This window comes from Drosophila simulans, chromosome 2R, assembly GCF_016746395.2.
Source record: "Drosophila simulans strain w501 chromosome 2R, Prin_Dsim_3.1, whole genome shotgun sequence".
NCBI lineage: Eukaryota > Metazoa > Arthropoda > Insecta > Diptera > Drosophilidae > Drosophila > Drosophila simulans.
In genome coordinates, this window is record NC_052521.2 from 711,971 (window position 1) to 856,149 (window position 144,179).

Consider the following 144,179-nt stretch of genomic DNA (forward strand, 5'->3'; position numbering starts at 1 on the left):
ATGAGATTAAGAAAAGCAGCAGGCAGTACATGCAGAGGCTTCAAGACCACCCAAACAACCTGGCACAAAACCTGCTGGACTCCAGTCAACGCACCAGGAGGCTGCACCGATCCCACCCTTTGGACCCCTCTGGGATTAGACACGCACATTAAAATTAAATTATATACATACATGATGATACATACAATATCGACAGTTATTGTAAAGTTTTCGCAACAAATTATGTAATCCATTAATTCTCTACCGTTAAGTTTAGTCCTCAAATTTAATGATTGTCCGCGAAGGACAATTTTAAATAACTACACCCAAAAAAAAAAAAAAAGAGAAACAAGGAAATGCGAGGCACATCACATGTGTCTCCAAAGTTGTCATATTTACAAAAAACATTTTTAGGCGGCTGGGAGACCCGGACTTTCGTTTTTGTCTCTGTGACGAAGTTATTTCCTTGATTTCACATTTTTAATTGTCGTAGTGTTAAGACAATAACGAGAATGTTTTTGTATTGATTTTCGTGTTTTATAAAATCTTGTCTTTTTGGTTTGATATATTGTAAAATAGTTTTTACAGGACGTGTGTTCAAAAGCAAATAACTGTTACTCGAAGCTGTTGTCAACGTTATTTTTGTTTATGTCAATATTGAATTAATTTTATCCTGCCTTTGAAAAGGATTTACTAAATTCGCGTTACTTTTCATTTCCTTTTTAACATTACTAAATTTAAATTCTAATTCATCTTCCTCCCGGTTTTATTAATTTGATCTATGTCATGTTATTATTATTTTTATTTCTTTTTTGTTATACAAGAAACAAATATTTGTTATATTGGACACATTATAAAAACTTACGTGACTTTTTCAATATTCATTATTTTATCTCAGTTCTTTATTCTCAGTTTTTCGCAAATGGAATCTTTCTATATCAACTATACAATTTTTGATCGTAGTAATTTCAATAGAAATATTTTCCATTTTACCAGTTTTGTAATTTTTACATTGATCAATAAAATAATAGTGTACTGAATATTAAACGCGAATATTTTTAGCTTTCGGAGTCTTACGAAAGGCAAAGCCAATTTTTTGCGTTCTGCTCTACATTGTTTACATTGCGACATTATGTGCACATGTAATCATTATATTATTATATACTAGAAAAACGTTCAGTCATATTACTATTAATTATTTTATAAAAAGTAAAAAAAAAAATTGGTCGTTTGGTGATTTGTACGCAATTCGTTTTCTTCTTATCTTCTATACCAAAGACGTAGCTCTCGCTTGTTGGCCCATGTTGCCACGCCCACTCTAACGCCCACAAACCGCACAAAAATTCCACGCCCACACTGTTGAAAAACGTGTTGATATTTTTTCACATTTTTATTAGTCTTGTAAATATATACAGATTTGCAAAAAATCTTTTTGCCAAGCCCACTCTAACGCCCTACAACCGCCCACTCTTACGTCTATAAGCCTACCTACCTAAACAACTTTTAAATTTTTCAAATTTTATTCACCATTTGCATTTCTACTAGATTAGTAACGGGTATCTGAAAGTCGGAGAAGTTAACTATGGCTTCCAAATCGTCGAAAATACATTGTTTTGCCACGCTAACACCCAGTGAAAAGCTACCATCACCTTTGGCTTAGCATTCTGCTTTTCGTTATGCAATTAAGAAGCCCCTTTTTGTTCTTCGCTTTCGTTAAGTTGTACATCGTTTAAAAATCATTACATAAAATTCGGCTTTTTATTATTAGATATTCTTTAAGTATCTTCCTTGAATATATTTAAGATTTTTAAATCAGTTTACAATTAACAAGAATATAAATATTTAATCTTAAAGTATTAAAACATGGAGAGTACCCGAAAATAAACGAAGTAAAATTATTATCAATTTTAGTGTGCTCTCCGTGACAGCTCAACGACGACTGACTCTACATTTATTCAGCACGTGTGTATATATTATTTACATTCGCGACTCTTATAATTAGTTCTTAAATTCTAATAATGCAATGGGGCTTATACTACTATACTTATGTACAATTACTACTACTACTACTACTACAACTCGGCCATCCTGATAATTAGGATCTCCTGGTCCTCGCCGCTCTACTTGTAATCATTACATTTGTTTCATTTTCGTTACTTATTTCTGTATTTGTTACATTTTGTTTGGTTTTCTTTTTTACATTTACTTTAGACTTTTGTTTTTCTTTATCATTTTTCTTATCTGTATTTTTATTATTTGACACCGATTTCTTTTCTCGAAGCCATGGTTTAATATTATGAGCCGCCCATATTCCATCGTTTGGTTTTTGTGTCAACTGAAAACATTCCACATCTTTGATACAATACCTATCATTATCTAGTACTTTGGCGATTCCATAGGGGCCTTTATATTTGGATATTAATATCCTAGACGCTCCAACTGTTGAATCAAAATTCTTGACCACAACGTAGTCTCCTAATTTGTATTTATTTGCTTTTAATCGTTTAGCGTCAACATATTTCTTGTTATAGTTCTGTACTTTTTCCTGCGAAACTTCTTCATTTTTTATAATTTTCTCTAAATTAATTTCTTTTCTTTCTATCCTTGACTCCAATACATTATCTTTTAAGCAAGCTATCATTTTTCCTTTTTGATTCACTCCAAACAGCATTATACTTGGGTGTTCATTTATGCTTCTGAACTTTGTATTATTCATTGCACACTCTACTTCTTCCAAAACTTTGTGCCACTGTACGTTCTTTTCTACATCTACGAGCTTACTTATCATGGGTCCTAGGACTCTATTTTTTCGCTCAACTTGTCCATTTGCTTGTGGTGAGCCTGTTGCCATTTTGACGTGCTTAATGTTTCTTGATTCTAAAAATTCTTCGAACATATCTGATGTAAAACATGTCCCTCTGTCTGGAACATTGGTCGTGAAACAATACTCTCTAAAATTATAACTAAAGGCTTCCATTGCTTCTTTTGAGTTTGTGGATTTCGCTGGATACAATCTCACAAACTTTGTGCATCCATCAACAATTACTAATACATGTTTTTTGGTAGAATTCTTTTGATTTACCGGACAATAGTGATCTATATGTATGACTTCAAATGGTGTATTTCACTTTGGTACAATATTAATAGTTCCTTCTTGCTAACCATTTCTTCCTTGAAAAGCTATACATTTTAGGCAGTTCTTAACATGTTCATCTGCTTTACTTCTAACATTTGGAAACCAATAACTTTTACCGACCATTTCCGTAACTTTGTCTTTCCCTACATGGCCTAACTCATTGTGGTATTTATACAATACGTGTTCTTCCATAGCTTCAGGGACATGGAACAATAAGTTATCTTTTACTTTTTTGTAAATCACACCATTTCGCATTTCATATAATTCGCTTTCTTCTTTACATAGCATTTCTTTAATCTTTCTCAACTTCTCGTCTCTGTTTTGGCATTTTTTTTTTTTTTTTTTTTTTTTTTTTTTTGTTTTCGCACGGGTCCCACGGCCACACCTCCCGCCCAACCGACCGAGGGGCGCTGCCGTGTATCGTACGGCTCGATTCGCGAGAAGATATAGACGCGATATAAAAAATAGAATAGGAACGAGGAAATTAATAACTATGTTAAATATTAGTGTTAGTAGGATCTAATTATGTAATAGAAAAGATAAAATGAATTGCTTTAATAGCGGCAGAGAGTCAAGATTACAGATAATAGGATAAAGTCTATTATAGTCAGAACATAAAACTCTGTAAGGGTCATGCAACTCATAATTAGATCTACAATGATTTAAGATAAGGGGTATATAGTTTCTAGTGACTCTACTTGGAACCGAGAAGTTAAGCCGACTAATCAAGTCGGGACTCTCAACATCCCCACGAATAAGCTTACAAATAAAGACTGTTCCAAGCATAGTACTGGAGGCATAATTTAACATCGTCTGCGTACATAAGTACACGCGAATGTTTTATTATTAAGGGGAGGTCGTTAATGAATAATGTAAAAAGAAGCGGACCAAGATGGCTCCCTTGTGGGACACCGGATGTGACTCGGAGAATAGAAGATAACGAATTTTTAAAGAGGACTTGTTGTGTCCTGCCATTCAGATAGCTTGAAATCCAATTTAGAAGATCAACAGGGAAACCTATAAGGTCAAGTTTTTTTATTAGAAGGTAATGATTAACAGAGTCAAATGCTTTACTGAAGTCAGTGTAGATGACATCTGTTTGAAGATTATTTTTGAAACCCTGTATTACGAAAGAAGTTAGCTCCAAGAGGTTAGTGGTTGTAGATCTGCGTTTCATAAAACCGTGTTGACACGGTGATATGATTGATCTACAAAGGTGCTGCAAATGAGGAGTGATAACATTTTCGAAAAGTTTTGGGATAGCCGACAATTTAGAGATTCCTCTGTAATTGCTTGCATCCAGTTTGCTACCTTTTTTGTGAAGAGGAATCACAAAGGACTCCTTCCATATATGAGGGAATTGTGAAGATTCCAAAGATAAGGTAAACAGTTTCAGTAGAGGCTTGCACAAGGCTTCCGCACAGAATCTGAGCACACAGCCAGGGATTCCATCGGGACCTGGCGAATAGACCGGTTTAACACGCTGAAGATCGTTAAGCAGTGAGCTTTCGTTTATAGTGGGGCAAAATATTAGGTTCGACTTAGATACAGCATAAGAGTATGGCTGTTCGGAATGAGGTAAAGTTGAATATGTTGTTTGAAAAAACTTGGCGAATAGATCGGCTATTGCCTGATCCGATGTAACCGTAGTGTTTTCAAAAAATAGCGAGGAAGTGTAAGAACTTGTTTTTCGCTTAGTGCTAACGAAATTATAAAACTGTTTCGGATCCTGTGCAAACTGGAACTTACAACGGTTTAAATAATTTTTGTAGCACTGAGCATTAAGCACGGTAAAGTTTAACCGAGCGCTTAAATATTTACAAAGGATGGACTGAGAACCGGTATTTTTAAATTTCGTATAGAGTCTGGACTTTACATTTCTTAGGTGTGTCAACTCTTTATTAAACCAAGGAGGTTTAGAGATTGACGGATAGTGCATCGGAACACAAGAGTAAAAAAATGATTTAATTGCGGTATAAAACATATTTATCGCATCCGCCATTATGTTGCAGGAGTAAAGATCGGACCAATTAAAGCCAGCTATAAAAATGTTTAGCCTCCGAAAATTTGCCTTGCGAAAACAGGGAATTCGATTTGTTGACTTCTCTGAATTTACTTTTAATACCGTACCTAAGTCGACTTCCACCTCGAAAGTAGGATGATATTGATCTTCAGGTTGAGTAAGAGGTACTACCCTGGACAGAAACACACTTTCAGGACTTGTTACAAAACATAGATCCAAAAGTCGACCAAGAGAATTTGGAATATAATTAACTTGCGACAGGGATAAGTCGAGCAAGCCGTCAATAAAGTCATGTTGTGCTAAGGGGAGAAGGATATTCGATTGTTCTTTCTGGCATTGTGCCAGGTATATTAAAACCACCTAGAACTACCAATTGGTCCCTGTCAGAAAGTTTATTCAAGATGGACTGGATAGCGGACAGATGATTCTGATATTCTGGGAATTCAGAAGATGGCGGAATATAGGAGCACGTAATATAAACTGATCTGTCGGAAAAAGACAGCTTTACACATACGAATTCCGAGTTACGGGAATCGTCCAAAAGTAACTCCTCCGACGCGAGGATCTAACCGCAATTAAGACTCCACCTCCCCGTCTGGAGGGACGGTCAAACCTATATATAGTGTACATACCTGGGAAGACTTCGGAGTTAAGTATCTCCGGCTTTAACCAAGTCTCTGTGAGCACTATAATATGGGATGCAAATGAAAGACTATCACAATACAATTTAGTTAATTTGCTACGCAAGCCTCTAACATTTTGATAGGAGATAGTAAGTTTTGTAGTTAGTTTTTTGAAGAGGAAGAAGATGAAGAGGCGGATGGTGCAGTGGTCTGGGCACGTGAGGGAAGTTTAATTCCCACGGGCACCTTTTTCTTATTTTTGATCTTAGCTTCAAACTCTTTTACCATACATATAACTAAATTTTCCTCGAACGTATTTTCCTCTATTACCAAAATCGCATTACATCTACTAATAGCATCAACGTGCTTAATTCTAGTTCCTGATCTATGTTCTAGTTTATATTAATAATTCTGTAATTCCAAGGCCCATCTTGCTATTCTTGGGTTCAACTCTTTTTTGTTCAACGTCATTGTGAGGGAATTACAGTCTGTTACTATTTTGAACTCAACTTCTTGAAGGTACACTCTAAATCTTTTTAATGCATATATTACTGCCTGTGTTTCCAGTTCAAAACTATGATACCTTGATTCTGTATCCGTTGTCCTTTTTGAGAAGTAAAAAATTGGATGTAGCTTACCATCTGCTTTCCTTTGCAAAAGGATTGATCCGAAACCTATCGAACTTGCATCGCAATGCAATTCTGTGGGCGTTTTTAACAGCACATCCCCAAAAAACTGTGAACATCATGAACTTTTTGTGGCACGGGAAAAGTTTCAGTTGCTTTCACACCGTCGTCATCTGCTTTAATACACTTTTCTGATATTATATATCCTAAATATTTCAACTCACATTGGAAAAACATTCATTTATCGATTCGCAGATCTAATTTGATTTAAACTCATCGATATAATCACTATAATCACTAACTATCACTTTCTCTTCGCTAATCATGTCGTCAAATACTTTGTTGACGAACCTTTGAAAAACAGACGGAGCATTTGTCGGCCCAAAAGTCATTCTTGTGAACTCATACTTTCCTAGTGGCGTGGTAAATGATGTATACTTTATCGATTCTTCGTCCATATAAAAGTGGAAGTATCAATTTTTCAGGTCTAACTTCGAGAACACAACTTTGTTTTCTAGGGTATCTAATAAATGAAAATAATGGCATCGGGTATCTAACTTTCACCGTGATCCTATTTAGTTTCCTATCTATGCACATCCGAATGCCACCCAATTTCTTTTTTACCAATACAATTGGCGAGCAATACTCAGACTCCCTTTGTCATATAATACCATCTTTTAAATAATCATCAAGGATTTCTTGTAATTTTTCATTCTCTACATATGCCTGGCGCCTTGGCGAAAAACTAAAGGGCTCGTCTTCTTCTAACCTTGGCTTCATTTCACATTTTATATTCGGTTCACTCGGTCTTTTTGGTTTAATGTAATATTCTGCAATAACATTTATAGATTCGCATCTTTGTTTAAAATTTAATTGTGAACCTATCTCATATACCTGTTCATTATCATAGTAATCTATTAATAATAGTTGTTTTTAAAAATTATTTTGTTCGTCTGCGTTTGTCTCATAATGACTTTTAAATTCTTTATTTTTATTTTGATTTTCTTCAACTATCGAATCTTTTTTAATTTCAGATATTTTTTCATGTTCATTTTCAATTACAATTTTTACCTTTACTCTTGTTAAAAAATCCCTTCCCAATAACATAGCATATCCCATAGATTTATCATCCACGACATATAGTAACATAGGAGTATCTTTATTTGAGAACTTAACTGAACATTTTACGCTTCCATGTATTTATAATTTACTTAAATTTAATCCAACGTAACTTAAAGAGGTATTTCCATTTTTATTTGACTTGGTATAAAACGTTTTTTAATAATACTTATCGGGCTGCCAGAATCTATGAGACATTCTATGAAAATGGGGTTCAGCATATTATTCTTTGTACAAAATGTTAATTCAATATAACTTACATAATCGTTGTCTCCGTCCTTCGATGTCTTGTATTGGTCGGACTCTTTAGCCACATGTCCTTGCAAGCCACATGCGTAACAAGCCCCATATTGTCTCTTATGTTTGCGGCACTCTCTGGCCAGGTGGTCCCGACTGTGGCAATTGTAGCACTCTGCATTAGCTCGTGGCTTCTAATAATCTCCTGCTCTACGGTCTTCTGGTAACTTGGGCTTAGGAACGTAGCCCAACTCAACATTTCGGAATGCATCCAAAAGTTCCAATCCGGTCTTGAACGAACGCGACTTAGCCAGATTGCGTAGATTGACATCGTGTATGCCGTCAATGACATATTCCAAAAATTCATCTTCTGCCAGTGCTAAATTATCTGCCAGCTGCCACTTCTCATTGTAGTACTTGGAGAACTCCTCACCTTTGATCCAGACGCAGTTCTGTAGCTTCTGCCGCACTTTGACTCTTTGGACATTACGAACCTTTTCTCCAGGTGGCTTAACATTTTATCCGCTGTCTCCATGGTAGCGCTTGTGCTTTAATACAGCCATATTTCAGCATCGCCCTTAACTTTGTAGTGAATCAGCGCACGCATCATTTTGTCACCGACCTTAAAATTTTTCTGGACCTTCAAATTTGAGATAGCCATACATTGAAATTGTTTCCGCCATTAACGATCTCCTTTAAAATTTCGAAAGAGTCTGTGTCGTCACTTCGTTGTTGTTGATTTTTTGATTGGTCGATCTCATTTTGCAGCTTCAATATTTTCAACTCATTTTCCAGTCTTTAAACATAGCCGCCTTGCGTAGTTACTTTGTTGCGCATCATTTGGTTTTCAAAACATTGTTCCTGCTTATTGTTGCCAGCCATTTGCATCTCAGGATCATTGTTGCTAGCCATCGGGATCGCGAAACATTTGTTGGACTCATTGTTGCTGGCGCTCACCATCTGCCTCTCAGAACATTGCTCGATCTCATTTTTGTTGTTGACATTCATTTTACAAGATCCCGTTACTTTTCGCGAACCTTCTGTTTCTTGCATTCCTTTGTATGTATGTGCAAACGTCGCCGTCAACGGGTCGCCGTCGTTGTCGCTGCCTCTTGCTGTCTCGTTTTCGCTACTTTCTTCTTATCCGTTGTAGTTGTTTGCATCCTTGTCCAATTTACTGGTTTGTTCTGTGGCGTTGATTTTTTTCATTGCTGTTTTATTTTTTCAATACGCGGCCATACTCAAATTTAATATATTCAAGTCTTTTAATCAATTCGATTTTTGTGCCGCTACTTTTAAGTTTTTTTTTGCACGCACAGAGCTTTTAGTTCATTTAATGTATAATTGCCAGGATTACAATTCATTAATGCCGATTTTTCTTTTTCTTTTGAAACGATCACTTGGGTAGGTCCTACCACTTCTGAGCTTTAGAGTGCTCTCCGCGACAGCTCAACGACGACTGACTCTACATTTATTCAGCACGTGTGTATATACTATTTACATTCGCGATTCTTATAATTAGTTCTTAAATTCTAATATTGCAATGGGGCTTATACTACTTAAAAGCCTTATATACTTATATACAATTACTACTACTACTTCTACTACTACACAATCAAATCTTTAGCTTGTCGAAGCAGCCAGACTAACACTTCCTAGCTTGAGATCGACGGCTGCACACAATTTTTGAAGGTACATTTCTTTTCGAACTGGTTTTTTACGAAGTGACCGGTGTGTCTGATAGTTACAGCAATTACAGTTTTAAAATAAGAAACGTGATCAATTTAGTATAAACGAAATTTTTCCTATAAATAGTATTGGCACCAGCCAAAAAGTTCAGTACTTATTGATTTTCTCTTGTTTCCTTACCTTAAAATGTCTAAAAGAAATTATCGCTGTGGTGTCGTCCAATTGATGGCAATAATGGCATTAACTGTTATTGTCCGGTGTGATTTCAGATCGATAACGTTACCAAAGGGGGAAATCGCCCTGAAGAACATAGCTAAATGGACACGCCTAAGCACTGCAAGAGATCTTAGTCATCAGCTTTGGGACCAAGGTTGGAGCAGCAGTCTTTCGCCTGGACTTGGCCCCACACCCAGTGAAGTGTTAAACGCCTTTTCAGTGGCTAAGCTGGCCTCTGCTAATGTTTTTATTGCGCAGAAACAACTAGAGACTGCAAAGGAAAATGTGTTAAATCAACAAAGAATAGCCACTGAAAAGCAAACACAAGCTTTAATATTGAAACAAAAGTCTCAAGCAGCGTCTGCTATATACCACTCTGCGGCTATTGAACGACATCTTGCAGCATCCAAGTCAGCGGTGGCACGTGCAGCTGCTAATTTTGCTGCGGCTGAAATTAAAAAAACTAAAAATGAAGCTGCCAAGCTTGGCCACATTACTCGAAATGGTCAGCACGTTTTATCCTTATCGCCAGCAAGCAATCATTTGTCTATATCGTATCTACAACCGGTTCACTTCAGTTCATGGCTTAATGGTCAGAGTCATTTTTCTTAAAAGCTATAAAATAAACAAAACATATATTGAAATAATCAAAATATCTCATTTAGTTATTTAATGTAAAAGATATTCATCCATCATCCATATAAATCCATCGGCAACTGACGCGTATATACCTTTGCAGTAAATATATAAAAACAATGAGACTAACAAATAACATTATTATACAACGTTATTCTATGATGGGTCTAGTCACAAGGTCCAAAGTTCAGCTAAGTACCCTTGCTCTCTTGAAAGCAAGCAGACACTATCTGCTCTTCTGTTGTCTTGCTATATTCGCTCCGTCTCACCATCGCTCTCAAAATTCTCTCTTCAATTGCACAAAACTCTCTGTTAAGCTAATATGCTTTTTTTATTGCCAATTTTAAGCAATGAAAAGATGAGGGTTATGTACCGATTTTTAACGATATGTTTTATTGGGTTTACGATTTGGAAAATGGCAAGGCATACAATAATATTAAAAGATTTAAGCCCTTTCATTAAATTTTGGCCGAGACTTTTTTGGGTTGTTTGGGGCGGTAGAGTGCGTAGCTACATCAGGAAATAAACTAATAAATAAATAAAGAATTATTTTTACAAAAAAAGATTCAAATCACTCTGATATTCTATAGGAATGCTAGAGTCGACTTCTCCGACTATCTGTTAGTCAGCGAACGCGAAATTTCATAATTTTTCTGGAATACCGATATTATCTATTGGCGAAAAAAATAAGAAACAAATTTAAAAGTGTGGGCATAGTAGTTCTGGGAGGTTTATAGGCGTAAGAGTGGGCGTACAAAAAGTATTTTTTGGAAATCGATATAAATTTACAAGACTAATAAAAATGAGAAAAAATAAAAAAATAACACATTTTAGAATGGGCGACATGGGCCAATAAACAACAAGCAACGTACTTATTAGAAAAAAAAAAAAAAAATAGACCGGATTAGTAACTGTAAAATGGATACGAACAACGAAACTTCTAACTCTCAGCTTAGAAATAAGCCGATTGATTATGAAGAAATGCGGCAAGTAGCTGGTAAGTCTCCACTGGATATCAGGATGGAATTATTGAATCAACGCTCTTCATGCACTGAATCTGTTAACCTAAGCACAATAACTACGACGATAACATTTACAAGTGCAACTTGCAATACTACATCTACAACAACTGCAGCAATCAGTAGGCCGAGCTCCAGAGAAAAAGCTGCTACTAGATTGTCTGATGCGCAAAAACTTCTGACGAAAGAGAGGAAGAGGAAGACCAATTTAACACCCAACCATAGCTCTAAACGAGCTGTCAGAGACGCGAAGCTGGAGCCATATCCAGCCATAAATAGTAATTCAAACTCAAACAATAGGTTTGCCATGCTAGACATGGAATTGGACGAAACCAGTGATGGCATAGAAACTCCACAAGTTTGTCATGATGTCGCATCCACCTCGTGTGCATCGGCTGCTCCGAATATTCCTAATGATGACTGTGTACCAAATGTGACATCCAATAGCCCACAACAGTATACTGATAAGCAGAATTCTTATAAACAATCAAAACCACCGCAAATAGTACTGAGCCTTACCAATCTTAATGATCTCTATGAGCTCATTACGGAGGTCACTAGCCTAGATAATTTAACAGTTAAAGTCAATCAAGGGGAAACAGTGAGAATATTACCCAAAGACTCTGATACTTACAGAGCTATTGTTAATCTTTTTGATAATTCGGGAATTGAATTCCATACGTACCAAATGAAGGAAGAGAAGCCTCACAGAATAGTTGTTAAGGGACTCCACCATAGCACCCTAACCTACGAAATTATCGACAACTTTAAAACATATGGCTTTGATGTTCTACAAGTACACAACCCAAGATCCAGGAGAAATAGAGAAGAAAAACTTAATATATTCTTCATTAATATAAAGACCTGTGCAAAAATTAATGACATATACGATATTAACACAATATGCCGACAGAAAGTGCGGATAGAAAGAATGCGTAAATCATCTGAAATTACACAATGCATACGTTGTCAGGAATTCGGCCACACAGCTAAATACTGTCGTCGTCATCCCAACTGTGCTCGATGTGGTGAAAATCACTTAACCAAGCTATGCGTACTTCCCAATGATCAACAGCCTATCTGTATACACTGTGGAGGAAATCACACGGCAAGTTACAAGGGTTGCCAGTTTTACCAGGAGTATCTTCGACGATCAATGGGCACTGTAAAGAAGCAACAACCTAAGCAAGCCAAGTTTGATAAAAGTGCAACAAACCAACAACAACCCCAGCAAAAACAGCAGCATGCAATAGCTAGCACTCCCAAAGATCATACTGGGAGCTTGTCCTACGCAGATATTGCAAGAAATGGCAATACAACAGCCCAGCCTCGTCTACATAATGTACAATTAAAGGGAACTAATATTAAGCAGCAACACCCGCTTGACGTTCAGTCAATATTGGCACAGCAACAGGAACAATTTATGAAGTGGCAGCAACAGCTTCAACAGCAACAACAGCAGCAATTCCTATCGTGGCTACAGCAGCAGCAACAGGAGCAACAACAACAAAACAAGTTGAATAGTCAACGACTCGAAAGGCTGGAAAAAATTGTTTTTGAAATGGCCAATATGCTGAAGCAACGGACTGGGGATACATCGGCTCCCCAACTCCATAGTAACGCTTTACCATCGCAATGAACCCTCTGAAGATTCTTATCTGGAATGTAAATGGTATTTCAGGTAAAGCCAGAGAAGTAGAGCTCTTCGCACACAACAACGGCATTGACATTCTTCTCCTAAACGAGATCAGACTCAACAGAGGGAACACAGTTAAGATATATGGATACAGCTTTTATCCCGCATACAAACCTTCAAGCCATAATCACGGAATGGGAGGAGCAGCAGTACTGGTGAGAAGTTCTCTTCGTCATTTCCCGCAAAGAGTTATTGAAACGAGAACTATTCAGATGTCCTCAGTCAAGGTCTCCACCGGGCTGGGAGATATGGAATTTAGCGCGATTTACTGTCCACCAAGAAATAGAATTGAGGAAAGGCACTTCAGTGACATACTTGTCTCTTGTGGACAAAGGTATTTCGTTGGTGGGGACTGGAACGCCCGACATTGGCTATGGGGTGACACGTACAATTCACCCAGAGGTCGAGAACTAGCAGAAGCCATTTCAGCCAGAGGGGCTTATATCCTTGCAACAGGTTCACCAACTAGATACCCACATGTGCCCAGTCACAGACCTACCTGCATTGATTTTGCTGTGTACCATGGGATAAACTTAGACAGAACTAGTATTTCTGAAAATTGGGATCTAGACTCCGATCATGTAGCCCTTGTGGCTACTCTACAAACAGAAGGTGCCTATGTTAGACCATGCTCTCGGTTAATAAACAGCAGAACTGATCTCCTTGTTTTCAGACAACATCTGGAAAACTCTCTCCAATTAAATACGGTTCTGAGCTCTAAGGAAGACATCGAGAACGCAGTAGACAGTCTAACGCAAAATATACATAGAGCCGCTTCTGCTTCTACGCCGTCTGAGCCCGAGATACGCCCCAGAAGTTATGGTATTGTTCTAACAAGAGAGGCCAGAGAACTTATCAGAACTAAGAGACGCCTTCGAAGAAGAGCAATTCGAACTCAGGATCCATGGGACAGAATCTTGTGGAACCGAGCAGCAAAGCAACTCAAAGTCGTCTTAAGGGAACTCAGAAGTGATTTCTTTGAGCAAAAATTATCCTCCATGGACTACACCGTTGATGCAAACTATTCGCTGTGGAAGTGCACAAAAGCCCTTAAACGACAACCACTTCGATGGGTACCCGTACGCTGTCCAGGTGGGGAATTTGCAAAAACTGAAGTGGAACAGGCTAATGCATTCGGCTTCCACCTAGACGATCGCTTCACTCCTTACGACTTCGCCACGACAGAACAAATAAGAGAGACTCACCAGTACCTACAAATGCCATTGCAGATGTCTTGGCCTATTAAGCCAATAAGGATAGAAGAAATCCTTGAAATAATTAAATTACTGCCGAAGCATAAAGCTCCAGGAATTGACAGGATTTGTCATGCCACGCTAAAGGTTTTACCTATAAAAGCGATAATATATATAGCACTAATCTTTAATGCTATTTTAAGGATCCAAGTGTTCCCAAGACAGTGGAAAATGGCTGCTATTTTGATGATCCACAAGCCTGGAAAGCCGGAAGATGATCCTGAGTCGTATCGGCCTATAAGCCTCTTACCCTCACTTTCTAAATTATGGGAGAGACTTATTGCCAATCGGATAAACGACATTATAAGACAAGGCAATATCTTGCCGGATCATCAATTTGGATTTCGAAAGGGACACGGAACTATTGAACAGGTCCACAGACTGGTGAAACACATACTACAGGCTTTTGACGACTGCGAGTACTCCAACGCCGTCTTTATAGATATGCAACAAGCCTTCGACAAAGTATGGCATGTTGGATTATTATGCAAGATAAAGACCCTTCTACCTGCGCCCTACTTCTGTATTTTAAAGTCATATCTAGAAGAAAGACAATTTAAAATCACGGTGAGAAATAGCTACTCCTCTATATACCCAATGAGAGCTGGAGTCCCTCAGGGCAGTGTTCTCGGACCGCTACTGTACTCCTTGTACACTGCTGATATCCCTTGCCCGAGTTTCGAACACATGGCAGCACCGAACAGGACTCTTATTGCAACCTATGCAGATGACATCGCAGTTATATATAACTCTAGGGACAGCAGAGAGGCAGCTAACGGACTACAAGAATATATTAATGCTCTGGCAGCCTGGTGTAAACGGTGGAACCTAAAAATAAACCCACTGAAAACAACAAACCCGTGCTTCACGTTAAAAACGCTTATCCCAAACACCCCTCCAATTCGGCTAGAAGGAGTTACCCTGAATCAGCCCCTGCAAGCAACATATCTAGGTATCACCCTGGATAAACGGCTCACCTTTGGGCCGCATCTAAAAAACACAGTAAAAAAATGTGGTCACAGATCACAACAGCTGAGATGGCTCATGAATAGAAGGAGCACTCTTTCGATGAGGTGCAAAAGAGCTGTGTATGCGCACTGTATCGTACCGATATGGTTATACGGGATCCAGATTTGGGGAATTGCAGCCAAATCGAATTATAATCGTATCCAGGTGATGCAAAATCGCGCATTACGACAAATAACCAACTGCCCCTGGTATGTACGTAACTCTACACTCCATAAAGACCTCAATATTCACACAGTTGAGTCACAAATTGGGAGACATACAAGTCGATATAGTGACAGATTACTGAGCCATAGCAGTCTTCTTGCAAGACGTCTCATCCCCGCTCGACCTCTAAGAAGACTTAAACGGCAAGGCTTCGCCAAGACAATTGGGCAGCAGTAAAAACTCTTCATTTATGTTCCTACTCCACTTATTTTATTTTATAGTGTTTGGTAATTGATAAGAATACTTCTCCACACTGTGATGTTAAGATACAATATTATGATGTACGGATTCTTCACTTAATAAATATTAATAAAAAAAAAAAAAAATAAACCCTGCTGGTTGCAGGGTGTATTTAATGATACGAATATATAATTTGTACACACAAGATAACGCTTAAGCGGTGTTTAAGTGAGTTTAATAAAAAATATTTTGGTAGATCTATAGAATCTTGCTAAACAATTGATATAATCAAAAAAAATATAATATAATATAAAAATATACCGTGCAATTAACCACCACTTCTTTGGATAGGTTGCCCATTTTGGGAAGGTAGTAGTCACGAAGGACTTGTTTAACATTTTCCTGTGCGGCTCTGTCCGCACTGCTGTGTTCCGCAGTAATGATTTTTAACTGCTCGTTCCTATCATATGCAGTGACGGAATTGGGAAGCCGGAAAATGCATAATGAGGTCGTGTTGGAAACTTACTAGAGTGGGCACGTCAGGGTTAACGACTTCTTTTAGGGCTTGCAATAAATGACTATTGTCAGTGAAACTGATCAAGTGGTGAGTTTTGATTCGGAACAGAACTATGTTTCGCTGGAGCGGAATCAGTGCTGCCTCCAGAATGATCTGGATCCTGAAGCAATTTAACGGTTTATCAGTAGTTTCGACCGTGTAGGTCAGGGACAGATCTCTGTGAATAGTAGCAGCGTCTGATTGGGGTTCGTTTTGTAAGGCACTCAGATTCTGCCTAGAGAGGGCATCTGCCCCGAAATTTTCTTTGCCAGGTTTCTAAAAAAATTTGGCATTATGCTGGTCTATATAAGATTTCAACCTCTTTATCTTGGCATTCGTGTTCTTACCGGTAACAGCGAATGTGAGAGGTAAATATATTGATTTCCCTGGAGCCACACAGGAAGTTCTGCAACTTACATAAGGCCCATACAATCGCCAGCAATTCCCTCTCGTTTTGCTCGGGATGTTTAAGGGTACGAGATATCATGGTGATCGCCCTCCCTCTTGAAACAGGACTGCACCGATGCCACTTGCCGACGCATCTGTGGTGAGGTCAAAGGGCTTTTTGAAGTCGGGGTACTTGAGTATAACATCCTCGGATGTTACAATGTTACGCAGGCTTTGAAATGCGTTGCGATGAGACTCATTAAACTCAACACGAATCTTTTTATGTGTCTACTCACCGAACCATTTTCCCCTTTCAGAATATCTGTAATCGGACGGGCTATTGCGGCAAAGTCTTTGATAAAGACTCTGTAGTAGCTGGCTAAGCCAAGAAAACATCTAACTTTGTAGACGCTATCTTGTTCAGGGTATTCTTGAATGGCTTTCAGCTTCTCCGGATCGGATTTAGTTCCGTCCTAATTTATCCTCCGGGTAAGGGATCGCTGGGGTGTACCCTCTTCAGTCTTCGGAGGGAGATGGGATCAGCTAGGATAGTTGCTAGTCGGTTCGGGTGGGCCATAAGCCTGTCGGCATAACGGCTGCTATGGAAATTAATCTGACGCCAGCATGGCAGTGTCATCGGCGTAAGTGGCCAGGAGCAGCTGAGCCGGGGGACTTCGGCGTTGTTTGCGGGAGATGGCATGTCAGCAGTGTACAGGGTGTATGGGAAGGGCCCAAGAATACTTCCCTGTGGAACTCCTGCGTGAATCTCTTCCAGGCTGGATCGAGCATCACGCACTGCAACGTCGAACGTCCGATTACAGATGAACGATCTCAGGATGGCATAGTAGGGAGCAGGAAGGAGAGCTTTCATCTTGTATAGAAGGCCCTCATGCCACACCTTGTCAAACGGTTGCTTCACGTCTAGAAAGACGCCGACCGTGTAAAGTTTGTGCTCGAAGCCATGCGTCACCTGGTTTACCAGTCGATGTATTTGTTCAGGGCAGCCGTGGGACTTCCTGAAACCAAATTGGTGTGGAGGTATGTGGTTCACTACTTGTGGCAGTTCCATCAGGCGGGCTAAGAGTATTCTCTCAAAAATCTTAGAGAATGTTGATAGCAGGCTGATTGGGCGATATGCATCTATCTGCGTTAGCGGCTTTCCGGCTTTAGGTATCATTATGATACGTGCTCGCTTCCATTGCCTTGGAAAGTGCCCTAGCCTTAGCATGGCATTAAAAATTTTTACTAAGGCTAGGACTCCTTTGCGTGGCAGAGACTTCGCAGCACGGTTGTCGATGCTATCGTAACCAGGGGTTTTCTTGATGTGTAGCGCCTTCAGCTGCACCATGACTTCCTGCGGTGTGGTATGCCTAATGGGGCGAGCCGGTGCAGTCGGAGCGTCCAGAAAATTATTGATTTCTACGCGGTTTAAGTCGTCTGTTAGGTTGAAGGGCATAAAGGTGGAGGTCAGGTGTAAAGCAAATGCCCTCGCTTTTTCATCGTCCGTCTTGAGCCAGAGGCCACTTTCACTCAGGACGGGAGATTGAAACATCGGCTGTCTCTTGATATTTCTTGTGAGCCTCCATAACGAGAAGTTGCTGTTGTTATCTGGGCCAGTACCCTCCAGCAGGGTATCCAGATTTTCTCGTCGGGTCCTGGCTAGCAAACGATGCAGTCTGTTTGTGGTACTAGAGTATAGCTGCTTGATGCTAGGATCTCCTGTGGCGATATACCTTTTGTGGGAGAGCAGCTCCCTAGCCTCCAAGCTCAAGATGGGAGCCCTCCTTGCGGTCGTGTGACGAGCTTGATGTGGGGGAGGTGTGGCCCTCCGTGCTGCTTCCGCGATTGTGGCTACGAGGTAATCTACATATGCTTCCAGACTATTGCAGGTGTCAATGGGGATGTTGAGATCAACTGTGGCCTCGATGTGCTCCTTGAAGGCCACAGTATTTGCAGTAAGTGACAGCATTTTAGTGACACCTTTGAATAGCTGGGCGTATTCATCCAGCACAAACAGCAGGGGGAGATGGTCAGACGACAGTTCTGTCAGGGTTTGCACGTTGATTTCTTGCTGTCTGAATCCTTTCGAGATCCCGAAATCGATGGCACTTGGAGTGACACTTGTTCGAAAGGGATAGCAAGTAGCTTCTCCAGTTGCAACGATGTCGATACTTTTGCCCGCCAGAGCGCAGAACAGCACCCTGCCTCTAGTGCACATCCTGTAGTTTCCCCACCATCTGTGCTTTGCGTTCCAATCACCTGCCGCTAGGAACTTTGTGCCAAATTGAGCGATGATCAGCTCAACGTCAGCCTCCGTCCACCTGAGGTTAGGAGGGCAGTATACTGAGGCAATGTTAAAAGTACCCCTGCTTGCCGTCAGCTGGATAACTGCTGCCTGAGGTTAGGAGGGCAGTATACTGAGGCAAAGTTAAAAGTACCCCTGCTTGCCGTCAGCTGGATAACTGCTGCCTGGATGTGATTTTCCGACAGGGTGGAGAAGAGTTGATGGGAGATGAGTGATCTAATAAGGATCGCCGCACCTCCGCGTTGGCTGTCATCCGGGTGGTTGGCAGTGTGGAGGGTAAAGCCAGGAACTCTGAAAGTGGACCGGGAAACGAAATGGGTTTCCGATAGCAGGAGGATGTCGATTTCGTGAAGCTCGATGAAGGCGTGGATCTCATTGGTCTTCGAGGAGGCCCCATTGGCATTCCAAGCTGCTATCTTAAGAGGACCCATTTTGAGCAGCAGGAGGGAAGGTGCGATTTTGCAGGAGCAGTTGCATTAGTGTTTCAACTAGTGACATCATCCTGTCAAGCCTAGAAAACAGCTGTTCCAGCTTGGACTCAAGGTTGGCGCTTGCAGGGGGGACAGTAACGGCAGGCTTGGCGACGGTCTGACTTCCTCTGACTATACTAGCAAAGGAAGGCTTTCCAGACATGTGGACTGGTGGACTGGGTTGGTGTACTCCTCTTGAAGGACCAGAAACAACTAACTAGCTAACGGCTGACCTACTATCGGGTTTGCTCGTTCCTCCTCCCAACTGTCCACACTCTCGTATTCAACCTTTATGTCTCTATATGTACCCGCCAAACTCATTGATTGGTTGACACAACACAAAAGTATACTTTCGCCGAGTATAAGCGATCGGCTTATTAAATATTGTAAACTAGAAAAAGCTAGCTATAGTTAGCTGGCGTGCCCAAATGGGCTGAATTAATAAAAAAGAAGGACACAAAAAGGGCTCCACGATTTCCCCGTATGCCTTAATAATTAAATTAATAAAAAAAAAAAAAAAAAAAATTCGCGGAGCACAAGCGATCGGCTTATTAAATATGGCAGGAAAAAGTATGCAATATAATAAGTCTTTATTGGGTATGCAACGAAAATTGATTTCATCAAGGTATGAAATATTTATATATAAGCTAGGCAATAAAAAGTATGCAATTTTTATTTTATAGGCTAGGCAATAAAAAGTATGCGATTTTTATTTTATCGGCCAGGCAATAAAAAGTATGCAATATATATTTCCTTAAAAGGGAACGAATTTTGTCAAACTGAATTTCACAACAATGAATTCTGTTTTTATTTGTTTTTTTTTTTTTTTTTTGCTTTTGCTAGAGACATTTGATGGGATGCCGTGGAAACAACTTGTCAAACTTATATTTTGTGTAGTTTAACTACTCTGTCAACTAGACTATTGTTCGTGGTGAAGTTAAATAGATTTCCTATTTGGTGGTCCAGAGGTCTTACGTCTTCTGCAGAGGTACGCCTTGACACCTGTTAGGTAGATTATGTTGGAGAGCTTGCCTTTGTCACCTTGGTTATATTGCTAGCCTTGTGGCGTAGCAATATGTTTGTAATTAAGAACAAAGATATTTACGGCTATGCTTCAGAGTCGAGCTGTGATTTATTGAGCAGCTTTGCAAGAACTGAAGTACAGACAATATTCTTTTCTTAGCTTATCCTACGCGACAATGCATCGCGAGATCAAGGCATGAGCGGCAAGATGACTCAGCATTACTCGCGGATGTCATGATTAGTTATATACCATAGAGCACCTGTGATTGTTCTTAGCGTCATAGACTGGGTTCTCTGCAATATTTAAATGTTAGAGTGTTACCTTGTACTTGTAATCATTATATTTGTATATGTCGTATGCTCGTCTTCCGTTAGAGCGTAGCGCGTTTCGATGTTTTCGCAGGAGTTATCGGTTGCAACCGGCACGCAGACCCTCCAACTAAGCCACCCCGGTTTACCCTAGAAGGAGTACTAAATAACCAAAATATAAACAACGAATTTTATTAGGCCGCACAACGACCGTTCAGCGAACGGCCGTTGCCACCAGAAGAAATGTTTACATGACATTTTGACAGGAAACCCCTACTCCTCCTCCTAATAGGAGTTCGGCTCAGAAAAGAATTTTTTATTTATTTTTTGTAGTAGCGTGCGTTCATTTATTTAAGATCAAGAGTAGGCAACACAGCACTTCGGAATTTCCCATAAATTCACCCACTCAAGAGTCTGCGACGCAGCACTTATGGATTAACACTTACACTTATAGTATTTAAAACACTATGTATTTCCTATTTACTTCTCTCGGCAGAGGTATAATTGTGACCAGAGCTAGAATATAGAATCAGATCAGTTTTTGTGACCGAACAAGCCACACGTCTTCTTACTTAAATCGGAACTTGGATTTTCGGGCATTTACAGAAAACTTTCAAATTTAACCACGACTTAAGGAACTCCGCATTCCTTAATCATAACTCATGCGATAACTCAAGCATACTGATCTGCTCGTTTTTCTAACTGCCCCGCAATTACCACAAACCACACTCGGCGACAACGTAGCGACGCATCGTCGTGCAGCTAGGCATCTTTTTCGCAACGCTCCAAAAGTAACGGCGAAGAAACACAACCACAATGGAAGGACGCAAAACATAAAATGATGAAATAATTCGATTTTATGCTAAATATTTGCACTATAAGAAACCAGCAATCTTTATACTCCGACATATATATTAGCGAAACGTTCAGTCCTATTACTATTAAATATTTTATTAATGGTTTTTTAAATAAAGTTGGTCATTTAATAAGTTAATTGGTCGTTTGGTGATTTGTTCGCAATTCTTCTTCTTCTTATCTTCTATACATCAAAAGCACGTCACGTGATATAGCGCAGCAGAGACGTGAACCAAATAGGTAAGTCACTCTTAGAATTTATCTTGAATAACAATCAAGAAATCCTAAATGTCGGCAATGCTCCGACATTTGTAACTAGGGTAAGATCTGAGGTTCTGACACCTCCGATGGAAACGCCTAAGAGGTAGAAGGTAGAGAAGAACAGGCCTCTGACTGCTCCCTTCTATGGCCCAAGTACCTCATGGGCTGCAAAGGCAACTGAGGTACGCAAGCTATCTATGCAGCCGTAACTGGGGCCATTAAGGTTGCGGTCGTACCAGAGGGGTACCACAAAGTCGTCCTCAGCAGTGAGAACCTCTCACAGCTCGAGGACGCACTACTGGAGGAAATAGTCCTAGTTTGGAGGAATCCACTTCAGAGTGGGTCACCTGATAGTGGACTGCCGCAACGCAACCACTGCTGAGTGGCTGCAATCAGCAGTCCCCAGCCTCAGTAAGTGGAGCGGTGTCTCCCTGGAGGTAAGGATGGGCGACGACCTGCCATCGTCACACAACATCACCATCTTCTGCCCCAGGACAGGGGACAAAACAACAAAGTGGATCATAGAATTGACGTCTCATATCAAGGGAGAATGAGGGTGGTAACTCGCTCCTCAGCCTTGGCATTGATGACAACTCATGCGCCAAGATTATCTCTAGTGACCACAAGCTGAGCTTCATGTTTGGAGACATCTCAGTTTGTGGTCTAAAGAAGGCCAAAGCGATCAAATCCGGCACAAGAAAGGTCGAGACTCCTCGAAATCCACCAGTCTCCGCGGAGAAGGAGAAGCCCAATAAGCTCTCCGAATCCAGCGACGATCTGACGGATGATGAGGATCTTGATGCGACCATCAAGATCAGACCACGTTATCCTCTCAGGAGCTAGGCATGGAACTAGACCTGCTGAGTAAGGATGAAGCGATACCGGTGGATGGTGATCTGGGTATCTCCAGATCAGGAACGCCGACGATGGAGCCGATCATCTAATGGTCGGAAGTACAGGGATAGCTCAGGTGAACATCCACCGCGCCAAGGCGGCCTCGGCTGTGCTGGCAAGGATGTTCACCAAACAACATCTTGGGCTAGCCCTGGTACAGGAACCCTGGTATAACCAGGGAATAAAAGGACTGTACGTGAAGAACGCCAAGTTAATTTGGGATCAACGGGCCTTTAGGCCTAGAGCCTGTATCCTGGCATGTAGAAGTATTAATTATTATATACTTACAGAATTTCTCACGCGGGACTGTGTACCGATCGTGGTAGAAGATGTGAGAGCAACCAAGAAGACTGTGGTGGCATCGGTATACTTTGCCGGTGACGAGGCGTGCCCACCGCCCGAAATCACTGCACTGGCAGAATACTGCAAGAGGACACACTCACCTACATCATCGGATGTGATGCAAATGCACATCACGTGATATGGGGCAGCAGCGACGTAAATCAAAGAGGTGAGTCACTCTTAGAATTTAACTTGAATAACAATCTAGAAATCCTAAACGTCGGCAATGTTCCGACATTTGTTACCAGGGTAAGATTTGAGGTTCTGAACATTACACTTTCCAGCAGATCAGTGGCTTCGCATATAAGCGACTGGCACGTATCTCCTGAGGAGTGAATGTCAGATCACAGACTTATTCGTTTTAACATAGGGCTAAATCTAGAATGTAGCGAGCGTAGGCGCAATCCCAGGAATACGAACTGGGAAGGGTTCAATGCCTCCTTACTGCGGAATCCAGCTTCTGGGGTAACCGGGAAACTCCGTACCACTCTAGAATTTGAGGCCGCCGTAAAAGACTCGTGTCTTTCTAACGCGTTTAGAGAAAACTGCTCCCTTGGTCGAGCCAAGAGGGAAAAAGATGCTCCATGGTGGAACGACCAATTGGAGAAGCTACGGAAAGCGACCAGGCGTCTCTTTAACAAAGCAAAAAGAGAAGGGAACTGGGATGCCTACCGGAATAAACTGACTATGTATACCCATGAGATCAGGAAAGCCAAACGAAGGAACTATAGAACCTTCTGTGAGGCAATAGTAAACACATGTGAAGGCGCAAGACTTCACAGAGCAATCTCCAAAGGAGTGCCAGAATCAAATCAGGCACTACGTACGGAGGATAACTCCTATACTATAGGAAGTAAGGAGAAACTTGAGCTACTACTGGCAACTCACTTTCCGGGAAGCACGCGTCAAACAAATGGGAATACCCCGGTAACGGCTCAAAATAGACCGTATTCTACTGATTGGGCCAAAGCAAAATCAATAGTAAGAACGGAGAGATTAAGATGGGCAATTGGTACATTCCAGCCCTACAAATCTCCTGGTCCAGATGGCATTCAGCCAATCCTGCTAAAAAAAACGTTGGAAAAGCTAGTGGATGTCAGCATTAGAAGCACTCTGCTTGTAGAGCATCCGCTCCAACGGACGCAGCATGCCTACAGGGCGGGCAGATCAACTGATACTGCCCTATATCACCTGAAAAGCCTTATTGAGGATTCACTTACTCATAAGGAAGTGGCGTTATGTGCCTTCTTAGACATACAGGGTGCATTCGACAATACCTCTCATGAGGCGGTCAACGCATCCCTGACAACAAGAGGACTAGATGCAACAACCAGTAGATGGATCAAATCACTACTGGCATCTAGGCGAGCCATGGCCACTATCGGAGGAGAGTCGTCCACAGTATCTCCCACAAGGGGTTGCCCCCAAGGGGGTGTCCTCTCGCCTCTCTTGTGGAGCTTGCTGGTAGACGAGTTGCTGGACAGACTGACCCGCAGAGGTATACTTTGCCAGGGCTATGCTGACGATATTGTCATTATAGCCAGAGGTAAATATGAGGAAACACTCTGCGATATCATTCAACTGGGCCTCAACATGACCAGCTTATGGTGCAAGGAAGTAGGCCTGAGCCTAAATCCTAGCAAAACTGTTATTGTTCCTTTTACAAATAGGTACAAGCTACAGAGAATGAAGTAAATAACCCTGTCAGAATGTCGCATAGGGGCCAGCAAAGAAGTTAAGTTTCTTGGGATAAGCCTCGACTCCAAACGTAGCTTCAAAACTCATGTCGGTAACACAATTGATAAGTGCACCAGAGCACTTTTCACGTGTAGGAAAATTGCTGCAAAGTCGTGCGGAACCTCACCACGCATAATAAGATGGCTGTACTTCATGGTAGTCAGACCCATACTAACCTATGGAGTAATAGCGTGTGGTAATAGAGCACGCCTTAGCACCACTAAGGTGAAACTTCATAACTGCAGCCCTAGAAGTACTAATGGAGGTAACGCCGCTTCATATCGTCATTGAAATGAAACGGAAAGCCACCCTAATAAGAATTGAGGGAGCAGGAAATGACTGCAACCTTACAAGAAAGGATGCTGAAAGCCTAAAAAGGGATATCCCTTTGCTGATGCAACCAAGGGATGAGATGCCAGCTGAGCGCAGGTTCGCTCAGAACTTCAGCACTCATCTCAGTAATAAAAACAGTTGGACAACCCTGGGGAAAGTACACCCTATGAAACCACAAACAATAAAGTGGTATACAGACGGATCCTTCACCGACGAGGTAAGTGGCCCCAGGTTAAAATACCACGAATCAATGGGCAGATACACCAGCATTTTTCAAGCTGAAGTCTGTGCTATTGGACGCTGTGCGGAGTTTAATCTGCAAAGGAACTATCGTGGCAATGACATTCCTATACTGTCTGATATTCAAGCAATCATAAAGGCGCTAAGATAACATATAAGCTAGTAAATGAAGTGAGGACAGCCCTAGACAAACTAGGAGCTGAATATAACCACAAAAGATTCAAGACCTTAATGACAAACGGGAAAAACACCGTGCGTATTTTAACTGGCCTTCTTACGGGGCACTGCCGACTTCGCAGTCATTTGCATAAGATTGACATTGCAGACAGTGAACTCTGTCGCTTCTGTTGCATGGAGGAGGGGAGCTCTGCACATATTATATGTGACTACACGGCGCTTTCCATCAGGAGGAACAGACTCCTGGGCATGTATGTAGTCCCACGGGAAACAATTGCAGCTCTGAACCCCAATAAAATTCTGGCTTTTATACAGTGCATTGGACTTCAGGGAGATCTTTGAGTCATGAAGGAGTAGTACAATAGATCCTACTGGATCGCAGTACACATAGAAACCCACTTAATAATAATAATATTGCTGGTTTTACCTTCTTCTATCGATGTGTCAAATTAATTGATGGATAAAGCGTAGTTAGGCGACTAGAAATGCACAATATCAAAAAAATATGGAAAATGGGAAAAATCTACTATGTTCTGGATTTTGAGATGACGAGTCTGTTGATTTAAGATTATTTTCCGGCGCTGCCATCGAAGTCGTCGTCGTCTTAATCAATTTTTTATTGTTTTGTACCTTATCGATCGACCGCTGCTCGCCCATATAGTTTTTTTTAAACCGCGTGGTTTCGGCGAAGGTAAGAATTTATCTTTTCCGTTCATACAGATCCGCCATTTTTGTTTTTTTTTTTTGTGACCGTGCTCCCGCACAGATCACTTTCCAAAAGTTATCGTGGACATTTATGAAAAACACTTTACCAAAACTTCTTGCATCGCAGCAGTCCAAAAGTATAAGGGCTTGTTTAAGATTATTTCTGAGGAATGCAATCGGTTCTTCGCGGCATAACCTAAAAGTAATTCGATTCTTGAAAATCACATTGAGGTCATCTTGTTGGCAGAACATTACCAAATATTAATTTCAAATACAAAACCCATCAGCCAGATGGTAAAGTCCACGGCTGAAAAAATATTTTTATTAGAATCAAACACCTAAGGTTTGCTCCTGTAAGCATTCCCCGAAATGCTTGTGTAAGCATTTCCCGAAGTGTTTTTTTAAGAATTCCCTGCAAGGCTTCTGGATGCATTCCCTAAAATGCCTTTGTAAGCATTCGCAAAAAGACTTTTGGATTTATTTCGAGACAAGAATCGAGAATATTGTATTCGTCGGCCTAGGTGATGACTAATATAGGTGATTCTAATATAAAGTCCTTTTCGAAATTTATTTTGTGATGTACATAGATTCGGCTATTACTATCTCTAAGCTTTATTTAAATAGTAATAACGTTAAGGCAATGCAAAACAATAAATTTTCGCATGGTGCCAATTGATAAAAAATAATATAGATTTAAAGTCAACGAACTTCTAAGGTGAAGGGCATATTTTGTCAAATTTACAATGCATGAGCATACGTGTGCACACGTAGAAAAGAGCTGTTTGCTGTAGCGCTCTCCGCTCTTTCTCTCTCGAACAAAAACTCGAGAGAGCCTGGAGCCACCGCTAGAGCCACGGCCAAAAAATCGCGTGCCAAAAATTTGTATGGCGTTATGCATCTTGTTATTCTAGTGTATTTGGTTAGGGTCATCCCTGGCCCCAGGCTGACCAAGTTGCGGTAATGGGTTTTTAGCCCGTCCCTCTTTGCCGGCTTGGACCACATTCGAGTGACTCTGTGTGGCTGCCCGATACTTCCCTCCCGCAACTGGGCGTGCTTGTGCCGTTCGCGCACTCCGTTTAGGAGCATTTTTTGGTGTTACCACCGAAATTGTCTTGCGACATTTCCCGCAGTCAAGGCCTGAGGTATTTTAAAGTTATTTGGTCTATTGTTCATAGTACCCACGAGTTGCAGAGAAATAAGCGGTCCACCCGGGCAGAGATCCGCAGTACCCGGGTAAGGCTTACTAGACCGGGCGGACGCCACTTGCCCGGACTCTCCGTTATCGACTGGGCTAGTTCCTACACGGGCCCCAGCCTTGCAGACTTTCGGCACGGGTCGAATGACACCTTAGTCCGGCCCGGAGGTGTGGAAATTTTTGAGAGTTACCAGCTCCAGCCCAACTACGATTAGCCAGCACCCTTAGCAGAGACATGACCTAACTAAGAGCCTGTTTCCATTGTTTTACCACGCTAACACCCAGAAAAGAGTTCCCCTCTCTTGCGCTCTCTCTAATATTCTCGCACCTTTACCTTTGGCTTAGCATTTTGCTGTTCGCTCTGCAATTAAGAAGCCCCTCTTTATCATTTGCTATCGTTGTATAGCATCCTTTGCATTCGTTGTACATATAGCATCGTTAGAAAATCACTACATAAAATTCGCCTTATTATTCTTAGATATTATTTAAGTATCTTCCTTGAATATAATAATAATAATAAAATATATAAAAATATAATAATATAATTCAAATCAGTTACAATTAACCAGAATGATTATTATGACATATCCAACCGATAACTAAGCACATTTAATAAATAATAAAAATAATGTATTTCATTGGGAGAACTTATCAGCAAACATATTATATCAAACATTTATAATCCCTGATCAATGCATTTCTCAAATCCTTTTGTAATAAATTAGCCGAAACAATGCAACAATATAACAAAACAAATACAAATGTATTTAAAAAAAAATAAATAAAACACATAGAGTCTAACACAAATAATTAAAGTAAAAAGAAAATTAAAAAGGATTGCAATATGTTCCACAAATCAATGCAGGGCCAGAATATAGTGAAATTAAGCCAAATGAGCTAAAATTTAAAAATTGTTCAAAAGTGTGCATGTGATTGGATCGGCGGCTTTAGGGCGGTGGAGTGGGCGTGGCAAAAAGTTGTTTGCAAATCGATAGAAATTTAAACAATTAATAAAATTATGAAAAAAGTTGTTTGCAAATCGATAGAAATTTAAACAATTAATAAAATTATGAAAAAATGTTCAACAATTTTTCAAAAATGTGGGCGTGGCACTTTTGGGTTGTTTTAGGGTTTTGGGTTGTTTAGAGAGGGAGTGGCGAAATGTTTTTTAACAAATCGATAGAAATTTACGAAAAATATAAAAAATATCGAAAAATGGTTTAAAAATGTGGGCGCGGCAGTTCTGTGCGGGATTAGGGCGTCAGAGTGGGCGTGGAAAAAAGTTTTTAGGTAAATCGATAGAATTTACAAGACTAATTTAGTTATGAAAACATATCTTAAAATTGTTCAAAAAGATGGGCGCGGCAGTTTTGGGCGGTTTTCGAGCGTTAGAGTGTGGGCTATTGATCCTGATCAAGAATATAGACTTCTTCCTTTTATACACACGACCGTTTTCTTTGGCCATTTTATTAAACGTATTGCATTTATTTGTTTATATGTGGAAGGTCAAATTGATGGAGACCGCAGAAGGCGAAGACTGAAAAATGCGCATCTGCATGGTGTCGCACTTATTCTACTTAAACATCGGAAGGGTTGTGGGTCAGCTTGGGTCACAAGATCGTCGTTCTGACCCACGCCTACAGGGACTGCAGTGGCATTCGCTAAGTGATTTGCTACCTGAGAGTTTAATATCTGCCCATTAAGGTTTGCTAGAACCAGTGCATACTGCCCACAGCAGTTTCCAATGTGCCGATGTTGCCAGCGGTGCTTCTCAGTGCTCTGGCTCCCGAGGCTCTGACGGTGGGCTCTTTGCTGAGGCTGAAGAGTGTCTTTACCGATTACAGCCTCTTTGTCTTTGTTGACTTGTCAGCCGCTCTTGCCAACAATCTGCTGGAGGTCAACTTCGCTAGTCAATCCCGCTATCTGTGTACCTCACATAGGGAAAGAAAACACTGTTTTACGCGCTCGAGTAGAGCGCGTACTGTGAACAGAAACACACTTTCAGATCTTGTTACAAGACATAGATCCAGATATCGACTAAGAGAGTTTCGAATATAATTAACGTGCGACAAGGATAAGTCGAGAAAGCCCTCAATAAAGTCATGTTTTGATATTGGGAGAAGGATATTCCATTTTTCTTCTGGGGACCACATTGTGCCAGGTATATTAAATTCACCTAGAACTACAAATTGGGCAGTCTTTTTAAGATGGAAAGGAAAATAAGGGTTGGGCTTATTATAGTTATGCTAATTGATGTTTTTGTTTTGGGTTCGTTTTCATTTCCCCCTTTGCCTGGCCACCATATCATCACCCAATACGCCACCGGGTCCGCTGCCATAAAAGTTACTCACATTAATAAACCCCCTATTTGTCACCATTTGTATTGTCTATAGAGGGCAGCAAAAGGGGAAGGGAAGGCAAACACAGATTGAGGTAACATGCTGGTGTAACATTAACTAGAAGTTGGTACCGAACAATATATTGGCCCACCTGAAGTTCATAAACTAAGAATTCATGTACATGCAGACGGCGCAGAAAGCAACAGCAGTTACATGAATGAAACGCAAGTTAAAGGGACTTCAAGTCGGTTGATGAATTCCCTTACCCAAGCTTACTGAGTATAAAAATGAAGCTACACTGAATAAATAAATCTGTCAAGAGTTAATTTCCTAATTGGTTAACCAATCTTGAAGTTGGGAGTTAAGCAACTTTATTTTCTCTTAAATATATATTTATAATAATATTTAACATTCCAAAATGCGCTTGATGATTCATACGTTTCAAAGTACTTAAGTTGGGTTTAACTGAGCTATCGAATCGCTCTACCTTGCCCATAAGTGCAGAACAATGCACATGAAACAAATTGGCATTAAAGGCAATAAATACTACTGCGAGAACAATAGAGAAGAAATTGTCGGACATGGACATATAACGATACTCGGGAAAAATAAAATCAATCATCTGAACCAGCTTCAAAATAAAAAAAACCAGCCCCAGTCAACCACGAATTGGAAGCGAGTTCGAATGAAGTAAAAATGTTGACCAATGCGCACAATTGGCAATTTGTGAAGTTAATCGAAATTAATAAGCTGACTCCTGCCATAGCTCTTGCACACACACAAAAAAAATATATAAATATACAAAGATGTATAGGCAATGCCAGTAGGAGCGAAAAATCGTAAATTGTGCAAATGTAGGTGCTGGGATAGCGGACAAATGATTTAAATATTCTGAGAATTCTGAAGACGGCGGAATGTAAGAGCACGTAATATAAACAAACGTAATATCTAACGCCCTAAAACCGCCCAAAACTGCGTTGCCCACGCTTTTGAAAAATTTCTATCGATTTAAATTTTTTCTAATTTAATTTCGATAACCCAGAAAAATGATTTAATTTCGCGTTCGCATTCACACTAGCTGAGTAAGGGGTATCTGATAGTCGGGAGACTCGACTATAGCATTCTCTCTTGATTTTCTATTAATATTGGTAATTCAAATTGAATTATTTTCATTAATTACGTTCATACGCAAACAGTCCAAAGTTGACTAGCATACACCATCATCTTTGTACATTGACGAGAACACGCAAACTCACCAGTATGATGGAACTCATTTGTACAACACTCAATACAGTGCGCTCTTATAGAAAAAAGAATGTGCGGGTATTTAGTGAGTTTGAGTCCTGGGAAAACGTTAGTGCCGTAAATGCAAAGGAGACAGTAAATATCCAAACATTTGTGAAACTGTAGGAGTAAATTTAATTCTACAACAACAACCGTTTTTTATTACACAAATGGTTGTGGTTCGGGTAATATTTAAATTCTTATTAAAAGATAATATTAAATATTTATTACATTAAATAAATATCAGTTAATAATGAATGAAATTATAAAAATATAATGTTTCATATTGTTTTATACTGAAATTTTAATCGTCTAATAGGCCCGTTACTGTCAACCAATGAATATTAGTTATAGATATCAACATACATAATCAGCCAAAATATTCTAACGAGGATACTTTACATACATTCTTCTTCACTGACGTCATTAAACATGATTGTGCTTTCTTATTTTTTTTTAATCATAGCTTTTGAAATATCAAGAAGAATCCAAGATATGAATGAAGCCCAACGATTATTTTTAATACTGCTCACGAACTCCACTTAGCAGCAAGTTCATTTACTGCTCATAATTGATTGACGTCATTGACCATCATAAGCCTTACATTTTAAGTGATAATAATTTCGGGCAGTTTAAAGTTATTCCCCATATGTAAACTGTCCGATTTGCGGGGATAGACAGGAAAAATATTTTAGGTAAATCAGAAAGTTAACGAATTAAAAAAAAACGGTGAAAACCTTGTTAGCAAACGTCGTAGCTTAGGCGTCTTACATTTTACTGATTGTAATATCTAGCAGAATAAAAATACTAGGAACCTTGTAGACATTTCCGACCATATAAAATCTAAATATTCTTGAGTATGATCAATAGAAGAGTCGAGCTACCCCTGTCCGTCCGTCTGTTTGTTTGACGCCTAGATCTCAGGATTAGACATTAGGCATAAATCAAGTTTCCTGACTAGAAAATAATGATTAACAAAGTCAAATGCTTTACTAAAGGCAGTGTTGATGACATCTGTTTGAAGATTATTTTTGAAGCCCTGTTCTACGAAGGAAATTAGCTCCAAAAGGGAAACTTAATAAAACAAGTTTCCTCACTTGAAAAGAATGATCAACAGACTCAAACGCTGAACTAAAGTCAGTGTAGATGACATCTGCCCTGTATAACGAAGGAAGTTGGCTCCAAAGGTTAGTGCTTGTTTTTCTGCGATTCATAATTCCGTGCTGACATAGTGATATAATAGACTAACAAGGTGCTGCAAATGAGAAGTAATAGCGTTTTCAAAAAGATTAGGTATAACCGACAATTTAGTTTCAGTAGAGCCCTTCACTAAGCTTCCGATCAGAATCTAACCACACAGCCAAAGATTCCTTCGGCACCTGGCGAATAGACAATAGATCGTAAAGCAGTTTAGAGTGGGACAAAATATTTGATTCAACTTTTCTATCGCAAATTTGTTGTTTGCCGCAGTAAGGATCGGATCAATTAAAGCCAATTATAACACAAGAGACAATGCTCTAGTCGAGTTCCGCGACTATCAGATACCCGTTACTCAGCTAGTGTGAATGCGAACGCGAAACCTCATCATTTTTTCTGGGATATCGATAGATATTGGGAAATAAAAAGACAAAACATTTAAAAATTGTTTGAGAGTGTGGGCAAATCAATAGAAATTTACACGACCAATAATATTTTAAAAAAAGATCCAACAATTAGAGTGGGCGTGGCAAAATTTTTTTTTTTAAATACAATTCGAAAAAAATATCGAAAAATTGTTCAAAAATGTGGGCGTAGCAGTTTTGTGCGGTTTGTGGGCGTTAGAGTGGGCATGGCAACAAGGGTCTTGGGGAGTGGGTCGCACTACCTTTTGAGTCTTTGTCTCTAAAATCTGTATTCTGAATCTCAACCTTCTAGCTTTTATAGTTCCTGAGATATCAACTTTCATACTGTCAGACGGAAAGACTGACATAGCTAGATCGACTAGACGATTGATCCTGATCAAGAATATATACATAGTCGGAAACGCTTCCTTCTGCCTGTTACATACTTATCAACGAATCTAGTATACCCTTTTACAACGGCTGTTGGGCGTTCCCCTTAGATAGCCAGCGGCTTTCCTGCGCCTTGGACATTGCACATATAGCTTAAGGCGAAAACTATCTTTAGCTACTGTAGTTTGACGCATAAATGATTTAATCTCGTTCGCAACCCCTAGGTAAGCATCACAACAGTATTTTAGATTTGGGTCCGTGGCTATTTCATTACTTGTTACTTGTTAACCAATTTATTACATATCCAACAGTTACATTTGGCTGCTCAGGGCTTATAACCGGTTGCATTTGTTTTGGAAGCAGACAACATAAGTATCTATATTGTCTTCGATTCTGTACTGAACTGAAAAATCTTAAAATCAATCGCACTCCCTTTCTTAAGTGTTGGCCATGAGGGCTCCTACATCCACCCTTAAGTCGCCTCTTACGACATGCTGGGTACGCTGAGGTAGTATTTTTCTGCCGCCACCACACATGACACCTGTTTTGTTTTAGCCACCCACTCTGTTAGCCATATTGCCAACTCAGGGATCAGCTGGTTAGACCACCTCCCCCGTTGCGACGTTTCCCATCAGCTCTGCCACTCACCCAGCAGCCACTCGTGGGCATCTAGTCGGATACATGCTCCTCTCAGGTATGGTCCCCTACTAGTGGCATTGCTCTAGATCTCTATATTGGTGCAGCATATAATAGCGAAGCCTTTCCTACCGACACCAGTAGTTTTCTGGTTGGATATCTTGGTCCATCGACGTTGGGCATGAGTCTAGCCAATAAAGCAGTTGCAATTGCTACCTTCTGGCTGGCGTTACTTGTGTGGTTATTGAACGATAGTCTGTGGTCTATTAGAACACCCAGGTACTCTAGGGACTCTTATGAGGTCACTTGTGCGCCATTGACGGAGACCGGCACAGTCTCCACATGCTGCTTAGTAGAACTGTCTAGGTCTTGTGCGCCGTGATTGCTAGCCGGCCTTCTCGAGCCGGTGGATGGAATTTTTTCTTGCAAATCAGCAATTGTTTTGCCGACTGCTGTAATTGCCACATCGTAAGCAAAAATGTGGCGCTTTACTCACAAGGGCTTGTTGATGGCCGAGATCCCATCGAACATGATATTCCACAGGAGCGGACCTGGTACCGTTCCCACTTGAGGAATACCTGCTGAAACTCTTTTTGGGCTAGCTTCCGTATCGTAGCTGCCAAAGACCACCCGCAGGTACTCCGGCATCCCCATTATGTTTATGGCTCCGAGGATTACTGGCCATCTATCGGTGTTGAAGGCGTTCTTTCCGTCCAGAGTCACAATTGCGTATTCCTTCCTGCCTCCTAGCCATCTATCACCAGCAAGGGCGGTCTTGGCGATGTTACTAACGGCCGAGAGGGCGTCCCTTCCGGAAGCCATATAGCTGACATCCTAGGCCGTTGATTATCTCGGTGATTTCCTCTATTCAGGTATACAGGATACGTTCGAGCAGTTTTTCAACTATATCCGGTAGACATAAAAGTCGGCATCTGTTTGCAGCATGTGCAAGAATATTGTGAATAAAAAATTTCGTTGCTAATTAGTTTTCAAACCCAGGGAAGATTGGCTTATAATTAGGCCCCATACAAATTTTATCCCTTTCCAAAGGTTTGTTACTATTAAATTATTTAGACTTTGGCTCTCTAAATTTTTCTTTATTTTTTACTTCATTACTATGACCCAAGAACATGATTTCGATAGTGGACACAATTGGTCCTCTACCAAAATCATATAATGGCAATGAACTAAGGGCGTTGGAGTGGGCGTGGCAAAAAAATTTTTTGTCAAATCGCTAGAAAAGTTTTTCAAAAATGGGGACGCGGGAACAAAGGTCTAAATCTCAATCTTCTAGCTTTTATAGTTCCTGAGATCTTGACGTTCATATTGATCCTGATCAAGAATGCATGTACCTTATATGATGTACCTTATATGTACCAACATCGGTCAACAAAATTGCGCTGATGTCTCTAGAATCTGAATGCTGAATCTCACCCTCTAGCTTTTATAGTTCCTGTGATCTCGACGTTCACACGTACAGAGGGACAGACGGACATGGCTAGATCGACTTTTGCAAAATTGTAAGTTTCTGTCCACCAGCCAAACATCTTTTTGTGACGCTCACTCTTACGCCTACAAACCGTTCAAAACTGATATGCCATATTATCTACGCTCCCCCCTCTCGAGAGCTCTTTCTCTTGTTCTGCTGATCGCTCTGCAATTAATTCGCTCATTACCATTAGCTTTTGTATAATTGTAAATATCGCCTAGATTAAATTCTCGCTCGCTAAACTCAATAAAACATATCGTTCAAAATCGCAAAATAAATATCGTCTTTTAGTTGCTTAAAACAGCTAATAAAAAAGCTTACTAGCTCAACAGATATGGTAAATCTTTAATGAAAACCCGAAATTGGCCGATTACTCATATTTTTAGACGAACAGTCAAATAGTGTTAAAAATCAACCCATTGTCGTTAAATTACGACTCTGGTATGAACTGCAATGCACGCATCTTATACATACATACATTTAAGTCTGTATGTATATTCGGCTTCACCGAATACACAGAAGTATAATTAGAAGTGTAAGAAGACAAAAGAAGTCAGTCACAAATAACCCTTCATATTGTTCACATTTACGACGTGTGTGCGTTCTTTACATATATAAAAACCATCCACGGTACATGATCAATAAACAGTCTCTGCAGAATTACTACCATCATTTTCATTTATATTTTAATTTTACAAAAAAATTAAATTATAAAATTAAATTAAATTAAACAGTGTCCTCATTTAAAAATTGTCTTCGTGGATGCTGATAAGACAGCATTTGTTGTGGTGGCTTATTACGAGGGTTACGTATGAGGACGACGGCGTCCTCCAGCCAGCAGCTAGCTGGCCGGGGCACAGATTTCCCTGATGAAGAATAGATGGCCAGTGAGTTTGCGTAAGATTCGGCAAACGACTTTGTTATCCCGTTTCAGAGATTCTCGAGCTTCAATCGCCTGGTGAGGATTACAGCCTGGGTCCTACGGTTTGCGCGAGGGTGCCGCAAACAGAGAAGCGATCTTTAGGAATACGGCCTTACTGCAGCACAATGTAAGTCCGTGGAAAAACTGTTGGTCAGACTGGCACAACTGGAGTCGTTGCCCGACCCGATAAGGTCGGTGGAAGCTGGAAAGGACGTCGGTAGCTTGAGCGACATTCGAGAGAACTGGATTCCGAGTTTACGGCAGAATTAATGCTGCACTGTGCATGCCGTACAGTGCGAGGAGTCCCGTAATACTGTCACACAGACACAATGTCACAGAACTGATGGTCCGACATATCTACGCCAGGATGAAGCATCAAAAAGTGAATGCTACAATTGCTGAGATCCGGATGAAATTCTGGGTCACGAAGATGAGGCGTGTGATTCGGAGAGTTATCTCGTCGTGAAACGTGTGCAAGTTGCATCCAGCGCGTCCGTTGCCGCCGATAATGGGACCCTATCGGGGTCGGACTGGATGCGGGTGGATGGCTTTTGAAATATACTTGACTGGATATACTTGACTGGACTACTTTGGGAAACTGTTGATGACTGTGACCCGGCACAAGGAAAAGCGTTGGGTCGCCTTGTTCAAATGACCTACTCAAATTGGCCACTCCTATTTTCGGGATAGGCCTGGATTGGATGTGGAGCTGCCCAAGGAGGGTTCTACGAGAAAGCAGTGGAGGATTTCTCGCCTGCTACGAGACCCTTTCCGGAGGAGGTGGGGCCTGGAGTATCTGCCTACGCTTGATCGACGCGAGAAGTGGTACCGAATAACGGAGCCCGTCCACCAGGGTTATATGGTCTTTGTCTGCCTCGCCCCGACGAGAGTGATTCAAGGGCATCGTGGAGTAGGTCTACAGCGGGTCCATCAGCGATTCGTCAGACGCGCTAAGGTTCGAGTAATAGACAATGGCCTATAGAGGACAATGATTCGACACGTCTCTAAACTTGCACTTCTGGTATTTCAGTAAAGCGGTTCTTCACGTGGTTAGGGTATTCGGGGAGGTTAAGTGAACTTATGCTGTGAACCAGTTTTAAATCTGAGGGGATTTGTTAGCTAATTGTTTGCAGGCACACTAATTGTTTTTTCCCCATCGCCATGTTGAAAATTAGCCGGGAAACTTGGCTTTTTAATTGTCGTGTGAAAGTCTGGAGGTTGTAAAAGTTAGTTGTAACTGTTATAACCATGAATTCTTACAGAATAAAACGAGCCTACTACCACTGATTAGTTTGCCACTTTCTTTCGAGATCCAGGGTGGAGTAGCCGTTTAAGGCAACTTCGTTCGCGCAACGTCAAATATATGGCCATGGGGCCTCCTCCTACCACCCTTAAATCGCCTCTTACTACATGCAGGGTACGCTGAGGTAGTATTCTTCTCCCGCCATCACACTTGGTTGGTTTTAGCCAGTAGTCTCGTGGCTAGTAGTCTAGTGGACTAGTGGTAGTCCAAGCATTTGTGTTGGCACTCCGCCCATACCAACAACTCAGGGATGAGCTTAAGACCACCTTCCCCGTCGCAACGTTTACCATCTGTTCTGCCACTCAGCAGCTACTCGTAGGCTGAGAGTATTGATCTCCACATCAATTGGCGGCAAGCATGCCAGAGCTAGTGCATAGTCTCCACCTTTTTCCTGCTACTTAGTAGAACTGACACTGCAGCTCTAGTTTTGAAGTCGCTACAGGCGCCGCTATATGCTCAGCTTTATTATTGTATTAATGGAATTTTTATACCAGTTACTCGTATGGTAAAAGGATAAACTGAATTCGTTGAAAGGAATCTAACATGTAGAAAGAAGAGTTTCCTTCTGTCCGTCTGTAAAAAGGCCGAGATCTCAGAAACTATAGAAGCTAGAAGGCTGAACCATAGACGCAGAGCAAGTTCGTTGACCTATGTTGACACGTCCACTTTTATGCCCACAAGCCGCCCCAAACTGCCACGCACACACTTTTAAAAAATGTTTTGATATTTTTCATATATTAGTAGTATATATTACATATATTATTAGTCTTTTAAATTTTTATCGATTTCCTAAAAAGCTTTTTACCACGCCCACTCTTACGACTACAACTCATATATTTTTTTTATATTATTAACCAATACCTATCGATATCTTCTTCATCATAATCATCATATCATCTTTTTCATTTATATTTAAATTTTCGAAGAAAAATAATTATTAAATTAAATAAAATTAAATAAAGCAATGACCTCATGTCAAATTAGAGGTAGGGTATAATAGATTCGTTGGAAAGTACGTAACAAGTAGAATATAAATTAAGTCTTTCCTGTCCCGCGTCGATATAGGAGGCGTGTCAGAGTACGTTGTCCAGCGGCGCCAGCTGTTGTTCGTGAAATCTTGCAGTGGAAATGCAAGTCGGTTACAACAAATCTTCAAATAACAAGATGCGTAACGGCCATACATTCGTTTGGCACTATGCAGCCACTTTCTTGGTGACGGCCAAAATTGCTCTATGTCCGCTCGCTTACGCTGAGAGCGTAAGAAATCTAAAAATTGAATTTGCTTGCTTGTGTGAGTAAAAACAATAGACGAGAACGTGTGTATGTGTGCGTACTTCAATTCTGATCGAAGATACGAATTTACATGCTTGGAGTTTTGACCATTTTCGTAGCAATATGATGAACTAAAATAATAATTAAAAATTCACGCCCTGACTATTATAATTTTAAAGTTTTTTAAATTCGTATGTTAAAATCGCCGCTCGAATTAGCTACCGTTTAAATATTTATATTTTATTTTTATTTTATTTATATTATGTTATGTTAATTAATTATGTGTAATATATGTAATAATCGGTACCCAGGGAACAAAACGGGGAGGCCATTACAATTGTAATGGGGTCCTATATTTATTAGACCTTTTTCTTCCCACCCAAAAGTGCGCGCTTTTAAAAAATATCAAATTCGATAGACCAAAAAAAAAAATATGAAACTGAAAAACAACTGAATATAATGCGCATTTTAAATAATAAAAATTGATCATTTACATCCATCATATTAAGTCATATGATTTAATAAATATACTAAATAATTAAAGCACATATAAAGGAAATTAAACATAAATTTGTTAAAAAAAGGCATTACATTGAGAAATAAATATTTCATAAAAATAATACGGAGTAGAAAATAAACATTTATAAAATAAATAAAAATATGAAATCTGTTTATTGCAAAAGTCATATCTTAAGGCATATCCTATCTTATTATTTGTAATCTCGACTCTCTGTTGCTCTTAAAGCAATCAATTTTAACTTTTTTAGTACATAATAAGATACTACTAACACTAATATTTATTACAGTTATGTTATTATTTAGTTACATTATTTATTATTATTTTATTACTGCATTTCCTCGTCTCTGTTCTCTTTTCTATAACGCGTCTATCTTCTCGCGAATCGAGCCGTACGATACACGGCAGCGCCCCTCGGTCGGTTGGGCGGGAGGTGTGGCCGTGGGACCCGTGCGAAAAGAAAAAAAAAAAAAAGAAGTGCGGACACAAGCACTCAAGCAATCATTGCCTTAATATTTGGCTATTACTATTTCTAAGCTTTATTTAAATAATAATAACGTTAATCTCGTGCGAAAAGACGCTAACTCAAAAAAAAAAACTAATCAAAAAAAAAAAAAACAACCAAAGGAGTGATGCTCACGAAAACTTTTCTCCTTTTTTTTATTACAATAAATAAATATAAAATAAATAAATTCAACAAATATAAAACAAAAAAAGATAAAACCGTTTATATCAATAACTTCAAATAATAAAAAAATGAGTCAGAAAGACCTTCGGGCCCAGCGCCAACTTGAGCAAGACCAACGTCGCCTCTCTTTCCAACGAAACAACGCGTACTTAGTCGTACGGTCAATCACCCCCGACCCAATCAAATACCACGACTTACCAACAACAAGCGAGAGAGCGCGGTCTTGCTCTCCATAAACCTTTAAAGGGACTGTTGAAATGCCCGAGCAAGAGCAAGCTTAAAATCTTTGCTTATCAACTGGCTCTGTTACACCTGCTGTGACAAAAACAACAACTCCACTGGTACACGCCCAATCAACGATGACTGCAAGTTCTGCTGAGCAAGCACCAAAAATAAATTCACTGAGTGCTGCACCCTCAGCAAAAAAAAGTTCATCGACCATACAGACTGGTATAGATCGATACATACAAATAAAGCGAAAACTAAGCCCGCAAATTCTTTAATGGGTAATAAATCAAAAATAAATTGTGACACAACAAGACAGAAAACTAACATACCCAACAATGATAACCGATTTGTCATTTTGGCCGATGATTTAGACGATCTGCCAAATTCTGACAAAAACATTAAGCCGCCTAAGCCGCCTCCAATCTACATTAGAGAAAAAAGTTCCAGCGCCCTCGAAAACAAAATAATGGACGTTATTGGGAAAGACAGTTTCCACATAATTCCCCTGACCAAGGGAAACAATCATGAAACAAAATTGCAAGTCACAACGGAAGTAAACTTCAGAGCGCTTACCAAATACCTCGACGATGCCAAGAAAAACTTTTATACGTACCACCTAAAAAGCAGCAAGGGACTACAAATAGTTATTAAAGGCCTTGAGCCTGAAATAAATCCAGAGGAAATATCAGGAGCCCTAACTAAACAAGGTTTTAAGCTGAAATCAGTTATCAACATATTTAACAAAGATAAAAAGCCACAACCGAGAAACGAGAGTCACCCCATTTATAAGCTGCAATATCTCTTACACCGTAAAATCTTTGTTGAAGAGCCACATAAGCGCAAAGGACCCGTACAGTGTACAAATTGCCAAGAATATGATCATACAAAAACTTATTGTACCCTTCGCACTGTATGTGTAGTGTGTGGTGAGCTTCATAGCTCTGTTAAATGCCCATCAAACAAAGCTGACCCCGGTATGAAAAAGTGTAGTAACTGCGTTACCTCCGCAGCAAACTAAAGAGGTTGCCCTGTATATAAGGATCTAAAAAATGGGCTACACCAAAAAGTGGCTATGATGCGTGGGCAAAGCACGCCGAGCTCAATTATTCCCTCAAAACATACACATGATGTCCACTTAAACAGTCTGACCAACAGGAACGTAACATTTGCAAGTGCGTCTGGTCTTGCATCTACAAATCCTACAACTCCATTCCCACTCGATGAACAAAACAAGGTAAATGCTGATCAGCCAACAGGAGAGCCACAAGACAATATTGAAACAATGATCTTTAACTTGCAACAAAGCATGACCGAATTCATGACATTTATGAGAACAACCATGGAAAATCTTATGCGTAATCAGGATCTATTAATACAGTTTCTGGTATCGCAGCAGTCAAAATAATCAATGGCTTCCTTACGTATAACTCTATGGAATGCCAACAGCGTTTCGCGACACAAGCTTGAAATGGCTCATTTTCTCCAAGACAAACATATCGATGTAATTCTCCTTTCTGAAACACATTTTACACACAAGTACAAGTTTCAAGTAAATGGTTATATATTCTACGGCACCAACCACCCTGATGGTAAAGCATATGGAGGCACTATAGTCCTGATTAGAAAACGCATAAAACATACTTTCCGCAACGACTTTGCGACAAACTACTTACAGGCAAAATCTTTAAATATACAGCTGGGTAACGGACGAATAGCACTTACTGCTGTTTACTGCCCAACTCGCTTTATGATATCTAAATACCTATTATGGAGAGCACACCCATCTCTAAGCCCTCCGGTAGAATCTGTTGTGCCAATAAGAAATTCTGCAGGTGAATGGGTCCGCAGCTATAAACATAGGGCTTCTATTTTCGCGGAGCACCTTCAAAACGTCTTGCAACCAAACCCAGCAACGAATAATTTCGTATTACAAGAGCAATCAGTTGTAAGCCAAACCACACAGGATCCAATAGAATTTCGACCAACTGAAATTGCAAAAATCATTAAGGAATTAAAACCTAATAAGAGACCCGGCAGCGATCTAATAAACCCTAAGATGATCATCGAACTTCCATTTTGTACTGTCCAAACTATTTGCTAGCTCTTCAATGCAATAAATAGAATTGGTCACTTCCCTTCGTTATGAAAAAAATCGATCATCATTATAATACCGAAACCGGGAAAGAATCATACAGTTCCATCATCATACAGACCTGTAAGTTTACTACCATTTATGTCAAAACTCTTCGAAAAATGTCTGCTGACCTTTATTATACCCTATCTGCGAACTTTTAACAAAATACCATCATCAATTCGGTTTTCAGGAGAAACATGAAACAATCGAACAAGTCAATCGAATCACAACTGAAATTCTAACTGCATTCGAAAAGAGAGAGTACTGCACTGCCATTTTTCTCGACGTGGCCCAAGCATTTCACAGAGTCTGGTTAGATGGCCTAATGCATAAAATTATGTCAACACTCCCTGAATGCATCCATAAGCTTTTAAAGTCGTACCTGTACAATAGAGTGTTTTCAGTTAGATGCGTCACTGTTACGTCTGAGGACCACATCATAGGAGCTGGGGTTCCTCAAGGCAGCGTACTTGGCTCAACACTATATCTACTATATACCAACATCGAGGCAGCTAACAATATCAACATTTGCCAATGACACTGCAATCCTGAGCCGCTCTAAATGTCCACGACAAGCTACTGCACAACTTGCACAACCTGGCACATATTGGGAAATGGATTTCTGACTGGCGAATAAAAGTCGATGAACAGAAATGGAAACACGTAACTTTTACCCTCAACAGACAAGATTGCCCTTCGCTCATAATAAAAGAAAATCAAATAAAGTTACGTATCTAGGTATTCATCTTGACAGACGACTCATTTGGCGTAGACACGAGGCAAAAGGAACACACCTCAAACTAAAATCCAATAGTCTACATTGGCTTCTTAGTATACGCTCTCCCCTAAGACTAGATTAAGGTCTTACTCTACAACTCCGTCCTAAACCCGACCTGGACCTATGGCTCCCAGCTACGGGGGTAACAACAGCGTAGAAACCATCCAACGAGCCCTATCGAAAATCCTGAGAACCATCACCGGCGCACCGTGGTACGTTCGAAGTGATAACTTACATAGGGATTTATTTATACTTCCGGTCAGAGATAAAATAGCCAATCAAATGGAAAAATATCGCAACAAACTACGTGTCCATCCGAACAGGCTTGCGAGAGACTTAACACGGCTATCTAGCCGAACCCGACTTCGTCGTAATATGCCAACCCAACGATAATTATTAGGGCCACACAAACTCATATCAGTTGCAATAGTGACTGTTAGTTTATTACTTTTTAAGATTTGTAAACTTATTGTTAGTCTTATAATAAGCTTTAATAAACGAAGCAATGCAAAAAAAAAAAAAAAGAAAAAAAAGAGCAAGCTTGTCAAAGGCCTTGCTTGTCAAAGTCTTCAACGAAACATAGATAGTAACTGGATAGACCTAAAAATACCCTAAGCTCATGCAGATTTGACGGTTTTGGGTGTTCCCTTATGGCTTTTACTTTTTCTGCGTCGGTCTTTGCACCACCATTGGTTACAATAAATCCTAGATATTCAACACTTTGCTTCAAGAAGTGTGTTCTTTCGTAGGACACCTTCATTTTGACATCACATAGGCTTTTTAAAATTCAATCTATGTGCCAAACATGTTCTTTAACTTTTCAGAAAAAATAAATATGTCATCTACGTAACCGTAGAACGATTTGCCAATTTGTTCTCGTAAGACGTCGTCGATTGCTTTTTGGAGATGCTTCCCGCATTCTTCAAGCCGACCGGTAATCGATAAAACGCATACTTTCGGCCATTTACCGAGAAAGAGGTCTTCTCCCGGTCATGCTCTGACATGTATATCTGGTAATAGCCGGACTTTAAATCTAGCGTTGTAAAGTATTTGGCTTTACCTAATTTACCTAATTTAGTTTCCTTAAGTCTACAACCAAACGATTTTTCTTATTCCCTGGGTAATCACTTTTTTTCCACAACCCATGTTAGGTTGTTATAATGACTTTGCAATAAATCTGCGATTTCTCGCTTCACAAACTCGGATATACCCATGGGATGCGGGAATATTTCGAAGTAAACTAGCTTATCATCGCTTGTTCGAGTTTTGGCAACAACAGCAGTGTTAAACGGCAGTGCCTCTTTAGAGGATGAAAATGTCTTAGATCTTTTTGTGATCATGTATTGAAATTCGACTTTTACAGATTCAGGTACGGAAATATCATTTACGTTACTGAAATTCACATTGTCGCAACTAACATGGTATAGCTTATCGGAAAAAGAACCATAATTTATTGTACCTTTCTCTGCGTCTAATTTCGCCCCCACTTGAGCTAAAAGTTCAAATCCTATGATGTCATCAAATTTTGTCAGCGCGTCTAAAAAAGGAATGAAAGTGTTTTCCCAAAAATGTTTATTAAACACTTCTGGGAAACCCTGTTAGAACCATAAATATGTGGTAGGATGGATACTCATAAGACCCACTGTACCATGCAGTAGCATAGCTTACTGTAGATATAAGAATTATATTGTCATCTCGGTCCTACCTATAAGCTAGCATTAAGTATTAAGAATATATATCTAGCACACGGAGCATAAGAAAATGAAAACGCGCTAGACACGGCATTCGGTGGCAAGCATTTCAACAGAAAGGTCGTAATAAAGGAAGTTTAATCAAAGCATCACGACTGTAGCACCGTTTACAACATCAGAAGTGGTTTAACTTACTATGCCTGACGCTGAATTAAATCAATTCTTGGTGCACCAACTAAAAAAATGGTTGGTAGCACTTGGATGCCAAACTTCTGGCACAAAAGCATAGTTGGTAGTACGTCTCTCCGGCACGTGGCGACCGACAACCAGACAACGGATCAGCAGTGGAAACAGTAGAGGAAATGGATGGCGTTACGTCTCTGATAAAACAGCGTAAGCCACAAGGTGAAGATACGCAAGCGATCCCGGTCGATGCGCAGGAAATGGCGTCAGAAGCCCCAGGTTAGCTTTATCTGGATCAGTTATCACCGGTGGATGCAGAAGGAGCCACCCTGCAGAAGACAATTTTCGGTTATATAAACCATAGAGAATTCATAATTATTTAGTTACCCAAAAAAACCATTGCCTAAAGCATCAATTTTATAGCCGTCACTCGTAGAGTAAGTATACTAGATTCGATAAGCCAAACCTTTCCGACCAAATAAAGTATATATATCGTTGATTAGTAGCTATAACCGAGTCGATCCGTCTGTCCGTCCTTCCATGTGAACGTCTCGATCTCACGAGCTGTAAAAGCTAGAATGTTGAGATTAAGCATACAGATTCCAGCATATACCCGCCGAAAGTTTTTTGACCTGTTGCCACGCTTACTCTAACGCCCACAAACCGTCTACAACTGAAATGTTTTGATAATCATTCATATTTTTATTAGTCTTGTAAATTTCTATCGACTTCTTGCCACGACCACACCCTAAACGCCTTAAACCGCCCTGTTTACGTGTCTGTTACGTGTTACTTAGTCGGATTTGATTAGTGGTTGTGGTCTTTGTAATTTCTGTTATTTTGTGCATTACAATGAAGTTGCGTCGGTCCAATTTCAGACAGTGGAGTACTGTCCTTGAATCAGTCCAAAATGTTTATGTTTTCATATTTTAAATTTTGCGAAGCCTCTGAGCCAGCCGTGCACCGACTAGTGCTTTAAATAGAAAGTGGCTCTAACCGCATTTATTGCGAAACGACTAGAGGTTTGTTAATGTATCGGGCTTCCATTAGTCGTTCTCAAGGCATATAATTTATAATTTCTTCATCCCTTTTGGAAGACTCAGCTATATCAGGGATTGGCATAGATCTTGGGATAGAGTTCTGCACGATGCGTAGAATGCTGTATTCCGTCCTGAGATCGATTGGTTCTACCGTAGGCAGTTGACAAAGTGGAGGCAGCGCATCTGATATGTTTGTTATTTTTTCCGGATTTATAGATAACGGTGAACCTATATGCCTGGAATCGCAGCAGCCAACTTTCAATGCGGGCCCTGCATTCTGTGCAGATTTGCATTAACTACGTTTATTCCATCTCTCTTTTTCCATATTATATTTATGTACACTTATGTCTTCTGACGACACATTTAAAACGTTTTTTTTTCAGAGTTTCAAACACACACTCACACACGGTCTAAGCAAAGACACTAGAATAACAAGATGCGTAATGGCCATGCATTCGTTTGGCACTATGCAGCCACTTTTTTGGTGAAGGCCAAATTTGCTCTCTTTCCGCCCGCTTACGCTAGGAGCGTAAGAAATCTAAAAATAGAATTTTCTTGCTTGTGTGAGTAAAAACAAGAGACGAGAACGCGTATATGTGTGCGTGTTGTGCTAGAAGACGATTTTCGTGCCGAAATCAATTCTGATCGAAGAAACGAATTTACATATTTGCAGTTGTGGCCAATTTGGTAGCAATATGATGATGGCGCGCTTTTTAAAAAAATCAAATTGGAAAAGAACAAAAAAAAAAAATTAGCCGAAAGCTGAATATAATGCGCATTTTAAATAATAAAAATGGTTCATAAAAATATTAATTATTTTTTAATTTCATAAAAAAATAATAATTTTATTAATAAATAATAAAAATGATAATATTTCATAATAATATTTCATAAAAAATAATAATACGTAGTAGAAAAGAAAAAATTAATAAAATAAATGAAAATATGAAAACTATTTATTGCAACAGTCATATCTGGAGGCACGAAGTGCGGACACAAGCACTCAACAATCATTGCCTATTAATTTTCCACGCGTCGCACGCTCAATACTCTAATGACAAAAATTCTACTATAAAGTCATTTTAAAAATTTATTTTGTGATATTATGATTCCGCTATTACTATTTCTAAGCTATATTTAAATAATAGTAGCGTTAGGGCAATGCAAAGCAAGAATTTTTCGCATGGTGCCAATTGATAAAAAATAATATAGACTTAAAGTCAACGAACTTTTAAGGTGAAGGGCATATTTTGTCAAATTTACAATTTACTGCTATCACTGTATGCGTAGAAAAGAGCTGTTTGCTGTAGCGCCCTCCGCTCTTTCTCTCTCGAACAAAAACTCGAGAGAGCCTGGAGCCACCTCTAGAGCCACGGCCAAAAAATCGCAAAAAAATTGTATGGCGTTACGCATTTTGTTATTCCAGTGTCTTTGGTCTAAGTCACGTTACGCGTTACTTGCAATTCAGCGTCTTATTTCATCACTTCTTCTTCTTATTGGCAAATTCACTTATTCTTTTTATTATTATTAATATTTACCGATTTTTCCACTCGTCCCCAATGTAATGACCCGCTTATTAACGTAACACACTTTATGGCTTTCGGTTGAAGTCAATATTATTACCAATATTCCATACAATAATTTGTAGTCTTGCCGTTGACACCCCGCGCGACACGACCAACCACACCAGAGTAAATTGTCTTCTCTCTCTTAACACTAGGTGTCAACGTCGCGTTACCGCTCTTCCGATGTTTGGTTGTTGGCAATGCCGGTCGCCACAAATACTAATATTAAAAATGGATAATAGGTAGGTATAAAGTGAAAAAGATAATTATAATTTTATTGGGCATATGTGTATATACTTGTAAGATTGTCTTATCGATAACTTTTCGACAACCAGCTCGAATGAAAGAAGAATACAATTTATTTTATACCCGTTACTCGTAGAGTAAAAGGGTATACTAGATTTGTTGAGAAGTACAAAGACGGAAGCGTAAATATACAAAATATATATATTCTTGATCAGGATCAATAGCCGAATCGATGTGGGCATGTCCGTCAGTCAGCCTGTCCGCCTGTCGCACTAAAAAGCCCTAAATTCGCTAAAACTGCCACGCCCACGCTTTTGAAAAATTGTTGGATTTTTTCACAATATTGTTAAACTTTATTATTAACTTTATATCTAACGGCGTAAAACCCCCCAAAACTGACTCACCTACATTTTTTAAAACTTGGATATTTTTTCGTAATTTTACTAGGCTTTTAAATATCTATCGACTTGCCAAAACATTTTTTCCCACGGCAATCATAACCCTAAAACCGCCCTAAACTGCCACGCCCACGGTTTTGAAAAGATTTTTAGATTAGATTAGATTTTTCTTCGTTTTATTGTTTGTCTTTCAAATTTTTTTTCGGTATACCGAACACACTGTGGTAACGCCCATCCTTCCACCTACAAAACGCCCATTTTTCTAATCTTATTCCACAATATCGGTATCCCTGAAAAATTATGAAATATTTGTTAAATTTTCTCTTGTTGGTTTTAAGTTCAAGTCATACATAAATTCCTGGATATTATAGAAGTGCACTTCTTGTGGTGATCTATCTTGATAACGCAGAAGCAAATCCCCAGAGCAGAATTATAGCTCATCTTTGACTCCAGATAAATTCGTCGCAGTGCTGGTGGACCATGAGGGGAACTGTTGAAGTGCTAAAGCTTGAAAAAAACTATTGGCATTGGACAATTTACTTAAGCACAAAGCATCATTTTGATCATTCTGGCTACATATTTTGTACCGCGATGCAAGCCCTACACATAACGCGAAAAACGGACATAAGGAATTGTGAATCAGCGGATTCATTTACGTGCGTTGTAAAACTTAACCATAAACTTTAAATAAAGAAGAAACAAGAGAGAATGCAATAATCGAGTTTCCTAACTACCAGATAACCGTTACTCAGCTAGTGTGAATGCGAACGCGAAATTTCATACATTTTTTGGGATACCGATTGAGATTGGGTAATAAAATGATAATAAATATAAACATTTTTGAAAAGTGTGGGCGTGACCGGTTTGGCGGCTTTAGGGCGTTAGAGTAGGCATTATAAAACGTCTTTGAGCAATTCGATAGAATTTTAAACGACTAATAATCTTAGGAAAAAAAAATCAAATAATTTCTCAAAAATGTGTTTGTTGCAATTTTAGGGCGTTCGAGTGGTCGTGTCAGAAAGTTTTCTGGCAAATCGATAAAAATTTACACGACTAATAAAATTATGAAAATATATCCAAAATTTTTCAAAAAAGTGTAATTTTTGAGCCGGTTTAGGTCGTTAGAGTGGGCGTGGCAAAAATTTTTGTTTGCAAAAATTTACAAGACCAATATAAATGTGAAAAAATATATATACTTGCGTCTATGTCCCTAGAATCTGTATGCTGAATCTCAACCTTCTAGCTTTTATAGTTCCTGAGATCTCGACGTTCATACGGGCAGACGGACATGGCCAGATCGACTCGACTATTAATTCTGACCAAGAATATATACACCTTATATGGTCAGAAACGCTTCCTATTGTCTGTTACATATTTGAACGAATCTAGTATACCCTATACTCATTTACTCTACGAGTAAAGGGTATAAGTCATGAATCTTCAGGATCCAAACGCTGCCGGTTCCGATGTATTTGCTAGTCTTTATGCGATTCAGTTGGATTTAATAGGAAGATTAACCCAGCTTGATCGCAACTTGTAACGAATACACTCAATGAGTGTAGTACACATCAACACACTCTGACTCCAACATTTTACAACCTCTGCTTTACATACCCTTAGGTGTCCAAAAAGCAACAGAAAGGAGAAAGCACAGCTTTCCGCTGCAAGCCCTGCCAAATGTGAGACAGGCAGCAGACGCAACTTATGTTAAAGCACGTTTTACACTAAATATTGGCAGTGTTTGCCATGAAAAAACTCTTGTCCGATCGAAACTACGATGCGGCAAGACAGCTGCACTCGACTACGCCTTCCAGAAAAGAGAACGGAGGTATCAATATACAATGTGACCGTAGCGTGCCACAATAAAACTCGGGGATTCATTGCGGTACTGAATCGGAAAATTATCAGCTTGTCAGGATCTGCACTTCATCCCGACTCGACTCCCACAAACATTAATGATGATGATGACGTGGCCATGATTAGAACTGACTTAGTTTCTATTATAGCACTTCATCAATACATGAAAAATTTCTCCATAACGTAGTCTCTGAACGCTTCGTTTGTAAACGGGAGCCGATATCGCAAACCAGTTTCCTCGGCGCTCCGAAGTGCCTTAGTATTCGTTCGCGGAAGGCCCGTATCAGGGTGGCCGCAGTTGCTTTTCGGAGGGATATTAATTCTAAAAAGACGAGGAGCACAGTATTTCCTTTCATAGATCGGGGCGAACGGTTAGCTGACTTGTCGGATGAGAATTATTCCTGCTTGCTGGCGGTGTTCAACCTTGTACTTCTGGCACGGAAGGCATTGTCGCACGTCCCGGAACATTTGAGGCCATTATTACATCTGCGAGATTCGCAGTATCGTCTTTCGGATGCTCAGATGTCTGGCCGTGGGGACGTTGTGGCACTCCTTTAGAATGCGGGCCCGATTCTCGGTTGCTACGCACAGCTTCCACGGAATACCACGGTCGTCGGGGCGATGACCGAGATGTCGATAGAGTTCTCCGTTTTCGATGGTAAAGTCTGAGAACTTCTGAATCTCTTGGCGGACCTCCTGTGACTTCTTTTGTAACCACTTGGACTGTCGGCTGTCGTGTGTGAGTATCTTTACGTGATCCAACGGCTGTCAAGACCACGCATCGGTCACCACGTTAAGCTTCCCGCCGCGGTAGTGCACGTTGTTGAAATTGTTGGAGCTCCAAAACTCATCTCGCGATCCTTTCTGTTGGATTCTCGATCCTGTTGGACTCTAGACACTACAAGGGCAAAGGCGAAGTGTTGGTGACAAAAACAAGGGCAAGGCGAAAAGGACAAGGGCAAAGGCAATGCTGCTGATTTTGGAGTTTGATATTAGTTTATCAACTGAATCAGAGTGCTATATTTATGGGTTGGATAACTCTCCCCCTTCTAAAATGACGCGCCCGCTTCATTTTGAATTTCGCTTAAACGCTCTCTTAATTCTGTTCAAAATCGTTTCTCAGTATTTGGTTTTTATAGTTCTGGCCATTCTTGTTTTGTTACAATTATAATATTTCTGAATTTTATTATTGTCGAGCCGCCGACAATACCCAGGAAATGCCTTAAACGCTTATTGGCTTAGACAAATGAAGATCCTTTTATGTTATAGGGAAATAATATAGTTTGAAATGCATTACAAATTAGACCTTATATCTTTTCTGAATTTTACGTACCGCAGTTTCTCTTCCCTCACTCTTGGTATCGTCAGACGAACTGATCTGACGCGCAAAGTAGCTTAATTCTTAGTTAAATCGATGTGACCAACTACAATAGCGATAAAAATGCATAAATTTAGTATTTAATGTGCCCGAGTGCCCTCAATCGGTGACAAATCACTTAACTACTTATCGATAGCCAACTTATCCGTTCCGCGACATCCCCTCCCCCGTTAAGCAACAGCATTCACCACATCCAGAACGGCTAACTTCGAAGCGGGACGCAGCACTAATTTGGCTCGGTCGCTAGTCCTCACCGAAGACCGCCGTGGCACTCCATCTTTCCCGGTGAACACCTCTTCAACGACGCCTCTTTTCCACTCCCTGCGTGGTATGGCCGGATCGCAGATGTATACCAGGTCTCCTCGATGCATGGGCTCAACACGCTGGCACCATTTCTCTCTGCGAACAAGTGTGGGCAAGTACTCGTGCACCCATCGTTTCCAGAACCGATCTCTCATTATCCGAGCGATACGTCACTGCTTCCTTGTTGTGCATCTCTCAAATGCCAATTTATCACCTTTTAACAGGTCGTTTGGTGACAGTGGAGCCTCCTGCTCCACTGGCAGGCCTCTTCTGGCTCTTTATCGGCCTCTATATCGGCTCCCACGAAGTTCTTGCCATTATCGGTCCTTATCCTAGCCACAGGTCCACGGCGGCACATGAAGTTTCTCATAGCGATGATGCATGAATCTGTTGACAAATCATGAGCCATCTCCAAGTGGACGGCTCTCGTAGTTAGGCAGGTAAATAGCGCCACCAACTTCTTCTCTGTTCGGCGCCCAATCGACACAAGCAATGGTCCGAAATAGTCCAGGCCAGTGAACTTAAATGGCCATCCATTTGCCTCAAGCCGATCCTCCGGCAATTGTGTCGGTCGTGCCTTCCTTAAATTGCATACGTTACAGTTAGCCACCACCTTCCGTAGTAGCCTCCCCACGTTAGTAATCCAAAACATATGGTACGCATGCCGCTGCTTCAATCCTTCCATTGGCACGCATGATACCCTCTCTATCCAAATACGGCGAAAGTCCTGATAATTGGCTGCTCTTGCTGACCGTTCCTGTTTGGGCTTCCTCGCCGAACGCTTCTATCTGCGCCCGCCGGACCAATGCGTGCTCCGCGTCAGCACGTTCGACAGAGGTAAGCCCGTGCTCTTCTCGCTCGTAGCGTTGCCCGCGACAGCGTCGAATAAATCTTAGGATCCATGCTGTCGTTCTTACCAGTCGGTTGAAACTCGAGAACCTCTGCCAAGATAGAAGCGGCGCGTTTGCCATGGCCAATACAAACTCACCTGACATCTCTTCTTCCTCAGCGGCCTGTGGAGCGCGTCCATCGGTTACAGAAAATTTGGGCCAACTTTCTTCAGGTCCCATTAGGAATGGTGGTCCGCTTAACCACCGCGAACCTGGGCTGAAGTCAACGCGGCGTTGCGACCTGGTTGCGTCGTCTGCCACGTTTACGGCAGATGGTAGCCATCTCCATTGGGAAACCTCTGTGGATTCTAAGATTTCTGCCACCCGATTTCCAACAAATTGCTTATATCTCCGGTGAGTGCTGGTGATCCAGTACAGCACGGTCTTAGAGTCGGTCCATAGTGTGCAGCTACTGATCGCTACACGTTTAACGGTGTCCATCAGTCTAGTTCCTAATACAGCTGCTTGAAGTTCCAGTCGTGGGATCGACATCGTCCTCATGGGAGCACATTTCGTTTTGGAACACACAAAATGTGCCTGCCCATCGTGGTTTGCGTACTTGGCCCGCCAATAAGCCGCCGCGGCGAACGCAGATTGGCTGGAGTCCACGAAGACGTGCAGCTGCAGGGTCCGTACACGTCCAGCGACGAAGTAGTAGCGTGGACATCGGAATTCTTCCATGTATTTTATTTCTTGCCGCCAGCACTCAAATGCTGCGGCCAATTCGTCTGGGAGGGGCTCATCCCACTTGACTCTCCTCCGCCAAATCTCTCGCATCAGCAGTTTAGCGGTTATCATGTAGCAGCTCAAGAACCCAAGAACATCTGCCGAACTGGAGGAAAACCGACACAAATCAAATCCTGCGTTTGCATGTATTTCTCTCACCCGTGACGAAACGGCGATAGCATCGTCCTTGCTCATGAAACTGTCCACATAGTCGTCCACGTAGTGGTACTCCTTTATCGCCAGAACCGCTCGCAGATCCGTACTACTTTATTGCGAAGCGTTGACGAGCTTCACATAGTCCGCTGCACAAGGAGATCAAGCTGCTCCGAATGTCATGACCTGCATCTCGTAGGTGTCCGGGTTCCGACGATCCTCTCCATTTATCCACAAGAATCGCTGGGCACATCTGTCCTGTGGCTGTATCAGCACTTGGTGCAACATTTCCTTGAAGTCTGCACATACTCCAACGGCACCTTCCCGGAAGCGGAAGAGCACTGCTGGTACGGATTTGTAGCGCTGAGGGCCTTTCATCAGCGCCGAGTTCAGTGATATATCGTTCACTTTGGCTGCGGCATCGAAGACTTGACGGATTTTTCCCGGCTTGTTTGGGTTCTCTACCCCGAAATGCGGAAGGTACCATACCTTGCCGCCGTTGGAGTGAGTTATCCCCTGCGGCTCTAGTCGTCGTGCATATCCCTTCTTCATGTAATCATCCATAATTCCCTTGTAAGCGCGAAGACCTCGTCGCGCTTAATTTTCCGTTTAATGTTGACGAGTCTCTTGAGTGCCATGTTGTAGCTGTCTGGCAGTCTCACCTCGTCGTCTTTCTATAGGAGATCAGTCTGGTATCGTCGGCCTATACGTTTCGTCGTGTCCTCCAAAATGCTTAAGGCTCGCACATCGTCACCAGCTGCGACCGGCGGTGCGGGCTTTACTCCAAAATTCTCAGTTTCGAAGTAATCGCTAACCATCTTCTCTAGAAGATTATCGTGTGACACGGCTAAAAGGCATGATCTCGATACCGGTGGACTTGCACTCCCTTTTACCGGTCCGTACACTACCCATCCAAGTTTGGTGGCGGCTGCAAATGGTCCTCCTGCTCCAAAGCTTCTGGTCCTCAGTGGAATACACAGATGAGCGTGATTTAAGCCGATCAAGATCCTTGGCGTTGCATCGAAGTATGGTTTAACGGGTAGGCGTGCATTTTCCTTTCTTGCCTTAACATCCTCCCGACGCAAGCTTTGCATCGGAAGATTTAGATTCGATACAGCGAACACATTTCGTAGGTCATGGCGCATGGATTTGCCCGTGCCACTTATCTGCAGGCTAACTACCGTTGTGTGCTCTCTGACGGATTTGCCACCAAACCACTGCACGTTGAGCTGTCGACTCCCTCCCTTTAGGTTCAGGCTCTGGATGATGTCGTCGTCAATAAGCGTTACGGACGATCCCTCATCGAGCAGCGCGTATGGGTCCACTTGCTTATTCCTCCCGTACAACGTCACTGGCAAAATCCGGCAGGTCATCTCCATCCGGGTCAACGCAGCTAAGGTTTCGGTGTGGCGATTCCTGGCCATCCTCGGCTTGTCCTGCTTTTAGCGTTGCAGTCGTTGACGTAAAGGGATTACGTCGGCGATGACTGGTGTCCCTTTGCAGCTCCTGATCTCAAGTGCTCGTATGCTCCTTGAAGCGGCCGCCGTTCGACTGGGGTAGCCTGGAATTCCCGATTCTATCGTGGAGCAGGTAGTGATGACTTCTTTGGCACCCGTTGACACTGCATTTGGTGCCCTTCTTGCAGAACCGGGCCATGTGTCCACTCTCCAAGCACGCGAAGCAGATCATATGCTTCCTTGCTAACTCGATTCTCGCTGTCGGAAGTGCATGATGAAATTCTTCGCAGTCCTTGATTCCATGCTGCCCCTCACATATTGGACAACATTTGTGAGAGTCAGTATCCTTTCCATCCATACGACTTGTGCTTGCGTGTAATAGCCTTCGCTTCGGATCTTTACTTGCAGCATCCGTAACAATGCATATCAATTTAGCGAGCTCGTGTAGCCATTTGCTAAAATGCACCACTGTTGGATATGGTTCTATCGTAGCCGCATGCTTCGCCCAGTCCAACCTCTTGCTTATAGGCAACTTAGCTATCAGCTCCTCCATTAGGGTAGGATTTCCTAAATGCTGAATGCCATTCTTCGTTGACTTCAAAAACGCTGCAAGGTTGCTCACCTTTGTGGCAAACGGCACAATATTGGTTCTGGCTATGTTCGGTTCTGATATTGGCAGCACATCTCGCACGCTAGGCTCACTGTTGTACAGTTATTATTCCGTGTGACTTGTTGCCCACTAGTTCCACTCAATTGTGGCTGCAAACTTGCACTCAATTGTGCGAGCAAATTTGCACTCAATTGTGCAATTCAAAGATGGCGTCACAAATTGTTCCCGTTGCAAATTTTTACTCAACATCTGCGTCGTCGCTTCACTCATAGCTGACGACGTTTCACTCATACTTGGCCTTGGATAGTTCCCTTTCTAAGGTTCCGATTCTTTCCAGTAGGTTCGCCACCTCTACAGTTGTGGAATTTGTAGTCTGCCCTGCTTTGGCAGGCTGCGGAGTACCAATCGGATTCTGACCGAGTAATCCACTTACCTTGGAACTTTGAGGCTGCTGTATATCACTAGCCACACTCGTCGTGGGCCCCTTGGACTGATCTAGTCTGGGGCTTCGCCTCAGCGCCGGCATGTTGCAAATCACAGGGTGCGAATAAAGAATGCGAATAAAAGAAATGTCGAGCTGCCGACAATACAAAGTAAATGCCTTAAGCGCTTATTGGCTTAGACAAATGACGACCGTTTTATTCTATAGGGAAATAATACAGTTTGAAAGGCATTACAAATTTGACCTTATATCTATTCTGAATTTTACGTACCGCAGTTTCTCTTCCCTCACTCTTGGTATCGTCAGACGAACTGATCTGACGCGCAAAGTAGCTTAATTCTTAGTTAAATCGATGTGACCAATTACAATAGCGATAAAAATGCATACATTTAGTATTTAATGTGCCCGAGTGCCGTCAATCGGTGACAAATTTCTTAACTACTTATCGATAGCCAACTTATCCGTTCCGCGACAATTATTAATGTAGTAATCAAATACAAAATTATTAAAATTAATAATATAAATAAAATTGATATTTTCCAATTGCAAATTTAAATTTATTTTGTTTTCTAAATTATTGTATGAAATATTACTTATTGTGGTTGTGCCGTTGAATGTTATTAAATATGACACGCCTAAATGGGAATTGCTTACAATATTATTTGCACATAATTAGATATTTCATAGAAAGTATTTTCGCATTTTGCGACCTGATTGCTTATTAGTAATTTTTCATCATTATGTGAAATAAACACATTTTTGCCAGTGTAGTAGTATCAATAATGTTTTGCAAGTCGAATGTTAACGGCAATTCTTGACCCATAAAATAGTTTTTTAAGTGATCGGAAAGTGATTTTATCTTAAACAATTCTGAATTGATAATAAATTGTTGGTTATTGTTTTCAATTAAGTCGTTTATTTTATTCTGTGTTGTAATAAAATCATCGTTATCCGGAGTTCCAGTTAACCATTTCCAAACAGTGTCTAACTCATCTATTCCTCTTATGGATTTAGTTGATATCAGCTGTGACAAAATTAATTCGATTAATTGTAGTTCGTAAGTTATTTCCCATTGTGACCTTTTATTTGGATCCTTTTTTATGTATCCTGATTCTAGATCGATTATTTCCTTATAAAGACTTAAATTAGGTATGTGGAATAAGTGGGCATATGATAACAGGAAAAAATCGTGATTGGAGAAATCAATTATTTCTGAAGTGGCTATCATTACGAATGGTGTTAAAAGTAATAAGAAATGCATTTTCTTTAATTTTAAAAGAAATATAATGTTTGTTAAAACTTAATATTTTCCTTGTGAATAATTCTTATTTAATTATTATTATTCTTTTGTTAGGCAAGTTTATCCTTAACAACCTGTTTCTTATATCTTGATTTTAGTTTATTTCTTTCTCCATGTTTCTTTTCATAAACCACTTACCCTACATGATAATCTTTTTCCTTACGACCTTCATTATGTGTTTCTAACATTTTTTCTTGAGTGTTCATTAGAATTTTTTAAATGTTTTCGTGTTCAATTTTATTATAGAGAATATCGAAAGTTGTTTGATTTGTTGTAGAATGAATGCTGTATTGAATTCTTTTGCGGCTCTAACAATTATTTCTGAATAGTCAATCAGCTTAAATTCTTCCTTTATGCAACGAGCTAATTCTGTTAATGTTGAATGTGCCCTTTCAACTTGTCCGTTCGAGGTACTGTGTCTGGGGTCTGCGAAATGTATAGTTAAACCACATCTTTGTGCAAAGGATTTAAGTTTAGCAGAGGTGAAGCTTGGTTCTTAAAAGTCATAATTACTTTGGTGTGGGGAAATTGTTGAAGCAATTCCATTACTTTATTCTCTACGTTAAGTTTATTTTCGATTTTTTTTAATACCACGAATTTTGAATACGCATCAATGCAAGTTAAGAAAATGAGATTCTGCGCGTAAAAAATTTTGAGGTGTAAATTTTCTCCTTCCTTAGTTGGAATAGGAGCTTCCCCAATTGGGATTTTAATTGGATGCCTGTTGTATTTATTATCGTTGCAAATTGATGCATCGACTAACTACTCGCTGTGGAGCTTATGAATAACCTTAAAAGACAAGTTATTCCAAAGGCTCCCATCAGAAATCCGGCTGGTGGTTGGTGCCAGCTTATTGGATATATTTAAGCCACTGAATCTTACTGCGGCAGAACACCGAGACAGGGTGCAAACACTCTTGGACCAACCTTTTCAAATGGCCCTTCCCACAAACCCTGTTACTTTGGAAGAGTTAGTAACGCAGATCAAAAAGCTCAAACCTAAAAAATCGCCTGGTGAGGACCTCCTAGATAACACGACGCTCAAACTCCCATCAAAGCTGTACTTTTCTTAGTCCTATTGTTCAATAGCGCTCTAAGGCTGGGACACTTTCCAAGCAAATGGAAATCAGCAATCATAACGATGATTCCGAAGCCTGGAAAGCAACCCACTGAAATAGATGCATATAGGCCCATTAGTCTTCTACCCGCGCTAGGGAAAATGTTGGAAAGGGTAATATTAGAACGCATCCTTAAACTTCCAAGCGTGAGCCAAGCTATTCCAAAGTGGCAGTTCGGTTTCCGAAAAAGTCGTGGCACTCCAGAACTGCTACACCCAGTGACAAACTTTGCTTTGGAGGCAATGGAGGACAAGATGTATACAACAGCTGTATTCATTGATATACAACAAGCCTTTGATAGAGTTTGGCATGATGGTCTTCTAAGTAAGCTTAAGACCATTTTGACGCCACAGCTATTTCTCCTTATAAAAAGCTTTCTATCGAACAGAAAGTTCAGTGTGGTTGTCGATGGCGACAAATCGTCTACGCGTACAATCTCAGCAGGCGTACCCCAAGGCAGTGTTTCAGGCCCGACTCTTTATTCGCTGTATACTTCTGATATGCCGGATTCCTGGTGCTGTACAGAAGTTGAATACGAAAATGTTCTTATTGCATCTTACGCAGATGACACCGCGGTCATCTAATGGTCAGGAGTACAAGCATAAGTGATGCAACCAGGGGCCTACAGGAATATGTGACGGCCTTCGAGAAGTGGGCAACGGAATGGAAAACCGGCATTAATTGCAGTAAATGTGCTTGCGTCACATTCACAAAAAGGCCTTTGAACTGCTCTGGAATTTCCATGCTCGGCTCCACACTTCAACACGAGTCCTTCTACAAATACCTCGGGGTGATTTTGGACAGAGGACTAACGTTTCATAGGCATACGACTATGATCAAGCAAGCAGTACTTTCAAAGGCTGCAAAAAGTCGTGGCTCTTATCGCCGAGAAACAAACACTCATTGGCAAATAAAGTTCGCCTGTATAAATCCATCCTGACCCCAATTTGAAAGTATGCGTTGCAAATATACGGAATTACGGCCAGAACTAATCTGAATAAAATAAGAGTTGCTCAAAGTAAAGTAGTTAGATCACTATGTAACTCCCCTTGGTACATGAGAACCAGAGATATAGAAAGAGATCTTAATATTCCAAAGATAGGCGATGTATTGAGGACCCATGCGGAAAGTTATATGCGGCGACTAGGTTCCCACCGCAACACCCTGGCGAGAAAGCTTATCCCTCCCCCGAAAAAAAGAAGGCTAAAAAGATTCCACCCACATGATCTCCCATCGAGATTATTATAATTATATAAATATTGTTAGAATAACTTAATTTATAAAGTAATGTATAAGTAATGTATATATTGGTATGCCTATCCTGTAAAATTTTATTTTATGTAAAACCTGGTCAAGCTGCCACATAGGTAGCAGTAAACTTGTTTAATTCCAATTAATAAAATTTACACAAAAAAAAAAAAAAAAAAAATACGGATATGCATCTAATTACATTAGTTAGTTGTTAGTTTAGTAGGTGCTGAAACATTTAGGTATGAAAACGTCTGTTGAAACGAAAATATCTGAATAAGGATAGTTTTCTGTTTACACTGACACTTAGATATTTTGATGTCTTCGTGCATGTAATGCATTATAACGGGAAAGAAAGAAATATTCAGTTTTAAAATATTGAATATTATCATATTAGTAGAAAGTTGGCGATGCAGTCATCAAGCGGTTTACAAGCGGTCTACAAGAAACATTTTGGGAACTACAGGAGGTTGACGGAGTATCACAGCGATAGTCGCTGAAAACCGTGATAGCAACGGAGATCCGCAGACGAGAATGGTTGACGCCACAAGCTCAAATTAAAGCTTTTCCGATGCTGGTGTTGTGATAGGAAATCACACAGTTGGGATATGTGTGAAGAAAAAAGGAAAACTCCCTTGTGTTACGGGTGTGGACCCAAGGGGGTGTATAAGCCCCAGTGCCCCACTCGCATTGGTAGAATGCAGGGAAACCGGAAAACGGGACCAATCGGCAGCAACAACCGGGTGGCCCCGAGAAACTTGTAATCAATCAAAAACTTTGATTTATTACCGGCTAGCTTATTTCTGTAACACAACTATATTACCGAACTAAAGCAATAGTAAGCCGAACATATGGTGGTGAAGTTACGCCCACGAAAACCTTATCATGAGAGTCTTAGCACGTATCAACACTGTAGCGAAAGAATATTTTCTGGAGAGAATTGCACTCTCAGGAAGGGGAGATCTAGAAAGCGTTTGAAACTATTCTGGGGAAATGTCCATGATACCTGTAAAAAATTAGTGTCTACCTGCTAAACTAAGGAACAGATAACAGGTTTTACGCGGAGGTATCGTTTGCAGAAGTTGTATCAGTTGCAGAAAGTTATAGAACAATTTCCGTCATTTGACCGCCAAGGCCTAGGTCGAACTAATTTAAAGAACACCATATCAACGTGGGAACATCTACACCGATCAAACAGTGATTTTATCCAGTTTCACCGGCTGTTGAATTCTGAATGGAATTCGAATAAGCCCGACCCGTTAGTGTAATTACGGGACCAAACTGAGAAGTAATTCAAAAAAAAAAATCACGATCAGAATGCCGCCACATATAATCTGCGGTATAGACCTGTTGAGTACAAAGTTAACAAGGAAGTTCTTCCCAGGAATTATGCGCAAAGTAAATTTCTGATAAATATAAATTTAAAATTTTGCCCCACCTTTCTTAAGTCTAGATATATATTTTTAAGCTAAATTTGTGCACTTTTAATTTTGTTAAGTAAGTACTGAAGTACGGTACGCCGAAGTCGCCATTATACAAAAAAAGAGAACAAAGTAAAATATATTTAGGACGGAAAAAGTTATTAAAGTTAGCTTTACTTTTGCTATAATAAGAGATCACAAACTAGAATTATAAGTTCACTAGTATGCCCTCAGAAATCGATTGGTATGCTCATGGAATGGGTGTTGGTGAAGATTTATGTTTAAATAAACATTAACTTATAACATTTTGAACATTAACATAGTGTCCTTGATATTATGGAGTAGTAACGGATACCTGTCTCCTTCACACTACAAAATGGCAATATAATCGTGTTTGGAAGCTCTCATATAAATACAGTCATACCGAAGGGCGACATGAAGGGCGACGCGATTTCTACGAACATCCTCTTAGAAGCGCAGATAGGGGCAATAGCCATTAGAGGTCTCTATTCAAACGACAGGACCCACGTAAAATAAATAGTAGGCAAGAATGTCCTATATATCGTGAAGCTGCCCATAGCTCACGGAGACGGACATTTTCAACGAACCCCTCCACCGGCTGTTTGGTTAGCTGATTTTTGAGGGAAATTCATCACAAAGGTCGTCCGTCCGAAAGAAACGAGGATAATCGAAATCGTCTATAGCTTTCAAAGCGAACGGTCGTGTTTTTTTTGCTCCCCGGTTTTTACTTTGTGTTTGTCAAACCAGCCGCGGTTTTTAAAAAATTTTCTTTAATTATCATATATATAAACATAATTTTTAATGATCCGTTCGCTTCGCGAGTGATGCTTTTGTGATTTGTGCAGTAGTTTAAACAAATATACAAAGTAGTTTGCATTTTTCGTCTCTTTGTTTTGTTTACTCTCCCTTTTTGTGCGTCGTAGTGGTGTTTGGTGTTGTTTTTTGCATGCACATAAACTGCACTTTTCGCTCTCACTCTCTCTCTCTCTCTCCTTCGCTCTCCCACACAAAATCTAAATTTCTCAGCGTGCAGACTGCTCTCGTGCGGTTCTTTTAACAGCTGGCTTGAAAGTTTTGGTTTTGTGTTTTCGTGCAAGCACAGTGGTCTGATTTCAGTTAAATATGGAAACCGTAAATGTTGTCTGCTTTTATAAAAATTGTTGCCAGGTTATAAAACCTGAGCAGCCAAAAATGACTTGTTGGCTATGTGATAGAATGGTGCATACTAAGTGCGCTGGTTTTAATGGCCGTACAAGTGATGACCTAGCAAAGGGTAAAAATCTAAATTACTGTTGTGATGCTTGCCTTGTGGTTGCGAACGAGATGAAATCGTTTATGCGCCAAACTAAAGGTGGCTTGAAAGAACTGATCAACAGTTTTGGCGTAGCTAGAGATAGTTTTCGTCGAGCCGATGATCTTCTTTCCGCGCTTAATTCACAGTTTAATGGCCTTAAGCTATTAGATGAATCTCCAAAGTGCAAAAAAGCCGCTGGTGGTAGGCTGCCTAAGGCCCCGCAACCACGGGCAAATGATCAACAGAACTCCACAACTGATCAGCTGTCAATCGCAGCAAATCCACATATGCTGCTAAGATCGGCAGCTAAAAAAGATTCGGAGCAATCCGATCAATCAGCTGTGGATGGACCCCACCCTATGATTGCTAAAAATTCCGAATTATCCGCATTGGTTTCTCAACCAGTGATTCCACCTGTCTCGATTAGTTTACCACCACAAGGGAACATTGAGTCCGGACTACCGGCACAAGTTGGCGCTTCAGAAATACAATCTGCAGCGCCAAAACCCCTCGCGGTGGTTCCACTAAAGAAACAAATTTTTGTTTCTCGGCTTGCCCCTGATCAAACATCGTCGGATGTATTGTCTTATATACAAGACAAAACAAAAGCCGATAATATAAAAGTGGAAAAATTTAACTTCTCTTATGCTAGGGACATATCATCTTTCAAGATAACTGTCCCAAACGAGCTCTTTTCGACCATATGTTCGGGTGATTTTTGGCCGGATAGTATGGTGGTAAAAGAGTTTGAAGCTAAGATCAAAAATAAGAAAAAGGTGCCCGTGGGAATTAAACTTCCCTCACGTGGCCAGACCACTGCACCATCCGCCTCTTCATCTTCTTCCTCTTCAAAAAACTAACTACTAAACTTACTATCTCCTATCAAAATGTTAGAGGCTTGCGTAGCAAATTAATCAAATTGTATTGTGATAGTCTTTCATTTGCATCCCATATTATAGTGCTCACAGAGACTTGGTTAAAGCCGGAGATACTTAACTCCGAAGTCTTCCCAGGTATGTACACTATATATAGGTTTGACCGTCCCTCCAGACGGGGAGGTGGAGTCTTAATTGCGGTTAGATCTACCCTCGCGTCGGAGGAGTTACTTTTGGACGATTCCCGTAACTCGGAATTCGTATGTGTAAAGCTGTCTTTTTCCGACAGGTCAGTTTATATTACGTGCTCCTATATTCCGCCATCTTCTGAATTCCCAGAATATCAGAATCATCTGTCCGCTATCCAGTCCATCTTGAATAAACTTTCTGACAGGGACCAATTGGTAGTTCTAGGTGATTTTAATATACCTGGCACAATGTGGTCCCCAGAAGAACAATCGAATATCCTTCTCCCCCTAGCACAACATGACTTTATTGACGGCTTGCTCGACTTATCCCTGTCGCAAGTTAATTATATTCCAAATTCTCTTGGTCGACTTTTGGATCTATGTTTTGTAACAAGTCCTGAAAGTGTGTTTCTGTCCAGGGTAGTACCTCTTACTCAACCTGAAGATCAATATCATCCTACTTTCGAGGTGGAAGTCGACTTAGGTACGGTATTAAAAGTAAATTCAGAGAAGTCAACAAATCGAATTCCCTGTTTTCGCAAGGCAAATTTTCGGAGGCTAAACAATTTTATAGCTGGCTTTAATTGGTCCGATCTTTACTCCTGCAACATAATGGCGGATGCGATTAATATGTTTTATACCGCAATTAAATCATTTTTTTACTCTTGTGTTCCGATGTACTATCCGTCAATCTCTAAACCTCCTTGGTTTAATAAAGAGTTGACACACCTAAGAAATGTAAAGTCCAGACTCTATATGAAATTTAAAAATACCGGTTCTCAGTCCATCCTTTGTAAATATTTAAGCGCTCGGTTAAACTTTACCGTGCTTAATGCTCAGTGCTACAAAAATTATTTAAACCGTTGTAAGTTCCAGTTTGCACGGGATCCGAAACAGTTTTATAATTTCGTTAGCACTAAGCGAAAAACAAGTTCTTACCCTTCCTCGCTATTTTTTGAAAACACTACGGTTACATCGGATCAGGCAATAGCCGATCTATTCGCCAAGTTTTTTCAAACAACATATTCAACTTTACCTCATTCCGAACAGCCATACTCTTATGCTGTATCTAAGTCGAACCTAATATTTTGCCCCACTATAAACGAAAGCTCACTGCTTAACGATCTTCAGCGTGTTAAACCGGTCTATTCGCCAGGTCCCGATGGAATCCCTGGCTGTGTGCTCAGATTCTGTGCGGAAGCCTTGTGCAAGCCTCTACTGAAACTGTTTACCTTATCTTTGGAATCTTCACAATTCCCTCATATATGGAAGGAGTCCTTTGTGATTCCTCTTCACAAAAAAGGTAGCAAACTGGATGCAAGCAATTACAGAGGAATCTCTAAATTGTCGGCTATCCCAAAACTTTTCGAAAATGTTATCACTCCTCATTTGCAGCACCTTTGTAGATCAATCATATCACCGTGTCAACACGGTTTTATGAAACGCAGATCTACAACCACTAACCTCTTGGAGCTAACTTCTTTCGTAATACAGGGTTTCAAAAATAATCTTCAAACAGATGTCATCTACACTGACTTCAGTAAAGCATTTGACTCTGTTAATCATTACCTTCTAATAAAAAAACTTGACCTTATAGGTTTCCCTGTTGATCTTCTAAATTGGATTTCAAGCTATCTGAATGGCAGGACACAACAAGTCCTCTTTAAAAATTCGTTATCTTCTATTCTCCGAGTCACATCCGGTGTCCCACAAGGGAGCCATCTTGGTCCGCTTCTTTTTACCTTATTCATTAACGACCTCCCCTTAATAATAAAACATTCGCGTGTACTTATGTACGCAGACGATGTTAAATTATGCCTCCAGTACAAGGACACTTCTTGCCGTTTGGACTTACAACCCGATCTAGACCGATTTCAAATATGGTGCCGTGATAACATATTAGACTTAAATAGCTCCAAGTGTAAAGTTATGACCTTTTGTCGTGCCAACCCAATACGCACGACTTACACTCTAAGTGGGTGCTCTCTGGACAGAATAACACGAGTTGATGATCTTGGTGTTCTTCTGGACCCAAAACTTAAATTTTCCGACCATATTTCGTCTATTGTCAATAAGACCAGGGGTGTGCTTGGTTTTATAAAAAGGTGGTCCAAGGAATTTGATGACCCTTACTTGACTAAAACCTTATTTATTTCGTTAGTCCGTCCGATTCTCGAGTACGGATCACCTGTTTGGAGTCCACAATACGCAGTCCACTCGGACCGCATTGAATCGATCCAAAAAAACTTCTTACTTTTTGCCTTGCGGCGCCTAAATTGGGATGCAAACCATATATTACCTCCTTATTCCAGTAGACTACTTTTAATTAATTTACCATCCCTAGCTAACCGTAGAACTATGCTTGGAACAGTCTTTATTTGTAAGCTTATTCGTGGGGATGTTGAGAGTCCCGACTTGATTAGTCGGCTTAACTTCTCGGTTCCAAGTAGAGTCACTAGAAACTATATACCCCTTATCTTAAATCATTGTAGATCTAATTATGAGTTGCATGACCCTTACAGAGTTTTATGTTCTGACTATAATAGACTTTATCCTATTATCTGTAATCTTGACTCTCTGCCGCTATTAAAGCAATCCATTTTATCTTTTCTATTACATAATTAGATCCTACTAACACTAATATTTAACATAGTTATTAATTTCCTCGTTCCTATTCTATTTTTTATATCGCGTCTATATCTTCTCGCGAATCGAGCCGTACGATACACGGCAGCGCCCCTCGGTCGGTTGGGCGGGAGGTGTGGCCGTGGGACCCGTGCGAAAAAAAAAAAAAAAAAAAAAAAAAAAAAAAAAAAAATCAGGGGATAGCTCCGTGAAGTACGTTAAGTTCTTACTCAGAATAAGACATTACAGCTCTTTACCCATTCAGTAAAGTAGAAGTAAAGTCGTTTACAATTAACCCGGTAATAGTTTCTAGCTTTTTGTAAGAATAAAAACCGTTCATACTTAGCCAACAGAGGAATAGATCCATTTATGTTTGGGCTTTAAAAATGAAACGCTTTAATCTAATGCTAAATGGAGTTCAAGTTCCTTCACAGGCTCTGGAATTCCACTACCCGAACTGTGAAGAAGTTTAAAGCTCATGAGGCTCAATATCTGAATAGCAGATCAAGTGGAATAAAACATTATGATCGGGGTCTTCAAACTACCATGGAAATGTTTGATACGAACTGTTTTATATAAGGCTTTGGTTTAACTGCCGATCAGTTTTGTCTGGTATATTGTGAATTCGATTCAATGACTAATATTGATAAGCATAGAAATAGTCAAGCCCTATTTTAAAATGAATACTTTACAAATTCACAATTTGCTTAAAACAAATATAAAGACAAAATCAATTTTTAAAGGAGTTTTCCTTTCAGACCAGCTTCCAAAAGGTATTCCAAAGTATCCGTCCTTAATTATTGCAGACACCGACACTTCAGATCAATCTGGAACTCATGGGATTGCATTCTATTCGAATGTCGCAAATAAACAGCATTCTTTGATTCTTATGAAAAATTTCCCCAAAAAAGGAATCCGTGACATATTTAAAATCTAACGCTAATAAACGTTTCTACAATAAACAACAGCTACAAGGATATTTTTCTAATACGAGTGGTCATTATTGCATAATGTATGGTCATTCTAAATGTAAAAAGAAAACGCTAAACAATTTATTAAAAAAATTTAAGAGAAATTATGTTTTATATAATGATAAATTAATACTTAAAATTTATAAGTCTAATGATAAAAAATAAAATGCAAGATATTTAAGAAAATCAATTTACTTTATTAATTGAGTCGGTGCTATACAAATCTTTCGTTTAACTCATAATATTTTAACATGATATCATAGGCCTTGTCTCTTAGAATCGGAAGCCTATGATACTGTCACGTATCTGGTCCTTCCGAAACGTCATCATCACTCCAGGGACAAAGCTTTTACTGGAATCCATACTGAGAGTGGATCAGTTCTTTGTCGTCTAAATACTCCAGAGTAATATTCAAATATTAAAGCGTCGTCACGTTCTCCTCAAATATCATCTTTTGGAACTGCATCAAGAATAGCTCAATTTGTTTCGGGTCCATTTTAGGTTGATAGTTTTACTCTCCAAGATTTTTTTAAAGACTGATGTTAGCTTTAGAAAACTCAAACATTTATATTGGAAAATTTCATTTACTTATTTATTTACTGATAAAAATTCAATTCGTGCAGAACTATATCTATTTACATCCTTCCCCCTTATATACCATATGGGTAATACCATTCTCATTAAGTTTCCTAAAAGGTGTATAAGTACAGATTTTGTTTACATAACTTTTAAGGCAAAAAAATCCAAACATCAGTATCGTCCTTGTTTGGTAAACTCAGAGCTAAGGTATAAGGTATCTCTTTCAGATTCTTCGGTGATCTCAAATCCAATACATATTTAGGTTTTCAATTTTTGTATAGCCAATCACAGTCTTTGATTCATTCAGAGTCTCTAAGAAGTCCTAGAAATTCAACAAAATTAAGACAGAATTTATTTATTAAATTCATATATGCATATCATATCTGAACAACGTGAGATTTTATTCATTATGCTCAAGTAACTAACCGCATTATACTTATTCATGTAATCACCATACTTTTATACTCTTCAGCACTATATATATTACAATATACACCGCGCATCATCAGATTAGCGCCCCATGCATCGCTTCGTTTCTTCTTATGTTTTGTATTTTGCCATTGCACGAAAATCTATCAATGTTATTGTTTTTGTTCACTAATATCCCCTTTGAGGATAAAAAGAATTAAAATCTTAAAAAAAAAGAATTAAAATCTTTTAATTCTGATTTGTTTTATTTTCGGCGAAAAATTGAACACGTATATTGCATCATCAAATTAGCGCCACCCAATGCAGTTTTGAATATCTTCCATAATTTGAAAGGTAGGACAACAACATTTTTTATGTTGTTAAATTGAAAGGTTTGCTTTAATTTTACGAAAAAGGTGGGTAGAGGAATGCTGTTAGCTTTCTATAAATGTGGGCCGTGTTGTCATAAAATTGCAGAAAAGACCGAAAGAACTATAGCCAATTTTATTAAAAACAAGTAAACTTTAAAGGGAAAAAAATGTCCAAAGCTCTCGCTCAAACAGATTTCTAAATATCTTCCCTAAATGATTTTTGGGGGCTTAAGGGGCTCTAACCTGGTGACGCGCAGTGTATGTGTTATGCTCTTTATATACATATATATGTCGGAGATTGAGTAGGTCTAACGTATTATTTTTGAATGTAACCGAAATTATGTTATCAATCCGTTATATTAAGAATAAGCAGCGAATAATTAAATTCACGGAAAGCGTTCCGTTATTGTGTGAGCATCATATGTGTGTGAATTCAAATGAGCATGACACCTGTTGTTTTTTGTAGAGTTTCGTGGAGTCAAAGTAAGGTTGATGAAATAAATGAGTTAAGTTGAGCAATAGAAGAAAAGCATCGGGAGAGCGACGCTTGAGTAAATTATCCTGGTGAGAACGATAGAACGCACAACAAACAGGCGACTTGCTGTGCTGCACAGCTGAAGTGAAAGAAAAGACGCGCTCCGCTTCTCCTAAATATGTATATAATTACACGGGTGCAATTTTTATAAGTCAAAGATGCAAAAATGACTCACCGTTGCTGCATGTGATGGAGGCCTCCTTAACAAGCGCTGGTGCTGATTTTTATGGTTAAAGCAAAGACACTAGAATAACAAGATGCGTATCGCAAAAAATTTTTTCCCACTATTTTTTAGGGCTGGCTCTAGAGGTGGCTTTAGTGTCGCTCGAATTTTTGCTCAAGAGCGAGAGAGCGGAGATCTCTACGGCTAGCAACTCTCTTCTACGCACAATAATAATAAAAATGTTTGTATTATTTTTATAAAATATAGTTTTAATGTGTATTTTCTTTTTTTTTTTTGTTAATTTATGTCATAAACTACAAAATTAACTATAACATTTCCAGATCGAAACTTTGTTCTTTTTATAAGTTGAAATATTGTTGAACTTAATGTTAACGCTGTAAAAGGTACTGCTCAAAGAACCCTGTTGAAGTTTTGCAACGAAATGCGCCTAAACTCCAAATATATTAATTCGTTTATTAGATCAAAATTGATTTTGGCCCGAAAATCGTCTTCTAGCTAGTATGCAAGTTATCCAACCCATAATTATAGCAAAAGCCCCAGTTAATAAACAAATATCAAACTGCAATCTCAGCAGCATTAACTTTGCCCTTGTCTTTGTCGCCAACACTTAGCCACCCGATAAATAACCAAACTTAAAGTAAACACAACTTCCACTTGGAGACCAAGCCATGATCAACTTATTGCGCTTCAATCAAAACTGCATCAGTCAGAATATTTCAATTTCACAATGCTGTGAAATAATTTCATTATAACGCTTTTATCCTAAACATACCTGAAAGTTCAAAAATTTCGAATGAAAAGCTTCTGGCCGAGGTTGATTGGATCAGGATTGAGAATTAGAAGATCAGTTTGAATTGGGAAGAGATCATGAACAAATCGTGAATATTCAAAAATATTGAAAAAAATCAAGACCAGGAAGAAAAGAAGAGCTGAGGGCAATCCCTCGCTACAACTAACAACAAAAAATTGAAGGAAGACCCAAATAGATAATAATCAGAACTATTAAACTGAAGGAAGACCACAACAGAAAATAATCAGGACCCCTAAACGGAAGGAAGATTCCAACGGAAAGTATCGTAAGCAGAAAATAATATTAAGTCTTGAAAAAAAAAAATGTTTTTAATAAAATAAAAGTAGATATAGGGCATACTATAAAGATTAAAATTAAACATTTCAAAATCAATTAAAAAAACAATCTTGAAAAGTTAGTTAATAGTTTTGAAAATTTAAATTTAACGATGGCAAACGAAGGTTTAGCACCAATATTTTTTGCGGGCGGGATATCCATCGCCACTAATCTGACAATGGAATTAATTAAACGATTAATAAATGTACAATTGTGCGAAGTGACCAGAATAATTGAAGTGATAGATGGGCAGTTAAACGCTTGCAAAAATGTAGTGAAGGATTATAAAATCCAAACAATTGACCCAACTACAAAATGCGAAACTACCTTAGAGGTAGTTAAGACTTTACCAAAGTTAACAGGACCCAATATGTATTCTGGAGAGAAGCAGCAGAAACTGTCATGAGTCTATATTAAATTCAAATATTTGATCGCTTTAACAATTCTACGTAATAAAATTATGGGAGCAGTACATGATGCTCTAACTTACCTTGGTACAGTTTTAAACTTCCAAGCAATTATTTCCAGATTGGATTTTATTTATAACAATAAAAGACCAATCCGCATTCTCGAATCAGAATTAAGCATCCTTAGACAGGAACGCATGACCATTACAGAATTTTACAACGAAGTAAACAAGAAACATTGACATTTATTATTATTATTAAGTGGATTTCTATGTGTACTGCGATCCAGTAGGATCTATTGGACTACCCCTTCATGACTCAAAGATCTCCCTGAAGTCCAATGCACTGTATAAAAGCCAGAATTTTATTGGGGTTCAGGGCTGCAATTGTTTCCCGTGGGACTACATACATGCCCAGTATTCAGTTCCTCCTGATGGAAAGCGCCGTGCAGTCACATATAATATGTGCAGAGCTCCCCTCCTCCATGCAACAGAAGCGACAGAGTTCACTGTCTGCAATGCCAATCTTATGCAAATGACTGCGAAGTCGGCAGTGCCCCGTAAGAAGGCCAGTTAAAATACGCACGGTGTTTTTCCCGTTTGTCATTAAGGTCTTGAATCTTTTGTGGTTATATTCAGCTCCTAGTTTGTCTAGGGCTGTCCTCACTTCATTTACTAGCTTATATGTTATCTTAGCGCCTTTATGACTGCTTGAATATCAGACAGTATAGGAATGTCCTTGCCACGATAGTTCCTTTGCAGATTAAACTCCGCACAGCGTCCAATAGCACAGACTTCAGCTTGAAAAATGCTGGTGTATCTGCCCATTGATTCGTGGTATTTTAACCTGGGGCCACTTACCTCGTCGGTGAAGGATCCGTCTGTATACCACTTTATTGTTTGTGGTTTCATAGGGTGTACTTTCCCCAGGGAAAGTGTCCAGTTGGACAACTGTTTTTATTACTGAGATGAGTGCTGAAGTTCTAAGCGAACCTGCGCTCAGCTGGCATCTCATCCCTTGGTTGCATCAGCAAAGGGATATCCCTTTTTAGGCTTTCAGCATCCTTTCTTGTAAGGTTGCAGTCATTTCCTGCTCCCTCAATTCTTATTAGGGTGGCTTTCCGTTTCATTTCAATGACGATATGAAGCGGCGTTACCTCCATTAGTACTTCTAGGGCTGCAGTTATGAAGTTTCACCTTAGTGGTGCTAAGGCGTGCTCTATCACCACACGCTATTACTCCATAGGTTAGTATGGGTCTGACTACCATGAGGTACAGCCATCTTATTATGCGTGGTGAGGTTCCGCACGACTTTGATGCAATTTTCCTACACGTGAAAAGTGCTCTGGTGCACTTATCAATTGTGTTACCGACATGAGTTTTGAAGCTACGTTTGGAGTCGAGGCTTATCCCAAGAAACTTAACTTCTTTGCTGGCCCCTATGCGACATTCTGACAGGGTTATTTACTTCATTCTCTGTAGCTTGTACCTATTTGTAAAAGGAACAATAACAGTTTTGCTAGGATTTAGGCTCAGGCCTACTTCCTTGCACCATAAGCTGGTCATGTTGAGGCCCAGTTGAATGATATCGCAGAGTGTTTCCTCATATTTACCTCTGGCTATAATGACAATATCGTCAGCATAGCCCTGGCAAAGTATACCTCTGCGGGTCAGTCTGTCCAGCAACTCGTCTACCAGCAAGCTCCACAAGAGAGGCGAGAGGACACCCCCTTGGGGGCAACCCCTTGTGGGAGATACTGTGGACGACTCTCCTCCGATAGTGGCCATGGCTCGCCTAGATGCCAGTAGTGATTTGATCCATCTACTGGTTGTTGCATCTAGTCCTCTTGTTGTCAGGGATGCGTTGACCGCCTCATGAGAGGTATTGTCGAATGCACCCTGTATGTCTAAGAAGGCACATAACGCCACTTCCTTATGAGTAAGTGAATCCTCAATAAGGCTTTTCAGGTGATATAGGGCAGTATCAGTTGATCTGCCCGCCCTGTAGGCATGCTGCGTCCGTTGGAGCGGATGCTCTACAAGCAGAGTGCTTCTAATGCTGACATCCACTAGCTTTTCCAACGTTTTTTTTTAGCAGGATTGGCTGAATGCCATCTGGACCAGGAGATTTGTAGGGCTGGAATGTACCAATTGCCCATCTTAATCTCTCCGTTCTTACTATTGATTTTGCTTTGGCCCAATCAGTAGAATACGGTCTATTTTGAGCCGTTACCGGGGTATTCCCATCCGTTTGAAGCGTGCTTCCCGGAAAGTGAGTTGCCAGTAGTAGCTCAAGTTTCTCCTTACTTCCTATAGTATAGGAGTTATCCTCCGTACGTAGTGCCTGATTTGATTCTGGCACTCCTTTGAAGATTGCTCTGTGAAGTCTTGCGCCTTCACATGTGTTTACTATTGCCTCACAGAAGGTTCTATAGTTCCTTCGTTTGGCTTTCCTGATCTCATGGTTATACATAGTCAGTTTATTCCGGTAGGCATCCCAGTTCCCTTCTCTTTTTGCTTTGTTAAAGAGACGCCTGGTCGCTTTCCGTAACTTCTCCAATTGGTCGTTCCACCATGGAGCATCTTTTTCCCTCTTGGCTCGACCAAGGGAGCAGTTTTCTCTAAACGCGTTAGTAAGACACGAGTTAATATCTTCTAAGGCGGCCTCCAGTCCTAGAGTGGTACGGAGTTTCCCGGTTACCCCAGAAGCTGGATTCCGCAGTAAGGAGACAATGAACCCTTCCCAGTTCGTATTCCTGGGATTGCGCCTACGCTCGCTACATTCTAGACTTAGCCCTATGTTAAAACGAATAATTCTGTGATCTGACATTGACTCCTCACGAGATACGTGCCAGTCGCTTATATGCGAAGCCACTGATCTGCTGGAAAGTGTAATGTCCAGAACCTCAGATCTTACCCTGGTAACAAATGTCGGAACATTGCCGACATTTAGGATTTCTAGATTGTTATTCAAGATAAATTCTAAGAGTGACTCACCTCTTTGATTCACTTCGCTGCTGCCCCATGTGCATTTGCATCACATCCGATGATGATGGGTGAGTGTGTCCTCTTGCAGTATTCTGCCAGTGCAGTGATTTCGGGCGGTGGGCACGCCTCGTCACCGGCAAAGTATACCGATGCCACCACAGTCTTCTTGGCTGCTCCCACATGGCTTGGCTTCTACCACGATCGGTACACAGTCCTGCGTGAGAAATTCTGTAAGTATATAATAATTAATACTTCTACATGCCAGGATACAGGTTCTAGGGCTAGAGGCCCGTTGATCCCAAATTACCTTGGCGTTCTTAACGTACAGCCCTGGTTATACCAGGGTTCCTGTACCAGGGCTAGCCCAAGATGTTGTTTGGTGAACATCCTTGCCAGCACAGCCGAGGCCGCCTTGGCGCGATGGATGTTCACCTGAGCTATCCCTGTACTTCCGACCATTAGATGATAGTCTCCATCGTCGGCGTTGCTGATCTGGAGATACCCAGATCACCATCCACCGGTATCGCTTCTTTCTTACTCAGCAGGTCTAGTTCCATGCCTAGCTCCTGAGAGGATATCGGGGTCTGATCCCCCATCTCGATGATGGTCGCATCCTCATCATCCGCCAGATCCCCGACCCCAGAGCCACCACCCTCATTCTTCCTTGATATGAGACGTCAATTCTATGATCCACTTTGTTGTTTTGCCCCCTGTCCTGGGGCAGAAGATGGTGATGTTGTGTGACAATGGCAGGTCGTCGCCCATCCTTACCTCCAGGGAGACACCGCTCCACTTACTGAGGCTGGGGACTGCTGATTGCAGCCACTCAGCAATGGTTGCGTTGCGGCAGTCCACTATCAGGTGGCCCACCCTGAAGTGGATTCCTCCAAACTAGGACTGTTTCCTCCAGTAGTGCGTCCTCGAGCTGTGAGAGGTTCTCACTGCTGAGGATGACTTTGGGGTACCCCTCTGGTACGACCGCAACCTTAATAGCCCCAGTTACGGTCGCATACGATGGCTTGCGTACCTCAGTTGCCTTTGCAGCCCTTGAGGTACTTGGGCCATCGAAGGTAGCAGTCAGTGGCCTGCTCTTCTCCACCTTCTGCCTCTTAGGCGATTCCGTCGGAGGCGTCAGAGTGAAGTTTGCCCGCTTCGAAGCAGAGTTGGGCCTTTGCTCTAGCGGCTGCGGTGTCTTGGCCAGAGATGACGTTGACTTGCCCTGCTGAACGTAACGAAGATACCACTTCGTTCTGGCCCCGCTTAGCCCCTTACGGTTAGGGTCATCCCGGGCCGTCCCGCTTGGCCAGCTTGAACCACATTCGAGTAACTCTGTGTGGCTGCCCGATACTTCCCTCCCGCAACTGGGCGTGCTTGTGCCGTTCGCGCTCCGTTTAGGAGCATTTTTTGGTGTTACCACCGAAGTTGGCCGCTCTACGTCAAGGAGACGCTCCTCGTAATGTCTTGCGACATTTCCCGCAGTCAAGGCCTGCGGTATTTTAAAATTATTTGGTCTATTGCTCATAGTACCCATGAGTTGCAGAGAAATAAAAGGTCCGCCTGGGCAGAGATCCGCAGTACCCGGGTAAGGCTAACTAGACCGGGCGGACGCCACTTGCCCGGACTCTCCGTTATCGACTGGGCTAGTTATTACACGGGCCCCCAGCCTGGCAGACTTTCGGCACGGGTCGAATGACACCTTAGTCCGGCCCGGAGATGTGGAAATTTTTGAGAGTTACCAGCTCCAGCCCAACTACGATTAGCCAGCACTCTTAGCAGAGACCTAACTAAGAGCCTGTTTCCAGCCGCCCTCACGTGGAGAGTGTATTTACCCATAAATAAAATTATAATGAAATATGGAAAAGATAGTGAAATAACCAAAGATACGAATATAACAATTAGGAGCAACGCTCTTAGAATTTTTATTTCTGGATTGAACGGTTCAATCTCAAAAGCACTCTTTTCCCTAAACCCACCAGACTTGCCAAATGCTCTGGCACAGTGTCAGGAACTAGAGTCTAACAATTGGCGAATAGGTATTATGAATTTAGGAATGAAAATAAAAAGAAAACTAAGATTTATTCCCGTAGATTCCAGAAAGAATAATAATAAATCACATAGAATGAATAATAATTGGAATAATAATCAGAACAATAATCAGAAAAATAATTGGCCGTCAAACGGGAAATTTGGGCACAATAATAATTGGAATTTAAATAACAATTCTAAGGTACAACCCCCACCAGAATACAAGTAGATAGTCTTCATACCTTATTGGATCCGAATAATAACTACAATAGTCAGAGTATGGTAATAATTATAGACGGGGATAATAATAACGGACAGAATCATAATAATTCAATCCATACCTAGCATAAAAAATTGAACCTCGTAAGTCAATTACCCCAGAAAGGAATGAGAATAAGTAACATTGATGAGCATAATTTTTTTGATCAGAGCCCTATCCGTCAACAAAAAAATAAAAGATTTCGAAAATAAGATTATGAACAAAATTTAAAAGAAGCATTCTGAAATAAATATGACACTTTCATTTTGAACGGATATTCGAGGAGAAATACCTAATACCTATACTAATAATGATAGGGCAATTTGTAGAAAACACTATCCTCATGCTGTCAGTCTCAGATTTCTTTAATAATGAAATCGATAGAATGCTAAAAGAACAAATTATAAGGCCAAGTAGAAGCCCTTATAGTTCACCAGTCTTAGTAGTACCCAAAAGGGTCAAAGCGAAGATGGAACTCTAACACATCGACTAGTAATTGATTATTAAAAAATAAACGAATACACAATAGACTACTTTCGAGGTGGCAATCGACATAGGTGCCGTATTAAAAGTAAATTCAGAGAAGTCAACAAAGCGAATTCCCTGTTTTCGCAAGGCAAATTTTTGGAGGCTAAACAATTTTATAGCTGGCTTTAATTGGTCCGATCTTTACTCCTGCAACATAATGGCGGATGCGATTAATATGTTTTATACCGCAATTAAATCATTCTTTGACTCTTGTGTTCCGATGTACTATCCGTCAATCTCTAAACCTCCTTGCTTTAATAAGGAGTTGACACACCTAAGAAATGTAAAGTCCAGACTCTATATGAAATTTAAAAATACCGGTTCTCAGTCCGTCCTTTCTAAATATGTAAGCGCTCAGTTAAACTTTACCGTGCTTAATGCTCAGTGCCACAGGAATTATTTAAACCGTTGTAAGATCCATCTGGCACTGGATCCGAAACAATTTTATAATTTCGTTAACACTAAGCGAAAAACAAGTTCTTACCCTTCCTCGCTATTTTTTGAAAACCCTACGGTAACATCGGATCAGGCAATAGCCAATCTATTCGCCAAGTTTTTTCACACAACATATTCTACTTTACCTCATTCCGAACAGCCACACTCTTATGCGGTATCTAAGTCGAATCTAATATTTGGCCCCACTATAAACGAATGCTCACTGCTTAACGATCTTCAGCGTGTTAAACCGGTCTATTCGCCAGGTCCCGATGGAATCCCTGGCTGTGTCCTCAGATTCTGTGCGGAAGCCTTGTGCAAGCCTCTACTAAAACTGTTTACCTTATCTTTAGAATCTTCACAATTCCCTCATATATGGAAGGAGTCCTTTGTGATACCTCTTCACAAAAAAGGTAGCAAACTGGATGCAATTACAGAGGAATCTCTAAATTTTCGGCTATCCCAAAACTTTTCGAAAATGTTATCACTCCTCATTTGCAGCACCTTTGTAGATCAATCATATCACCGTGTCAACACGGTTTTATGAAACGCAGATCAACAACCACTTACCTCTTGGAGCTAACTTCTTTCGTAATACAGGGTTTCAAAAATAATCTTCAAACAGGTGTCATCTACACTGATTTTAGTAAAGCATTTGACTCTGTTAATCATTACCTTCTAATAAGAAAACTTGATCTATTAGGTTTCCCTGTTGATCTTCTAAATTGGATTTCAAGCTATCTGAATGGCAGGACACAACAAGTCCTCTTTAAAAATTCGTTATCTTCTATTCTCCGAGTCACATCCGGTGTCCCACAAGGGAGCCATCTTGGTCCGCTTCTTTTTACCTTATTCATTAACGAATAAGGTAAAAAGTGTACTTATATACGCAGACGATGTTAAATTATGCCTCCAGTACAAGGACACTTCTTGCCATTTGTACTTACAATCCGATCTAGACTGATTTCAAATTTTGTGCCGTGATAACATATTAGACTTAAATGGCTCCAAGTGTAAAGTTATGACCTTTTGTCGTGCCAACCCAATACGCACGACTTACACTCTAAGTGGGTGCTCTCTGGACAGAATAACACGAGTTGATGATCTTGGTGTTCTTCTGGACCCAAAACTTAAATTTTCCGACCATATTTCGTCTATTGTCAATAAGACCAGGGGTGTGCTTGGTTTTATAAAAAGGTGGTCCAAGGAATTTGATGACCCTTACTTGACTAAAACCTTATTTATTTCGTTAGTCCGTCCGATTCTCGAGTACGGATCACCTGTTTGGAGTCCACAATACGCAGTCCACTCGGACCGCATTGAATCAGTCCAAAAAAACTTCTTACTTTTTGCCTTGCGGCGCCTAAATTGGGTTGCAAACCATATATTACCTCCTTATTTCAGTAGACTACTTTTAATTAATTTACCATCTCTAGCTAACCGTAGAACTATACTATAATAGACTTTATCCTATTATATGTAATCTTGACTCCCTGCCGCTATTAAAGCAATCGATTTTATCTTTTTTATTACATAATTAGATCCTACTAACACTAATATTTAACATAGTTATTTTACATTATATTCATTTCCTCGTTCCTGTTCTCTTTTTTATATCGCGTCTATATCTTCTCGTGAATCGAGCCGTACGATACACGGCAGCGCCCCTCGGTCGGTTGGGCGGGAGGTGTGGCAGTGGGACCCGGGCAAAAAAAAAAAAAAAAAAAAAATACCGGACAGATACCCAATGCAATAATATTATCTTACTTTGGAAAGTCTAAATATTTCTCAACAATTGAATCAGGAATCAGGATTTCACCAAATCTTAATAAAAGAGTCAGATATCGAAAATAAAAACAGCCTTTTCTATTAACAACGGGAAATTTGAGTTCTTACGTATGCCATTTGGATTACGAACGCACCTAGAATATTTCAAAGAGCAATGGACGATATATTAAGAGTACAACTCGGAATAACTTGCCATGCTTATATGTTTTCAAATACAACTGAACATCATTATACCGATCTAATTAAAATAATTAATAGTTTCCAACAAGGTAATATGAAAATCTATCTTGAAAAATCGAATTCCTTAATTTAGAAATAGCATTTCTTGGTTATATTGTTTCTCACAATGTAATTAAAACAGATCCAGAAAAAATTTCCACAATTATGAACTATCTAACTCCACAAGTTGACAAGAGATCTGCTTATACGCCTAGAAACGTGTTTTCATCGAGCTCCGTACAAAATCACTTAATTTAGTGAAGCAAATAGTTAATAACATAAAATATATAAATAAATCGAAAGCGAAAGAGACGCTATCGGCAATTTTAAATTGCTATACTATAACATTTTCTGTGTGTGGAATAAAAAAGTAAAACTAAAAAACAAATAGACAACGAACAAATCGATCGTTATAAAATGAGCCAACGCGAATTGCGCGCTCAGCGGCAAAAAGAGCAAGACGAGCGTCGACTCTCTTTGCACCGGAACAATGCAAACTTCACCATCGTGTCTGACGCCCGCGAGTGCCAAATCATCCACCCGGTCAATGACCTAGCACCTGCAGAATGCAAACGATCGCGATCTTGCTCACCAATGTTTATGACTGCACGAAATGAACCCGAACGCACTGAGAGCGTATCTCTCAAGCTCTCCCCATTCCAAACGGTGTCAAGTTCTTTAGCTACCAGTACAGCAATCACGATATCTACTGCAACTGCACCTTTAGCAACAATAACTGCAATAAAAACTGCAACAGCACCAACACCAACTCTATGCTCAAAACCGACAGCGGTGTACAATTCCGCTGTACCAACAACAACGAAAGCGAGAGCACTCACACCAACTCTTGAAAGCGGAAGCGGACAAGAACCATAACAAAACAAAAAACTTTGTCAAACAGGGCTGGATCGCTACATCCAAATAAAGAGAAAACAAGTTCCATGTTATACCTCTTACTAAGGGTAACATACAATAAACGAAAGTGCAGACTCAGGATGAGTCTAGCCACCGATCAGTGACCAAGTACCTGGACGAAGCTGGGAAAAGTGACTACACCAGCTGTGCCAAAGTGCCAAAGGATTTCAGGTTGTCATTAAAGAAATAGAGTCATCAGTGACAGCATCTGAAATTATTGCGGCACTAAAGTAGAAGAACTTCAACGCCAAAACGGTGATCAACATTCTCAACAGAAACAAAGAGCCGCAGCCACTCTTTAAAGTCGAAATGGAGCCATCGAGTCAGAAAGACAACAAAAAGGAAGTACATCCTATATATAAGCTACAGTATTTACTGAACTGAAGAATAACCGTAGAAGAGCCACACAAGCGCAGGCAACCTGTGCAATGCACCAACTTCCAAGAATATGGCCACACCAAAGCGTACTGCACCCTAAAATCCATCTGCATCGTTTGCAGCGATGCCCACTGTACTGTAAACTGTCCTAAGAATAAAAACGACAGTTCAAATAGGTTATGCAGCAACTGTGGCGAAAAACACACAGCCAACTAGCGAGGATGCATTGTTTAGAAGAAACTCATGAGTCGCCTAAACAAACGAGTGGATTCAGCTCGGGATCGTATCACACCAACAACTCACAAAGTAATGGAACCGACTTCAACTAACATCCCTTCGTCTGCCAGCCACCGAACAATGCCAAATTCTTCCTTTGCAAGTGTACTAAAATCAGGTGTCCAAGTACCGACAGCAGTCACCTCCAGCATCCAGAATAAAATTCGTTGCGTTGAAGCGATTATAAGAAAATAAAAAAGACCTTCATGCAAGAAACTATGCAAGAGCTTATCAGGAACCAAAACATCCTTATTCCAATGCTCATTTCTTCTAAAACAGGATAATAACTCCCTTAATAATAGCTACCAGGAACGCTATTGGCGTTCTTCAGTTCTTAGCCAACAGAAACATTGACGTTATGCTACTCTCAGAGACTCTCCTTACCGAAAAGTACAACTTCCAAATACCAGGATATAAATTTTACTTTACGAATCACCCGGATGGCAAGGCCCATGGAGGCACTAGGATACTAATACGATTGCGAATTAAGCACCACTTTCTTGGTAATTGGTAAGAAGACTGCATACAATGTACATCTATAAACCTCCAATGCCATTACGGCGCGTTTAACTCTGGCTGCTGTCTATTGCCCACCTCGCTTCACAATCTATGAGGAAAAATTCACAACACTTTTTGACTCGTTTGGTGAAAGGTTTGTTGCAGCTGGCGATTGGAATGCCAAGGACATGTACTGGGGATCTCGGATAGCGAACCCTAAAGGAAAATAGCTGTAAAACGCAATCATCAAACCGCAACACAAACTTAACTATGTTTCCTCGGGTGCGCCTACATGCTGGCCAGCAGATCCCATGAAGCTTCCAGATTTGATTGACTTTGCCATCACAATAAGGATACCCCAATCAATGATTACAGCTGAGGAACTTCCAGAACTCTCATCTGATCACTGTCCGGTGCTCTTTCATCTTTTGTACCAGTTACAACACATCAAGCGACCGTGTAGGCTTACAAGCAATAGGACAACTGGGCGAGGTACAAAAAATATGTTTGTTCCCATACCGGCTTTTCTATCCCCCTGGAAACCAAGCAAGACATTGATCAGTTTGCTGGTGATATAGAATTAATACTTGTCCCAGCAGCAAAAGCGTCAACTCCACAAGACAACCATGTATGCAGTATAAAGTTTAACAAGACAAGTAGAGATATTGAACTGCTTGTGCAGTGTAACGCAAAGAGTAAATTAAAAGCAGCTTCTCACAGACTTACCAAAGCGCTTAAGAAAGAAGAAGCGGACGCACAACTAAGGTATATCGAGAATCTCACCCCCACAGGCACAAAGACCACAGGAACCTACAGGCACCAACAGAAACGGTTGTACCTCTCCGTAACTCTACCGGAAACTGGTCTCGCAGTGACACGGACAGAGCAAGAGTCTGCGCTGATTATCTTAAAGAAGTATTTCAACCAAATCCAAATCCACTAACTCATTTACTCTCCCGCCTTTAACTGCATCTGACTTAGCACCACAAGATCCTGTAGAATTTCGGCCAAGCAAGATAACGAAAGTAATTAAAGAGCAACTGAACACTGGAAAATCGCCTGGCCCCAAAAGTGATCATCGAGCTCCCAATGTGTGCAGTTCTACGAATCTGCTTGCTCTTCAACGCAATTACTGAAATTGGATACTTCCCTCAAAAGTGAAAGAAATCAATTATAATTATGATCCCTAAGCCTGGGAAAGACAAAACACAGCCATCATCATACAGGCCAATAAGCTTACTACTTGTCTATCCAAGTTATTTGAAAAAGTCTTGCTGATATGCATCAGCCCCCACCTCAAAACACACAACACACTCCCATCGCACCAATTTGGTGTTCGGGCAAAACATGGAGTCATTGAACAGGTTAACCGCATCACAACAGAAATTCGCACTGCCTTTGATCACCGTCAATACTGCCCAGCTCTTTTCTTATATAAAAGAGTGTTCGCGGTCAGATGCAGTACAAGCACTTCAAGCGATTGTACTATAGAAGCCAGAGTGCCTCATGGAAGTGTTCTGGGCCCAATTCTATACACCCTATACACGGCGGACATCCCAACAAACTACCAGCTAACGATATCCACATTCGCTGATGACACTGCAATACTAAGTCGATCCAGATGCCCAGTAAAAGCTACGATGCAACTAGCACGCCATCTAACTTGTGTAGAACAATGGCTTGCAAATCGCATACGAGTAAACGAAGGAAAGTGCAAACAGGTAACATAAACAAACAAACCTGCCCACCCTTGATAATGAACCACATGCGCATCGCACAAGCCGATAACGTAACATACTTAGGTATTCATCTGGACAAGCGGCTCACCTGGCGGAAACACATAGAGGCCAAGACGACGCACCTCAGTCTAAAAGCAAGGGATCTACACTGGTTTATAAACGTTTGCTCTCCACTAGGCTTGGAGTACAAAGTCCTCTTATATAACTCCGTTTTAAAACCCACATGGACCTATGGCTCCGAGATATGGGGCAACGCATCGAGAAGCAACATAGACATAATACAGCGAGCACAGTCTAGGATTCTGAGAATCATTACTGGAGCTCCGTGGTATCTTCGGAACGCGAATATACACAGAGACTTACAAAGAAAACTTGTTATTGAGACAATAGCAGAGAAGAAAGTAAAATACAATGAAAAACTACCCTCACATCCAAATCCTCTTGCAAGAAAACTTATTCGGGTATGCAGACAAAGCCGACTGCACCGGAACGACCAACCAGCCCAGCGTTAAATTTGTTAGGCCACACAGCACGAATCATTTCATAAAATGATATTTAGTTAGTTTAGAATAGGATTTGAAAACTTACTGTTAGTTTCTTAAGTAAAAGGGAAGATTCAATAAATAAGCAAAACATGTACCAAAAAAAAAAAGTTGAATTAGTTCAACCAGATTATAATAAAAAATTCACTTCGACGACAGATGCACCAGATGTAGCTATCGGAGCAGTTTTATCACAGGATAATAAACCAATTACTTTCATGTCTAACACCTTAAATAAAACCGAACAACTTTACACCACAAATAAAAAACAATTGTTAGCCATAGTTTGGGCTCATAAAAATCTCAGAAATTATTTATATGGAGTAATCGGTATAGAAATACAAACAGACCATCAATCTCTATCCTTTACAATCTCAGATATAAACTCAAACATAGAAATTAAAAAAGATGGTATTCTTTCATAGAAAGTTTCACTCCAAAAATAATATATAAGCCCGGAACAACAAATGTCGTAGCTTGAGACCTGCGAGTTTAAGATAAAAAATAACTATGATTTACAATTTTAATAGTCAAATTTTTTTTATAATATCGTTAGGTATTTAATTCAAACAATTTAGCAAATGTTTCACTTTTATTTCTTCATTAGTTTCGAAAATATAGATTAAAACAACATAATAGGCAGAAATTCAGGTGTTCACTAAAATAGCAGTGCTATGAAAAACTAGTAAAAAAATCAACTTGACTTAGAACGAACTTTGTTTTTCTTTTTAATGTGTTAAATATAAATACTTGGTTGAAAGCCTTTGTTAGCCAGCACAGCCTTACACCCACGCGACATGGAGTCCACCAGGTCCTGGCAACGTTGGGGGGGTATTTTTGACCATGCATCCTGCACAACTTGCCAAATCTGAGCCTTGGGCGTTGGGGATTTTTTCGACACATATTGTTTAATGTCCCCCCACAGGTTTTCAATCGGGTTTAAATCGGAAGATGATGCTGGCCACGGCATTACATCTATTCTATTTTGGGTGAACCTATTCTTAGCCGATTTGCTTCTGCGTTTCGTATCTTTATCCTGTTGGAATGTCTATTTTAAGGGCATATTATATTCAGAATATGACAGTAAGACATCACTAAGTATATTTGCATATGCGTTTTGGTCTACAATACCATAAATCAGATGTTATGGACTCAAACCATTGTAAAAAAAACAAGCCCATACCAGAATTTTCGGTCCACCATGATTGAAGTGGGTGTTTTGGGTGGTACTCCGTGTTTGGAGATCATCAGATATACTGTAGTGAACCAGTTCCACGAAATATCACTATTTTTGACATATCAATCCAAAGGGTATTACGCCATTTGGAGACTGGCCATATTAGGTAGGTTTTAGAGAAACTTATCCTTGCCTTAATATGCCTAGGGCTAAGTAGGAGATCCTTTCGTGGACTCCTCGCACTTAAAATTTGATTCAGTAGTCATCTCTGAATAGTAACGTCGCTGATTCCCAAGTTCAGCTCAGACTTTATGTTCCTAAAAATTAACATTCTTTTCTCCTGGGAGCAGTGGTGTCCTCTACCCACTAAAATATAATTTTTTATATACGAACTAACTTAACCAAACTCACTTGTTAGAAAATATTGATAATTTCGGAACTTTACGTTGGTCAAAACCAGACTCTGCTAATGAACAGCCTAAAAGTTGTGATTTTGCTCAAAAACGCAAACAAAAAAAAAAGAATAACATGAAAAACTATCGGGGTTTTCTTTTTTTCCCTATCTACACATTCCATTTTACAAAAATAAGTGGAATAAAAAGTGGATTCCGAAAAGGGATATGGAAAAATACCTTTGTATTTCTTAGCTTCCGTCGCACTGCTATTTTTTTATACACAGCTGTATGTATAAGCGAATATGACACAACAGAAAATCTATTTGGAATATTAAGAGAATATCTACCACCACTACCAGTACAACGGTAGGAATGCAAGACGTAGAGAATAATGAAGATAAGGCTATCATAATAGATGAAACACATAGTCGTGCATATGCCTTGCATTGATGCGTATTCAAAATTCGTGGTATTAAAAAAAATCCAAAATAAACTTAACGTAGAGAATAAAGTAATGGAATTGCTTCAACAATTTCCCCACACCAAAGTAATTATGACTTTTAAGAACCAAGCTTCACCTCTGCTAAACTTAAATCCTTTGCACAAAGATGTGGTTTAACTATACATTTCGCAGACCCCAGACACAGTACCTCGAACGGACAAGTTGAAAGGGCACATTCAACATTAACAGAATTAGCTCGTTGCATAAAGGAAGAATTTAAGCTGATTGACTATTCAGAAATAATTGTTAGAGCCGCAAAAGAATTCAATAAGAGCATTCATTCTACAACAAATCAAACAACTTTCGATATTCTCTATAATAAAATTGAACACGAAAACATTTAAAAAATTCTAATGAACACTCAAGAAAAAATGTTAGAAACACATAATGAAGGTCGTAAGGAAAAAGATTATCATGTAGGGCAAGTGGTTTATGAAAAGAAACATGGAGAAAGAAATAAACTAAAATCAAGATATAAGAAACAGGTTGTTAAGGAAAAACTTGCCTAACAAAAGAATAATAATAATTAAATAAGAATTATTCACAAGGAAAATATTAAGTTTTAACAAACATTATATTTCTTTTAAAATTACAGAAAATGCATTTCTTATTACTTTTAACACCATTCGTAATGATAGCCACTTCAGAAATAATTGATTTCTCCAATCACGATTTTTTCCTGTTATCATATGCCCACTTATTCCACATACCTAATTTAAGTCTTTATAAGGAAATAATCGATCTAGAATCAGGATACATAAAAAAGGATCCAAATAAAAGGTCACAATGGGAAATAACTTACGAACTACAATTAATCGAATTAATTTTGTCACAGCTGATATCAACTAAATCCATAAGAGGAATAGATGAGTTAGACACTGTTTGGAAATGGTTAACTGGAACTCCGGATAACGATGATTTTATTACAACACAGAATAAAATAAACGACTAATTGAAAACAATAACCAACCAAATGAGATAAAATCACTTTCCGATAACTTTGATAACATTTTTATTGTTCAGGAATTGCCGTTAAGAAAACATCGTTTACAATGATACTTTTACACTGGCAAAAATTGATGTATTTAACACAAAAATGTTAAATAATGAAGACATTAAAGAAATATTAAATCACCAACAAAAGCCTGTAATTATTGCAGATCTAATGGATATCTCCGTATTCAAAATTGTACTACATAAATAGCTCTTAATTATTTATATCAAATACCCTGTAATAGTAAATATATGCGAAATTTATTATGCCTGATCCATTTCACATAATGATTGAAAATTACTAATAAGTAATCAGGTCGCAAAATTCGAAAATACTTTCTATGAAGTATCTAACTTAAGAACGTTAGGAACGAACTTTTTAATATCTATGGTAATTTAAGTAAATATAAAACTTGTTTTACCCGCTTACTGAAAAGAGAGAAATCAGTTTGCACAAAAATACGAGACAAAAATAAGAATATAGATATCATTCAAGAAGGTGTCATTCTAAGAAATGCAAATAATATTGTAAACAATACTCATTTAGACGGGTCATGTTTAATAACATTCAAGGGCGCATCTACAATAAATCATATTTCATACACCAATTTAGAAAACAAAATACTTTAACACATAACAACTAACCACTTTAAGAATCTGGATATATCAGATTACATAAAATCCAACAACTCAGAACTTACTCTTGACAACGTTAATATTTTAAACCCATTTATTGAAATTTACAATTGCAAAATATAAATTTCATTTATATTACTAATTTTAATCATTTTGTATTTGATCACTTTTTTCTTTTATTTTTGTTTTTTTAACGAAATTATTTTATTTAATTGACTAGCGTTCCTTCTTGAACAACTTAATCTAATCGGTATAATTTTAACTATTCTTATTATCTAAGTTATTTACAAAGATTATATGATTCAGAGTATTAAAGAAATGGTATGTTTAGGCAGTAATATATAGAAGAGGGCTTTTACCTGAAGAACACGAATTTTATTCAGGTGCGTTTTGGCAGCGATTCCATACACCTGTGTGGCATAGAATAGACCAGGAGCTAATATGCTCTTGTAAATTTTAACCTTGTAGGCAAGGGAAAGCTTGTTTCGAGCAGCAATTAACCAGGACATTTTAGAAACATTCTTTTTAAAGGACTGCTCTATCGCCGTGATATGCTTTCCGAAGGTTAAGCTTCTATCTAAAATCACTCCAAGATATTTGTATGATGACTTGTGGTCAAGCACTCTTCCTTTAAGTGAGACAGAATGGCAACTACCTATGCGCTTTGTGAAGGTGACGTTTGCGCATTTGTCGGCATTTATGCAGATGTTCCACAGCTCTGCCCACTTCTGGAATGCGTCCAAGTACTCTTGCAGTGCGTCTGAGGCCTCGATAATGCTGTTGCTTTTTGTCAGTACCGCTGTGTCGTCAGCATATGTTGCAATCAGCACCTCTTTGCGATCTAAGCCAAGGACTGCTGCCCGGGTGGGCATGTCCGCGGAGAAGATTGAGTATACAGTAGGGCTTAACACACTTCCGTGAGGTACTCCAGCTTCGATGGCTTTTGAAGACGAAGTGCATCCATCGGTCGTCACACAGAAGGTACGTCCTAGCAAAAAGCTCTTCACAAGCTGGAATAGCTGGGGTGTTAGAATTTCCTTTGCTTTATGTAGAAGTCCAGGATGCCACACTCTGTCGAAAGCTTGTTGAATGTCCAGAAAAGCTGCTACCGCATACTCTTTCCTTTCTAGGGCTTCTAGTGCAAAATTGACAACTCTATGAGCTCGGGTGTTCCATGTTGAGTCCGGAATCCGCATCCTGTTGAGAAGTATCCTTTCCATAATTTAAATATTTGATTACTACATTAATAATAAAATTCAGAAATACTATAATTGTAACCAAAACGGCCAGAACTTGAAAATCTAAATACTGAAAAAGGATTTTTAACAGTATTAAAAGAACGTTTATGTGAAGGAGGAAGCGGGAAGCGGGGCGCGTCATTTTAGAAGGTGAGAGTTATCCAACACTTAAAAGCAATCTGCGCCAGTTAATAAACAATTTTCAAACTCCAATCTCAGCAGCATTGCCTTTGCCCTTGTATTTGTCGCCAACACTTAGCCACCCGATAAATAACCATCATCAAAAAGTGGATGCATAGTGCAAAACAAATGTACGATTCTTTCTTTTATTTGATTTCTTTTTATTTACCGTTTACACCTATGCTGCCAAAATAAAAATGTTTGTATTGGGAGTAAATTACTGTAGTCGTACCTTAGTTAGGGCGTATCCCTGTACCAGCGCTTGGAAAACACGATTGACGCAATTAGACCTTTTTCGCAATTTTATTACCTTAAATTCTACAATATCTATCGATATGTCAGATAAAAGTCGCAATTTCACATTCTCATTTCCACAAGCTGATAGTCGGGTAGCTCGACTATAACATTCTCTATTGTTATAATAAAGTGATTTTTTTATATGTTTTTCAGATCGGACTTTAATTATTCTACAAACATGTTGAAGTCACAGCTATTGACAATCCTGGCCCATTTGTATGCAGAACTAATCTTAATGACGATTTTCACTCTCCTAATGAAAAGCACGATATCATTGCCTTCAGATCAATTTTATGATTCTAAAAGAATTTTAAACTTTGCTGGTTTGTTTACTTTACAATTTAATATTCGATACTGCTTTGAACCTATTCAAACTATTTAAGCACAATTATGGTTTAAGCCACAACAGTGCTTTGGCTAATTGCTTGTTTGACCGCTCAATATTTCATATTAGTGTGCCAATTGACTGTTACCTAAAATAAGTAAATATTAAATATTATTTAGTGTGTGCCTAATTTATCAAGTACTATCTCAAAACCTTTGAATCAACCAGAATTACACCGATGGCAAAGCAGTTGGCCAATTTGGTGTCATAAATTTAAATAATTTGCGAAACTTATCCTTACGCCAGCGGAATAAGGAGATCCCTCCTACCCGTAGTTCCAACACATTAAGTGACTAGTCCTGGAAGAGTCCGCCATTTAGGCGTCTGACGGCTACATCTTTAGAAACGATACGCAATCCATCCCACTCCACGTGGTTATATCATTACTAGACCTTACAGGCGAATAAGGCAATTATGTAGCGTGAAGACAATACGCCACGGATTTTTAAATGCCATTTAGCAAGATTAGACTGCTCCTGCACAGACAGGAGTTCACTGCGCTTGTTGCGGTTAAAGCCTCTATCATGACAAAGTCAAGCGTGAGCTGACACTCGTAAAAAAAAAATTGTTATGACCCAAAACATTGAAATTGGGAATCACTGGATCAGGGAAAATCTAAAGGTATTTGTGTTACCCGCACAGCCAAAAGACCTGCCGTCGGCATGGCGAGGGACGCTGAGGCCAGCATTAAAGGAAGCCAGTTTCCAACATCGTACGCTAAACCAATGGATTAGAAGTCTAAGAGTAAGAATGTTCGCCAGTCCCAGTACCGCTCTCCTGCTAAACAAGGGAAACGTAAGGGAGCTGACAATGGCCCAGAAAAAACTCACACAACTTAAAGAAGCCAAATAAAAAAAAAAAAACAAAATGATTCATAAATTAAACAAGATAGATTGTCTATTCGTGGCAACACAAACAAAACTGCATAGACGCATCTTTAGACGTAATTCTTCGCCATCTAAGTCCAAACGCACTTTAAGAATGTGTAGAATTGCAACACATACAAAGCAAGAGCAAAATTCCCCAAAAGCTCACAACATCGAACAGATAGCCTGTGTCAAAGATCAGACGGTGTTCGGTCTTTAGAGTGGGAGTAGCAAAAAGTTTTTTGTCAAATCGATAGAAATTTACAAGAATAATAAAAATATCAAAACATTTTTCGAAAGTGTAGGCGTTGCAATTCTGGCCGGTTCTAGCTTTTATAGTTCCTGAGATCTCGACGGTTCTATGGTCAGACCGTCAGACAGGGCCAGATCGACGCGGCTATTGGCATGATCAACAATATAGTAACATACCCATTCTACATCCACAACTCACCAACCACACACACTATTGTAAACACTCACACACACACATTAATGTCTTAGTGCAATCACACACACACATAATCAAAGATCGAGAGCCTTTTGATAAAGCTTAGTTGTTATTTACGCACAACATCATGTTCCAAAGTCTAGACTCTGTGGCGAGCCAACGTGCACGTCCCATAAACATTCGATCACTTGGCGAGCCAACTGAAATAACAAAAACTACCGCCCACACAATCGTCTCAGGATTCTCAATTTACTCCCATTTTTCGGGAGCTCCTCTCTTAACGGGAGAATAGACACCTCTCTTTTCGGGAGAATAGACACCTCTCTTTTCGAGAAAATAGACACCTCTCTTTTCGGGAGATTATACGTTGATAACTTTATTCTCTTAAACTTTGCTCTTAAGCTATCCCAATATGCCTATGTAAACCCAAACATGTCCCCATACAGTAGTTCAGTTCTGAGTACGGCCAAAAACGTACGTTTCCTCAGTACAACGACAGAAATCGCTAGATGCGTCAACATGAAATAAATAAGCTGAATTCACAGTGGATTTATTCTTGCGGGCGCGCTTGGAATGCAACAAAACACTACTTTTGGTCAATAATCAGATGTATTGATGTATCCTCAACGACGTCAAACAATAGAAAAATCAAAACTTGAGAAATAACAACAAACTAATACCGGCCGATGTAATCCAATAATAATAAACGAACTTCATTATATATAGAAAATTACATAATTTCAGGATTATCGATATGGACATCGCCATTAATGTGGTAACTGACACTCCGATCTCAAAGTGTTAGAAATGTCCGATAATAATTCTATTTTATTCTATAAATAAAACAACAAATTAGCCGATACTGTCAAGGAAATCATTAAAGTTAGAAAGAACGATCTACTTGACACCACACACTTATTCGAGACTTTTTCTCGATTTATCGAACATTAATTACTGAAACACATAATCTGATGCTCACAGTCACAATTGTTAAGTCAAATGTTATTGTTCTGCAATGCGAGAGATTTATATTAAATGGTATGTATATAAAGTTGAACGTTTACTTGACTTCTTATCATGCTCAGGATTAAATTGAAAGTAAATTCAGTGGGAAATTTAAAAATTTCCTAGACTTCTGAAGTTTATTTGGAAAAAATCAGAACGCGCACACAAACTCACAAATCCATCCCCACTTAATATTGCCGTCCGCATCTCGGAAATTTCCGGTTGTGAAAAAAATTGTATAGCGTAGAAATTGAAACATAGAAACTTCACATTACTCAGATTCGGAAGCTAAGGGCAGAGTGGTTCCGTTTTATTGCTTTCTCGGAAATGAATTGAACACCGACGGCACCATGAGCTGGGTGCATTATCGCCCTAGTACTACACCGAAAGCTGGAATATCCACCCTAAACGAATCCCAATGTGGGAATTTATTGCCAGGCAATTAGGTAGGTTAGGTAAAATATCAATTAAGCGTAGGTTCGTCTTCTTTGCAACAAAATTCTGGGACTCACTTTATTATTGTCAGAGAATAAAAACCAGGCCTGGTCTTAGGTACTCCAAGAGAAGAGTGGATTACGTGGCTATTAAGCATAGAGCCCACCCACATTATTCATCAGAGGTGAGTCGATTCTGAATAGAGAGTTCGATATAGATTGGATTCTGACTTTATTAAAAGACATATCAATGTGGAGATAAGATGACATTGCAAACTCTTTTATCTTTAAAGTCTTCTCTATTTGCCTCACCACTTTGTGTAGTGCGGGCTCGACTTTCCTCTCGGGGTGGTTGGGCTTAAGGCACCTTTGCTATTTAACTTAGAAAAAAAAACGATTATAACCTCCTGAAATTATTCATAAAGTGAATAGGCGATAGAGCAGGGAACATTGCTAGCTTACGAGCTTTTGAATCGAGGCAGAAGTGATGCTGATTCAGATATTCTCCCTACAAAAGGTTCCTATTCTGGAGCTACGCGAATTGTAGTCCTCTTTGGAATAAAGTCGACGTTGGCCACCTTAAGGTCATTATTGGGGCCTTAGGGTGCCTGAATTTGAAAGCATTCTTTGGCTGTTCGGTATATCAAATGCCAGTCCACCGAGAGGTGGTATAGATGTTGAAAGGAGCTCCTTCTTCCTCCCAACAGTAGTGACTTTTGGCTGTGATCAGTCCGCCGTGTTATCTATTTTTGTAAACACACCTTCGTGTCCTGATTCTCAAGGAATTTGACCTATGATCGGCATACTGATTTCGAGTGCGGAGGGTCCTCAGATAAATGTTGTTTTTTTTTTTTTGAACATTTTGGCCGAGCCTTCTGGGTCCAGCAGGGTATAAGTGCCGGTAGCTGCTGGACTCCAACAGAGCTAGATTATTCCAGACCTAATTAAACCTATAGAAATATTAAAAATACACTGAAAAGAATACCAAATATAATACAATTAATTGCAACCCAAATGATTATCAAATATATATCCGAAAATCTTTGTAAGTTTTTTTTTAACGTGCGAGTACCACGGCCACATGTCTCACCCTGCGGACCGATGGGCGCTGCCGCGTATCGTGCGGTTTGAATTGCGGACAGATAGACGCGATATAGAAAAGAGAAAAGAAGACGAGGAAATAAATAAAATATAGATAGATATTAGTAAGATCTTATTATGTGCTAAAAATGTTAGAAATTATTGAATTAAGAGTGCCAAGATTACATATAATAGGATATAGTCATAATAGGATATTTAGTCAGAATATAATATAATAATATAATTAAGAGACTGGCAGATTCCGCTGGAAGCAGAAAGTCGGATGCATACAACACTCACGGTGCCAAGAAACCTGCCTATTTCAAGCGAAAGTGATGCCGTTCGGACTACATTTGGAGTAGGCGATGTTTCAGCAGGCATTGGACCAATAGGACCCGAGATGATAACACACACCTTCGCATATCAGGAAGATATTTAGTGAACGGACGGACGCTACAGGAGCACATGTACAGCCTAAATTTTTATTGCAGACAGACGCCAGCGAGCTTGACGCTTTTCTCACAGAACAGTCAGTTCCAGGCGCGGGAGTGATATCCTACTCCAGAGGATCACTAAATAAAACGGCGAAGAGCAGCTCTAAAACGGAATTTGAGTGTTTAGGAACAGTGTTGGCCGTCAAGAAATTGAAAGCATACCGCATACTGCGACTCCCACAGTACGATTTCCGTATTTCGTGTAGAAAGGTGAAGCTGAACGTCGTAGCGGACGCGCTATCGAGGCAACCACTTAAAAAAAAAAACCGCAGGATAAGATTAAGACCGAAGGAGAAAGGGAAACAAAGCGAGCAACAGGAATGTCGGTGAGTGGACGAAATGCGGGGAAAGGTTAAGTAGGATCCACAGAAACACCCGGACTATCTGGTGGAGACCGGTCGGCTGAATTTACACATTCCACACAGGACAGTAAACGAGGATGTGGTGTCGTAGAAGCTGTGTGCACCGAGCGGGGAAAAACAGCGCGTCATGTAGACAGCAGGACATCTGGGCAATTGAAAGACGATTACAAGGGTTTCAGCCAGTTAGAAATGGATGTGAGAAAATTGGTGAGGAACTTCAAAAGTTTTGTGAAACGCAAGGCAAATTAAGTGAAGGTGGCTGGGAACCATGAGCCAGATGGATCCAGGTTCTTTCTCCAGTTTGGAGCCGCAGCCGCCGCCGCTGCCACCAACGCTGCCTCCGAAGCTGCCACCGACGTCACCCCCGAAACTGCCAATACCACGACCGATTACGCCATCACCTCTGCCGTGTCGGGCGGCCAGGGTCATGGGGGCGGAATTAAGCGAGCGAAAATCACAAGAATAAATTTTTTGTTTGATGGGTCAGGGAAGGGTAAGGATGGCACTGCACTACACTGAAAAAAGGTGGTGCGGGTTTCATTCGCAGCAGCCATGAAGGATCGCGCGGGGTGGAACGACACGCAGGCCAGGCAACCGGGGGCGCAAATAGGCTGCCACTGGAACGCGACCAGAAGGGACCAGGGCCGTCCACCCCGGAGCACAAAGTGGCTTCAGTACGGGGAAATGCTAAAAGGAAGAGATGCGTAAATATGTCGCAGTTTTACTCACAAAACTTCAATAGTTACCATCGTCATCGTTACCACCAGCAACGCTGGGAGAACACGTGGAGAAAATCGGGATAGTTCAATTGAAAGGAATACAAAATGGAATAAAAATACACATGGATTTAACAAGGCGCGACAGGTTCTGATAGTCCGGAGAAGAGCCCAAGAAAGTTCTAATAGGCTGAGACTGCAAGGTTGGGAAGAGGATGCGCAGAAGAAACAAGGAAGAATGGCTATGCGAGAAGACATTCATACGGAGAACCGATAGGTAACCACCAGTAACTAGGGATTAGTCAGTGAGAACGCGCGAACCTGTCAATCATTCACGTAAGCCAGTAAGTTGCGCACACGGTAATATGAGAGTGAGTAGTGCAAACAACATCCCGCAGATCAAGATCACTGAATCCAGCCACTAAACGACGAGGGAGTCTACAAGGCTGAGGCTAAAGTTGAGATCCCCACGGTGAGGGTGCTACAGTAGGAGACGACAGAGACCTGAAGTTGTCAGTAAAGGATTATGGTGTCCTTGGTTGGGCTTGTGTAACAGAAGCGGCCATAACAGGCGTGTGTTTTGGTGTTTCCATCGGTGGATCAGAGAAGAGCTTTGGGTTTACCTAACGGACACACTCTGCATCCCCAGACTGGAGAGTATGCAAAGTCGACGATAATTGAATGTCTTCTGTAGTTGTCCGCCATACATAAATAAATAAATAATAGCATTTGCTTTTGCAAAGCAGAAGTCTATAGTCCCATGAGCTCGGAAGTTATAGGCGAATAAAATAAAGCTTTTTTAAAGCTGTTTTCCAGATTAACTAGAGAAGTTTTTATACCGAGTCATTTTGAGTAATTTAAATAGTAAGCGTTCAATTTACGGAAATCTGTTGTATATGTATAGTCAGGGTATATCAATAGCTGTAAAGCTATATTCACGTTCCCGACTAATTCAATCCCGTACTCAGCTTGTGAAAATGTGAATAAGAAAATTAAAAATTTTTTCGAATCTGTCGAGAAATTCGAATATGGCGTTATCTCTTGCCCATTGGACCGTCGTGGTGAATGTGGCTCCTAACTAAGGGAAAATTACCTTTGTTAATTGAAGCTAGCAACCCCTCCTTGCTACTACTCAGAGAATCGGCATGTCATATTTTTGTCCTAGCGCAATGCTACATCTTGAAGTTGAATTCCTGCAAATGCATAGCCTAACAAGCTTCTCGTAGAGAACCTTAATTTTTGTTCATGGTCACCTCAAACGCGGTACAGTTGGTTACGATCGTGAATTTCATGCTCAAATACGTTACTTGACTAGATCACCAGTAATGACGACATCTAACTCGCTAAACCCACCAGACTTGCCAAATGCTCTGTCAAAGTGTCAGGAACTTGAGTCTAACAAATTTCGAGCCCAATTTGCAAATAGGTATTATGGATTTAGGACTGAAAATAAAAAGAAACCTAAGATTTAATACAGTAGATTCCAGATAATTGGAATAATAATCATAATAACAATCAATATAATAATTGGCTGGCAAACGGAAGCTTTGGACAAAATAATAATTGGAATTTGAATAACAATTCTAAGGTACAACCCCCACCAGAACCAACAGACAGAATTATAATAAGAAATAATTTTAATCGATTCCTAGCACAAAAAACTGATCCTCAAATCCCATTAAAAAGGGAAGCAACGGGGACCGTTAGTTACCCACACCAGAAAGGAATGAGAATAAATAACATTGAAGAAGATCATTTTTTAGATCAGAACCCTACAGGGGAACATATAATAATAATATAACAAGAATAGACAGAAAAAAAAAAAAAAAACTAAAAATATTAATTGACACAGAAGCCACATCTTGCTATATCAAAAATTGAATTTATGAAAATAGAAAAGAATTGCCAACTTACAAATGTATATCTACAGTTCATGGATACTCAATTATAAAATATTACCATATATTAACAACATTTGAAGATAAAAATCTATTTTATTAGTTAGAAGGTTTAGAATTTAGAATTGGGTACAATCTATTAATGAAAATTGGAGCTAAAATAGATGCAGAAAAGGGTATCATGGAATATAATGGTAAAAAATAAAAGCTCAAATATTATGACAATGAGGAAAATAACGATTTGTGTTATATTGAGGAAAAAAATGTTTTTCCATTAAAAGAATATATTATAAAAAAATACTTTGATGAACAAAAAGTATTTAAAACCGAAACGGTAATGAGCGAAGGAAGTTTTTATAGCTTGGGATCAAAGAATCCTGAGCACGTCGACGTTGAGTTATCAGTCAACAAAAAAACTATTAGTTTTGGATCCTGAACACGCCGTCGTTGAATTTTCCGACAAAGAAAAAATTCATAATCTAAAAATAATTTCAAATCAAATAAAAGATTGCGAAAATAAGATTGTGAATAAAATTGAAAAGGATAGAATACTCCTTCTTCCTTATGCTGTCAGTCTCAGATTTCGTTAATAATGAAATCGATAGAATGCTAAAAGAACAAATTATAAGACCAAGTAGAAGCCTTATAATTCACCAGTCTTAGTAGTACCCAAAAGGGTCAAAGCGAAGATGGAACTCTAACACATCGACTAGTAATTAATAATAAAAAACTAAACGAATACTCAATACCGGACAGATATCCGATGCAAGACCCGATTGTAATATTATATAACTTAGGAAAGTCAAAATATTTCTCAACAATTGATCTGGAATAAGGATTTCACAATAATGAACTATTCGAATGCACAAAACATTTGAGAGCTTCAAAGTTTTTTAGGCCTCACTGGATATTACCGAAAATTTGTCCGAAATTATGCAAAAATTGACAAGCCTTTAACCAAATACATACGAGATGATAAGGGTAGAATTTCTAGGAGAATGTCTACAAAAATAACAATACAATAACAATAACCATAAAATACTTTAACGAACTCAAAGATAATTTAATAGCACAAGTGGAATTAGTTCAACCAGATTATAATAAAAAATTCACATTGACAACAGAAGCATCAGATGTAGCTATCTTAGCGGTATTATTACAGGATAATAAATCAATTACTTTCATGTCTAAACCCTTAAATAAAACCGAACAACTTTCCGCCACAAATATAAAAGAATCTTTAGCTATAGTTTGGGCTCTTAAAAACCTCACGAATTATTTTACCGATTACTCCTTTATAGAAATACAAACAGACCATAAATCTTTATCTTTAACTTTACTTACTACTTTTACTTTTTTTTAGAAATGAAAAGATGGTATTCTTTCATAGAAAGTTTCACACCAAAAATAATATATAAACCCGGAACAACAAATGTAGCAGCTAGCGCATAATCTCGAATAAAAAAAAAATAACAAACATCGATATAGAACAATCAAGCTCAGATCAAAATGGTTAGGATGTGAAGTTAATTTGCTCATGTAATTCTGTTTTTGTTGAGTAATTTCCTCTCTGACAGATATGATGTTAAGGTCTCTTTGGATATTTTCGTTTCCGATATATGGTGGCCCAGTGATTGTTCTCAGTATCTTGGACTGAGCCCTTTGCATGATATCTATGTTGCTACTGCTGGCACTTCCCCATAGTTGGGAGCCGTATGTCCAAATTGGTTTTAATACGGAATTGTAGAGTAAGACCCTGTGGTCAAGACAGAGGAATGACCGTGAGTTGATAAGCCAATGGACACTACTAGCCTTAAGCTTCTGATGTGGTCTCAAGGCATTTGAGGGCGTTCAGTATTAAGAGGAATGGCGAGTGGTCAGATCACGGATCCGGTAGGGATTCGGCACTAATGTGGTTTCGTTTGATGTTTTAGTCATTGCAAAATCGATAAAATCAGGAATTTCGTTCGGGTCGGTCGGCCAGTATGATGGTCTGCCTGAAGAGACGTAGTCAAGTTCTATTTACATTTATGATGGCGTTATACAACTGTTTTCGTTTAGGGGTGACGAGGCGTGATCCCCAGTGGGTGTGTTTGGCGTTGTAGTCACCTGCAGCAATGAAATGGTCCCCTAGAGTGTTGAAGAAGTCCAGAAATTGTTGTTCGGATACACTATAACGTGGGGAACAGTATACCGCTGCGAGGCTGAGATCGCCGCTTTTTTGTTGTACGTTTATACATGTGGCCTGCATGTAATTAGTTGCAAACTCGCTATAATGGTGGTGTTTGATGCGATTTCTAATCAGGATACCGGTTCCGCCATGTGCTTATTCGGAATATATATTTAGCAGTGAGATGTTGTTCCGACAGTAGCATGACGCCGTTGGCGTTCCACAATGATATTCGTAGGGCAACCATTGATTATGTGGAACGTTGTGATATTAGCATCTCCATGAGGTGATTTTGGTTGCGCATGAGGTCTTGCATGGTAGTCCGCATGAAGGACATGAATTCAATCATATGCTGCTGCAAAGAATGCATCATGGTTTCAATATTACTTTGTTGTTGCGTCAGTAATCGAGGATTCGGTGTCGGATCAATTTGAGCAGAATGTAGAGTGGTTGTCGTAGTGCTAGGCTTAGTAAGTCCCGATTTCTGGACGTTTGCGAAAGTTACATTTTGTGAGGTGATCCCCGGGCCAAATGAGGATCTCTTTGCGGTTGATAAAGATACGTCTGGGTTTACTTCTGAGGTTTCAAGTGTATTCTGTGCGTTATGGAGGCGTACAGGCGTTACTCGGAGGTGAAGCCGGCTTTTGAGGTCTTTGTATATTGGACAGCCTCTATAGTTTGCTGTGTGCTTACCGCCACATTTTCCGTACTTTTTAGTATTCGGATCGCTATCATAATAGAAGAAACACATATTCGAGCTCATAGAGGACTAGACGAAAATTACAAACAAATGAATAGATTATATATTGGGCAAAATTTATTTATCAAATTAAAGGAACGAAAATAAATATAACAGGCATCCAATTAAAATCCCAATTGGGGAAGCTCCTGTTCCAACTAAGGAAGGAGAAAATTTACACCTCAAAATTGTTTTCGCGCAAAATCTCATTTTCTTAACTTGCATTGATGCGTGTTCAAAATTCGTGGTAGTAAAAAAAATCCAAAATAAACTAAACATCGAGAATAGTGTAATGGAATTACTTCAACAATTTCCCCACGCGAAAGTAATTATGACTTTTAAGAACCAAGCTTCACCTCTGCTAAACTTAAATCCTTTGCACAAAGATGTGGTTTAACTATACATTTCGCAGACCCCAGACACAGTAACTCGAACGGACAAGTTGAAAGGGCACATTCAACATTAACAGAATTAGCTCGTTGCATAAAGGAAGAATTTAAGCTGATTGACTATTCAGAAATAAAATGAATTCAATAAGAGCATTCATTCTACAACAAATCAAAAACCTTTCGATATTCTCTATAATAAAATTGAACACAAAAACATTAAAACAATTTTAAGAACACTCAAGAATATATGTAAGCAACACATAATGAAGGTCGTAAGAAAAAAGAATATCATGTGGAGCAAGTAGTTTATGAAAAGAACCATGTATGTTCACACTATAAACGTGTGCGTACACTTATTGAGTTCAATTCGGGTGTTTGAATCTAACTGACTCGCTGCTGCGAGGGCTTCGCCTTATATTCATTCTTACATAATCTAATTATAAAAATAATTATAACTTAAATCTATGTTTGAGGCCCATGACCGCGCTAATCACCTTCCGCGTGGTCATATCTCTTGACTGCAATCGTACTTATCTGTAGATGCCACTTATGCTGTTCAGTGACATGTTTATTGCAGCCCATAAATAGAACATATTTATAGTTGGCCTACTTATCATGTCTAAACACACAGACATAACACATATTTAGACATTCTCCGGGGGGGAAAAGTGTACGACCAGTAGTCTCTCATTTATGTGTTGCCTCCGGATATAAATGACCAATATAATTATGATAATCGTTGTCAACCCTAGAGCCGTGTGTCCGCTTGCAGTGTGGAAAATCAAGTCATCAATGTGAACCTTGTTATTTTTCAGAGTCTTTATGCGCATTTAAAGATTTTGCAGTTCATTAGTGTTGTTGACAATCAAGTGCTTCAGCGGGACCCCGTTCCATGTCTCCTTGTCATCTATAATTCGTAAACTGGGGAAGATAGACATTTCAGACGCTGTCGAAATTACTTTTTGAGGAGTAATTATTGTTGTATCCCCTAATATTGTTGTGCATCCTGCAAGTAGTTGTATATTGCCTTGATTGGGCAGTCTCATAACTTGATGCTGTTCGTTGCATCTTATATTAGCTGTTGTATTCCGAAACAGTCTAAATAGCCAACGGTTGGATCCACTTATCTCTTTGATGAACGAATTGCCTTGGAATTCCATCATTTCGCATGAGTGTGCCTTGCTTGGTTTCAATGGTGATATTTCGCAAGAGTGATCATCCGCGTTTTTCCATGCCCAATTATTTTCGCAAAGCCATGTGGTCGAATCTTCTTGTCTGCATTGGTTAATTTACATTTCAGACATTAGGTGATATGCGTTTATTTCTGTATTGAACGCAAAAAATTTAGAATTCAATTTCGGAATAAGCTTTGTTCCGTTTGTCCACAGTGGTATAGGGATTACTTCAAAGAGATTTGTTTTCTGATTGTTGTATATCGGCAATTTTGCTTCAATGAATAGGACATTATCCTTCAACATAGCTTGTGCGTTCATACGTTTATAGATCAGTGGTAATTGTATAACTGAATTTCCACCCGGTAGCATTTGTTTTCGTCCTAATTTTTGCTTAACTTTTTCGAGCTCCTCCAGCATTTTGTTAGGCGCAATTAGTGTAGGATGGATTCTTCCTTCACTAATGTCCATTATCATTGAGATCGCTGTTGCTTGTAGGCTTTCTGCCTCTTCAATCCAGTTTCACACTTGATTTGATAACATAAGGAATTTAATTGACTCCTTATATACCATAAACTCCTTCATAAGCTCCTTCATGGTTTCTGCAATTATATTGACTTGTTGGGTCAGTTTTCCCAAATTCCGGTTTGCTTCTATCGTAGTTGCTCTTACTAATTCTTCCGTGGCATTGATGACCGAGGTCTGATTATCAACAGATTCCATTAGATGTTTTTCTTTTTTTAAGATCGTGTGCATATTTTCCTGTATTCTATTTGCATTTCCTATATCAAAGAACAGTATAAACCTTTTATTTCGGTTGGTACGATGCCGTAGTATTTTAATGTTGTCAATTTTTGTCCGTATTGTCGTGCCAAAGGAATTGCAGTACTCCTTGAAGTCTCCCATTTTTTTGCAAACCAAGCGGGATTTTTCCAGGAAGGCCTCTGATTGTTGCTTCCAGTGCCATTCCTTTTGTCTTTTGGAACTCGCTGCCTAAGCTTCTTGTCCTTGCGTAGCTGCATTGACTCCGTTATAGATGGCGTTGCAGCTCCACCTGGTTTTGCTTCGCTAACAGGAAGATGACAGATCTTGTTGAGCGATCTTTTTACTTCCCCATTGTTTGTTTTAACCGTGACTACCCGGACTTTATCATGTTGTCCTTTAGTCGTACTAATGGTTCTTCTTATTGGCCATCTTGCAGGGTGAGTGTTCTCATGTTTTATAAGAACCAGCTGTCCCTCCTTCAGATTTGGCTTTTCTTGGCGCCATTTGGTTCGGTGTTGCAATGACACCAGATACTCCTCTTTTCATTTCTTACAAAAATCACCTCTGATGCGTTGAATAAGCTTCCATCTATCCAAAGAGCTGATTGTCTTACTTTCGTCAAAATGTTCAGGAGCTCCAATTTTCGCTCCTTACTATGACTAATGGACGCGAGTTTAGCGCTGCTTTGATTTGACATAGCAGCGATGCAAATTCTTCATATGTAAAGCTGTTTTCACCAATAATTCCTTCACCGTAAGATGTGACGGCTGCTGCGGTTTTCCTCTCAGCTTTGTTATGAAGCGTAATACATACGCCATTACTCTAAGAAGTTTGTCGATCGATGAATACTTCGATAAAATATGGTTTTGAAGATATTCGGATTCTATCAATGTGGATACCACAATAATTTCCGGTTCCTTTTGAGTTGGCCAGTGTTGTGCATGTATAGCTAGCCAATTAAGCCCTCTCCACCAAATTTCACGGATTTTAAGAGCTTGCGGTGATATCCCTCTTGAAGCCACGTCTGCTGGATTATCTTCCGAAATAACGTAATTCCATTTGACATTGGGAATTAGTTTATTGATTTCTTCCAGTCTAGTTCTGACGAACTTACCTTTGCTGCGCTTGTTCTGTATCCAAGCAATAGTAATTTGCGAATCACTCCGTGCATGCGTTGTGATCTTGTTGCTCCATATAGCCTGCACCTTCGCTAATAACTTTGCTAATTAATGCGCAGCACATAATTCCAACTTTGGAATTGTTTTCCTGTTTTTTATATAATTTACTTTGCTTTTTGCTGCTAGCAAAGTAACTCTGTCGCCTACTTTTGCATACCTTTAGCAAATTCCATCCACCGTTTAGCTAAGTGTGATTCCAATTCAACGTCCCAAGTCATCGGTAACTTCCACAGTTCCTGAATGAAACATTTGGATTGAATAGTTAAAGGTGCCAACCTGTAACGACCAACCTCCTAGAGGGTCGAAAATTCTGGACAGCTGTGATAACACTAACCGCATTGTTATGCTTGTTAGCACTCTTTTCTGCCGAAAACGTAAACGTATCCTTCTTCGGATCCCATTGAAGTCCTAAGGTTTTGATTGATTCATTCTCCTCAATGCAGATTTTCTCCGTAGCATCGCCGTCCTGAATGTCGGCTAAAATACGTTCGTCATTTGCAACCCATTTTCGCAGATGCATGCCGGCCTTCTCCATCACTTGTCTCAATTTCCTTTGAAGTTCATACCACTCGTTGACTGTGTCTCCACCAGTTATGAGGTCATCCATATAAAAGTCGTCTCTAATTGTTTCTGCTATGACGCTATCCTCTTGGCAAAAGCGATCTGCCAACTCTCGTAGACATCGGGCTGCTAAGAAAGGTGCTGCCGATGTGCCATAAGTTACGGTTGTTAACTTAAACTCACTGATCGGCAATTTTGGTTCATCTCTCCATAGGATATATTGGTATTCTTGGTCTTTCTCAGAAACCTTTATTTGGCGATACATTTTTTCAATGTCAGCTACCATAACATATTGCCACTTGCACCATTTAATTAGAATATCGAATATATCCTTTTGAATCTGAGGACGAGCTATAATAACGTCATCTAGGATTTAGTCCATTTGTCGCCTTTGCGGATTCGTCAAAAACTACTCGTAGCTTCGTAGTTAAGCTTCTAGGCCTGATTATTGCTTGATGGGGTAAATAGTATTTACCTTGGCCCGTTGTCTTTACAGATTCCATATATCCCATCTTAAGGTATTCTTTCATGAATTCGTTGTATGCAGCCCAGTTCTTTGGGTTTCTTTGAAACTTCTTTTCCATTTGCATAAGCCTCGCCATTGCCTGTTTGCGAGAGTCTCCCAGCTTTGCCTTTTTGCGGAATGGAATTGAAACCACAAATCTGCCTTCCTCGTTGGTGACAGTTGTTTCTTGGAATTTTCTTTCGCACTCTGCATTGTCTGTAATCGTCTCATCGGCTTCATATTCCATTTCCCAAAAGCGTACCAGGTCCTTTAGATTTATTGTTGTAGTGGCACTTATAATTTTTGCTGCACGAGTTATATTTCCGTACACAATCCATCCAAATATGGTTTTTTGTCCCAAGATTCCATTCATGGTTTTTGTTTTCTCCATCATAATCAGAGGAAATAGATCCACACCTATCACCATGTCAATTCTGCTTGGCTTGTTGAATCGTGGATCTGCTAGCCTGTAGCCCTTCCACTCTTTGTTGATATCAATATCAAACTTTTTTCTGGGAAGGGCTCTATGGAGTGTTGGTAAAACCAATGCTTCCGTTGATGTTTTGAAGCTGCTTGGAATTTTTGGTTTGATCGTCAGGTGGACGCTATTTTTGGATAATTGAGTAGTCTGGAAGATACCTTCGACCTCTATAGTACTCCTTACTCTGGGAATCCTTAATATTTGTGCTGCTTCCTCTGAAATCAGCGTCTTCTGGGATCCACCGTCAATAAGCGCCCTCAACTCGTTGTAACCTCCAGCTTTGCATTTCACTAAAACAACAGCTGTAGCCAATAGTGTGTCTTGGCCTTGCTTGAGGTTATTGCGTTTTGTGTCTTCATGCAGAAGGCTGTTGTGTCCTTTGGAGCATCGATTGCATGTAATTTCCTTTCTGCAGTCGATAGCATTATGCTTTCCAAAGCATCTAAAGCACATGCTGTTCTTTTGAACGAATTCTTTTCTTTTTTCAATAGATTGTGCTCTGAATTTGAGACACTTTATCATATCGTGGCCATCCTTAGAGCAAAAGGCACACGATCTTACTTGCACTTTTCTTGTAGCAAGCTGAGCGGTATTTTTTGTAATGTCATTTACTGAGTTGTATTGTTGCTCAATAAACTCCAGTACGTCTTGCAAGGACTATATAGCTCTTGCCTTTTTTACATGCTGTTCATATAGCTGCAAAGCTTCTGGCGAAAATGTCCGCAGTAGAATTTCTGCTGAAATTACGTCAGCAGAGCTTTCTATTTTTCCTTTATGATGAATATGCTCTCGGCCGCAGTATCCAAAAACTTCCTTAATATTGTCTCATCATGGGCTAACCACCATTTGAGCTTCTCCTTTTAAGCAGGCTCTTGAATATCCCAGCTTCCTTGTGTTACTGAGATCCTTCCTGCTGTCTATTAGCTCAGAGAACAGCTCGTTAAATGTTGGCCATTCCTTCGCATTTCTATTATTCTGCCGCGAGGCGATTTATCTGAGCGCAGTTTCAATGGCCAATATTACTATTTCGACCATATCACTTATGCCTTTGTCTATTCTGATGCACCTGGCTAACTCCAACCACGTGCTGTGGGAACGCTCCACCTGTCTGTTGAAGGTACTGTGCAGTGGTGGTCCGTTTGTAATGCTTACACCAAAGATGGACACGATCGTGTGCGACTTCAACGACGGATCATTGTCGCAATAAATGGTCTTTGCCTCATGAGCTGAAGCAGCGCTGGCTTCAGGTCTACAATAGCTCTCGAGGCGATAGGTTGTACGATGGCAAATTTAGAAAACTTGTCGCCTTTTATTCCCGAATAGAATAAAGGTATCTTTTGACGAGAAATGTGCTTCCTCCAGTATTATCTGGTTTAGGAAGCATATCAGCAAATTGTCTGTCGATTACCCATACTCGATTGTGTGGGTAAGTGACATTCACTGTGAATCGTTGCTGCGCAAGATTTGGACTCTTCTTGTTCCAGCACATTAAGCTGCTGTCTGAACAATGGCGTCCACTACCAGGTTCTCTTTACAGGGCTTGTAAAATAGTCGAGCAATAAACTCGTTTTTGCGCTCGTCTTTCTCGTTTTTTCCACCTTTTAGTTTTGGCGGTTGGGTTTGATTCCGACTCTTGAACTCGGTCATCAACAGGAGACCGGCTGACATCGTCCTATCGCACCCTGATGAGCCACAGGTAGAGATACACAGTACCATCCAGATAGCTCAAACCGCGCTAAGGGCCAGATAAAACGTCTCGCGGCAGAAAAGAGTATTCGAGGAAGACTCGAACCGAAGACTGGGCAACAAGCTCACGCCGTTGTGCGAGGAAAGAGCTGTAGAAGCGGGCATGGGGACCACAGTCCTTATTAAGGGGAGGGTGGTCCACAAGGACAATTTAAAATGACGCACTCAGTAGCAATATCCGTGTACCGCTTAATTTTAAATTTTGTATCCACTTGGCGCAATTTAGAAGTAGATCTAACCTTAGCGTCATCCGCGTATATCATATTCTTAGGCATTTTTCTTATTATTGTTGTTGGGTTCCCCCGTCTACAGAACAGAAAAATCAACCATTTAAACATTCACACTCGAACAATAGGCAAATAGAAATCAATACCAAAATGGTATTGGAGTCAAAAAATCCAAAATGATTAGAGTCAAATCAATAAACTAATTGCCAGAGTCAACTTAATCCTCAGCAAAAGAGTCGCAAATTGACACCGGTCATTTGTATGAAACATTACTCGCTGGAGCTTTAATATTGAATGTTGGCTGTGACACTTTCAAAAATGAACATTGTTCAGTTTGGCTGGTTGGAGGCCAACCAACAACCCCATAGGGGACCTCATGTCCGTATCGTCCGTAAAGGTTCTGCAATCCAATAACGCATTTCACTTTATCATCAAATTTCCGGTAATTAAGTTCGTCTGTAATAAAATTACTATTATACTCTTCAGTCTCGAAGGAGCCGTTTACGATGGACGATGGATAGACGATGGACGTTATCGTAGAGTGCAACAATGAGATCTACACCGTCAAAGCTTGCACCGCATCAACCATCACCACCTTCTGCCAGCTATCATCAGGCAGGTCATGCGCGAGAGAACTTCATGCAGGCGGCGCGGCACACTGCGAAATTCGACCCAGCAACCTGGATCCCATTACCTATGTAGATGAGGGGATCGTCATCATCAACGACAGGACCACCAAGGTGCAAGTGGACAACGGCTCTGAAATCTGGGTGCATGGTACTCACCTTCTTACCTTCGACCCACATGCCGTCTTCACTCCGTCAGAACGGGGCCCAAAACAGAGTACCGGGGGTAGCAAAATTTTCGCCTCTGAACGTCATCTCCCACCAAAGCGTGCTCAGTCTCAGGTACCTTTATCGCCTGAATGAACGTAACTTAGAGACAATCCGGAGGTTCAGACAAGAGGTCAACGTCGAACACCCCCAGCGAGAGGCACTTATCGTGGCAGCATCATATTGTCTCCTGTTGTGTGTTGTCATTGTGGGCTGGCGTGCCCTGAAGGCCAGGAGATCCGCCAGGTGATTGGACGTGGCGATCGCTGATTTAAAGTCGGCCGGGTCGGCCTCCATCTTGATGATGGTGAGGGGGGTAGTTAACTTAAGTAAACGCAGCTACGGCGAGCATGTGAAATATGGCAACAACGGCATTATGCAGTTAAAGCATTTTTATTTTTTTTTTTTTTTTCACGGGTCCAAGGGCCACACCTCCCGCCCACCGTCACCGGATGTGACTCGGAGAATACAAGACAGAGAATTTTTAAAGAGGACTTTTTTCGTCCTGCCATTCAGATAGCTTGAAATCCAATTTAGAAGATCAACAGGGAAACCTAATAGATCAAGTTTCCTTACTAGAAGATAATGATTAACAGAGTCAAATGCTTTACTAAAGTCAGTGTAAATGACATATGTTTGAAGATTATTTTTGAAACCCTGTGTTACGAAAGAATACTCCAGAAGAACTCTAAGAGGTTGGTGGTTGTTGATCTGCGTTTCATAAAACCGTGCTGACACGGTGATTGATCTACAAAGGTGAGTGATAACATTTTTAAAAAGTTTTGTGATAACCGACAATTTAGAGATTCCTTTATAATTGGTTACATCCAGTTTGCTACCTTTTTTATGAAGAGGAATCACAAAGAACTCCATCCATATATGAGGAAACTGTGAAGATTTTAGAGATAAGGTAAACAGTTTCAGTAGAGGCTTGCACAAGGCTTTCGCACAGAATCTGAGCACACAGCCAGGGATTCCGTCGGGACCTGGCGAATAGACCGGTTTAACACGCTGAAGATCGTTAAGCAGTGAGCATTCGTTTATAGTGGGGCCAAATATTAGATTCGACTTAGATACCGCATAAGAGTGTGGCTGTTCGGAATGAGGTAAAGTAGAATATGTTGTGTGAAAAAACTTGGCGAATAGATTGGCTATTGCCTGATCCGATGTTACCGTAGGGTTTTCAAAAAATAGCGAGGAAGGGTAAGAACTTGTTTTTCGCTTAGTGTTAACGAAATTATAAAATTGTTTCGGACCCTGTGCCAGATGGAACTTACAACGGTTTAAATAATTCCTGTAGGACTGAGCATTAAGCACGGTAAAGCTTAACCGAGCTTTAAATTTCATATAGAGTCTGGACTTCACATATCTTAGGTGTGTTAACTCCTTATTAAAGCAAGGAGGTTTAGAGATTGACGGATAGTACATCGGAACACAAGAGTTAAAAAATGATTTAATTGCGGTATATTAATGGCATCCGCCATTATGTTGCAGGAGTAAAGATCGGACCAATTAAAGCCAGCTATAAAATTGATTAGCCTCCGAAAATTTGCCTTGTGAAAACAGTGAATTCGCTTTGTTCATTTCTTTGAATTTACTTTTAATACGGCACCTATGTCAATTGTCACCTCAAAAGTAGGACGATATGGATCTTCAGGTTGAGTAAGAGGTGCTACCCTGGACAGAAACACACTTTCTGGACTTGTTACAAAACATAGATCCAATAATCGACCATGAGAGTTTCGAATATAATTTACTTGCGAAATCGATAAGTCGAGCAAGCCATCAATAAATTCATGTTGTGCTAAAGGGAGAAGGATATTCTTCTGGGGACCACGTTGTGCCAGGTATATTAAAATCACCTAGAACTACCAATTGGTCCCTGTCAGACAGTTTATTTGAGATGGATTGGACAGCGGACAGGTGATTCTGATATTCTGAGAATTCAGAAGACGGTGGAATATACGAGCACGTTATGTAAACTGATCTGTCGGAAAATGACAGCTCTACGCATAAGAACTCAGAGTTACGGGACTCGTCAAAAAGTAACTCCTCCGACGCGAGGGTAGATCTAACCGCAATTAAGACTCCACCTTTCCGTCTGGAGGGACTGTCAGATAAGAATATATAAATTATGAAGTTGGGTGTTCCCGCGTTGATCCAGAGACTTCTCTCACGGCCGGTAGCGGTGGTTCTGAAGATTACGTTGGAGGGCTTGACTTCGCCCCCTTAGGTTTCTGGCGCGTCAGCATTCTATACATAGAGCTACTTAGTTGCTATGAATTATTATGTTAAGAGTTTTTAACTACTCCCCCCTCAAGTTTATGACCGTCCTCGGTCATGTTGAATGTGTCGATGGTACGCTGTATCTCCATGGAGGCTCGTCTTCTCCTTAATGCCAGATAAAGTGAGAAGGAGCCAATTAAACCAATGTTTAGGACCACACCAGCTACGAACCAGAGTTTAGGCGAACCTTCAGATTCCACGTCATCCTTAAAGCTTTGGATGGAGAGCAGGTTCTCGTTATTCATCCGGTGTAGCAGAGGGATGCTGAGCACGGGGTCGTACGCGACGATGTTAAGTAATGGGAAGCGCGCAATGCCTGTCTGCTTGCTTAATGCTTTCCGTAGGTTTACGAACTCGGAGCCATTGATGGTCGCCGTTCTCTCGAAGGTCACCAGGTGGGTTCCCTCGACCAGTATTTCTGGGCTGCCATCGGTGCTAATGCGAGCTGAAGCTTCGTTGATAATCACAACGCCGTCATCTATGGGAGTTACTTCCTGCAAGTGGCTGGGTTGAGTGTGGCATTGGGCTGCGCTCCCTGCGTGGAGTGAGCGCGACCCATCGGTACAATACACCACCCCTCCCTCTAAACCACCACGCCTTCACAAGTGAAGACATCGAACCGGGAAGCGTTGCGATACAAAGTCGCAACATAAACATCAACGACGAGTCAGCCGCCGACATCCGCCAAAAAGCTGACACCGCATTCCCTTCGCACAGACAACGCAGCGCATACAATCCCATATACATACTTGTTAACATACTTTCTGCTGCGTCAGATACTTTATTTCTAAGAACTCCAACATTGTAATACACATATACATATTCACTGTTAGCTTATTTAAGACCAAAAAATAAAGACGACAGGCAGTCGAGATCTAGCAGCAAACACATGTAGACGTATCCAATATTCAATCCGATCGAATTCCCTGACAGCCGTAGCTACTTTCAAGATCGGCTCCTCTCTTCTCTGCATCTGAATATCCCACGAAGCTCTCCGAAAATCACTTTGGCTACCTTCTGGATCAGCCCCTCTCTTTTCTGCATTTGAATACCCCGCGAAGCTCCCCCGGAGGTAACTCGCGCACAAGATTCGCGCCGAGACCGCTCGCAGAACGTGAAGTGTGGTATCTGTGCATCCTGTGAGCGCAAAGGTCTCATGTTCGCATTCGGCCAACGTATCCTCGTCGAAGCGTAAGATGATGTGTTGGTGGGATACAGGGTAAACGGCGACTTTCTTGCAACTGAACTTGACTCTGGGATAGGCAATTAAAATATGAATACTGTTCTCGGACTGGAGGACTCTAGTCTTGGATGCTTCTTTTAAGCTGATGTTAGGGGTGTCCTGTTGTACAAGAGACTTCAAGTCGGCATAGTCAAGAATCGTGGGATTTACAATGTTTGATTTGGCCAAAGTAATAGTGAGAATTAAATTTTGAATTTCAGTAGAAAGCATCCTATTTCTTGCCAATAACGCTTCATACAAGTGTGGAGTGTCAACCAAGTCGCTTTTACGGGCACTGATCACCTTATTGATGGTGTCAGTTAACTTGTTAATCTGTTCTGGGTTTCGGAATTTATTGTTATCTGCCGGGAATTAGACTCAACTAGTTTAGCCTCAGTGATCTTTATCTTTAGAAGGTCCGTGGCATCGGGAGTACCAGCCACTACCTTTAAAGCTGTACCTAGGAAATCTAGACTCCTGGCAATCCTATGATGGACCTTAAGGACGGACAACAAAGTTCTAAGGTGGTCCGTATCGACCTCTAGTAACTCACGCATATGTCTCGTCTATCATAACAGCGAATTCGGACAAGTTGTTGAGTGCTTTAAGAGGTCACGCTGTTCAAAAACCAGCACATCACCATCTACGACAGGGATGTAGTTGGCATGCGAAAAGTCGGTGATTCGTGCATTCGCTAATGCCAGTGTAATGAACATCGTGAGGGTAAACCTGGAATTTAGATACAGGGTGAGACTGTAGGGCTCGGGCTTTCTTAAAGTAACCTACTAACTAACTGCAAGGGGAGTGCCTACTTAAGGTTGTCCTTGTGGACCACCCTCCCCTTAATAAGAACAGACGTTCCCAGGTCTGCTTGCACTTTTTGTTCCGTGCATAGTGGGGTTAGTTTATTTCCTAACCTCTTGTTGTTCTTTACAAACACGTGCTCTCCTACCTCAAACACACGGTTTTGACGGGGAGGGTTGCATCTTCCGAACCAATAATACCGTCAAGCGGATAAGGTTCGTGTCTAACAATACGCACCTGACAAAGTGGATTAAGTGAAATTAGTTTTCGCGGTAATAAACTTATGAACAAGACCAGAATACTGGCACACATAGCAAATAGTGACCCCCCAAGTCACTAACAGTGAAATAATAGTGAAACGAAAACATTTTCATTCAAAAATACAAAGTTAAGTTTCTCGAACTGGGGCTCCGCTGCCCAGCTGCCACGCGATCGCACAAACAGCTGTTTGCGAGCTTAAAGCTTTCTATCCCAGGGTTCAAGTTTTGGCTAGAACCCTGGTGATTTGGTGCACACTTCAATATGAACACTTTAAATGAAACCGCTGCGGCTGATGAATCGTTGGATACTGCGTTTCTCTCGAGCCCCCAATGTGCTGCCCCGCAGCGCTTTCAAAAAATAAAGCGAAAGTCTCGTGCTTCTCCGGAGACTGAAAGGAAAAAACCCAAATCAACCATAGGCAAACAAGGGGAAAACCCTTCGGCTACAGAACCTAGATATGGCGGCAATTCAAACCGATTTGGTTTACTTGCGCATCTCACAGCTGACAAACAAGTAGGCAATGAAATTGGCGATCTGTATGACCAGCCCAGTACCAGTCATCAAGCTGCAATTGCTGCCGCTAAGCGGGATGCAGCCTCCGCTGGTACCACTAGCTCAGCCAAAAAGGCGCAGTCTAAACCACCTCCTATAGTAATGGAGGGAGTGGACGACGTATGCCTGATGATGCAGAGCATCGAAAATATAGTGGACCTAGAAAAGGTTGAGGCTAGGGCGTCAATGAGCGGTGTCCTAAGGCTTTACGCGGCTGACGCTAATACATTTCGCACCATAGTGAACTGGCTCGAGATCGAAGAGTATTAGTTCCACTGCTACCAGCTTAAAGAGGACAGGCCTTACAGGGTATGCGTGAAAGGCCTGCACCACAGTGCGCTACATCACCAAATCAAGGATGAGCTGGAAAAGATCGGGCACAAGGTTCTCGATATTCACACACCGCTTAGGCGAAACGAACCGGGTACCTCAAAAGCGTCGCCAGTCAATATGTTCTTCCTAAATATTGCTGCTGCGGCAAACAATAAGGAGATCCTGGCGGTAAAGGCACTATGCCATATGAGAGTAGTTATTGAGCCTCTCCGCAAGCGTAACGCTATTGTCCAGTGCCATCGTTGTCAGCAGTTTGGCCACACAGCCAAATACTGCCGTAAGGCCCACATTTGTGTGAAATGTGCCGGCGAACACCCAGCCAAGGACTGTACCAGGCCACGCATCGAGCTGTGCACTTGCTACAACTGTGGCGGTCAGCATCCTGCAAACTATAAAGGTTGCAGCAAGCTACAAGCGTTCCTGCAGCGATCCAGACCCAGAAGTGGAGTGGCTGGAAGAACAGAAGTAAGCGAGCGACCAACTCCACGGGGCTTAGCTGGAGGTAAGGAGATCCCCTCTTCTCGAGGCGGAATATCTTATGCAGATGTGGCTAGAGGGTCCATTCACCACAAGCAACCAATGAGCCTGACGCACCAGCAACAGAAGCAACAGCAACAGCCCTATGATGGAAGCCCCAGTCGTCAAAGGAGCCGCAGCCGGACAAGGGCGTCTAGGGGTACACTCCAGCGCTCGACGGATGCTAGCAGCAGCATTGAAGCCATCCTGCAGACTCTTAATAAAAAACATTAATTCTTTGCGCTCGATTCAAGAGAAGCAAATGGAATTAATGATGATGATGATGAAGCAACAGCAACAACAGTCACATCAGCAGGGGCAGATTATCAATCTGCTCACTGCTCTCCAAGCGCGTCAAGCGCCATAATGATGCCGCTGCGCATCCTAGTGTGGAACGCCGACGGCGTATCCACGAAGTTGCCTGAAGTAGAGTGCTTCGTGCGACGTCACGAAATCGATGTATTACTGCTCAGCGAGACACACTGCAAGGGGGCAGAGACGCCTAAGCTATTCGGATTTGTAGCCTACACTGCCAATGATCCGAGTGGTGGCAACGCCAAAGGCGGAGCAGCTATCTTAATCAAAAATAGCCTTGCCCACTTTCCGCTAACACCAATAGCCACTGCCAAGGTGCAACTTGCGCCGGCGGTTATTGAAACGGCACTTGGTCCTATAAGCTTTGGAGCGGTCTACTGCCCACCGAGATTTGCATGGACTACGGACGAGTTTAAGGACATTTTGGAAGAGTTCCAGACGAAGTTCATTGTTGCAGGCGATTGGAACGCGTCCCACTGGCTCTGGGGTGCGGGAAGGAGCAACCAAAGAGGCATTGCATTAGCGAATCTCGTCCTAAATTCGGAGGTGGACTCGCTAGCAACAGGAGGACCAACAAGATACCCGTACGGCAGTAGAGGCTCACCAGGGTACATCGATTTTGCACTGACAAAGGGTGTGCTGGGCATCCACGCTAACATAAGTGTGGTTGTTGAGCTTAGCTCCGACCACCTGCCTCTGGTAATTACGCTGGATGCGGGGGCACTATCCTACCCTAAGATGGAGCGGCTTATCACTAGGCGTACTAACCTGGAGGTATTCCAATCGCAACTGGAGTCCACACTGCCCCTCAACACTGCCATAAACTCTGGACAGGACGTTGATGATGCTATCGAACTGCTCACCAACAATATCAAGTCAGCAGCTAGATTGGCAACTCGCAGAATATCTCGGCAGCCCGCGGCAGATCGAATCCCAATACCCAGGGAGATCCTGCTGCTTATAGCTGAGAAGAGGCGCTTACGCACTAGGTGGATGAGGTCTCGGCACCCGTTGGACAAAACGGAATGGAATCGAGCTCTGAGTAGGCTCCGATGCGCGTTGGTGCTGCACAAAGCCGCATGGTTCGACGAAAGGCTTGCCAATACCGGAGTCGAAAGCGAAGCGACGCATTCGCTGTGGAAGGCCACGCGCGCAATCAAAAGGCGTTGCACGAGGAAGGCGCCTCTAGTCGATAGCAACGGGACATGGTGTCGGACCGACTTGGGACAAGCGGAGGTATTCGCTGCGCACCTCGCCGAGCGATTTCAACCATTCAAGCTTGCCAGCCTGCAACAGGTTGAAGAAACTCAGGACCAGCTGAACCAAGCGCTTCAAATGGATCTGCCAATCACGCCGTTTGAACCCTGCGAGGTAGCCGAAGTCATTGTGCGCCAGAGTAACAACAAAGCACCTGGACATGACGTCATCTGCAACGCCACATTGAAGGCCCTGCCCAGACAAGCGATCCTCTACATAACGTTGGTTTTCAACGCTATTGTGAGGTTGCAATACTTCCCTTATCAGTGGAAGCTCGGGATAATCTCCATGATCCAAAAACCTGGCAAGCCAGAAAGGGAGCCCGCCTCCTACCGGCCGATCAGTCTCCTCCCTTCAATTTCGAAGGTGTTTGAGAGACTGATTGCTGTCCGGATTGTAAGGATTATGGAAGCCCAGGGGATTACCCCTGAGCACCAGTTCGGTTTCCGTGCTGGCCACTGTACTGTCGAGCAGCTCCATCGAGTCGTCGAGCAAATTCTGACTGCCTACGACAGTAAGGAATATTGTAACAGCCTCTTCTTGGACATTCGAGAAGCGTTTGATCGAGTGTGGCACATTGGACTCCAACTGAAAATCAAGCAGACGCTGCCTGCTCCATATTTTGGGTTGCTGAAATCGTACCTGGAAGGAAGGAGGTTCGCTGTGCGCTTCCATTCAGCAATTTCCACCGAGCACAACGTGGCAGCTGGTGTTCCACAAGGTAGTGTCCTCGGCCCCCTGCTCTACTGCCTGTATAGCCACGACATGCCGCAGCCAGATGTAAGCCTTTACGGGAAATCTATGTTGGCCACATTTGCCGATGACGTGTGCGTCACCTACAGGTCCCGATGCGAGCACGACGAAGCCGATGGTATCCAGGACTTTGCATACCGGTTCTCGGAATGGGCAAGACGATGGAATATTGGCATCAATAGCAGTAAATCCAACAACGTCTGCTTCACTTTAAAGCGGAGAACGCCACCGCCCGTCTACATCGAGGAAGTCCCCGTACCACAGCCGAACGCAGCAAAGTACCTTGGAGTGCTTCTGGATCGCAGACTCACATTTTCCAAGCATGTGACCGACATCAGAACGCGCCTACGTGCTAAGGTGGCGAAGCACTACTGGCTACTTTCTTCGCGCAGTAAATTGTCGCTATCCAACAAGCTGACAATTTACAAACAGATTCTAGCACCAAACTGGAAGTATGGGTGCCAAATCTGGGGTTTAGCCTGCGACAGCCACATCAAAAGGATCCAGGCTATTCAAAATAAGGTAGCAAGACTCATCACCGGCTGCGAGTGGTTTGTTCGAAACACCACCCTGCACAGAGACCTGAAACTCGCAACGGTATTTGACGAAATAAACAAGCACTCGAGCAGATACCATGACAGGCTGGAGCGCCACAGAAATCGGCTGGCCAGCGCTTTAAACAGATCTCGCCCACCAAGGAGGCTCAATAGAAGGCAACCGAGGGATCTCATTACCCGATCTCCTTTGACAAGGGTCCGCAGAAGCTGACGCTTATCTTAAATCCTATTTGTTATATGTGATTGTTATGTAATTGTAGTTAAATTACTGTAAATTTGAAAAAGCTAACTATAGTTAGCCGGCGAGCCCAAATGGGCTGAATTAATAGATAAGAAGGACACAAAGGGGCTTCAAGACTTCCCCGTATGCCTTAATAAATAAATTAAAAAAAAAAAAAAAAAAAAAAAAAAAAAAAAATACCGTCAAATAAAAAAGGGTGTTTTTACGTTAAACACCGAAACTATACACGCCTACGACGCCTTTCAGCGCCGGGAGTCGAGTAATATAATTTTTTGAGGTGCCTGTATCGAGTAATAGTTTTATTTCTCCTCATGCCACCGTACGTGTAATGTAGGGGAGCAGGGACTTTACCCTAAAAAATTGCAGGAGTCCTCTGCATCCAGCTCGTCCTGTATTTCTATGGCGCTTGCCTGGGCAACGGAGTCATAATCTTCTTCGTCGGTGTTTTCTTCCGGCATGAAGTTCATTTTTTGCTGAGACCTTGCTGACCGCCCTCTTTGCCATGTTGTGGTTTGTTTGGACCGGGAGGAAGGGTCAACTTCCATTCACCTGCACTGTTGTGTGGCCTTTGCTTAAAGGAACCTCTTTGATTGTTTGCTCCCTTTAGAGTTCTAACAAAATGGGGTTCTTTTTAATCGCCCCCGAATCTTGGTTCGGTTCGCCGTATGACTGCGAACATTTCCAACCTGCCTGTTTCCGGTTGTTTGGCCTATAGGCTCTTTCTTCGTTATGTCAGGCGAACGTGGCCGCGAAAATACTTCCGTCGTTACTTGACTCAGCTTCTTGAGCTAACGCCAATGCTGATGGCAAGTCCCGCGGTTGTGCCGGACAAACGGCAATTTTTAATGTTTTCTTTAAGCCAAATATGAACGCGTGTAAAGCGTCATCCCTGTGCTGCTCATTAAGGACGGCCGCTGCGGCTGCGTCGTGTGTCATTATTGTTTTGCTTGTAAGAAGCGTTAGCTTTCGTTCTATCTCATCATAGTATTTGAGTAAGGGTAACTCTCCCTGCCTTGACAAACTTAATTCTTGTTTTATTACGTGTGCCGGAGTTTTGTCCGCATACGTGAAGTCTAAGCGCGCTATTATGGCGTGAAAATTAAATACCGTGTTAAATGAGGCTAATACAGCAGACGCTGGGCCTCGTACTTTATTTTTTAGGATTCCGACGGCCTGATAATGTCGGCTGCTACCTTCGTAAGGCGCAAATATTTTGTAGGCCGCAGCCTGTCTCCAGGAAACATAATTTTCCTGCTTACCGTCAAATTCTGGAACAGATTTGACCATATCAAGGGGCTCACTACACTCAATGTTTGGATTTAATTCGATTTCTTGGAATGTCTGGATTTTCGGTTTTTTATCTTTAAGTAAACTTAACTCCCCCATAATTGTGGCTAGTTTTGCTTCGAATAGTTCTTCCTGCCTTTGAAGTGCGCAGGCTATGGCAGCCTCCATCTTCGCAATTTGTTCCGCCTGCATTTCTGTTGCCCTATTGGTTGACGGTATCTCAATTCTATTTTTTATTGGGCCTCTTCCGTGTAAAAGTTCTAGGACTTCTTCGTCTGAGGAAATGTTCCCAGTATCCCTATACATGAGACAGTTTTTCATGTAAAAAAAAATTTGCAGGTGTTATAGAATTAAATCAAGAGTCTGTAGAATATTTATATTTTGTGTATTTCCTAGCAAGATCAAATTAATTTGTCATTTTAAAATTTTTTTTTAATTTTCATTTTAATTTTTAAAAATTCAACTTCACAACTTGCTGGATATCATTTATTTGCTGTATTTTTATTTTTTATTTTGCATTTTCTAGCACATGAGAATTTATTGTATTTATTAAGTTTTAAGCTCACCAATTTGTTAAATATTTTTTATTTGTTGTATTTATTTCCCTTATTTTGGATTTTCTGGCACGTGAGAATTTATCGTATTTTTACACTAATAAAATGTATTCCTGTGATATATATATATATATTTATTGGCGAACTTTTGGACAAAAAGCCTACTCACATGTTAATAAATTAATTTTATGCGTGTTTTGCCGACGGCTTTCTTTCGCCACCAATACTGCCGCTGTCGCTGCTGCCTATTTATGTGGTTAATTAGACTTTTCCACTTTGTGTTTTTTCCATTTGGGTGATTGTTTTTAATCCGATGTTTCCAATTTATGGAAAGCTGGTGATTTCAATTTTTTCACTTCGGGTAATTGTATTTATTGTATTTACCTAGCAACGCAAACTAATACAACGGAAAAACTCTTAGCATAAGATCAACTCTTTAATATAAAGTCACACTGAAGCGGGACTCTCTTATATTTTATCTCTTGCTGTCTTGCTCATGCTGTCAACTGCCTGCGTGGAGTTATATTGTAACATACTACTTAAGTTCTAATAAAGTACTCAAATGAACACATACTCGTGACAACATTAATATTTGAAATCCATTTATAAATTTACAATTGGAAAATATAAACTTCATTTATATTTTTAATTTTAATCATTTTGAATTTGATTACTACACTAATAAAAAAATTCAGATCTATCATAACTGTAACCAAACAAAAACGGCCAGAACTAAAAAAACCAAATAATGAGGTAGAATTTTTAACAGAATTAAGAAAGCGCTTAAGCGAAATGCGGGCGCGTCATTTTAGAAGGGGGAGAGTTATCCCATTTCATAAACAAATTTCAAACTCCAGTCACAGCAGAATTTCCTTTGCCCTTGTCTTTGTCGCCAACACCTACACAGTAAATTTGAATTTCGCAATGCTGTGAAATAATTTCAGTATAAAGCAAACATATTTGAAAGTTTAAGAAAATCCTAAAGGAAAGCTTCTGGTCCGAGGTTGAGTGGATTAGGATTAATATTATGAAGATCAGTCTGAATCAGGACGAGGTCGTGGACAGTTTCAAATCAAAGATAAGCAATTAATAAAGTGTCTTGTAATAGTATAAGTGAAAAAATCTATCACCGAATTAAATTTTTTTTTTTAAACCTATTGCGTTATTTATTGGATCTTCTCTTTTTGTGAGACTAACAATAATTATTCAAATCTTATTATATAACTTATATTATTTACAATGTGAAGTAATTGTATTAGTTAGAGACGGTCCTAGGATTTCTTTGCTGGGCTGGAGAATCTTTGCGCTTCAGTCGGCTCTGACTGTAGACTCGCGTAAGCGACTTCGCGAGAGGATTTTCGTGTGCGGCGAGCTTTGCTTGATGTTTACCTTTTTTCATCTGAATTTCCTCATTGACAAGGTTTATGTGGAGGTCTCTATGGATGCTTTCGCTGCGTAGGTACCATGGTGCCCCAGTGATAGTTTGCAGAATCGTGGACTGAACTCGCTGTATGATTTCAATGTTGGTTTTTGAAGCGTTTCCCCATAGTTCACAGCCGTATGTCCAGATGGGTTTCAGCACGGTATTGTAGAGGAGTACTTTGTATTCCAGACTAAGGGGAGAGTTGTAATTAATAAGCCAGTGAAGATTGATTCTATATGTCGCCGCCAGGTGAGGCGTCTATCTAGGTGAACGCCGAGATATGTTACAACGTCTGCTTGTGGGATAAATGTATTGTTCAGGGTACAGGGTGGGCAGGTTTGTCTGTTCAGTGTGAAGGTTACATGTCTGCTTTTGGTCTCGTTTATCTTAATGCGCCAGTCCGCAAACCATCTTTCCACTATTTTAAGATGGCAGGCAAGTTGCTCTGTTGCCTTTGCTGGGCATCTAGATCGGCTAAGTATTGCGGTATCGTCAGCAAACGTAGAGGTTGTGAGCTGATAGTTTGTTGGCATGTCTGCTGTGAATAGGGTGTAAAGAACGGGGCCCAGTTCACTACCTTGGGGGACTCCAGCATTGATAACGCGGTCGTGTGAAGTCGAACTGTTACACCTGGTTGAGAACACTCTTTTGAAGAGATAAGATTCGAACACTTTGTGCGTGTTCTGGGGAAGCAGTTTTGTTATCTTGTACATTAGTCCTTCCAGCCAGACTCGGTCAAATGCTTGTGCAACATCTAAGAATATAGCTGAACAGTATTCCCGGTGCTTACAAGCGGTACGAATTTCGTTTGTGATGCGATTGACCTGTTCGATCGTTCCGTGATTTTTGCGAAAGCCAAACTGATGCGATGGTATTGTATTTCGCCTTCTTAAGTGGGGAGTTTGTTGTTTTAAAAATGCCTTTTCAAACAGTTTCGAGAGACACGTTAGGAGACTGATTGGTCTGTAGGATGAGGGTTGCGTTTTGTCTTTGCCTGGCTTGGGAATCATTACTATAACCGCCTTTTTCCACCTTTGGGGATAGTATCCAAGTTTCGTAATAGCGTTGAAGAGATGGAATAAGGTCAGAACCACACACGGTGGGAGTTCTATGATCATTTTTGGTGCCACCAAGTCATGTCCAGGTGATTTTTTGGGATTAAGATCTTTTATGATAGATGCTATCTCACTTTGGCTGAATGTTACTGGATTTATAGGGGGCAAGCTTTTAGTTACTACAGGGAGGACAAATGAGTTGCTAGCAGGATTTGGTTGGAATACTTTCTGAAGGTGATCGGCGAACGCATTAGCTCTATCTTCGTCGCTGCGTATCCAGCTTCCAGAGGGACCTCGCAGTGGAACGACTGTTTCTGCTGGTGGCTGTATGCTTTTGTGTGCTTTCCACAAAGGGTTCCTTTTGCTGGTGGGCGATAGTTGTTTGATATCTATATATCTGGTCGCTGGGCGTTGGCTTCCTCAAGCTTAAGTGCCCTGGTTAGTTTACGTGTTGCTATTTTTAGATGTTCTTTAGCCGTTGGGGATCTATGATTCTGCCATTCTCTTCTTAGTCTTCGTTTTTCAAGTACTAGCTGTTCGATTTCACGATTTGTCTTGCTATGATTTGTCATTTTGTGTGTGTCTGGAGGTGTAGAGGCCTTGGCTGCAGCAACAAGTGTTTCCTCTATCGATTGAACAGGCGATCAACATCCTCGTCGGTGAATACTGTTTGAGTTGGTTCCATGTGGGTACAAACATATTTCGCGTACCTTGCCCAGTTGGTCCTGTTGCCTGTCAGCCTGTAGGACCGCTCAGTTATATGTGGTCGGTGCCAGAGAGTAAGTAGAACTGGAGAGTGATCAGATGATAGTTCTGCAGTGTAGGACGGGCCCGATTGTGGCGGGGTGTGAGCGAAGTGGGTGGTCTGAGCGCGTATTGATTCTCCGCGTTTGTTAAGGCGGTTCTTTAGTTCCTTGTATACTACACAGCCACGCCAGTTCGCTGCGTGACTTTCACCGCAGTTGCTGCACATTTTAACAGAGATGTCTTCTTATGGCAGTTCGCTGCGCTATGAGCTTCACTACAGACTACGCAAATAGATTTCAGCGTACAGTACGCCTTAGTGTGGCCATATTCTTGGCAGTTAGTGCACTGCACTGGGCGATTGCGCTTGTGTGGCTCTTCCACTGTGATACGCCGATGCAGTAGGAGCTGTAATTTGTAGATTGGATGAACTTCATTTTTTTTCAGTGTCTGGCGCTCTGGCTCCAACTCGATTTTGAACATTGGTTGTGGTTCCTTATTTTTGTTTAATATGTTCATGACCATTTTTGCACTTAAATTCTTTTCTTGAGCGCTTCTACGATTTCAGTGGTCGAAACAGTTGCCTCAATCCCTTTGAGAACAACCTGTAGGCCCCTTGCGCTTTTTAGTTGGTATGTATACAAGTTTTTTCCTGCTTCATCCAAGAATTTGGTTAGTAGACGATGGCTATCCTCCGTTTCAGTTTGAACCTTTGTTTCATTTATGTTCCCTTTTCTTAGGGGTATTACGTAAAATGAGTTTTCTCCTATAAGTGTGGCTATTTTGTTCACTAATGCACTTGAGCTTTTTTCGCGAATGTATATTGGAGGAGGCTTGACCTTCTTAGGTGACTTTGCCGGTTGTATACTTTCATCAGTAGAATTTGCCAGCAGCTCAAATCTGTTGGTGTTTTCTGGCGTTTTGTTAGTGAGCATGTTAGCATTGTCGCGTGTAATTTTTGATTTGTTTTCTGTTTGTTGACTTTTGTAATTTTGAGGGCTAAGTTTTCTTTTTATTGTTATGTAGCGATCCATTCCAGTCTGTTTGGTGGACCCGGCGTTCTTGTTTACGTTTTGGCTTGCTGATAGCGCAGCAGAACCGTTAAATTGTGCTTTGGTTTTGATCGCTGGCTCAGTAGGAGCAAATGCTTGCGTCGACGAAATTGAGCGAGCTGACGATACCGTTCCAGTTGTTGTTGTGATTGCAGTTGCAGTGGTTGTTGTTGTCACAGTACTAGTCACCGTAGGTAAGCGTAAAGAAATTTCGCAAGTGTTTGGAGATTGGGGGTTTTGTGACAGTAGTGAGGGAGAGCAAGAACGGGCTCTTTCTTGAGTTGTTGGCAATGGTAAAATTGTCGGGTTATGGGTGATTGACCGCTCGCTGTCTGCAGAAGTCGCGGAGACGTAAGAGAAGTACGCGTTGTTTCGTTGCAATGAGAGCCGGCGATCGTCTTGCTCGCGTTGTCGCTGAACGCGAGTGTCGTTCTGGCTCATAGTGTAAAACTACTTGCTTATACTATTTCAAACACAGAATATGTATTCGAGCGATGGTGCATCGCACAGAGCGTCTCTTTCGCTTTCGATTTATTTGTTTGCATTATATTAATAACCATTCACTTCACTAAAAAAACCCGATTTTATACGGAGCTCGATGAAAACACGTCTTCACACGTCAGCGACCATGGGAATAATGAATAAATATTAAATTTTAAGAAAATATTATTCAATTTTTTTTTTTTTTTGCATTACACTGTTTTGCCTGCTATTCTTTATAGAAGACGTACTGGAGTACAGTGGTTATTACATATAAGCAAACTCATACACTAAGATCTGTCTGTCTGTCTGTCTGTCTGTCGGTCTGGCGGTCTGTTTGTCTTGTGGGCCGAACAGCCGAGACAATCTGACCCTGTCCGTCTGCCCGTCCGTATACTCAAATTGGGATTAATAATACAGCTTCCAGAGACATAGCTGCAGCGTAAGCTTTTTAACCCATATTGCCACGCTCACACTTTTGCGAAATGTTTTGATTTTTTTCATATTTTTATTACTCTTGTAAATTTCTATAGATTTGCCAAAAAACTTTTTGCCACGCCCACTTTTACGCGCACAAGCCGCCCAAAACTGCCGAGCCCACACTTTTGACAAATTTTTAAATTTTTCTCATTTTATTGATATGCATGAAACTTCGTGTTGAAATTTCCATTGGTAACGGGTATCTGATAATCGGGGAAGTCCAAAGCATTCCCTCTTGATTTTTATTAAAAATGGCAATAGTTTTCAAATCTAATTATAACAAGTACTAGAAAATTAGAAAATATTTACCGTATAATCTCTTAGACTTCGAACAACTTCGAGATGTCTTGTTGTCCGTAGTATGGATTTAAACTGTTTCTATATCTATATCTATATCGATTGGGACCAGAAATTGCCCTGCTTCCACTGATATTATGATAAATGTTAAACGTGATGTTCTTACAAAAATTCTGTTAGCCTATTCCGCAGGGCGGCGATGCCGGTGACGCTGACTATGTAATCATAATACACATGTACTTGGGCCTGGCTGTTTACGTAACACAAAGTAATCAATGTGTACACACATGTTTTTGAATGTTGTGGGTATCCAATATGGGTGTCTACCACATCTGCTTCCCTTTGAAAAATAGCTTAGCATTATAAAGTTAGTTTTTGTTATATTCCTTTTATATTTTATTTTATTTTATTTTTATTGAGATATTAGAGTATAAGTTTTTGTGTTGATTTTTTAATGCATTTTCATAATAAACACAATATTGTTTTTTTGAACGTGACTTTTAAAAAATGTAGGCCAGAATTCAGAATGCATTTTTCTTTTTTTTATATATTTAAAGCTATAACTACAACTTAAAATATTAGAGAACAAACTTTTTTATCATTTCAGTAATAAAATGATAATATAAGAAACTAAATAGTATATCAGCTTTCTAACAAAACACGAAGCCTGCATTTTGCAGTGTACAAAATATATAATAATAATATATGAAACTAGTCAAGTTGACTAAGAAAACAACAAAAATATTACTCTACTCATGAATTTCTTTCCAAATATAGAAGTATGTCAGCAATTTTCGCTTTAAGCGAAGCCCGGCGGTTACTTATTATAAGTCCAGCCTTGCTAAACATGCTCCCAAACTCTGTTGATGTGGCGGGAACACACCAAAATGTAGGTACTATTTGTTTTTATTACTCGTGGAATCATTATGCTGAAGTAAAGAACATTTGATTTATGTTTCTCCTAATGGTTAGTGCAAATATTTGATACCTCGATAAAACCTTCGATAGTTTCCCGGCTCTACTACGTTAGACAGTGCCTAAATATCTGTCTTTCATTTGTGGCCACTAATACAATTTTATATTTACCTTTGGGTTTTAAAAAATTAGAAAAAACATCATGTCCAAATAGTGCAAAAAAGACGCTTATCAATTTAATACAAATTTAAGCTCGAAATAATTTGCAGCGATGCAATGAATGAAGCTCCGGAAATCCAAGAAACGGCTGTTACTCTTACTTATCAACACGCGATGTCAACGTAGAAAACTAAGCAACAAATTGCAACCCGGCTCTACTGACCGTCACCACTCTGCTCACCGAAACTCCTACATCCTGAAGGTTTGGCTATAATGCTAAGCCCCACCACCGCGGTCTTCAATGGGAGAGCCTCCAACTTCTAGCAGGCTACAATTTCTGTTGTCGCAGCAAAAGCACCACAAACAGGGTTGGTAACAATACAAAGATCAACCGTACCAACAAAAGTAATGAACAAACTAGGAGCTCCAATGATAACAGATTTCCGTCTTAGCAGGGCAGAAAATAACCAAGCAGAGTTGGGGCAAGAGACCCAAAAGATCATTTTTATATGGCTTAAGCGACCTGGTCAATACAATTGTTGGTACTTATCAACAAGCGATGTCAACGTAGAAAACTAAGCAACAAATTGCAACCCGGCTCTACTGACCGTCACCACTCTGCTCACCGAAACTCCTACATCCTGAAGGTTTGGCTGTAATGCTAAGCCCCACCACCGTCGTCTTCAATGGGAGAGCCTCCAACTTCTAGCAGGCTACAATTTCTGTTGTCGCAGCAAAAGCACCACAAACAGGGTTGGTAACAATACAAAAATCAACCGTACCAACAAAAGTAATGAACAAACTAGGAGCTCCAATGATAACAGATTTCCGTCTTAGCAGGGCAGAAAATAACCAAGCAGAGTTGGGGCAAGAGACCCAAAAGATCATTTTTATATGGCTTAAGCGACCTGGTCAATACAATTGTTGCGCTGGTCGGAGACGAAAATTTCTAAAACGAAATCCGAAAAACAATTTGGAACTGTGTCCAAATACTAGGAGGAAACAAGAAACTTCTAAACCTATCAACTAAAAAGCTGTAAAGCACTGCAAGTTGTACTATTAGAGATCAAACCTGATATCGTCCCATCTGAGATTCAAAAAGCCCTTAAGGACAAGGACACTCCGGTCAGTCTGCAGAGGATATAAAACTCCCCGCAATGCCCAACTAACAAAGAAGACCCTCAAAAGACAGAATGTGGAAACTACGGAGGAAATCATACCGCAAGCTACGGAAGTCTATATGGAGCTGAAGAGTCGCATGAAAAAGCTCCGCGTCTACAAAATACGGAAAATGCGTATTAAAACTCAAAAACAACTGCAGACGTATTTTTCGAAAAAATGAGCCAGATCATCATTCGGTCCGCTAAATACCACATCTCCTACTCCGAAGTTTTACGAACACGGAAAAACCCCTCACACAGTTAGAAAACGCTCAGCATATCCTTGGGCAGCCCCAAAGCAATTTGGAAACTATGATGTTCACATTAAAACAAAGTCGTTTTAATGTCGTATATTTAACTCAATGGGGATTGATATAAGCAACATAGAGAGCGATTGCTTAGCGAACACCAAATCGCATTTAACGATTTGACGGGAAGCGATTGAAAGCTAAAGACGACGCAAAAAGAAAACGTTATTTTCTTAACGTATGTGTCGGAGATTAATTAGGTCTAGCGTATTATTTAGCATGTGACTAAAACTACATATGTTATAATTATTAAGATTAAAGAAAAAGATAATGAATAAAGAGAGTTCACAGGGCATCATTTGTGGGTCTGAGCTTGGCGCTTAGTGTTGTTCGACTCAGTTTAATGTTGACAAAAAGGATGACAAAATAATTGAGTAATGTTAAGTAATATAGAAAGAAGTGAGAGAGTGATGCTCACGTAAGTAAGGCTAGTGGGAATGATGGAACAGACAACACGCAGGCGACTTCCTGTGCCAATCAACATGCACAGTGAAGAAGAAGAAGCTCGGACCAAGTCTCCGTCATCAGAAGTGGGATCGGCCTAGTCCCAAGACCTTTCATGAGATCAGTAGCGCGCATTATTGGAAGCTCGAAACAAGAGTTTATGAAGTTAATTAAACCCATACAGACTTCAAAAGTGGCTATGCAACCCAGGAAAAGTAACGCCACCACAGCTTAACCCTGACACTAGATGCAGCGCGTGGTGCAAAACTGTCGACATAATTATATCAGAAAATATGTTGGAAGGAAGCTATTTGGAAATTGCTCTAAGCAACTCATTAGAAGGAGGAGCGTCCCTGTAGTTATCCCAAATTTGCTACCAGAATTCCGAGAATTGTTTACACAACGATATGATAGATAGTGAAAAGTTACCATATATGTTTATGCCGAGACCAGCGGGAGCATTAGGCTCTCCTGCAGCCACCGAGACCAGCCCAATCAGTGGTCTCTCCTGTAACCCCCGAGTGTCTGTAGGATTCCACCATTCCTCGCGCTTACCTCCAGGGAACGTTTTATAAACTCAGCCTACCGGAAAAAAAGTTCCGCGACCATAATCTAGAAAACCCTGGTAACCGAGTCCAGAAACAAGCCTAGGTACTTAACCGATACCGTACAGTCCACAGCCATGTTGGAACTCTTGATTCTAACGATGGACTTTTTAGCCACCATAGGTTGCACCCTCCGATTTGGAAAGGGAAGCCTCACCCTGTCTCGACCAAAAACTGGAGATAGCGACCCGAATGGACATAATGATACGGAACAGAATACCCAAGTGGAACCACAACCCCGACTGCGATAGATAGCGTAAGGGGATCATACACAACGACCCCGGAACCACGGCTAGGGATCACAGAACACGACACAAGACCATGGAACAACCAGGGTACGAGTGCACTCAGAGGACAACGGAGGACAAGACCAGATGAGGATACGAGAAACCACATCATAAAACGCCTGAGAAGAATAACATAGAAGAGCCCTTAAACGATCCCGACTCAGAGGAAACCTCTCCCGTTCCGCGAGGACAACATACGTCATCCAGGAAAACAATTTTGAGACAACACCACGTGTCCCAAAGTTCCTCAACGAGCAGCTGGCACAATTCGAAGGATTGGCGGGAGTAGCCAACATAGCCGAACACCGAATAACGGACCGTTCAAACAGCTCTACTTCCAGAAGATGCCGGCCATGAAACGAATCATAGACGAACAGTTGGGCGCCTTACTGAAACAGCGTTGTATAGAGCCATAACAAAGCCCACATAGTGCCTCCTTCTTCTCGTGCTTCTAGCGCGCACTCTGCCATTAGCCTTATCAAAAGACTGATGGATGGTGATCAATTAATGTTATGATTGTTATACCCGTTAATCGTAGAGTAAAAGGGTACACTAGATTTGTAGAAAAGTGTGTAAAATGCAGAAGGAACCATATGACCATATACAGTATACACTTCCTTGATCAGGATCAATAGCGGAGTATGTCCGTCTGTCCGTATGAACGTCGAGATCTCAGGAACTATTAGAGCTAGAAGGTTTAGATTCGGCATACAGATTCTAAAGACATAGACGCAGAGTCCGGAAAATCGACTATGGCATTCTCTCTTGTTTTTTTTTACATCTATGCACAGGTCGTTACTAATTTTGTGTTTTTTTTACTACCCATCTCTGTAATGATCTTTTCATTCTACCGTACTTGAGTATAAGTTCTTAAAAAATGGCTTTAAAAATTGTTTTCGCTCTTTTATTTCGTGTAGGTACTGTTGCCAAATATTTGCTAGATCGCAGATGATATTGACTACATACTTATTTCCATATTCTGCTGCTGTGGATTCGGTTATGGTCATTGGAGGTTTTGTGTTTCTTTCGTCATTTGTGGCCAATTATACAAGTTTTTAATTTCCTTAGAGTTCTAGAAATTTCTAAGTGAGTGACAAATTATCAACATGCAATTTATACAGTACTGGTTTACTTGAACCTTATCGCTTTTATCTATCTGTGTCCCTTCGTTATTATTGTCTGTAATTTTAAGTATTCTTTTAATATATTTTCACAATACGAATGAATGTGTAAACAAATTATTACATTTAAAGTTTTTGTTCTTTTTCTTCCTAGGAATTCAAAAACGCCCAGTCTTTTTTGTTGCAAGTCGCTACGGACGATCCGGAAGCACTGCATATGATGAAAGTTTAAAATCCAAACGCATTTTCATCGTACCCCGAAACGAGCGTTTCATTCTTGGCTCTCGGTACGGCAAACGAAGCGGGAAATATTTACTGCCTTTCGAGAGAAATAAATATGATGATAGTCAGAAAAAGATTTTGAAACAATGTGAAAGAACGAACTCCAAATTTAAGATTTATATTCAAACTCCAAAGCGAAATACTTAACTAGTATATTAAAAGTAACACCAATGTAAAGACCGCCAGTTATTGATTGACCAATATTCTGAGTTTGTACTGACATTCGACTCTGACATGAATGCTAATTACTAATGCTTTTTGTTAAATTGCATTTAATAACATTTTATAACAACGAAGAAAAACTGCTAAGAAATTAATAGGCTTTGATCTTTAATCTTAAGACGGAAAAATAAATCTATTTAAATATTATTAAAAATAAAATTGCATATTTTTGTATTATATAAAACAAAAGTTCGCAAATAGTTTGAATGAAATATGGAAACCTGATCAAACATCCTGTGTGTTGTTGTAGAATTGTATAATGCTTGGATCTCCTGTAGCGAAATACGTGTATTACTTCCCTGAGCTGATGGTAATATCAAAGATACTAGAATAACAAGATCCGTAACGGCCATAAATTGGTTTTGCAAAATGCAGCCATAGCCATGTTGACGGCCACAATTGCCCTCTCGCTTACGCTGAGAGCGTAAAAAATCTAAAAATAGAATTTGCTTGCTTGTGTGAGTAAAAACAATAGACGAGAACTTGTATATGTGTGCGTACTTGTGCTAGAAGACGATTTTCGGGCCGAAATCAATTCTGACCCAAGAAACGAATTTACATATTCGGAGTTTTTGCCAATTCCTTATCAATATGATGAAATAAAATAATAATAAAAAATGCACGCCCTATTGTAATAATTTTAAAGTTTTTAATTAGTTTAGTTTGTTAAAATCGCCGTTATCTACCGTTTACATATTTATATTTTTGTTAATAATTAATTATATGTTTTATATGTAATAATCGGTACCCAGGGAACACCACAGGGAGGTCATTACAAGTGTACTGGGGTCCTATATTTATATGTCCTTCGAGTTTATTTTTCACTACTTATCGCAATTACTATTTGAGCTTACATTTCCGTACTTTACCATTGTAACAAAACGACAAAATACAAAGGAAATTATTATAACTATTGTAATTTAAAACATAAATTTTCCAAAAAGAAGTTATTACACTGAGAAAAAATATTTCATAAAAACATTACGTTGTAGAAAATAAAAATTTATAAGTAAATAAAAATATGAAAACTTTTTGTTGCCTATCTTGAAGCACGAAGTGCGTACACAAGAACTCAACAATTATTTCCTTATGAATTTTTCACACGTCGAAAGCTGAATGTATGTATAATGACAAATATTCTAATATAAAGTCATTTTTGAAATATATTTTGTGATATTATGTACATAGATTCGGCTATTACTATTTCTAAGATATATTTAAATAAAAACAACGTTAAGGCAATGCAAAACAAGAATTTTTTACAGGGTGCCAATTGATCAAAAATAATATCGACTTAAAGTCTAAGAACTTCTAAGATGAAGGGCATATTTTGTCAAATTTAGAATGCATGAGCATGCGTGTGCAGATTAGAATTAATACTTCTTAATTCATAAAAATATACATATATATATGTCGCAGATCATTTAAATGTAACGACATTTCTAGAAATTGCGCGTTTCTGCTTGGCACGCGCCATGCAGGCCCCTTTTCTTTTCTTTTGATGCGCGGCAGAGAACCGTTAGAGTTTCTGCCGAACGTAGTGTGTTCGCGGATAGAAGCGGGGGGAAGTAGATGTCTGCAGGAATAACGGAAGCGTACAGAAAAATGCGGTGGGCATTAGTATTGATGTTTATTGATTATGTGGACTGGTGTGGGTCTCCAAAATGTGTTGATAATGCGTGTATAGTTAAGAACTACGCATAATTCTGATTTTGGGAAGGGAGATTGAGTCAGTCAGTTTTCGATCGTTGAGCAGGACAGACATTCCTCGCTCACGTGCCAGAAAACGTTGCGCCGACAACGAGAATAGTGAAGAGGAAAAAGGGCGTCCTGATGAATCTCCGACATATATATATAAATATTATTTAATAAAATAATTTGTATTTTTTATTATTTAATATTTATTCGGTGGTAGACTTTTTCACTTAATCTATTGCAATACACTTTAATAATACCTTATCTTCTATTTGAAGCTGTTCACGATCTCGTCCCGATTCAGACTGTTCTCCTAATTCTTAATCCTGATCCAATCAACCTCGGCCAGAAGCTTTTCATTTAAAACTTTTTGAATTTTCAATTATGTTAGGATAAGAGATTTATGCTGAAATTATTTCACTGTATTGCGAAATTGAAATTTGCTGACTGATGCAGCTTGATTTCAGCTTAACAAGTTGACCATGGCTTGATCTCCAAGTAGAAGTTGTGTTTACTTTAAGTTTGATTTTTTATCGGGTGGCTAAGTGTTGGCGACAAAAACAAGGACAAAGGCAATGCTGCTGAGATTGGAGTTTTAAATTTGTTTATTAACTGGGGCAGAGTTCTACATTTACAAAAAAAAAAAAAAGAAAAAAATATTTTCGGGTTGGATAGCTCTCCCCCTTCTAAAATGACTCGCTCGCTTTATTATGAATTTCGCTTAAGTGCTTTCTTAATTCTGTTAAAAATTCTTTATCAGTATTAGGATTTTTTTAGTTATGGTCGTTTTGGTGAGGTTACAAATATACTAGATCTAAATTTTATTATTAGTTATTAGTTTTATTATTATTGTGCTAATTGCATCTGTATCTCTCTGCTCTGTAACGCTATCAGAAAACTCGGGTACTTTTCAGGGAGATGGAAAAAGTCGATCATAGTAACGATACCGAAGGCAGGAAAGGACCTTTCAGTTTCTTCATCATACAGGTCTTCATCATAAGCCTATTGTCTTGTCTTTCGAAACTCTTCGAAAAGTGTCTGATGACCCGGATCACCGCCTACCTGATGACACGTAACCTTATTCCAGCGCATCATTTCGGCTTTCGAGAGAAACATGGAACCATTGAAGTAATCAATCGAATTTTTTATTTATTTATTTATTTATTTATTTAGAAGCGATGAATCCATACAATGCAGTAACAGTAACATAACAGCGCAATTAACAGATAAATGATAAAACCAAACCTCGCACTAAGCATGTGAGGCCTTACGAAACCCTTCCTTTTTAATCTCCCTAGAGGCCTAGCAGGGAGTAAGCGTCTAGCAAGTGTGGACGCCGAAAAATGAATATATGCACTCAGTTCTTTTAATAATTTCACAATCTCTTTATTCGACTTTTCACTTCAACTACACGCCACCGAATGCCGCGTCTCGCATATTCCACTTTTCTTATGCTCTCTCAAGTCTGTATGCGTTTGTGAGTGAGCTAGGTATACATTCTTATCTCTTAATGCTAGCTTATAAGTAAGAGCGAGATAACAATAATATTCTTATTCCTAACGGTGATATGATCGTATGCTACTACATGGTACAGTGGGCCTTATGAGTTTTCATCCTACCACAATGGTACAGTGGGCCTTATGAGTGTTCATCCTACCACACAAGTATACTGTGGTGTCGTCTAAGTCTATCACTATATCTGCTGGTGTGCCTGGAGATCTGCTCTTCCACTGTATGAAGATTCAGATCACGGTGAAGGGTTGTGACACGTACATAGTATGGGCAGTCTGTAATTGCACGCATGGCACGATTTTGCAATACCTGAATGAGGTTGTAGTTGGATTTTTCAGAAATACCCCAAATCTGTATTCCGTACAGCCAGATCGGGGCAACGTAGTGGACGTAGACTGCTCTTTTGGCTCTCAGTGACATCAAGGGTAATCCCGAGGTACTTAGCCTGTAAAGGTTGATCTAGAATTACATCTTCCAGTTCTATGGGTGCGGGGACGGGATTTAAGGGTTTCAAGGTGAAGCAGGGATTGGTGGTCTTTTGTGGATTGACCTCTAAATTCCATCTTTTGCACCATGCAGCCAGTGTGGTGAGGTACTCTTGATGACCCCGTGCTGCCTCGTTGGAACAATTAGAGCTGTACAACAGGGCAATATCATCAGCGTACGTAGTAAGTAGGGCCTTCATGGGATCTACCATATGATAGGCGTTTGGGCAGGGCAGATCTGCAGTAAATGCTGAGTAGAGCAGCGGTCCCAGTACGCTGCACTGCGGAGCTCCAGCTCTCATAACACAGGGAGTCGAGTAGGAGTTTCTGACCCTGACAATGAATTTCCGATCTTCCAAGTATGATCTTAGAACTCCATTATATGGTGCTGGGAATAACTTTTTAATTTGGCTGAGAAGGCCGTCATGCCAGACCCTATCGAATGCCTGTTGCATGTCAATGAACACAGCATTACAGTATTCCTTATCATCAAAGGCCTGGAGGATGTGTTTTGTCAGTCTGTGTACCTGCTCCACAGTGCCGTGTCCCTGACAAAATCCAAACTTATGATCCGGCAGGATACGACGCTCGGTCTAATGTCATCTAATCTGATGGCAATCAGTCGTTCCCATAGCTTAGATAGCGAAGATAAAAGACTTATGGGTCGGTACGATTCAGGGCTCTCTTCAGGTTTACCAGGCTTATGTATCATTAAGATTGCTGCCATTTTCCACTGTTTTGGGAAAAACTGCACCCTGAGTATGGCATTATATATCAGCGCCAAGTAGAGAATTGCTCGAACAGGTAGTGCTTTTAGTGTGGCATTGCAAACATTGTCGATGCCGGGAGACTTCTTTAACGGGAGAGATTTGATAACTTCGGCAATTTCCTCAACCCTGATGGGCTTAATGGGTGGTGACATTTGGTGAGGTGTCTCTAGGCTATCAAGCGTCTCTTGATACTGCTCCGTTGTAGCGAATTGGAAGTGGGTGAACCTTGTCTCCAGATGATTTGCAAAACAATTAGCCTGTTCCTCTTAATTTTTAGCAAGTTCACCTCCCGGACACCTTATAGGAACCTGTCTAAACGGCTGTCTTTTAAAGGACTTGCTTTCTGTTAGGTTGTCAACAGCCATTTCAATTTCCTCACCAGAATTAAGCATGGTGTTCAACGAAATAAGGCTCTCCAATTGTTGACTAAAGGCAAGGAGGTCAGTGTGTTTGGTGACTAGCCTGGGACTTGGATTGACATGAGTACTATCTGTCTCAATGCTAATGATAAGAGGCAAATGATCAGAATCCAAGTCCCAGCTTTGTGTTATAGTTGCTAGGTGGTCTGGTATACCATGATACACTGCGAAGTCTATGCAGGAGGGCGTATGGCTGTACACGTACGGGTACCTTGTCGGAGAGCCAGTTGCGAGGATCTTAGCTCCAGTCACGGACAAGGCTTCTGCTAGTTCCCGCCCGCGAGGTGAATTGTAAGTGTCGCCCCAAAGCCAGTGGCGGGCATTTTAGTCGCCACCTAGCAAGTACCTTTGTCCGCAGGCGCGTATTATTTCAGTAAAATGTCTTTCCTCGATTCTAGTACTTGGAAGCAGTAAATGGCGCTAAACTGCAGGTCCCCCAGTCCTGTGGCTACTTTTACTGATGACAATTGTATGTGGCGTGTCTCAATGACCCTTTGTGGAAAGTGGCGAAGAGTTGTCCTCACGAACACCGCTACTCCGCCAACACTATTATTATTAAGTGATGGCCTATATGCTGGATAGTACGCATATCCATATATCTTCACAGTTTCCCCTCTTTTAAGTCTAAGTTCAATCACAAGAAGAATGTCTACCTTATTGTTGTGCGCGAACAGCTCAACATCTTTGGCTTTTCTTGAAATGCCGTTAGCATTCCAAATAAGAATCTTTAGTGGATTCATTGGGAGGCTGAGACGTTGTTAAAGAGCTGGGGGTTAAGTTCACTCCTAGCCCATTCTTTAACATTATTCGCTAGTTCAAGAATCATTTTTTCAAGCTTTTCCAGTCTTGATTGGTTTGGCTTTTATACTGTAGTTGTTCTTGCTGCTGCTGTTGCAACCACACAAGAAACTGCTGGTGTTGTTGTTGATGGATCTGCTGTTGCCATTCCAGAAACTGTTGTTGTTACTGTTGTAAGAATACTTGCACATCAGATGAGTTATTCTGCTGTGTATTCGATCGATGTTGCAGCAATATCTGTTTCGCTTGTGAGTTGTTAAGGCGTTGACACTGACTGGTCCATCCTTGGAGGGCGCTATATTTGGGAATCCCTTTACTACTGTAGCATAGGATACAGCACTGTTTCCGCTAGTGCCTATAGATGGTTGGCTTTGGGCCAAATTAAGCTGTGGTTGTGTTGGTAGCTGCTGTACTGTTGATTGCGTGTTGTTCTTGCGGTAATTGGGCTGCAAGGCAGGAAGCTCTTGCTAGTCTGTAGAAGAGTGATGATGATTGTTCATATTTAACCTGTTCGCATTTCTTGCAGGCCCATAGATCTGCGAAGAAGCTCCTGATACTTTAGGCAACCTTTAAAGCTAGCCGTATGATTTTGAGAGCAATGGCAACATGTGGGCAGCGCGTCTATCGGTCGGGTGCATTGCATGGTTTGGTGATTTTCGCCACATCTGGCACATTTTGGGTGTCTGCGGCAGTATTTAGCTGTATGGCCGTACTCGTGGCAACGACGACATTGCGCAATTTCAGAAGACTTTCTCATCTTTTCAATCCGTATTTTCTGTCGGCAAAGGGTCTTCACATGGTAAATTACATTAATTTTTGCACAGGGCTTTATATTAATAAAAAAGATGTTTAGTTTTTCGTCCTTATTAGTCCTAGAACTAGGGTTGTGAATGTGGAGTACTTCGTAGCCTAAACATTTCAGATCGGCGGTTATGTCTTTGTTTGATGTACTGTGATGTAAGTCCCTTATTACAATTCTGTGTGGTTTATCTGTCAGCATTTGATAAGTGTGAAACTGAATACCAATGTCATCCATATGGCTTACTATTTCCCTGTAAGCGTCACTGTCTTTTGGACATATTCTGACCGTTTTCCCTTGATTAGCTTTGACGACAACGTTATCTAAGCTTGTCTTTTCTTTTATAATCTCAAACAGATCATTCAAGTTACTAATATTAACAACAATTTGTGGTGGTTTTTTGTGAACATTAAGTTGATTGGTTGTGTTGGATGATTCCTGCAAGTTTCGCCCAGTACTGGAACCATCAAGTTGAGAATCATTCCCCACACCCTCTATCATCATGCCTTCCACGCTATCTTCGTTAGTAAAAATATCCGTGTCAATCGAATAACATCAGAAATACGAACTGCTTTCGAAAAACGCGAATAATGCAGAGGAATCTTTCTGGATGTCTCCCAGGCATTTGACAAGGTCTGGCTAAATGGTTTAATGTTTAAAATCAAAGCAATGCTCCCTCAAAACACCCACAAACTCTTGAAGTCGGAACTCTACAATAGGGCCTTTGCTGTGTGATGTAACTCTGATATGTCCAATGACCACGCTATAAAAGCTGGAGTTCCCCAAGGCAGCGTACTTGGACCTACCCCATACGTCCTTTATACAGCAGATACACCCACAACGACGACACAGCGATTTTAAGTCGATCCAAATGTCCTCTACAAGCAACAACTCAACTCTCTCGTCACTTAGTGGCTGTGGAGAAGTGTATATCTGATAGGCGAATCAAAATAAATGAACAAAAATGTAAGCAAGTAACATTCATACTCAACCGGCAAGACGGCCCTTCGATCACTTTGAACAACACCGTACTCCCGAAAGCAAACGAAGTTACTTATCTTGTAGTGCACCTCGACCGAAGGCTCACTTGGCGTAGGCACATCGAAGCCAAAAGAACACATCTGAAGCTTAAGGCTAGTAGTCTCCATTGGCTTATCAACTCACGGTCATTCCTCTGTCTTGACCACAGGGTCTTACTCTACAATTCCGTATTAAAACCAATTTGGACATACGGCTCCAAACTATGGGGAAGTGCCAGCAGTAGCAACATAGATATCATGCAAAGGGCTCAGTCCAAGATACTGAGAACAATCACTGGGGCACCATGGTGTATCGGAAACGAAAATATCCAAAGAGACCTTAACATCATATCTGTCAGAGAGGAAATTACTCAACAAAAACAGAATTACATGAGCAAATTAACTTCACATCCTAACCATCTTGCGAGAAGTTTATCGCGGGCTTGTGACCAATCCCGTCTTCGCCGCAACGACCTTCCGACTCTGATTATTAGGTCCGTTCTTCAAGAATACAGTTCAAAGGACTGTTCAAAACAGTACATAATTTAGATTTGTAAACTTATTGTTAGTCTCATAATTTCTGAGAAGATCCAATAAATAAAGTAAAGTTAAATAAAAAAAAGAATGGGTAATCTACAATACGTTGGGGAGCTCTCACATATACATTCGACCCTCATAGGTAGGGTGGGATAAGAAGTGATCTCTACGAACAATATCCTTGTAGAAGCGCAATCCTTGTAGGGTGCAATAGCAATTTAAGGTCCCGATTCAGACGACACCCCGCACGTAAAATAAATAACACGCAAGGATTTTCTATAAAAGTCTTATAGATCTTTGAGGCTGAAATGTTAAACGAACCCCGCCACAAGCTGTTTGATTAGCTGATTTTTTAAGGAAACTGAACCAAGGTTCGAAGAACAAGAAAACAATAACGGAATGTCCCCGAATAGGATGTTAGGTTCCTACTCAGCAAAAACAACGAAACGTGTGGCACGCTACACAGCTCATTGGGATCTCACGACTATCACTTCGAGGCAGTCCGCTTGCCATTTGGAGTGGCAATGATACACACTTTGTCGGTGCAAAGATCGTGTTTGCCGAAAATCGATGAGATCGATTTTAAGTTTATTTCTCCGCGTCCCACACACTTCGGTGGTTCATGGGAGGCTTATGTTAAGTCTGCTAAATTTCACTAAATTTCGTTGGGTATACCATCAAAGAATTAAGAACTCTGACGTATGAGTTTCTGCCATCCTTAACTCTGTCCAATTTGAAAAAATTTTGAAAGTCTTGAGGTGCTAACGCAGACGCATTTCCTAAAAGTTTCCAGCTACACACAATTTCCTGAGCCGGACATCACTCTCCTTCGCGAAGGCCGCCTCAGCAGATAGCAACGGGTGACCCAGATGCAACAACACAGATGGAGCTGCAAGTATTTGACCCTTCTACAAGAGAGAAGTAAGTGGCATCAAGGTTGGAAACATAGTTTTGCTGAAGGATGACAACATTTCACCCTTGAGATTTAAATATATATATTTAATATATGTATATATATATATATATATATATATTTTTTGGAGCCAAGCTTTCGCTTATTCAGTCACATCTCCGAATAAAACAATGCATACATATGCATTAATATAACCTATTTGTGCGTTCTTATTAATTATAGCCATAAGGGTTGCATATGTATTTGTTGTTATAATATAAAATTATAGTGTCGTATTTGCGCCACCCAAACCGACCAATTTCATTAATTAAATGAACAATAAAGCACTTGATTGATTGATTGAGCAACGATAAACAAATTCTTTTGCAACGGCACTTAGCCATTCATGTAAACAAATCCCAAAGCCTAAACGAAGCAGTTTTGCCTGCTCTCTCTGAGGCTCAAGTTAAGGCTTTAAGGCTTCTCCTCAATTTCACTTACATTTAAATTTCAATCTTAAGCAAGAATTAAACAAGAATCGGTCTGGTTACTTTAATCGTTGTTATTTTGAAAATACGTTGATTTCAGCTTTGGACTAAGTTTGTATACGAATCGGTTAATTTAATAGATTCAAGCCAATTTGTTGTTCAAGCCTTTTATATGTAACTATATATATGTCGGGTTATGAATATCAGGGGCCTCGCCGTCCGTCCGACCGTCCATATCAGCGTTGCTCATAACTCTTTTTCACAATATAATTTTTATACAGCTGTGCGCAGTCAACGAGTCCACTTGCGTCTGCTTTGGCTTCTCCACGATTAATGACCTCACTCCCGTTTCATGCAGCCTGCTTTGTCTCTTCTCAATTTTTGGCATTTCCTTTTCATTATATAGTTTTCCCTTTCTAACCAAGCAGCGCAAGTGGCCACGTTCAGCAACAGCTCTATCGCTCTCGTTTTTGCAAAGTCCTAGATAATTCATCTATTCATCCTCACACATTGACAATAAATAGGAACACGCATAATAGCAAAGGGAACATGGAGAAGAAGTAAACGGCGACTAAACGCATTCATTATTTTCGCCACGTGTTCATAAATAGGAACACGCATAATAGCAAAGGGAACTTGGAGAAGAAGTAAACAGCGACTACACGCATACTCATTATTTTCGCCACGACACAGCCATTCTGACATTTACACGTCCTCGTGTAAGCTTTTGATACCGAGATACCAAGATATCAAGATCACATACTTTCATCACTATTCAATAACATTTAATTTCCATAGTTTGACTTTATTAGGTGTATTTCTTAAATCTTAATTCTGTGAAGAAACAAAACAGCTTTTTTTTTCATGGTTGCTGGGATAACTTATTCTATTTTCATATTCAGTTCCATTGATCAGTAATACATCAGCTTACAAATTATCTTAACATTATCATTTATCGATTTCTATATATCGATCTTCCGCCAGTTCACACACACTTAATTATTAATTCAATCCAAACTCATCGTCTCTCCTGGACGGATAACTCACAATTCATCGTCTCACCTGACGGATAACTCACAATTCATCGTCTCACCTAGACGGATATCTCTCGTTCACAAAAGAACTCATTGGCGGGCTTTTCTTTTCATTCAACTGTTTCTATATTTCAGCTATTGCTCTACATTCTCGTTTAACTCATTCGGGATTTCTGCATCCGGCATTTTACGTATATCTTCATGGCAATACTTGAACGATCGGTTACTCGTCAACGACTTTAGTGTATACCTGTCACCCTCTAATACTTCAGTTACCAAAAACGGTCCTCTGAATTTCGGATCTAACTTAGTTTGGTGTCTTTATTCATTCCTCAATAGCACATAGTCACCTACGTGGTGTTTGTCAACGGCTGCCCTACTGCTATCAAATCGGGATTTGTCGTAAGACGCTAAGGATTTCATATTTTCTGTCGCATGAGCTCTAACAGTTGCCAAATCTATTTCACATTCGGTCTCACATGGGGGAACTAATCCAAGGGGTCGAGCCTGTTTACCAATTAACATTTCTAACGGACTTGCCTCAGTGGCACGAGAAATTGTACAATTCAGTGCAATTTGGACTTCGCCAAGTGCGTCCTGCCACGATCGTTGACTTGATTCTACCACTGACAACAAATTTTTCAGTGTTTCCATCACCCGTTCCACTTGCCCATTTGCACGGCTCATTCCCGTAGCAATCAAGTGAAGTTCAACTTTCTGCGATACGCAAAACTCTGAAAACTTAGAGCTAGTAAAACATCTGCCCTGGTCGGCGATGATGCGATCTGGTACTCCAAATAAGGATATGGAAGATTTCATAGCATTAACACAGCTTTCGGCATCTATCTTTAAGGTGTGATACAGATAAACAAACTTTGTTATTCAGTCACATCTCCGAATAAAACAATGCATACATATGCATTAATATAACCTATTTGTGCGTTCTTATTAATTATAGCCATAAGGGTTGCATATGTATTTGTTGTTATAATATAAAATTATAGTGTCGTATTTGCGCCACCCAAACCGACCAATTTCATTAATTAAATGAACAATAAAGCACTTGATTGATTGATTGAGCAACGATAAACAAATTCTTTTGCAACGGCACTTAGCCATTCATGTAAACAAATCCCAAAGCCTAAACGAAGCAGTTTTGCCTGCTCTCTCTGAGGCTCAAGTTAAGGCTTTAAGGCTTCTCCTCAATTTCACTTACATTTAAATTTCAATCTTAAGCAAGAATTAAACAAGAATCGGTCTGGTTACTTTAATCGTTGTTATTTTGAAAATACGTTGATTTCAGCTTTGGACTAAGTTTGTATACGAATCGGTTAATTTAATAGATTCAAGCCAATTTGTTGTTCAAGCCTTTTATATGTAACTATATATATGTCGGGTTATGAATATCAGGGGCCTCGCCGTCCGTCCGACCGTCCATATCAGCGTTGCTCATAACTCTTTTTCACAATATAATTTTTATACAGCTGTGCGCAGTCAACGAGTCCACTTGCGTCTGCTTTGGCTTCTCCACGATTAATGACCTCACTCCCGTTTCGTGCAGCCTGCTTTGTCTCTTCTCAATTTTTGGCATTTCCTTTTCATTATATAGTTTTCCCTTTCTAACCAAGCAGCGCAAGTGGCCACGTTCAGCAACAGCTCTATCGCTCTCGTTTTTGCAAAGTCCTAGATAATTCATCTATTCATCCTCACACATTGACAATAAATAGGAACACGCATAATAGCAAAGGGAACATGGAGAAGAAGTAAACGGCGACTAAACGCATTCATTATTTTCGCCACGTGTTCATAAATAGGAACACGCATAATAGCAAAGGGAACTTGGAGAAGAAGTAAACAGCGACTACACGCATACTCATTATTTTCGCCACGACACAGCCATTCTGACATTTACACGTCCTCGTGTAAGCTTTTGATACCGAGATACCAAGATATCAAGATCACATACTTTCATCACTATTCAATAACATTTAATTTCCATAGTTTGACTTTATTAGGTGTATTTCTTAAATCTTAATTCTGTGAAGAAACAAAACAGCTTTTTTTTTCATGGTTGCTGGGATAACTTATTCTATTTTCATATTCAGTTCCATTGATCAGTAATACATCAGCTTACAAATTATCTTAACATTATCATTTATCGATTTCTATATATCGATCTTCCGCCAGTTCACACACACTTAATTATTAATTCAATCCAAACTCATCGTCTCTCCTGGACGGATAACTCACAATTCATCGTCTCACCTGACGGATAACTCACAATTCATCGTCTCACCTAGACGGATATCTCTCGTTCACAAAAGAACTCATTGGCGGGCTTTTCTTTTCATTCAACTGTTTCTATATTTCAGCTATTGCTCTACATTCTCGTTTAACTCATTCGGGATTTCTGCATCCGGCATTTTACGTATATCTTCATGGCAATACTTGAACGATCGGTTACTCGTCAACGACTTTAGTGTATACCTGTCACCCTCTAATACTTCAGTTACCAAAAACGGTCCTCTGAATTTCGGATCTAACTTAGTTTGGTGTCTTTCTTCATTCCTCAATAGCACATAGTCACCTACGTGGTGTTTGTCAACGGCTGCCCTACTGCTATCAAATCGGGATTTGTCGTAAGACGCTAAGGATTTCATATTTTCTGTCGCATGAGCTCTAACAGTTGCCAAATCTATTTCACATTCGGTCTCACATGGGGGAACTAATCCAAGGGGTCGAGCCTGTTTACCAATTAACATTTCTAACGGACTTGCCTCAGTGGCACGAGAAATTGTACAATTCAGTGCAATTTGGACTTCGCCAAGTGCGTCCTGCCACGATCGTTGACTTGATTCTACCACTGACAACAAATTTTTCAGTGTTTCCATCACCCGTTCCACTTGCCCATTTGCACGGCTCATTCCCGTAGCAATCAAGTGAAGTTCAACTTTCTGCGATACGCAAAACTCTGAAAACTTAGAGCTAGTAAAACATCTGCCCTGGTCGGCGATGATGCGATCTGGTACTCCAAATAAGGATATGGAAGATTTCATAGCATTAACACAGCTATCGGCATCTATCTTTAAGGTGTGATACAGATAAACAAACTTTGTATAGGCATCGATCTGAACAATGACATACTCCTTCAAATCGCTCTTGCCGCTTAATTTACCCGTTATATCTATGTGGATGGTGTGCCACGGTATACTTGTCTTCGGAATGGAATGAAGTTCCGCCTGAACCTTCCCGGAAGATGATTTCACTGATCTACAAGTTATGCAGTTTGAAACAAATTTTCGAACATACTTGTTCATTTTAGCGAACCAATAATACTGGTACACTTTATCAAGTGTCTTTTGCCACCCTAAATGCATTATCGACTCGTGTACCTGGTTAATTACTGACCACTTGAAAGCTCTGGGTACAACTGGTAAATAACTTGTTCTACCTCGTCTTTGGACCTTGCGATATAATACACCTTTTCGCAAATCATACGTTTTGGCCAAGTTTTCAGCCAATTCATCTGACTCCAATTTGTTAACTATTTCTATTATCTCAAGGTCTAACCGTTGCTCAGCAAGAAGCCAAGTACTTGAAATTTCAGACAGATTTACTCGTTTTTCGGGAATCTTGTTTATTGACAAAATGTGTTCGGGTGATAAAGGATTTCTTGATAGGAAATCCACATGAGCCATACGCTTACCCTCTCTATATTGAATTTCGAAATTAAACGATTGTAAGTAGGCCCACCAGCGGTGAACTCTGGGTGTTAAATCTATTTTTGTGCGAGAAGCTTTTAATGAATTGCAGTCTGTATAGACAACGAACTCACGGCCAATTAGGTAATGGCGAAAATGTTTAACGGCTTTTACCACTGCCAAGGTTTCCAGCTCGTAGGAGTGATATCTAGATTCAACAGAGGTAGTTGTTTTGCTGAAGTATTCGATTACATGGGGCTTACTTTCTATACGGTGCAAAAGTATCGCTCCATATCCACAGGCACTTGCATCAGTGTGCAACTCAATAGGATATTGCGGGTCGAAGATTACCAGAACAGGCTCATTTGTGAGGATCGTCACAACTTTAAGTCTGATCTCTTCCAGCTCAGCGCTCCATGTAATCTTGCCGCTACCAGAGGAAAGTGAATACAATGGTTTCATAAGTTGGGAGAATCCAGGCACGAATTTGCGAAAGTAAGAGGCCAAGCCAATGAATTGTCTAACGCCGGAGACAGTTTGAGGAGGAGGCAAGGAGCTTAATGAAGCTATCTTTCGCACATTCGGACGAATTTCTCCAGCTCGCACTTCATAGCCCAAATACTGAACCGTTGTTTTGAGAAAACTGCATTTAGAAAGGTTAAAGGTAAAACCAGCCTTTGTAAGAACATTCAAAACAGTTTTTAACCTTTCCAAAGCCAATTCCTTGGTTGGCGATACTACCATTATGTCGTCCATGTAAACGATTACAAAAGAGTTAGCAAGGTCACCAAGTGCATTTATGACTGCGCGCTGGAAAACAGATGGCGCATTTTTGAGGCCAAAAGGCATTGTAAGAAATTCAAATTGGCCGTCTGGGGTCACAAATGCAGTATATTCCACGGATTCAGGGTGAATCGGGATTTGGTGGAAACCACTTGCCATATCCAGGCATG

The 144,179-nt window shown here is 40.4% G+C and overlaps 2 protein-coding genes and 3 long non-coding RNA genes across 7 annotated transcripts; 3 read left to right on the top strand and 2 right to left on the bottom strand.

Moving 5' to 3' along the window:
• Positions 1 to 8,559: 8,559 nt before the first annotated feature.
• Positions 8,560 to 10,344, top strand: LOC120284363. Its single transcript, XR_005543557.1, has 2 exons — positions 8,560 to 9,435; positions 9,702 to 10,344. It is a non-coding gene; the product is annotated as an uncharacterized LOC120284363 (long non-coding RNA).
• Positions 10,345 to 30,998: 20,654 nt separating this feature from the next.
• LOC120284349 lies at positions 30,999 to 88,912 on the top strand. The gene is made up of 3 exons (XR_005543545.1): positions 30,999 to 31,262; positions 47,670 to 47,756; positions 88,805 to 88,912. It is a non-coding gene; the product is annotated as an uncharacterized LOC120284349 (long non-coding RNA).
• Positions 43,453 to 74,090, bottom strand: LOC120284348. 2 transcript variants are annotated; one of them, XM_039291453.2, is made up of 4 exons: positions 73,939 to 74,090; positions 73,641 to 73,859; positions 45,297 to 45,482; positions 43,453 to 45,238 (listed from the first exon to the last, which is right to left on the bottom strand). In XM_039291453.2, exons 1-3 carry the CDS (start codon positions 74,088 to 74,090, stop codon positions 45,467 to 45,469), a joined length of 387 nt encoding a protein of 128 aa, XP_039147387.1. In that variant the 3' UTR covers positions 43,453 to 45,238; positions 45,297 to 45,466. The 2 variants fall into 2 exon arrangements, with proteins under 2 accessions (XP_039147387.1, XP_039147386.1); XM_039291452.2 differs by lacking the exons at positions 43,453 to 45,238; positions 45,297 to 45,482 and adding an exon at positions 66,264 to 69,308.
• On the bottom strand, positions 51,349 to 59,622 carry LOC120284347. Of its 2 annotated transcripts, none has more exons than XM_039291450.2 (2): positions 56,246 to 59,622; positions 51,349 to 56,175 (listed from the first exon to the last, which is right to left on the bottom strand). In XM_039291450.2, exon 2 carries the CDS (start codon positions 53,505 to 53,507, stop codon positions 52,332 to 52,334), a length of 1,176 nt encoding a protein of 391 aa, XP_039147384.1. In that variant the 5' UTR covers positions 53,508 to 56,175; positions 56,246 to 59,622; the 3' UTR covers positions 51,349 to 52,331. Both variants share the same exon structure in this region, with proteins under 2 accessions (XP_039147384.1, XP_039147385.1).
• Positions 88,913 to 92,755: 3,843 nt separating the features above from the next.
• LOC27207828 lies at positions 92,756 to 95,046 on the top strand. The gene is made up of 2 exons (XR_005543547.2): positions 92,756 to 94,785; positions 94,840 to 95,046. It is a non-coding gene; the product is annotated as an uncharacterized LOC27207828 (long non-coding RNA).
• The last annotated feature ends 49,133 nt before the right edge of the window (positions 95,047 to 144,179 follow it).

Coding starts and splice junctions, on each gene's coding strand:
- LOC120284347 (XM_039291450.2), bottom strand. CDS start 53,507: ATGAGCAAGGACGATGCTATCGCCGTTTCGTCACGGGTGAGAGAAATA.
- LOC120284348 (XM_039291452.2), bottom strand. CDS start 74,090: ATGGTCGGAAGTACAGGGATAGCTCAGGTGAACATCCATCGCGCCAAG. Junction 73,860..73,938: donor TGTACGTTAAGAACGCCAAG/GTAATTTGGGAT, acceptor ATATACTTACAG/AATTTCTCACGCAGGACTGT. Junction 69,309..73,640: donor CAGCGAAGTGAATCAAAGAG/GTGAGTCACTCT, acceptor TATTGTGCGTAG/AAGAGAGTTGCTAGCCGTAG.